Raw genomic sequence first — 130,070 nt, 5'->3', positions numbered from 1 at the left:
GTTGTCATTTAGCTGCAATTTAGTGTTCATAACACTGATTTGTTGTCTCTTAAAGAAAATATTTTCTGCTTCTCTCTATTGTGTTGTTCAGGATCATTTCTTGAGCTAGTCCTATAGCCTTAACTTAAGCGATAACGAGTGTACTCGTGGTGGCTATCAAGGCCCAAAGCATTCGTAGGCTTGATTCGTTGCAGCATTAGATCGAGGCACGCCTGTAAGATCAGCATCTTTTCAAGCCGTGTTTGTTCGTTGTCCGGTCTGAGCTTCTGCAGCGAGCCAAGGATTAAATCACGTCACTTAACATCATTATATTTTTTTGATGAAATGGAAAGGGGATGGTACAGCAAAAGAAAAGAAACAGAAACAGAAGCTAAAGAAATAACAAACTAAAAGGAAAAGAAAACAAAGAAGAGGTTTCTTTGAGGACCGGGCCTTGTGCTTGGATCTCTTCTTAACATCATTAAATTAAGTGAGATTAATTTATCTTTAAGTGGATCAAGACTTAAAGATGTTTGCAAAGTCCAACAGAGTATATTTTTTTTCCGAAAAAAATAGTATATTTAGGCCCAAGTAACATGTGAACCACTTTTGTAGAAGCGTCACGTCTTTTTGCATCTAAATTTGAAAGCTTTGTGGGTAAGGGCAGTGCAACAGCATTTCGTCAGCCGAGCTGAGCTGCGTCCCCTAGTTGGACTTTTAGTGTATATATACGCGGACGATTCAGAGTTGTATTGTTTTTCGTATAATCGTATTAACTACATGAGGCAGAACAGGAATGGTTTCTTCGACATGCAAAATGGATAAGCTTCAATTTCTTGTAGTCGTAATCAATCAAACTGAAAATTTAAAACAAGCATCTTCGGCGTCTTCTCCTTTTTGTTACTTGGTTGCTTTGGCAGCATAACCATATTTATTGTTTTTTTACTAAATTTAATATAGGTAGTGGCCTCTAAATTCATTGTTTTTTACTAAATTAAATATAAGTAGTGGCCTCAGACCACTACTTGAAAATGCAAATTTCCTTACAACTCCAAATCCTAGGAAAGGTCAAATACTTGTAGAAAAACGTGTTCTTACATGTTTTTGTATATTTTTTCCTAGGGCCAATTTAGGGACTGACTTTAGTCGACTAAAAATTAACCCCTGATGATCCAAACAATAGGGCTAAAGGTGGGCTAAAAATTAGCCAATCCCTTAACTAAACTTTAGTTCATTAGCCCTCCAAACCCCGCTAATAGGGGCTAATTTTAGATACGAATGACAAAAGGCTAAAAATACTCTCCTACACGCTCTAAGGATAGAATGAACTTTTACCAATAAATAGGCTAAAAATTAGCTTTAGTCCCAACAAGACAGGATTAATTTTAACAAATTAAAGTTTAGACATCTATACTTTAGTCAAGATAAACTTTAGTTTAGTTTTAGTTCATCCAAACAGGCTTGAAGTGTGATGGATTTTTGTCGGGACTTGAGGGAGGCGGTGCAAATTTTGGTCGACTTGTTCAATTTTTGGTCGGCCAATGTCACCGATTATTTTTATTCCACACCAAGCAAAACGTTCCATAAGATTTGCTTGTGTTTCCTAGGGTTAATGCAACCTTACTGCCTACATAGCATGTGTTGCAACACCATCTTCTTGATTCCTCCCATGGAAAGGAGGAAATTACCCTATGGCCTTCAAATCTCGTTATTGGAAAATAAATTGACCTATGCCACTCCAAACTTTACTAGGGGTAAAAGGATAGGAAACTAAGGGTTCCAATAATAAACCTACTACAATTGCTCTCTTTTGTTGGCAGTGGTGTAATGGAGAAATGCGGACAAGTAAGCAAATAAATTATAGGTGTGCATAGTGCAGGTTATTGAAGAGCCACATCATTTATCACTGGTTGTGGTGCCTTGCATTTATCGAAAGCAGTAAGCCAACAAATTAACATATTTGTTTAGAGAACATGTATAGCACATATTTCATTAACAGGAAAATAAATATAATAATATAATAAATATAATAAATATAATACAATATGAGCTCTACGTCGCTAATATTAACATATTTGTATATCAAGGTTGAAAAATAAATATATAATAATATAATATTAGCTCCACGTTGCTAATTTTATATAGATTTTAGATGTTTATGGTTGAAGTCGATAAAGTTGGACTTATAGAACAAATATATTGAACCTATATTAGGATCGAGCACGCGTTGATTATGATTTTGGCATGGCATGAACGGGAAACGTTACCAAAACCCGGCGGTCACGACTCACGAGAACCCCCTCTCGACTCTCCCCCTCGTGAAGAGAGGAGAGGGAAAAACCATCGAACTGAAACACCGTTTCAGATCAGATCGCGCAACACACGTATGCTTTCGAGCTCGGAGCGCCGATACACGACACGGAAGCCGAGCACGAGCACACTTCCCCCCTCCCGACCTCCTCCCAGCTCGCCCCCCCGCATCTATCCCTCCCTCCCTCTCTGGCCCTCTCGCCCTGCCATCCCCGGAGCTGCTCCCACCTCGCCTCCCCCACGCGCGAGCCCTCGCCGTCACCCCCGTTCCCCGTCCCCTCGCTCGCTCGGCGCTCGCGCAGGTAAAGTCCGTGCTCCCCCGCCGCTGATCCGCGCCTAGGGTTTCGGCGCCCCGCCGGATCGAGGAGAATTCCGAGCTCCCCCTACCTCGCTGACTTCCTCCCCCCCCGCTGTTCCGTCCAGATTCCGCCGTCCGGGTAGCGGCGTCGAGGCATGAGCTCGGGGGCCGTCGCGGCCTCGGATCCGGGGGGTGGCGAGCCGAAGCTGGTGGCAGGCGCTGACGTGGCGATGACGGAAGCAGATGGCGTGGTGGCTGCACCCGCCGCCGAGGTGAAGGCGGAGGGGAAAGCTGCAGCGGCGACGGACGTTGGTCTGGAAGGGGGAGATGCGGCGTTGAGCGACCCGCTTTACGCGACGGAGTCGGCTGGCATGGTCGGTGTAGAAGGGCCCGGAGATGAGCCAGTGACGGGTGTGGAGGGGGTGAACGGTGGCGAGGAGGGGAGGCTTGAAGCGGGAGCTGGAGGTCAGCAGAATGAGACGGAGAGGAAGCCGGTTCCAGCGGGAGATGTAGCTGCTGCTGCTGCTGGTCAAGAAGTGGAAGCAGCTAGTTCTGCTGCTTCCAAACACGTGGAACCCGGTAAGGAGATTGCTCTGAGCACTGTGCCTTCTGATCTGTTGCCTATTGGTGGCAGGGTTTCAACTCAATTAGCATCTTGAATAATATTCACTGACTCCATTTCAGAATCCAATAAACTTGAAGAAAATCATATAAATGCCGAGCATGGGACAGAGAATAATGAAATTGATTATGGCATAGCGCGTTCTGATAAGGAAATACAGAACCATGTGCCTGCTGAGGTCGAGGGAAGCTCCAAGATATATGCGGATGATGGAGCACCTGCAGTTGACCAGCCTGGTGATGGATATGTAATGATGCCGCAAACAGGGGAGCAGTTTCCTGACAGTGGAAATGGCCTGAGCAGTAATGAAGAGTCTGCTAGTCTAGGAAATGTTGTTCATGGTGCTAGATACTGCCTTCCACCTCTTGATAAAGGCGGTTTTCAAGTTGCTGATCTTGTCTGGGGTAAAGTAAAAAGTCATCCTTGGTGGCCTGGTGAAATTTTTGATCCATCAGATGCATCTGAATTGGGGCTAAAGCACCAGAAAAAGGACAGCCACTTGGTAGCTTATTTTGGTGACAATACTTTTGCGTGGTGCGATGAATCCCAGTTGAAGCCTTTCGTAACAAATTATTCACAAATGGAGAAACAGAGCAGTTCAGATGCCTTTGTTGGGTCAGTTAATAATGCTCTTGAAGAACTCTCAAGGCGGATACTGTCAGGTATGAGCTGCTCTTGTTTGCCAGAAGAGCTTGCTGATAATGGCATGTCCTATACGGTTGATAATGCTGGGCTTAAGGATGGAGTTACTTGCTCTGCAGTTAATCGGCCTGAGATCTTAAACTGCTTTAGTCCAGAAAAGCTTCTTCATTATATTAAGGAGTTAGCTCTATTTCCTGGCCAAGGAGGTGATCTGTTGGAGTTAGTGATAGCATGTTCTCAACTTACTTCTTTCTATCGATCTAAGGGATGCCCTGAACTTGCATCATTTCAAACTGGTGATGCGTGGGTTGAGGATGGGCTGGATGGCACGGACACTTCAGCCACTCAGAATGTAGTGGCAGAGGAAGTTGTTATTAATGAAGTACCTCCTACTCAAGATAAGCCCAAAAGAGGCAGGGGGAGACCTCGTAAACAAAAACCTGGAGATGGCCAGGTGGTGATGGAGAAAAGGGACCTGTCTAATCGGGCCAATGATGCTAGCCATGACGATTTTGATGATTTTGACAACTTACAAAACAAGAAGAAAAGAAACTTTGACTCATTTGAAGATTTAGAGAAGGCATCAGCTCCAACTGGTGGTAAATCTTTTAAGATTGGCGAGTGTATTCGGCGAGCTGCAAGCCAGCTGACAGGATCTTCATCCATTGTGAAGGCTCAGAATGAACCAACAGGCTATAAGAATGCTGCTGAAGCTGAGAATGGGGAATTTGACATCTCAAGCGATGATGCTGTTGATGAACTTACTGTGGAGAAGCGAGCAAAAAGGAGACGCTTGCACAGGAACCACACTGCAGACCCCAAGGAATTACTGTCACAGCTATGCTTGGTTGCAACAGAGCCAATGAATGGATATAGTTTCTCAGCAATGCTAATCAGTTACTTCAATGATTACAGAAACTATATTGTTTCTACTACCACTGAAGCAAGCATTGTTGAAAAAGGTGCATCAAGGAGGGGGAGAAAGAGAAAAGAAGTTTTACCTTCTCCTGAGGTAGAGACAACAGACCATATGCAAGACTCATACTGGTCCGGATTGAGCTTGCATAATCATCCAATCCATGACCTCAGAAAGGAAAGTCCCACTACAAGGCCAAGACGTAGGCGGAGATCCTCGAGATATGCATATGTACCTTCATCAGAACTTGGAGATTCGGTTCCTAAAAAACAGATACAAGTGATAGAAAGGTCAATCATCCATGTCGATGAGAAGATGGTTGATGAGTTGAAGCCCAGTGCACTTGTTTTGAGCTTTGGCAGGTCAGCTTCTATTCCTTCAGAGCTGGATCTCGTTAAGATGTTCAGTCGCTATGGGCCACTGAAAGAAATGGAGACAGAAGTAGACAAGGACACAAATACTGTTAAAGTTGTCTTCAAGAAACGTGCAGATGCTGAAAGGGCTTTTAGTGCTGCTGGCAAGTACGGCACTTTTGGACCTTCTCTTCGAAGCTTCCGTCTTGTGAATATGCCATTTTCTCTAAAGGCATTATCAGCGAATAATCCTGTGAAACACCCTGAACATCATGGTGCGGAGATTCCTGGTAAACATTCGTTCGATTTGCATGTCTGCATAGCATTCAATAAAGTAACTACAGTTTTCCACAATTAAATGCTTATTTCTGCCTTGTGACCATGACTTTTCTCTAGGTTCGAGTAAGTCCGAAACTCCTAATGATGCCATGGAAGTTGATCTGGTGCACAAAACAGAGAAAGTAGAAGTGGGAGAACAGTCGGTTGAACAAGTGGAGGCTGTGAAGCAAACATCTCAAGTGGAAGCTGCAAATGCTGCATTTGCCAATCAAGTTGACATGGTTGAGAAAACTGGAAAGATTGATGCCGAGCTAATTGGTCATGTTAATCAAATTGGAACAACTGCACAAGCTGCATCTGTAGCTGAAGGTTCATCTGAGCAAGTTGGCAATGTTGAGCAAGCTTACACGCAGAAGGAAGCGTCAATTGGTGGTCTACCTGACATTACTCAGTCTGGAGCTGTGACTGGTGCATCAATTGGAGGCATGGTTGATGAAATACAGTTGCATGAGACTCCAAATCAAGCATCAATGGCTGATACAGCAAATACATTCCAAGTGGAATCTGCTCCAGAGGCACAAACTTTACATTCTGATGCTACAATAAAAGAGTCACCTCTAGATGTTTCAGATAATATGCAAATGGATGTTGCAGCTGAAACCCCAAAGCAGAGTCACATCTCTGGAGATAATACTGTATCTGAAGCAATCACTGAAGCACCAGGTACTGCACAAGTTTGTACTGAGGTGGATACTGCCAATGAAGTTTCAGAAGAGCTCATGGTATCTCCTGCGTTACAAAGTCAAACCGCAGGTGAAAAACTTGTGGAACAAGATGCAACTGAGCAACATGTGGGATCTGAAGGTTCAAAGCTCGAAGCTGAAACATTTGCTGGAGAACCTTCTGTACAAGGTGTAGTCAAGCAAGTAGAAGTTGAAGTGGAATCCAAAACTACCGTCGAAGTATCAGGTGAACAAGTCTACAGTATTGAGCAAACTGTTCAATTGGAAGCTGTAACTGAAGCATCAGGTGGACAACTTGAGGTGGGAAGACAAACTCCAGGAGATGAATCTATGGCTGATGCAACTACCGAGCACTCTACAATCATGGTTGAGGAAACTGTGGAGGCAAAAGCAGTACCATTCAAGGAAGATATAGAAGATAATGCTGCTGCCGTGGGAGTAGCTGAGGAAACTGCTGAAGGTGAAACCAAGGAGGAAGCACCAGACAATGGGAAAATGGGAAATAAAGCTGCTGCTGACAGACTAGCTGGGGAGACAAGAGAAGGTGAAATTACAGTGGAGGCACCAGATGAGAAAGCAGAAACTAAAGCTATTGCTGAACCAATAACTAGGGAGACAGCTGAAGCTATAGGTGAAGAACCAGCTGAAGAAGCTAGAACATCTGAGGAAATTGTAGAGGATGTTAAGACACTGGATGATAAAACTACATCAGCTGAGAAACTTGTAGAGGATGCCACGGTTGTGACAGAGCAAGATGAGAGAACTACTACAGTCGAGAAGACTGTTGAGGATGCCAAGGTTGAGCAACCAAATGAGAAGACTACTACAGCTGAGACGACTGTGGAGAATGCCGTGGCTGAGCCACCAAATACAAATACCTCAGAAGCTGAGAAAACTGTGGAGGGTGCCACACTTAAATCACCAGATGAGAAAGGTACAGCAGCAGAGAAGAAAATAGAGGATACCACGATCGAGGCACAAGATGTACAAGCAGGTGCGAGTGAGTAAGCCAGCTAGCATATGTTGCATTCCTTTCAGTTTCTGTTGATATCAACGTAGGCTGCTCAACTGATTCTCTCATCTAGGCAATGTGGTCTGTATAGAAAAATGGGAACCCACTTTAGCATCAAAATGCTATTAGGTATTAGTAACTAGGGCATCTACATCTTTGCCCCTTTTCGTATGAACTTCATCTAGTTGTATTGGACGACACACATGTGTCAGTTTGTCATAAACGGGGTTTCTTCCTATACGTCTGTTCAGCGCAAGGAGAATCAGCAGACTGAGTGAAGACCTTTTGAATCAGACAGGGGAAACCATGTTCGTTCCTATGTTTCACGGTCAGGCTTGGGAGTCCTTGGGCATTCTACTGGAATCCGATGATTCTTGTACCTTTTGTCATTTGTAACCTAACTGTGTTCTGGAACCCTTTTTCGTATCACTTAGAATTTCTTAGGGGAATATTGTCTGCTCACTGATTGATCATCGAATTTCAGTAACCTTTTTTGCGGTATTTTGGGGGGTGTTCGTGTTTCTCTACAACTTTAAAAATGGGATGATGCAAGTATTTACTGTATATCGGTGACTCGGGATGTCCTATCGCTAAGCTTGAGCCAATTCAGCGTTGGTGTTTCAGTTTGTTGGACAAACATTCAGAGAGGAAGGTTCGGGTGGCTGCTCCTCCTGTGCTGCCTGTCTAACAATATATGAGCCTGTAATTGTTATGGTCAATGGAAAACGCAGTCTGTATGCTGTCTAAACTAACGATTGTGAATTATTCATCTGCGCGCAACTGGTGCGCGAATGAACGAATGAGCCTCAAGCACGTTTTTTCAAGCACATGTTGGGCCTCTCCATGGCCGTGGAATGAACGATGGAACGCTAAATGATGGGCCTTTGTACAACGGGAAATCAAATGCGAGAGGGCTCTCGTTTTAGACTACCGCGAGAGCCCTCTCATTTTGGAAAGTCCATGCACATGTCAGATCCTTTCGGTGCTGAAAGGGAAAGAAAAAAAAGGAATTATGAAGGAAATAAGAAAACTGATGGAGAAAGCAACAATGGTGACCACCTTCAATTCCTCCGGTTGACAAGCGGCGCTTCGGCAACAAGGATTCGATCGAGATTCAGGTTTGGGGGTTTGAGTTACATATGTTGTCGGACCTAGAGGGAGCTTCGTGAAAGCTGCCAGTTCGGCGGTGGAGGCGAGCGGCATGCGGTGAGGCAGCGATGGCGCCGGATCGTTACCAAAATGGCAAACTACCGAAATAATATTTTCACTTATTGAGTCAAACCTTCATAAATATGACAAGTTCATGAAAGAAACATACTGTAACCCACAATATCAAATAGATACATTATCCAAGGCATTACAACATTTAGTGAAAGTATTATGATGTTCTACACGTCTGTAAACTTAGTCAAAGTTAAAAAAGTTTGAAGGCTGAATTAAGGTCTTGTTTGGATTAGTCAAAGTTAAAAAAGTTTGAAGGCTGAATTAAGGTCTTGTTTGGATCCACCAGTTAAACTTTAGTTGGCTAAATTTAGCTGCTATGGATCCAAATATGACCCAGCTAGCTAGCTAAAGATTCTTTAGCTAGTTGAACCTAACTAAACTTAGCTAAATTGATAAAGACCAAATCACCCCTTCACCTTTCTCGGAAAAATATTCTAAAGTGAAAAAAAAAGGTAGGATAGACAAATAACTCTTCAACTAACAACTATCATTCAGCTGGTGGATTCAAAGACCCCTAACTAAAATTTATCATTTAGCTAACGGATCCAAAGATCCCTAGCTAAACTAACTTTAGCTAACGGATCCAAAGACCCGCTAAACTTTAGAAAGTTTCTAAACTTTAGCTAGTTTATTAAACTTTAGTTGAGTAGATCCAAACATGGCTAAACGTTCTCATTTTGGAAAGAAGAGAGCACAAGACTTTAGCCGATAAATATGGTGTCGACGCCATAATCTTCTCCTTTGCCTAACGCAAGGATATCCAAAGATGGTTACAGCTAGAGCAGCTCTTCTGATAGTTCAATACGCTAGTTTAACACATTACACAATATTTATGCCTCCCAATACAAATACATGTAACGAAATGACAGCCGAAAGACCAATCATTAAATTATTCTTAATATACATACAACAACGGCGCTAGCCCACAACCGAAACTATCCCCAGGGAAGCGATTTACACCTAGCAAGCTGCCTCATCAGTTCTGCCTGATAAAAATGGACCTGTTGGGGGTGGCTGGTTACTATTCTTAACTGCTCACCGCAGGGTGTCTTAGTAACTAACTGCAATGAAAAACCCACTAGTGTTAGAAATGTAGCAACACATGATAAATTACATACGGAAATCAAAGTAACATACTCCTACAGCACAATTCGATGAAAGCACAGCTTGTACCTCGGGTAAGAGCAGCAGTTGCAGAAAAGGTCCATATCTTCAATTAGTTTGAGATGTCCCCGTTATGGTACTGAGCAAGCGAAAGAGGACGGGGCTATCAGCAAACATATGGATGCTAACCACATTGTGATTAAATACCATTGATGGGTGAACAGAAAACTCAATTTAACAACGAGATAATGAAATTGTCATGGGGTGGGGGATGGTCACTACTGATAGGCTGATAGAACACATGAACTAGCTTGCAGGTCATTCATCAAGTTTCCTATTGCAGAAGTATCTATGGTCAACTCATTCAAAAAGTTTAAGGGGCTTCGTATACAACCAAGTAAAAATGCAATTACTACAGGAACCCATATATTGTGCTTATAGAAACAAGTATGCAACAAACTAGCAATTTTTCAAGAAAATTTAAGGTGAATCACCTGAGGTTGCATATAGCCCATTCCTTGGTTGTATGCTCCTTGTTGGCCCATCTAAAAAGAACAAAAACAGTTTAGCTTTGCAATATATTATCAAAAGGGCAACAATGAAACATGCCTAAAAAAACTAACCCCTTGTGTGGCTGAGCTACTTGCTCCCCCATGACCAAGAACATCCTTTTTAATAGAGCCATCACCAGCTTTTGCAGTTAACTTGCTATCACCCTGTTTGTTATAAAAAAAACAAGAGCAAAGTAATGTTCATCGCATCTCAGATTCTATAAGTTTGCTAGTTTAACCATGGATCATAACAAGAACATACTCCTATAACCTAGAAAGAAGAATCATCTTCTCATAATTCTACTTGAAGCAAAGATATAGTAGCTTGTATGATGTAGAGCAAACATAAGGAAACATGCATGTGACTGTCATTGTTCTATTAAACTTTCCTTGCCCTGCCAAAGGAACAGGAAACCAGATGAACTACATAAATTTAGAAAACATTAGAACCTCCTTCTCCTAACCCCTCCCCCCACCTCCCTCTTAAAAGATACCTTCATTTCTTCACAATTTTAAGCTAATGCTTATACCCTTCAGATGTGAACAAAACCAATTCAATCATGTGCAGATCTGTTTCAAGTCAAGGCGAAGATAGGATCAACTTGCTCAAATCAACATTTCCCAAGTCAACTCTAAAACCTACCAAAACACATTTCGAACCACTAAAACCCCATGTCTAGAAACATGAAAAGAGATCTAAGTGTAATTCAGCATCAGGAGAAGATATCTACAACATAACGAAAAGAGTTCAATATCACATACCTCCATCTGCAATCAGCACAGAAATCCACCAGACAGGAGACAAAAAAAACAAATAAACTATGTCAGATACACGATTCAACCGATAAAATAAGACACACACAACAATGTAACTACCCATAAAGTCAAAGAATGATAGTTTACAGCCTACAAAAGAAAGTTACAGTTTCAGGTACCTATTGTGTAAAGGTACAGTTTATCAAGTAACCGGCAACCAACCACACCACATTTACAAGAGCTTTTGCTGATCTATGAACTACATTAGCATTACATCTAATCTTTAACTCAAAAACATAGCCACATAGGGTTCTGGGTACATAAATATCTTCCCCAATATGAGTGTTATCCTAGCCTCGCGCAACATCAGTAAACACAGGCTTCCATTACTATTAAATGAATCAAAGTACTTTCAAAATTTCACACCTTGGAATCATAAAAGATTAAAGTAAATCTTTGAGGGAAAAGAATTTCTCTGAAAACATATTTAGCAGCAGTATTTACTACAGGGACAGGGAGGCTTCTTCAAATCCTCAACTAAAGCCACAAATGGGTACCAGAAGCATCAGGAGGGAAGTGGGTCACTCACTATCACCTATCAGTACCCATGCCCAACAAGATTATTTAAGTTCAATCAGAGCCACAATCCAAAACGTGATAAATTGGTGATTGCACAACCTCACCCCCAAAGTATCAATCACCCTTAATTATCTCAACACAAATCCAAACCTGATTAACCCAAAGTCCCCATCCCCAACATTCATCAGTACGCACCTCTCTGTACTTCTGCAGGTACACCTTGAGGGGTTCTATGTAGTCCTCGAAGCCCAGCGTGGCCATGGCCCACAGTAAGTCGTCCCCGTTGATGGTCTTTCGCTTCTCCCTTTGGCACTTGTCGCTCGCCCTGAAAAGCGCAGCCCAAAGACGCCGACAAGTCAACACGAAAAACCGCCCACCTCAGCAAAAGCCCGAAATGCCAGTCGAAATTCCCAACCGAGCCAGCTAGCACTCACTCGCTGGTGATGAAGGAGATGAACTCCGAGACGCACTCCTGCACGGTCTCCTTAGCGTCCTTGGCGATCTTCCCGTTAGCCGGAATGGCCTTCTTCATGATGCGGCTGATGTTGGCGATGGGCAGGAACCTGTCTTGCTCCCTGACGCCTCCGCCTCCGCCACCGCCGCCGCCCCTGGGGCTCCCGCTCTCGTGGCTCCCGCCGCCGCCCCCGGGGCTCGCCGGCGCGTCCGCCATGCGCTCCTCCTGCGCTGCAGGTGCAGGGCCACAACCACCGCGGCCCACCCAACAGTAACCCTAGATCCATCAGCTCAATCCACCGAACCCTAGCCCACCGCGGAGGCGGGAGGAGGCGGGAGCGGAGAGAGGGGGAGGAGGGCGTACCTTATATAAGCGAGGGCGCGCGCGACGTGGAGGGAGGGGAGGGCGAGGTGGCGAGCGCGCGCGCGGGGAAGGCGGAGGTGGGGAAGCGACCGAGCGGAGAGAGCTGCGGTGAGGGCGGCGAGTGGGAGATCGGACGCTGGAGAAGAGAAGGCGGCCCGGGCGGGTGCGATGCGGGGGTGGAGGTATCCGGGCCGTTCGTGGGGTATATATAGCCCGACGCGGGCGCCGCCGCGTGGGGGTGCTGGTGGGAGAGCCCGGTGCACCGTGGACCCGGCGCAGGGTAGTTGGTGACTTGGTGTTCACCGAATCGCTCGCTGTTCTCTCTTTCTGCCACTTTCTTTTGTTGCCTTTCTTGGCATGTGTAACAGGTTGTTTTTCCTATTCTGCAATAGGACTGGAGATGGTTTTGCAATAATTTCCACCACTTTCTGGTTGCCAATCCGCTTGTATGCTATTATAAAAAATACAAAAAATGTCTTATGTATGATATCGTCAAAATACACGCAAATGGTAAAAAATCTTATGATTTTTAAGAACAAATGGTGTTTGTCCTCAATCAAAATAGATAAATTTTGCGGGTCGATAAGATTTAAAAACCACATTCCAAAGATATGTGCTTCCTTACTTGTGTGAAGTAAATCGTCTTTATGCATATCCATTCTTGATCAGGATGAGACGGATAGACCTTTCATAAGGGCGGCACATCACGACAATAGTGACATTGATCATGAGGTCTGCATTTCAGAGATAAAGGCAAACTTGTGAGCAAATGTGTGCAGGATGTAAGCAACCGTGTCTATAAGCAGCATATCATGTTGTCTGTTGTCACATTAGAGAATAGACATCTATCAATCGATACATTAGCAACAATGACACTTGGCAATGCCTCGTGATCAAATTGGACCACCGAATTGTTCGTTGTCACACTAGAGAACGTTCATCTGTCAATTGATAAATTTAGCAACATAGACATCTGGCTTATGCCTCGTGAACCTCCACGCTCTTTCTTTCTGTGTGGGATGATGCTGGGGAATGTGTCTAGGCGGCGGTCCGGTGCTAATAGAAGTCGCTTACTCTCCGTCTAGCGAAGGTGCCAGGGCAGGGCTTTTTTTTTAGTAATAGTGGGCGGGTCTCATGAGATTTCATCTATGCCGGCCGTCGGAATCAAACGAGGGTCGAAGGACCATTCGATTCATTAAGGGGAACGACCCATTTGTAAGGCGGGGGGTCTGAATGAAGAGCGGACCAGACTCTTCTTTGTTTCAACTGCTCCCACGCACGCAGACCGGAAGATCTCAGTTGTCCTGGATTAGACAAGTACGTAGAGATCTTCGTGGAACCGGGGAGGGAGTCTCAATCGATCTTTTCTAGGATTCCAACTCACGCCACGCACGAAGATTTATTTATTGATAGAGTTAAGGGCTCGGCTCCCCCGACTCTAAAAGGTTAGGTTACTACCAGCTTGCCTCTACGGAAGAGGTGTACTTTGTATTGTCTGGAGGTCATATAGATCGGAACCTGGAGCAAGTTGAACAAAAGCCTTACCCACTGCTACAACTACTGGCGCTTCAAAGGGCTTAGATTCTAAGGTAGGGGTGTCAGCCGTGAAAGCCTTAGGTACTTTAGTAAGGCGAGCAGCCCTTAAAACAACTTTGACCGTTGAATTGCTTGTTGTCACGCTGGAGAAAACTAATGCCATTCAGCAACAAAAAAACTCGGCTTATGTCTCATGAACAAATTTCATCACTTGTATATGGTAAATCATGTTTACGTATGGACATTCATGATCTTGATGAGAATGATAGATCTTACCTAAAACTGGTGAGCCAAGACAATGGTGACAATTGACAGATAAGACAAACTTGTGAGCAAATGAGTTCGTAACGGATGTGAGCAACTATGTCCATAAGCAGTGTGATACATTGTTTGTTGTCACGCTAGAAAACAGACATCTGCCATGGATACATTTAGCGATGTCGACACTTGGCTTATGCCACATGAACAAATGGCACATTGAATCGTTTGTTGTCACACTAGAGAACGTATATCTATCATCGACACATTTAGCAATGTTGACGCTTGCCTTATGCGGTTATGCCTCATGAACAAGTTGCACACCGAGAACATACATCTATCAATCAATACACTTAGCAACATAGGCACTTGGCATGTGCCAGTTATCACACTAGAGAACGGTCATTTAGCAACACTAGCACTTGGCTTCTACCACGTGAATGAATTTCACGGGGATGTAATCACAATTTGTAAGAGTGTAGATATTTCTACATTATCAATATGGCTCCAACGTTGGTCTTAGATTTACTTTATGGTCAGTGATGGCAGCATCGGTGGTGTTATTCCCCTCCTTGGAGGCATCACTACAAATCGAATCCCTATTCCCCTTGTTCCCGTAAGTTGGTTCTTCTCATTAACGCATGATTTTTACTGGCTGCTTTTCAAAAAAAATAGTGACTTAAATGAAACAAAATTTTATAGCACGATATGGTATTGCATTTCTATGTCTTACAAGCTCACCGCATTTTTTGGTAGAGTTACCATTCACGACTCATATTTTAACATCAAACAAAAAACCACAGAAATGATGTACAAACGTTCACTTTTTTTTAATTGCTACTACTTCCTTTGTCCCAAATTGTAGATTGTTTTGACTTTTGTATATTTATAGATATTATTATGCACATAGATATACACTTTGTGTAGATGCATAGCAAAAGTTATGAATTTAGAAAAGTCAAGACGAACTAGAATTTAGGACGGAGGGAGAAACTCATTGCTAGCACTTTCGGTAATCAGAGATCAGATGGTACGACGACAACCACCTATAAAACCTCAAAGCTTTCCTTTCCCTATACATTTTTTTACTCATTCCTTGCAAAGCTTTTAGACGACCAACGAACGGGCTCACTTATCCCGAAGGATCAAATCGTAAAGCGAAAACGTGCTATACAATCACACTAAGCAATGATTTCTGATAAGATATCAACCAGAGTCCAGCCAGAGACCTTTACACGGCGAAGGAGTTGCGACATCCGCAAACAAGCGTATTATCCTCGGACAGGATACAATTAAACTATAGCTCCTTTTGTTGCTAAGGCCATAGACTGTATACTTAACTCCTTAAGTGACGGACTCCTTAAGTGACGTTGTGGTCACTACCTGCAGAGACATTTATTTGTAAGCAAAGGTTCCTGGGCAAAACGACAGTGGGTATTAAACTATATCATCTTCAGCCTCAGGGACGAGTCTCCTCTGCAGTAGTTGTAGCTGCTCTTGAGTCATTGACGTGTGGACCCGATCCCACATATCAGTGACCCAACCACAAACAGCAATACCGAGACACTCGTCCGGCATATATTCCACAGAACAGTATGATTGCCCACGTCTACAGTACCGGCACGGATGGGGGACCGGACTTCCGCATCTCGAACCGACCAGACTCACCCCGTTCTCTGGTGGCTTCGGGTGCCACCTCTCGCATCCACGAGAAACTTTTGAGAACAAAAGATCGCAACTCATCACACCAAAGATGGCAAACAGAGCCAGCAGCAAAGAATAAACCTGACGTATATGAGCGACAAGGGACAGGCCAATACAAGGAAATGAACAAAAAAAGTTCGGCCCTGTTTATAAGGCATAGATCCATTACGCTCGGATCAGATTGTTCATATGAAATCCACGATTAATTCACATATATGTTTTGCTAAAGGTCACGCAACCACACTTTAGAAGGCACAATCAGGCTTCAGGAGACGCTTTAGGAGGCGCAATGAGGCTTCAGAAGGCGAGCATCAATGAACAGTGTTGTTTTCATAGATAAAACAGGCACTTTGTATCAGGCACGCATATGTACACCAAACGTAAATCTGTAGCGAACTAAGCTGATGGTCGCCATGTGCGACCAACACACACACACACTACTTGTCTGCTTAACACACCTAAAACCTAGTATGTACAGAGCAGGGTAGTTTTTTTTTTCCTCCTAAAATCAGCTCCACCAGATCATCGTGTCAGCTAAAAGAGCAGTGAACCACCCTGATTTACACCGTGCTTTCCATTCCTACGAGATACTTACAATGCGTGTGGCATATTGTTGTGGCTTATCCGTTAGGATAGGTGGAAGGAACCCTGGCCTTCCGTGATCGCGTAGATGAGTTTCTCCCTCATCTTTTCCTGCAGGCAAGTGCAAGAAGGTTAGTGTTAAAGCTTAAAACAAGAAAGCTTACGTGTTTCCAGAACAAACAAAACATAGCTCAAACCATTCGCAAAGATTGTCGTGTAAGAATTTCTATGTTTTTTTAACTATAAATTAAGAAAAAGAAAGAAAGAACCTTGACTTGTTCAATTTTTTTAGTTATATTAAGAAATGTTGGAAGTCATGTTGGGTGCTTAACGTTTTTAGTTTAGGATGGCTGGGGACCTCAGAACATGGATGTTTAATTTCAATCTATTTACTTGCTTTGTTATACTTTAGTCTGAAGTTCAATATCCTACTCCATAACTATCAACTGGAAAAGAATATAGAAAACTAATTAACCTAGCAAGCTGCCCTGAATTAAGCTAAACATAAAGTTGAAACCTTTGAAGAGTATGGAGGTAACTTAAGATAGTTGGCACAGGTCATCACGCTCGGCAGGTCATTGTCAGCATCATTGCTGTTATGCTGTTTATCATTACATGACAAACTGTTAGTAAAAGATTGGAGAAATGAACTGATCCAGAAAGAGCTATTTAACAAAAAAGAGACCTTTCGGACAACCGTGAACTTTGGATTTAGTGCGGCCAAGCCACCTGGGGGAAGCCGAGGTGAACCTGTTATAAATTGCAAGAAAGCTCTGCGTTGATGGGATCCAAACTCTTGGACGATTTCCAGCAACTGCAGTTCATTTTGGATTTAAACAACTTTCACTGACAGTTCACAATATATGTTGCGCATTCAGAATTTTGGCTAGAGAAAACTTACATTAATGACAGGAGGGCTGCTGGAAGTGTAACCATGATCAAATTTGATGTGATCCACAAGTTTCCCAAACTGTTCGAAACCAAAACATCAGCAACAGGAATAGAATAATAATAAAATACGAACAGATTCCAACAGAAGAGATGCATACATCCCAAGTATCTTGTTCACCACAGAGTAATCGCTCTAGCTCATCCTCTGAGAAAACCTCGAGTTTGTTTAGTGGAAATACCTGCAGTAGCCAGTGTCAGCATGTCAGAGAAAGTGAATTTAACCAATAGATAAATGGCAAAAAGCAACAACACAATATTCTAAGTTCAAAAAGGACCACGGTGTCATGTAGCTCCATGTAAGGTTTCCTAATTACAACCATAAGCACATGAGTGCTAACCCCACAAAGAAACCTGGACCTGGCAAACGAGTATTAAGATCAATGCATCACTTAACATTTTGGGATGTAAACTATAGTGCTATCTAGTCTAGTCTGACTCACAGTAAATTATCCATGTGTTAACATGCTTGTATGCAGTAAAAAGGTGGGAGGGTGAGTGTGAATTGACAAAGCATAAAATCAGTACAAGAAATAATGGAAGCTCACTCATGCTAGGTTGATATATATATATATATATATATATATATATATATATATATATATATATATATATATATATATATATATATACACATGGTAACAAAACGAATGGTTTTAAAATTATATGGTTAGAGCCTTGCTCTCCATAGTAATATCCAAACTTTCTGTGCTAGCAAGTAACAACGTTGATGCCCAGCATTTCCTATGTGTCCAGAACTAGCACATTTCCAGAAATAGAGCCAAACTAGATAATCATCATAGTGTAAACCTAGGTTTTAAAATCATCTGTGTGTTTGCAAGGCAATTCTGGTACTACATCCTGCAGAGTGCTGGTCTAGCATTGCTTGCCCCACAGCCTGATGAATCCTCATTGGATGCCTGGTGGGACAGAGCGGCAATGGCTGTGAGTGGCGATGCGCAGATGGGTCTAAATTCCCTCATCATTCTTGGCGTCTGGATCATCTAGAAACATCGAAATGAATGTGTCTTTAATCAGTCTGCCCCTAGTATGCCTAGGGCACTGACCCTTGCGAGGGATGAAGCTCTTCTATGGAGTGTGGCAGGAGCCAAGGGAATATCCCTGCTCACTGCTAGAGATGTTGTTTAGAAGGTTCTAGTGGTCAGGCCTTTCCATCTGTTTTACAGGTGATTAAGTTCCAATAGTCCTGGTGGTTGTTTGAGTGTGCTTGGGTCTCTATGACTCCTACTATTAATACAATGATACAAAGTTCTCCTGTGTGTTCGAGAGAAAAAAATCTGAATCCAACAAGTGTGTTAGTAGGTAACAGCATTGCTACATGGCATTTCCTATGCACACTCTAGAACTAGGCATTTCCAGAAACAGAGCCAACTAGACACTCATAGTGTAAGTGAAAAATGCCACTAGCTACAAGGATCAATAGAGAGCCGCAGAATTATAGAGCATGTACCTCATTAAATCCTGACTTAAAAGCTTCCATCTGCCTTGCAATGCCACTTTTAACCGTTGCCTCGACAACATGATGAACATATTCTTCCAAATTCTCAACGTTCAACTGAAAATAACATTAGGGGGATTTAGTCTGTTCAGAAGCAGGCAAAAGAAAGAACATACTAGTACGCAACTTACACTATCAGAGCTGCTTCCTGATGAGAGCATATAGTCTGGATATCCTGGGAGAGCAAAATCAATAGCAAGATCCTCTATTCTACAACCTCGATAAGTCAAATCAGACATAATCTGGCAGTCCCTTGTCAAATTTGACTCTGCATATTTTCTCCGACAAGCAATCGCTTGAAACTCCATAAGGGATATTGCCAGTTCAGAATCAAATAACTGGATATCATATATATTAAGCTCCTAAGAAAGAAAAGGATTATTATTTTGATAGACACAAAGTAAGAAAGAAAAAAGAAGTGCCATTCATATTGAAGGATAAAGAGTCAACTATACCTGTCCAAGGATAAGCTTGTAGAATGCTTTAGAAAATGGAATGTCGAGAATTCTGCCATCTTTAATTGCTTTTGCAACAACCTGACCAAGTAGGTGGAATTGTTTGCTTACTTCTTGAAAGGAAGCACAGTCTGCGGAAGTAGACCAAGGTCTAGGAAACAGTCCTTTAGGCGCAACCACGAATCTAGAAACATGAGCATCATCAGTACCAGCTTCACAAGGAAGCTCCCCTCTCCACATGCCTAGACCGGACTTCTGAAATTCATGACTTATCAATGTATAGAATTCCATTGTAGGACCTAAACCAGTACCCACTTCCTCTTTATATTCTACTTCAAGTAGAGCATTGCTCTTAGCATACGACTTCATCATTTTAGCAGCTGAGACCAGTATATCATCGCGATCAACTCTGAACTTTTTACGCGAGTGGGAAGGTCCCCTTTCTGTCACAGTATTAACAATTGCATCCATAATATGTCCATGATGGTTTTTCAAAGAGCCAAATGCTGTTAGTTGGAAATACTTCCATCTTGCCTCAAACGAAAACAAGAAAGGGCATGCAGACATCAGTTCAGTGCACCATAAAGGCAGGCAGCTAGACCTAGAAACCAATGGATCATGCATTTGTTGCTCCAGTTTATCTGTCAGTTTGGCACTGACAAACTCCTGATGAGGAATCGAGAAAACTACTGCCTTCAGATCATCAAGGTTAGTTATCTTTCCATGGGCAAAAGAATGGGTTCTCTCATCAGAGACGAGGTGGAAGGAATACCGGTTTAATCCCTCTAAAATGTGTAACATAAACAATATGTCATATAATGGATTTGATCTGTCAAGTTTGCAAGGAAGTTTACCAAGCAACATACTAGAAAAGAATGGGAGCATCTGCCATTTAAACCCAGTTGTGCTGTCATTTTCTGAAGATATTGCAGTAGTCCCTTTAAGAGAATCTGCCTCTGGGTTAATGGCTGTTCTATTAGCCTCTGGGTTAGCAGCTGTTCTGAAAATTATGTCATGTACATTGCGCCAAAACTGCATGTCCAGAATTATGTCAGACCCTGCATTGATCTGATCCTGCAAGACTGATTGATACAGAGTAACAGATCGGTCAAGCTCTTTCCCTTTTAAGCTAAATACCAATTTTGGTTGTAAGGCGTGATCGCTCACAATTGTTGTGCTTTTATCTGCTTGACCTGCAGTTGCACATTCATTAGAGTTTTCAAGTTGCCAGAAGAAAAAGATGGTCTGCAAACCAGACACTTTAGGCTACACATGCTCACCAGAAGATGAAGTTCCTTCCTTTGGGCATGGTTCTACAGCTGGATTTTGATTTCCGCAAGTCATCAGGCCCTGAAAAAGGATCAATTTAGCCTTAAAGACAACGAGGATGGGTGTCAAAATATTTCAAAGGACATGCTTTGTCTCAAAAATAGCATCACGAACAACTTCTCTTGATATGCATTTCTAAGCAATTAAATTCCCAATTAGCTGTGAACTCATTTTTCCATGGAACTACCAACATAACACAAAAACATTTTCCGCACAAAGAACCTTCTGTTCTCTGTCTAATTTCAACTAAAACTTATAGGAGAGCTAACTGCAGACAATGAATTTATCCATTTCCATGGAGCAAATGGCATACAGAATCATCTCTAGAACAAAGGTCCTTCTATCCTCTCTGTTCAATTTCAAACTTAGAGAAAAGCAGGTAAGTGCGCAGTAGTTTAAGAATTTATAGCATCCCTAGAGTTCAGAATAAAAACCTAAGAAAAGCATGTTGGATCCATGAAAACGACCATATCATAGTCACACTTCCTAAAGTATCAACAGAATGGGCAGAATAGCACCTCTGATGGAGGAGATGATTGTGGTGTGGAATCTCGTTCCTGAGAGTCATCACTAGCATATTTGCTTTCCAAAGCAGTGCCACTAGGTGGTGATTCAACCTTCTGACTGTTCATATCTGTACTAACTTTGGGCCATAAAAATTCCTCAATAGTATGCAAGGATGATAATATTTCCACATTCACAATACTATCATAGCTTGACAAGTTAGTTTCATCTTCATCTTTCTTGAATCGTACTCGGATACATGGAATAATTGTTGAGTGCCTCGTAGGGATATCAGAAATATTGCTCCTTGGCTTGAAATTGTGGCTCATTATCACTGGAAAGTTGTCAAGAGAAGTAAGAGCATTCTGTAGCTTCCTTACTAACAGTGTCAATAGCATATCACTCCAATTTTGGCCCATTCTTGAGAATGACATCCGAGCAAATGATTGAAATCTTTTCACCACAGCCAAAAAATGGTCAGAGCTGCAACTCATATTTTCCTCCGCCTGGAGGTACTTGCCATTCGAGAGGTAATTTGATAAAGATTTGACTAATCCGCTCTCAAGGAATTCAAAGGTTGTCATTGTTTCTCCCCCATGAAGCTCCATCATCACCTCACTTAAAATGGTAGATAAGTATTCTTCATTTTGAAGATTATCTTGTTCTGATGACTTGTCTGCGGTCTCGTTTAAAACTGCGCAGCAAGTTTTGAGTTTCTGCAAAATCTCAGTTACCCCTATCTCAGAACTCACTACTTCCTTAGTAAAGTAGGTTGACTTCACATGCCTTGCAAAAGTAAAAAGACTGTCATTCCCAATTCTACAAGCCCTTGTTTCAGCAGCTTCAGATCTGTGGGCATCAAATGCATAGCAGAAACATTTAGATTTATTTCTTATGACAGGTTGAGTCCCTGAGTGTTGCATGTCATCAAGCAGACGAGTGGATTTTGAGCAATCCTCTTGTGTAAGAAGAGCCTCAACTGCATAAACTACACCTTCCTTGATAAAGGATCCCAGGTAAGCATCAGGAAGCTTTTGCATAAGAATCTCGATTATCTTTAGTGATGAAGTCAGGACATGATGATCCTTTCTAGACAATAAACCAGCCAAGAAGCTGCCAAAGATAATACAAACAAAGGTGTCCATTCAAAATCGGCAGTTTAGGTACAATTTAAGTGCAATATTTGTCTTTCCTATGACTGCGTTGAAGAAATATGACATTGCAACCTTTTCACATGCTATTTTGTACCTTGATATGTTCGTTTCTTTGAGCAACTCTTGAAGCGTTTCTGGTTTACTGAAGTAACAAATGTTGTTCACTATTGAAGCACAGCCATAGCAAATGTACGAATTGGCACCAGAGTTCACCGCCTGCACAAATGTATAGCTCACTTCCATATTTCATAACACAAACACTGTTATGAGCTGTTACTTTGTTACTATTAAGATACCTTGATCAAGACAGGAAGAATATCCCTAGAGAACTGACACAGGAACCTTGGTTCATCCGTAATAATTTTTTCTTTCGCAAGTATGATCTGGGTGTCTTCAACGTCTCTTGCAGCAGAAGGAATCAACTGGTTTGCTAGTTTCAGAGCTTCATATACCTGACATAATCATCATTAAATTATCAAATCATGGAATAACGCATCAGAGTCCATGCTTTAAGAGTGTTTATCACACAGAAAGGATAATCCAAGGATGGAAAAACTGTTCACCTACTACCTATTTACACTGACATTGTGCCATAAGGATTCCAAGAAGGGGAAGACAGAATTTCTGAATTTCAGGTCCATAACTGCCAGCAGGATGTTCAAAGAAAATAGCAGGTTTCCAGGATCTCTATATCCATTTTGCTTCCTCTATTTTCTTTTCTTTTGTTTGAAATGTATGATTATGGAAAATTTGATGCTGTGCAATTGAAACGATCTTGCATAACTGCTATGTAAATAGTGTCAAAGAGGAAAACCAGAGCACCAGACATCACTTTAGAAGAGAGAAGAGGCTAGTTGTGATTAAATTAATATTCTGTATTTGGCTTTTCCTTCAGGTTCTCATATATGCATCTCCTAGCCATCTCTAAATAAATGAACCTATGATGATTTCATGAACTTTGATGAAAAGAAATCTTATAATAAACTTTGCCACAAAGAACTGGAACATAATATAGTAGGATAGAAGATTATGGTAACACGAATCGTTAAGTTCATTTTGGCGGAAAATGTGCTGATGGCAATCTGCACACATGATATGTAAAAGCAATTTGCAGATGGCGAAGGCAATATATATTGGCTGCAGTTACTGATAAGGCCATGTGAAAACAAATGAAACTTGCAGGTGTGAGATTATAACAATATGATTTGCAGGTGGGTTTATGATAACTGATACAGAAGTTACATACTGGGGAAAATTAGAGCTTGTGGACGTAAGTCAAATTGCACATAACAGAAAGTTAGTTCTCATAAAATCAAACTTCTCAAAGCTTCAGTTCATGGCACCTGGAACAAATTGTCTGACTACATATAAGTTACACTTTTTCCTTCAAAGAATTGATAAATGCCTCACCAGAAAAAAATAAATTAATAAAGGTAATGCATTTGGTGAACTTGTATTCTTGTAAGGAGTTTAAAATGCCATCTATACTAAGCAAAATGGCATGCCAATTACACTATTGGCAGTTGGCACCCACTCTGGTGTAGCTACTAGGGTTTTCTCACACTATCTTCAATTAACAGAACTTCAACAGTTTATGTAAGCATACTAATAAATCTATGTCACATGCAAAACTATTGAATGCACATGAGATGATTCAGAGAAGAGCACATAATCTTTTCCCCAAACATAATGATAGCTACAAAAAATTCATTTTAGAAGCAAGCAACTGAATATATCTGCTTCACACATCTAGTACTACTTGGCTGGAAGTAAACAAGATGTGAGACAGCCAACCTGATTGTTTTGTTTTTCCAAAGGTAAGTATGGCATGCCATGAGATAGGTCTGAAGTGACCAAAATCCCCTTTATTGTGCTCCCAACATTCAGCTCAAAGAGAGACTTCACTGCCACAAGTGACGAACAGGCTAGCTTGGCAAGAAGCCCAATCAGGTTCTGCAATGGCAAGAAAACATTCAGCTCCCTCAACACATGATTGAGCATAGCAAGAAGTTGCAGAGGAAACATACGCTGCAAGTCGATGGGCTAAGGGCCGTGAGTCCACCAGTGTGGATCAAAGGTAGGACCTTCTCTATGATGCCCTGGTGACAGAGCTGGTCAAGAAGATCAACTGAACTGCTAAAAGAGTCCACGATGCTTATCAAGCAAGCTGCAACCTTCTCCACTACCTGGAAATTTACATCACTTAGAAACAAAAACAGAGCACTGTGTACATACCAAAAAAAAGCTCAGTTAGATGGGGGAATAGAAGTACCATCTTGTCCTCGGATTGCAGAAGATTACACAGTGTTGGGACTGAATCCACAACAAAATGGGAGCAATCTGCAGGGACCTTTTTGCAGGCATTTGCGACAGCTGACACTGCAACCCTCTGAAACATGGAAGCGGGAATCAAATTAGCAAATGTACTAAATTCTCACCACCCAAGATGACTTCTTTAAGGTTCTGACCTGAATACTTGCAGTGAAGAAGTCAATGTATGTCAGCACAGCGGTGATCATGCCTGCCTGCAAGCACTGGGTAGGCTGCCTCCGTGATATCTTCTCAAATGCTTGCAAGCACTGCATACGCAACAGAACGATCAGATAAAGCACCTCTGGCAAATGTGATCGCCTGATCAGGTCGTAAGAGCACATTTGGCTTACCTGCTCAGCGACATCAAGGTACTCGATGGCAAGGAGCCGAGAGCAGAGCAAGGGGAGGAGGCCGTGGCGGACGACAGAGTCTGCGGCGCGCGGCATGGCATCGCAGAGGTACGTGATGGCGCGCACGGAGAGCAGAACCACGTCGGGGGCAGCCTCCGCACCATCGCCGTCGGCGCCACCGCCGGCCCGCCGCACCAGCGCCCGCGCGGCCGCCTCCGTGGGGAAGTAGCCCCCCGCGTCCTCGGCGCAGAACGAGAGCTCCTTGCAGAGCTCCGTCAGCGCCGCCACGAGCGCGTCCTGCCCCGCGCCCTCCGCCGCCACCGCCTCCACCATCTGATGGAACCTCCCGGCCCGCGCGCCGCGCGGCCTCGGGCTCCCGTCCCCATCCGACTCGCACGACGACCCGCCGTCCCCGTCCCCATCCCCATCGCCATCGCCGTCCCCGTCATCCGCGTCTGCATCAGCGTCGCCGGCGTGGCCGGACGACGAGGTGTCCATATCCGAGCCGCCCTGCTCCGCCCGCGGGGGAGGAGCCGCGGCCGCGGCCGCGGAGGTCGAGGGTTCCGCCGTGCAGGGCCGCTTATCGGCGGGGGGCTCGGGCTCCCCGGAGCCCTCGGGGTCGGAGTCGGGCCGCTTCCGGCAGCGATCCATCGGCGCGCTCCCGGTCGCCGCCGCCGCTGCCCCAGAGCCCTCGCCGAGGATGGAGGACGCCAGCGCGCTCGCTCGCTCGCCTGACCGCTTTTTGGCACGGCACGGGGGGCACGATCGACCGATCACAGGAGGGGGGCGGATTGGGGTCGCCGCGTGGATATATACGGGAGGCGTGCGGGGGTGGGTTTAGTCCCGGGTTTGTTTGGGTTCCTCCGCTATCGGAGCGAAATCGCGAGATTTTCATGCGATTTGGGGCGGTTTTTGGGGGGAACTCCGTGGGTTCCCACGGCGCCGGGGGTTGCTTTGGGCGTTCGGCTCCACCGCCATACTGTGTTTGTGTCACTTGTCAGTGTGTTAGCGGCCTGCCGCCTGCGGCCGGGGGGGTGGAGTGGACTCGAGACGTGGAACCGCGGAAGCAGCTCTACCGCTTCCGCAGGGCCTTTGGGTTGTTTCGGCTTTTTTGGGACGTGCAGTCGTGCACGGGGAACGGGATCGTTTTTCTCGTGTACTCCTGTGCTGGTTGGTTCAGCTTCAGCCCACCCCGGTCACGAATTGTGCTTTACATGGATCATGCCCGTGTCGTTGCTACAGTCAATACAAATCATAAATAAATAGCATTCCCATCTTACTAGCAAGCAATTATATCAGTAGACAAATATAAATTGCACACTTGATCATGTTACTGTCGTATGGCAGTCCGCAACATATGAGATGCACCAATACTTCGCAATGCAATTCCGAGAAAACACATAAACTGGTGAACGGTGTCACCAACAGAACATACTGCTATTTCTATAATAATTGTTTCATTCTAAATTGCGTCGGACAAATGAATTTTCTTATATATCTGGAAAGCCCGAAATGGATAGGTTATTGGACATAGTCGAAGCATGGGTTCAGAGTAAGACTCTGCATTTGCAGCTGACTTGACAACGTCAGAGGGCGCACGACATTGTCCATCCTGCTAAAAACTGTCAGAGTTGAGCCAATGCCACGTCCGGTTCGTGTCATGGACCAAGCGTCGCCTAGGGCTGTACGGCGTGGTCTTCGTTGAGGACTGCCGATGTTGATTGCTACGGCCGCGCGTGGTGATCCCTCGGTTGGCACCCGAGCCTTCTGCAGCTGATGGCGGAATGGATCCCAACATGGGAGGCTGGTGGACGAAAAAAAAATAGTCAGATTTAGGAGCTGAAAACGAAATTTGATGTTAGTTGTAGTGTTGTTTCCCAAAATTTGCTGCAAAACTTTTTGAAGGGGAATTTGCTGCAAAACTGTAAACATAAATCAGAGAAGATGAACTTAAATACTTTGACAACAAGTTATTGACGTGCATTAGGTAGTTAACCAGGCATGCAACTAAAGGAAATAAATAGACCTCTTCCACAGAGAAGGAACTGATGACCTTGTCAAATGTAGGAAATTCCTCCACTGTTGTGTGGATTATAATTTATAAACATGCCCAAGGTTCAGTTCGGCAGTACTGGCTAACAAAACTCATGCTGGAGGCACAAGCCATGCTACTTGCTCCACTGCAAATACTGTAAACTACATATGGAGAAAATATTTTTAGGATGCTAAGAGGTTTTGCTAGCTTGTGAACAGTTTAACTGTTCTACATTAGGGATCCCGGTCTTCAAAAACTGAAACGCGAGAGACATATGTCATGATCCGGTACTGAAACCCATATATAAGCAACTAAGCAAGTAAACTAAGTAGGCTGAGCATGAGTTATATGAGATCCATGTCTATAGCAACTAAGCAAGTAAACTAAGTAGGCTGAGCATGAATTATATGACAAGATATCCAGCTTTGAACTTTGAAGTAAAATAAACAAACCAGCATATGTCATTACCGTCATGTCCAACTGAGTTGATTGCTTATGTAAAGAGGATTGTGTTGACTTAGAAGATAGTCCAAAAATTTTTTACAAGCAAAATTTCTTAAGAGGATGTGTTGATACTGAACAACACCTAGCACGATTGTGTTTCATCATACCTTATTCATTGCTGGCCATAGCTTTGCTTGAACCTTTCATTCCAGCAGAGATTGAAGTACCTGCATACACTGCCTGAATAAAGAATGAATGTGCTAACCACAAGTTAGTCTTTCCCTCATCAGAACAACAATTCAAAAGGAAAATCATACAGAAGCTAGCAATGCCTGTGTATGAGTAGCTACTTCACAAATCTGTGCCGTGTGCCTTGCAATGCCCGTTTTGGACTTGATTTTTTCCAGATTTCCCTGCACAAGCACAACCACGAGATTATGTCAACATGGAAATAGGGGATTCAGGTCTGAAAGGATTGTATTGAAAATAAAAATGAACCAAATACTGATGATACATCAATAATAATACACTGAACTGAATAGCAAGTACTATTTACTCCAAGTCAATGACACTGCATAAATTCCATGCTCAAATTAGAACCATCCATTTAGTATGTTGAAACTTTCAGCCTTTGAAAAAGCCTATGCATATATAATTTTTGCCCAGATGTGTCAAAATCAGGTACATAGGAACAGAAAATTCCTTCATCCTTGAAATCCATCAAAATAGCAATCCATTAGGGAAATAAAAGAAACTGAATAGAAGAATTGAATGAACAAAAGCGCATGGGAACCAACAGCAACCAACATGCAAAGCAGATCAAACTCAACCACTTTTGGACAACAATTTACATACCTTTCGACAATGTTATCTTGACCATTAGTGGTTAGCACCTTATCATGCATGAGGCTTATCCGAAATAACCCACTCTGATACTCTGAAAATAAAGAGCTAGCATGTGTTGAGGACCAATCTCCCTGCCACGAAGAATGGAATTATTAACTATTTTCCAAAGGTGAAGTATGTCTGCGAGCCCAATATGTTGCAGTACAGGATGAATAGGCCTATCTCCATCGATAGCTAATATACACTTTCCAGCATCACGATGAATTAATGCTCTTAGAAACTCTGAAGCACTGACATGTTTCATTCTCCCACAATTATGAAACAGAGCAGTTCATGATAATTGTAGGCATTATAGGCCTAGCAGGCAGCACAAGATAGAAATAACTATAAGAAATGGGCTAGAAAATGGCATACCCTTCTGATCTGGCACTAAAGAATTTTGTTGTCCAGGCAACCAGAACCAGCCACAAGAACAGGTAGAGAAGAAAAATCACAGGACCAAAATTTTACAGGAACCACCATAAAAAGAAACAAACAAGAGCTCAAATTAGTATCATTGTTGGTATATGATTCTCCATTCATATTCACTAACATTTTCTGTCAAGGACAGGAAACAAAGTAACTTAGTGTTGCCTTACAAAAACCAGCTTACACCAAGAGGTAATGAATACTCAGTTCAGTATTGAAAAAGATAGAAATGGCAAAGTATTGCTGTGTTGCCATTTGCCAAACAAAAACCGTCACATTCTGTAATACCATTTTCACCTGTGCATATAGCATGCTGGAGTTCAAAAAAAGCTACTTTCCCCCAATTAAGTTGCTGTAAAAAAACCTGCTGGTGACTGGTGAATAAGCGATCAAATCCAAACATGGTACTCATAAATGGCTATTTTAGAGTTGAATTTATCTTTGCAGTCAGACAAAATATTTATGTGGTGTAAGGCCAAATGAAGAAAATGATAAAATTCATGATAGATCATATTTGTTTCTACTTGCTTACACATCAGATCACAAACCCTAGCTAGATAATCCACTCCTAAACTAAGAAGCATTGGATAAGCACTTGGCCTATTTGACGCGGTAAGCCATGCTCTACTGGATAAGCACTGCATAAAAAAAATCCTCACTACAGTAGCCATCAACCATTTTAAAAATTCCCATGCCAACTCTCAAATCCCCTAGTCGTTCTTGTTTTGCATGTAAATTCAAGTGATAGCTTGTGCCACAGCAATAACGAACTTACAGAGGGGTAAGGCTTTCCTAGTTGCTCCCAAAGGCTTTGCTTGCCTAAAGGGATAAAGGGGCCTCCTCGCCGGCGCTATTTCGCGCATTCGCGAACCTGCAGGGACAACAAAAATAAGTGAAGATGGGAAGGATTTGGATGGCCGCCGAAGGACCAGCCATGGAGGATGGGTTGTGCCGCCAGAAAAGAAGATGATGTTGACGGTCCGCCCTCCAAGCAAGGCACGTCGCGTGGACAAAAATGGCGAGAATCCGCCGGACGCTGAGTCCATTTTCTTCTCGTCGCCGCCGTCACCAACCCCACCTTCCACCATCTCCCTGCGGATGCCGACGCGTAGGTGTCCGCATCCATCTTGATCTCCGCCAGCAGCGCCCAATGGTAGACGAGCACCGCGGCGGCCATCCCCAGCAGCGGGTGGTGACGCCCGCGCAGATCAGCAGGGGAGCCCCATGCTCCGCCGTCCCCCGCCTGCGCTAAGCCGCTACCGCAGCGTCGTGCTCCCCATCGATCATCACTGCTCTGGATCTGGGGAAGAAAGGGAGAGTGAAAAACGGGTCACGCTCACGCAATCTGAGGTGGCGGCGTGACACATTCTCCATAGCTCTGCTGCTGATGAGTCTATGGTATCGGTCCGTGGACAGAGAGGACTTCAGTCTACGGTCTTGGTCCATGGTACACCGGGTCTACCTGAAGGGGTATCCTAATCATTTAATCTGAACCGTTGAATTGGAGATCTAAGGCTGCAAGATCACCTTCCTGCTATCGACGCCAACGACGGAGAGTAGGCACTGTGGTTCCATGCACGCACAATGGCCTATCGCTTGGACCTCGCCGGAGATAGGTCTAGGATGAGCTACTGTTCACGGAATTCGACGGGAATAGGCAAAATGGAACGGTAACGAGATGGGATCTCACCTAGGGAGTCGTATGTGATAGATGGAATGCGGCATCAGGTTGGAGGAGATGAACGGCGGCGGGTTTGAGGCGACGGCTGGGGCGACGGTGGCACCGAGTTGGGGTTAGAGGTGATGGCTGGTTAATGGCGAACACGGGTTGGAGGCTATGGCGGCGGCAGGTTGGAGGATAGTACGACATCAGGTTGGAGGAGACGGCGTCGTCGGGTTGGAGGACACGGCGGCGGCGACGGCTTGGATTGTAGCGCACGAGCTAGCGTAGGAAGTGGGAAGAGGAAATGTGTAATCGACGTATGAGTTAAATGAGTTGCGTGTCGAGTTTTGTTTAGCTGTTGATCGGTTGGTGGGCCCAAAAGGTCAGCGTCGATGTTTGGATATAGACCAATACCTTGCATCTGAATGATCGATGAACTTGCCTCTGAAGTAAACACGAACTGGGCATCAGGTTCCTCGCCCAGTCTCCGTCCACTCCTCTGAGTGCTTGCTATGATATTCTCACGTCCCGGCGATCGTCGACGGCTTAAGAGTTGTAACAGTTGGTATCAGATTCGGTTATCCTCAGTGCGCCCGCTGTTTGACTCACGAGATTCCGTCAGCGAGCTGATAAACTGTGTTGGTCTGGGGATTGGATTTGTGTGCCGCGCAGAACTGGCTGTCGGGGATAGATCCCCAGTATCCACAAAGGAAGGAAGAAAACGGACTCTTACTAGGATTCCTCTGTAATCCTACTAGTACTCATACCTGTAATCCTATTAGGACTCCTCCTTGTAACCGATCAGTAATCCCGCCCCCTAGAGTATATAAAGGAGGGCAGGGGTCCCTAGATCGGTAGGTCAAGATCTCATAGAACCACAGTAGAGGACCAAATTCTCAATACCAAACAACATCCAAACGCAGAATGCAATATGCAACACCCCAAACAGGACGTAGTGTATTACACTACTCTAACGGCCTAAACCTGTATCAATCCGTGTCTTGTGTCCTCGCTTTTACCTTCGAGTTTCAGATCTGACGATTCCCCATCAACCAATCTACTATCTCAGGATACCCCTCGGTAGGTTGCCGGGTATAAAATATCGTCATCTGGCGTGCCAGATAGGGGTGATTTTCGAGATCAACGGGCGAGCTTCAAAGACCTCATCATTAAGATCAATCTACTCGACAAGAAGCAAGTCGTTGAGTCGGAGTTCCAAGCAGACAAATCTACGCTGAGACAATTGATTCGCTCCATGTTCCAGTTAAAGACCGAGTCGGTTTCCGCCGCAGGCTGCTGCATGCGGCTCGTCGATCGAGGCAGATGAAAATCCGATTCGAGCTGGGAGATCAGGCAGACCGAGGGACCCATGCCATAATTCCCAAGATGACAAAGATCCGTTACAGCCATGCGCGGATTGAGGCAAATAATCAGCTCCCACTACTCTCCGTGAAAAGCAATATTGAAGAATTTGTGCTACACACACATGGAATGCTACCACAAGATCTCAAAATCATAGCCTAACATGCATAGAAGATTTATGCGAGCACTGCTACCCAACGTCCGGCCGCATCAAGTCGCCGATGACGATTTCAACTACTTGTCTCGACTAGAAAACTAGTCGAGGACGGGCCTCACACCGTCGACAGCTAGCCATAATCGACTCCGACTAGTTGGCTTCATCAATAATTGACACGGCTTCGTCGATAATCGTCCACGAATCAAGCTAAGTCACTTTTTTTAATTATTTTATATAATTTTTCCGACTTGTTTTTCGCATGCAGGGCAACGCGTCGAGTACTTATTTGTGTACGCATCTCGACAGGAATTACCCTCTAGAGCTACACTTCGTCGATTACTCTTGGAGTATGTTGACCAACAGCCGCGCGCTTGACCAACAGCCACGGACTTGCCTTGAAAATCTTAAATTTGGTTCCGACTCCAATAATTTATTATCCTATATTTTACACTTGTATATATTTTATTTAATCCTTTCTACTCACTTGAAAAGCATAAATACATATTATAAGAATCACACCTCCCAACCTTAGTCTTTACTGTGTGATTATGTCGAACTAACAAATAAGGTAATATGTGTATTGATGCATCTTTAATTTCATTTAGAAGTTCTTCACTGATTTTATGTGTCATGCCTTGTACCAGTTACTCTCTCTCTCTCTCTCAAGTCTACCATAGCTCTTTATGAATTGTGATGTTTTATAGAAGCAAATAAAATGTACCAACTTAGTCTCTTACCGAAGAAAATGAATCGAACAACCTTTGCTCTTGAGTCTTGAGCGTATCTGGTTAACTCTGTGGAAACAAACTTCTACTGATGCATGCGAGGACTATGCGTGGCCCATGCGTAGTGTCGAGCATGTCTTGCGTGAACCTTACACCGGAAAGACGGACTACTCTAGCTGGCGTGCAACATTGCCACAACTCAACATTGCTGGCAAGCCCACCGGTGACGCATGGAGAAAGAAAGGACACGTTGCATTGAGTCGCTGACGCGTCCACTTAGGCTTATCCACTCCGTCACCATGGACAGAGCCACTTAATCCACTCAACCATTTCTCTCTCATCTATACTTCTTCCCAGCTCTACTACGGCGATCCACAACAACCCTAGCTTAGGTCTCAAGTCAAGAAGCCTCTTCAGTGTCTTCGCAGTGTCTCCCGAGTTCGTCGCCGGGCACCAACTGGTGCCCCCTCCTCCCCTCGGCCCCCACCCCGGTCCATCGTCTTCTTGAGCTTTGTCCGCCGCCACCTCCTCGAGCTTCCTTCTATCCATTGCCGAGCCACCAACTCCAGGCTCCAGCAGGGGATGCACACCAGCACGCCGCCGCCGCAGACACAATTCATGGTGCTCATCTATGTCACCATTGGCATGGCCGGAGCTCATCCTTCATGGCACGGTTGGCCTCGTCGCCCTCATCCCCCAACAGTGGCTTGGCCGATGAGGATGCGCGTGGGCAGTCATGCCTTCTACGGCGAGCTCAGCACCACCCTCCATTGCCTGACCGTCACTCCACTCAAGCCAACTTGCAGCATGTAGCACTCCAATCCGCAAGCAAGCAAGCTGCTGCTACTCCAATTTCACTCATGCGGGTGCTACGACAGATTGACATGCACACACGGCAAGCACGCGCCGATGCGGCCGTCCTGTGAGAGAGCCTAATATCAACCTCCGGCATGGCAACAACGTATCCTGCCTCCTACGAACATGGGACAATGACGGGTAATCCTCGACTCCTCGTTAATCTGGAGCTGTAGCGTGTGCGGAGGTAGCATGGAGAGGCGGAGCACGAGGGGTGAAAGGATCAAGGATGTCGACTAGGGGGTGAATAGTCAAACCTGAAAATGTTCACAACTTCGAACAAGTTTAACAGCGACTTCTGGAGTTTACAGAGATTATTCCGGAAATTCCACAACTTACGGAATTTCTAGAGAAACCTACGGATTCTCCGGAGAAACAAGAATTTTAACTACGACCTCATGAAAGACTTGCTCAAATATAAATCGCTGAAAATAGGTTAATCAACAGGATATTCTAGGCCTTTGGCACAAGATAGAACAGTTGCAAACTTGCTAGAAGAGTAGATCGAGCACACAAACCCTAGAAATATGTTCTATGCTTGAATATGAACAAATTTAAGAACAACAAGCACAAGAGACATAAGGATTTGTTTACTGGAGTTCAGCTTCATACCTTGAAGCCTACGTCTCTGTTGAGCACCCACGAAGGGTGAGTTTTTCACACCTATGCCACTTTCCTCACTCTAGCAACCACAAAGATAAAACTAGAGACACCTACTCAATAATCGGGGTAATACAAACTTCCAATAGGCAGCCACAATCCTTGGATGCTCCACGGGCAACATCTAGCCAGCTAGGAGCTTGAAGCTCCAAGGGTAACAAATGCGAAATCACTGGCTTGACGAACAACAAGGTGCTAAAGAGATCAGAAATCAGCTCAGTAGCACTCTCTCTTGCTCTTCCTTGAATCCCTCCTTACATCCACCACTAAATCTTCACCTAAAGGCCAAAAACGGAGTAAAGAGGGGCTTTGAATGTTTCTAAATATCTCATGTCAGTGTTAGGTCAAGAGACAGATTGTGGGAGGGGGTGAGGGGGTATTTATACCCCGTCACCCCGAAACTAGACGTTGGGGGTTAAGTTCCGGAGTTTTTCGAAAAAAGTTCCGAAAAACTCCGGAACCCCTGGACTCTTCCAGAACAATTTTCGAAAATCTCTGGACTTCCGAAATTTTTCGGAATACTTTCTAGAAACTCTACAAACTCTGGAATATTCTGAAAGAATCTCTAGAAAAATCCAGAGCTCTCAAGTTAGCAGCATTCTAAGTATCCCCATGTGATGTGCAGGTGCAAAGGTGTCTCTCATAGGTTGGTTAGGTTATTTGGAGCACCTTTTTCAACGTAAAGACCAGAGATTACGCATCCCTCTTAATAGTACGGTATTCCTATACTCAAATTCAAACCAAAAATAAATTTAGCCCTCAAGGTATGCCCTTTATCTATTCATTTCCTTTTTGAGGGGTAAATCACAAGTGTTCCATGTCCATCATTCCTTTTAAACCTACTTATGACTTGAAACTTCATTAGACACTTAAGCTTGCATCATTAATTCACCAAAACCCACTTAGGGGACCAAGATACCCTTCAATCTCCCCCTTTTTGGTGATTGATGACAACATGCTTAAGTCTTACTAATGAGAGTATAATGTATCAACAAAATAAAAGGTAAAGCAAGAGCATGTGCATCTCACCCTTAATGTGTGCCATAAGAATTTGAATTCCAAAAGGATCTTTAAATATCACTTGGAACATCATAAGTGAAAACATGAGAGATGCATATGTTCCTGGCAATAGTGGGGTGTAAAGAGTGTGTGAAACAAGTTTTTGTGATGTATATGATAGAATATACACTTCAACAAATAATCAAGGAGAAAAATGACAGAATGTCGGTAGATTCCGTAGAAATCTCCGAAATTCTCCACATGTTACGGAATTTTCCGATGAAATGTCCAGAATCTCCGTACATTCTGCGATACTCAAATAACATCCATCACAGAAAATTTTCACACTAGCACACAATCATCCTTAGATAAATAAAAGCAGTTCTAAGCATTCAAAGTACACCCATTACAAGTTCTCATGCTCACATAGTCTTACACATCATAAAATATAAAGTTTGATACATAAATCCATCCCATTCAAATGTTCACTCCCCCTTTGGCATCAAGCGCCAAAAAAGAAATGAACTCCATCACAACAGTAGCAGCCTACTCCTAGTCGTCGGAATCGTCGTCGTCCTCCTCCTCATCGTCATCATCCTCTTCCTCGTTGTCCTCTTCTTCTTCCTCAATAGGTGTATAGCGTGAGGAGTGGCGAGGGCTAGAAGAGCCAACAAGTGCAGGCAGGGTAGGAGAAGGAGCAGCAGCACTGGCTTCAGCGGCATCCACGGTGTCCCACTCAGTGAAAGGATCATCAAAGTCCAACAGCTCATGATAAGGATCAATAGGAAGGCCTGGGGAGGCCTTGAGCTCAATGATGTCACACCTATTCTCATTTACCTCTTGAGCCATATGCTTGCACATGGTGAAAATGCTCCTAAGCACCCTCTTGATCATAGAAGCCTCTTGATCATAGAAGCTTTTGGCCTGCGGGACTGCCTGGGAGGAGAGGAAGCATGAGGCTCATCATCATGGCATGGAGCTTGGCTAGAAGATCAGGCAAAACGATGAGAGGTGACTGTAGGATAGGGACCATCACCATCACGAGGATGAATATGAAGCAGCTCATGGGCACAATCCTTGGGAAAGGTAATCTTTGTGACCCTCTCAATTATATACATCTCAATTATATACATAATGTATGGAGAATATGGAAGATCCTTCCTACAATCTGTCATGGCACGGCGAAGCTCATTCCATATGTAGTCAAAGATATAAAAGGGTATTTCTTTGGGAGCCACGCAGTTCAAAAGATTGCCCACATAGAAATGAAGCGCGGTAGCATCTCCTCCCTGAGGATCCACTGTGTTCCTGAAGAATTGGTTGAACACAAAGTATTATGGCACCAAATTATTTGTCTTCCCCTCAAGTGCCACCATAGGATTGTAGAACATGAATGGAACATCCTTGGACGTGACTTTGAACTCAACATGTTGGGCAAACAGATTGTGTCCTTTGATCTTGGTTGGGAGTGAGATGCTCTGGAGTTTGAGGACAAATTTGATAAGCTAACCCCCTGTTTCTCTTGACTGGTGTAGGTTGAGCTACAAAAGATGGCATGACACTAGGTGCTTGGCCACAGGAGGATCTACGGGATGTTTCAACCACTTTTTCCTCCCCCTTCCTCCTTTGAGCAACCACAAACCTTTCTTACTCAGATTTCTCTTGCTCATACACCTCCTCCTTCTCTTCTTCTTCACTCATAACTCTAGGAGGATTAGATCATGTCTTGCCTTAGTTCTTCTTTGAGTTGCACTAGCACGAGTGTTCCTTTGCCTTCCCATCTGGATAAAGCAAAGAGCATGACCAAGATAAGAAAAGAGTCATGAAAATTTCAAAGAGTAATCAATATAAGAGGTTTCAGCTGCGAATTGCGGAGTATTCCAAAAAAAATATCTGGAGTTTTCCGCAACTTGTGGAGATTCTGGAAAAATGTCCGGAGTTTCCGCAAGTTGTGGAGTTTCCGGAACCCCTTTTCGAAATATTCCAGAACTCGCGGTCCAAAACCCTAACATCTCATACACAATGAATCCGTCATGGGATTGATATGAAATTGAAGATTCTAGGCCTACTCATGGTATTGAAGAGTTCTATCCAAAAAAAATCCTAAGGAACAACCTACATTGATAGATCGGGCAAGTTGAACATTGGATACCTTTGGAGAGAAAAGAGAAAAGCCTACAAACTTCGATTCCAACACCACCACGTGATTCCCCTTTGTGAGTTGAGTCTTCCTTGATGATTTCACGGGTTTTTGGTGGTTGAATCTCCAAATCGCCCCCTCGGTGGGCGAGGGGGACAAAGGAGAAAGGAGAGGGAGGAGAGAGAAGCCAACGGTGATAATGAGATAGGATGAACCGGTAACTTCTCAGGGTGAAAAGTAAATACCCGTTAAGTTACAGAATTTTCTGGAAAAAGTTTCAGAGATTTCGCAACTTCCAAAATTTTCCGGAAATAGTTTCGGAGATTCCGCACTTTTGGAATTTCCGAAAAGATTTCTGGAGATTTCGCTCCCCCTTGCAAATAGCCATTAGATTTGAGTGAAATTTGATTTGGGATAGATTTGGAGGAATATGGAAATAATATATATATGAGGATGAGTCGTTTTATCACTTGAGATCAGCGAACACACAACCAATGAGAACAATGGTCCAAGTGATCGAGCTAAATTAACTCCAAATATTTTCAAAGTAAAACCACACTTCAATTTTGAAAAAGATTCTTGTTTGAAAGCAATCTATCCTAAGTCACTCAAACATGCACATGATTTCAAGCTATGCTACGAGAATCTAAGATATTTAGTTCTCTCCTCAAAGCACAAAACCTTTGCTCATTAAGGGGCTTTACGAAGATATCGGCTAGTTGCTTTTCGGTGCTCACATGGCTAAGAGCGATATCTCCTTTGGCTTCATGGTCTCTTAGTAAATGGTATCTTATATCTATATGCTTTGTCCTAGAGTGGCTCACGGGGTTGTTTGCTAGCTTAATAGCACTCTCATTGTCACACAAGAGAGGTATCTTGCTAAACTCATAACCAAAGTCTCTCAATGTGAGCCTCATCCATAGTAGTTCAGCACAACAAGAATCAAATGCAACATACTCAGCCTCGGCGGTGAATAGGGCAATGGAATTTTGTTTCTTGGAATTCCAAGACACCAAGGATCTACCAAGAAATTGACAAGTCCCTGATGTACTCTTTCTATCTACTTTGCAACCGGCATAATCTGAATCGGAATAGCCAAGTAGATTGAAAGTGGAGCCTTTAGGATACCACAAGCCAAGGTTAGGAGTGTGTACTAGATATCTCAAGATTCTCTTAACAGCCATTAAATAAGATTCCTTAGGATTAGCTTGAAACCTTGCACAAATGCACACCCTAAGCATAATATTGGGTCTATATGCATAAAAGTGAGACAAAAAGCCAATTATAGACCGATATACCTTTTGATCTACATTCTTACCATACTCATTTAGATCAAGATGTCCATTTGTTGGCATTGGAGTCTTGATGGGCTTGGCATTTTTCACGTCAAACTTCTTGAGCATATCTTGAGTGTACTTAGTTTGACTAATGAACGTGTCATCCTTGAGTTGCTTGATTTGGAAACCAAGAAAGAATTTTAACTCTCCCATCATGGACATCTCAAATCCCTTAGTCATGATCCTACTAAACTCATCACACCATACTTGGTTAGTAGAACCAAATATTCTGTCATTGACATATATTTGGCATAAAAATAGGTCATTATCTCTTTTGTGAGTGAAGAGTATAGGATCAGCTTTGCCTATTTCAAAGCCTTTCCTTAGGAGAAAATCCTTAAAGCATTCATACCATGCTCTTGAAGCTTGCTTAAGCCCATAAAGTGCCTTATGGAGCTTGTAGACGTGGTTGGGTAAATTTGGATCTTCAAAGCCCGGTGGTTGCTCAACATAAAACACTTCATAGATTGGTTCGTTCACGAATACACTTTTGACATCCATTTGATATAGCTTGAAGTCATGATGGGCGGCAAATGCTACTAATATTCGGATAGCTTCAAGTCTTGCCACCGGTGCATATGTTTCTCCAAAATCCAATCCCTCGATTTGAGTGAACCCTTGAGCAACCAATCTTGCCATGTTTCTTATCATCACGCCATTCTCATCTTGCTTGTTGCGAAACAACCATTTTGTTCCAATTCCAATGACATTTTGCTTGGGGCGTTTCACTAAGAACTAGATTTCACTCCAAGTGAAATTGTTCAACTCTTCTTGCATGGCCACCACCCAATCCAGATTGTCCGGCACCTCATCTACCTTAAGAGGTTCCAAAGAGGAAACAAACGAGTAATGTTCACAAAAATTTGCTAATCTTGAACGAGTGGTTACCCCTCTTTGGGTGCTTCCTAAAATTTTGTCAACGGGATGATCACATTGAACACTTTGATGAACTCGTGGATGTGGGTTAGGACCTTAATGTTGTACCAAATCCTCATTCTCAACTTGATGTTGTGCACTTTCATCAATATTTCCATAATTTCCGAAAGTTTGTCCGGAGTTTCCGAAACTTGCGGAGTTTCTGGAAGTTTCTACAGAATTTCTGCAAGATTTTTTAGAATTTTTGAAGCTCGCAGCTGTTTCTTGATTTGTAGGCCCATGAATTGTGACACAATCATCTTACTTCTCTTGAGGCTTGATTTCTCCTGTGGCCATCTTCTCAATAGCTTGTGATGGAGGTTCTTCATCATCTACATCATGTGAGGCAACTTGCTCTACTTGAGAGCCGTTAGATTCATCAAATGTCACGTCACACACAACTTCAACACAACTGGTGGTTTTGTTGAAGACATGATAACAATGAGCATTTGAAGCATAACTAAGAAGAAAACTTTCATCAACTTTATGTGCAAATTTAGAGCTTTTGGGCTTCTTGTTGAGAATGAAACACTTACTTCCAAAAACTCTAAAGTAAGACACGTTAAAAGTTTGTAGGTGGTTTTGTGCAACATCTTGTGAAGATATAGACGGATGATAGCATGACACACCGTGTTGACCGCTTCCGCCCAAAATTGATCCGAGGTCTTGTATTCATCGAGCATTGTCCTTGTGGCTTCAATAAGAGTTCTATTCTTCCTCTTCACAATCCCATTTTGTTGTGGCGTGTGTGGGACGGAGAATTCATGACCAATGCCTTCCTTGTCAAGTTACTCTTCAATGTTGGTATTCTTGAACTTGGTGCCATTGTCGCTTCTTACTCTCTTAATCTTCACTTCAAACTTATTTTGTGCTCTAGTTGCAAATTTCTTGAACATTCCTTGAACTTCACTCTTATCAAGCAAAAAGAACACCCATGTATATCGAGAGTAATCATCAATAATGACAAAACCATACTTGTTTCCCCCAATGCTAACATATGCCACGGGACCAAAAATATCCATATGCAATAATTTCAATGGTCTTGTGGTAGTGAGAATACTCTTAGAGGGATGAGGAGCACCAACTTGCTTGCTTGCTTGACATGCACTGCAAATTCTGGTTTTTCTCAAAATACACATTCGTTAGTCCTAGAATGTGTGCCCCCTTTAGAATCTTGTTAAGATTATTCATCCCAACATGAGCTAGCCGGTGATGCCAAAGCTAACTCAAGCTAGACTTTGCCTTAAGCATGTATCAAGTTAAGCTTTATTTGACGTAAATTCACTAGATAAATCTTTCCCTTGAGTTCACCCTTAAAAGCAATGGAGTCATCGCTTCTTCTAAAGATGGTCACACCCTCATTAGAGAACAAACAATTGTAACTGTCATCGTCAAGAATTGCGAGTCAAGACTACGGCAAGTGAATTTGTTTTCTATGCGCGTAAGGCTCGGATGGTTGCGCGAGAGGACATGGGGTTTATACTGGTTTGGGCAGGAATAGCCCTACGTCCAGTGTGGGAAGCTGCTCGTGTTACTCACGCAAAGTTTGCAGCAGGGGTTACAAACATGCGACAGAGGGAAGCTGGTCCCAAGTCTCTGTGGGTGTGTACTGATGCTCGTGAGGAGAGAGTGTGAGTTGGGGGGTGTTCGGTTGGCTTTTCAACTCTCTCTGTCTTGGGCCTCCTGGTCCTCCCTTTATAGCGCAAGGAGGGCACAGGGGTTACAGTTTTTTGCCAGGAGCTGAACGGGAGCAAGGACGTAACAGCGCAGGGAGAAGGACCGAGCCCCTGGGGTCGCCGCCTTCCCTCCCGGTCTTTGCCTCCTGTCAGCATGACCGTTGGAGGGGGATGGTTGTCGTTGGGCCCCGTCAAAGACCCTCCGGTCGGCCGTTGTGGCCAAGCGTGCGAGATATGCGCGACGTCCAACCGCTGTAGCCGTGCATGATGATGATGATGACCGGCCACCGCAGTTGTGCACGTCATGGAGGACGGTCGGCCTCGTTAGCCTCGCGTGCTGACCGGGAGGCGCGGCTACACGCCCCTACCGCTAGGCCGAGCGGGAGACCAGGCGCCGCATCCTCCTTTATTGGGCGGCGTAGGCAATGAGTGCCCTATGACGAATGTCACAGGGGAGGTAGGACGGTGCAGCAGTAGCCCCGTGCGGTCGTGGCTACAGTGTACCGCCCAAAAACTGTGGCGGTCACGTCAAGGAGCGCGGGCGCCTTTTTGCGTGTCAGAGCCGCATTCCGGATAGGCACCCCATAGGTCGCATTTATGGCGAGATCGGTGGGGGCCCACGAGATCCGCGCCCTTGTCCGCTGGTCCTCGCCCGCCCTCGAGCGAGGCGAAGCCCTGTCTTGTGAGCTCGGATGCGTCTGACCCCTAGCGCCTGGGGTGGGGCGAGGCGGAGCCTTGCGGCGAGGGGTCGGGCGCGTCCGACCCCTTGCGCCCGGGGTCAGGCGAGGCGAAGCCTTGCGGTGAGGGGTCGGGCGTGTCCGACCCTAGGACCATGGTTTGGGCGAGGCGAAGTGGAATATTTCCTGTGCGTGCTAAGTTGGTGGAGGTCACTATCGCCGTAGGCGGGCTCGGGCCCTTATGACCGTTGTTTAAGGAGTATAAGGAGGTCATTAATATTTCCCCCAACAGTAACCCATTTCACAAAGTTGTGACATGGATAACAAATTATAATCCAAAGATTCAACCAAATAAATATTGGAAATTGAATGATCGGTTGAGATGGCAACATTACCTAGTCCAACAACAGTTCCCTCACTATTGTCACCAAATACTATCTTCCCCTTTGATTTTTTCTTCATTTCACATGAGGAGAAGATGTTTCTCTCGCCGGTCATATGATTTGTGCATTCACTATCAATCACCCATTTTGTTCCACCGGCGGAGTAAGCCTACAACATAAATTAGGCTTGTGTTTTAGGTACCCAAAGAAATTTAGGTCTTAGAGCGTTAGTCACAAGAATCTTACCCACACACTCTTTTTGATCAAAGTGCTCTTGGTACGGTTACCCACATACTTAGCGATCACTTTACCCTTATGATCCCAAATTAACACATAATTGGCATAAAATCCATTTTGTGAAGCATGTGGCTTGGGTTTCTTGACTTGCTATGGTTGAGTGATCTTGGGCTTGTTTTGAGTGACATGGGGCTTGGCTTGTCTTTCTTGATAGTTCTAGAACTTGATGGATTTGTTGTACTCAAGTTGCTTACCATCAACTCTTGCACCTAGTGGCTTCATACCATGTACCACCTTCTTTGACCCCATGTCTGTGGTGTGGTTGTTCTTCACGAATGGAATGGGATCAAGTGAGCCTTGCTCATACTTACCTAGTCACTTTCCATCCTTGAAACCAAACTTCTTCATGTAACTTGACCAAAAACCCTTTGTGTGATTCTCAAACTCACCCCTTTTGGAGGTGTTCTTTTCTTCATTGAGAAGTGAGTTTGATAACCTAGCAACCTCTTTCTTCATAGCATGCATTTCGGCAATGTTAGTAGCACAAGCATTTATATCAACATTATAACATCTTGCACAACCATTGCTTATAGAGGCACTAGAAGATATGGATGCATCATTAGAGTTAGATGATGTATTTTTTTAAGAGTGTTGAGTTAAGCTTCAAGTGTCGTGTGATTGGCTTCGAAACTTGTGAGGTTCTCTTGAAGCACACTAAAGACTAGCACTAGTGTCCTTAGCTAAGGATAGTTCCTTAGTTAATTCTTCCACTTTCATCTTCTCTTTAGCTAGAGATTTTTCAAGGCTAAGAATTATGTCAATTTTAGTCTTAAGCAAGTCATCTTGCATCTTGAAACCCTTCTTTTCATTTTCAAGGGAATTCTAAAGAGCAATAGTTTTCTCTCACTCAAGTCTAAATAACTCTTCTTGCACCTCAAGAGTCTTATCCCTATCTTCTATTTCCATCATTAGTTTCATTATTCTTTTAGAAGCATGTTTGCCAAAACCTTTTAACACCTTTTCATCATCACTATCAACATCATCATCATCATCATCATCATCATCAAGAGAAGGTGTTGTAGGATCTACCTTAGCCATGAAGCAAGTATGAGTGAATTCATCTTCATCATCAGTGAGATCTTCAAAGAACAATGTCTTGGAGGTTGGCACTTCAATAGCCATTATTGCCAAACCCACTTCTTCATCAGAGTCCGATCTTTCTTCATTTGAATCTCATTCTTAACCCAAGTGAGCTTCACCAACGTTCGCCTTGTATTTACTCTTGTCAAACTTGGATGAGTCATTTTTCTTGATCTTGACTTTCGGGCAATTTGCAATGAAATGACCCTCCTTGCCACATCCAAAGCATGGCCTCTTTGACTTTTTCTTGATTCTGTTCTTGTCAAAAAAATCACTCTTTTTCATTACCTTCTTTATTCTTCTCATTAACAAGGCCATATCTTCCTCATCCATACTCTCACTATCACTATCATCACTATCCTCCTTGATAGTTGCCTTTGATGATGTGCTTGCTTGCTTCTCTTTGTTCTTGTGGCTTGCTTTGAAAGCTACCCCATTGTTCTTTTTCTATTTACTCAAGAATCTTGGACATTTCTTGGGATAGCTTGGATACCTTGACGGTGATAAAATATTCTTCAATTCTTCCAATCACATTCACCGGACTGAATTTCTTGAATCCTCTCTTCTCCCTAATCAAGATAGAGAGTTGAACATCTCTAGCCATGTAGGTTGAGAAAATATTGTCAACCACCTCTTTTCTTCCCCACTTGTCACTTCCAAGAGATCTTATCTTGTTAATGATCTTGTTCAACCTATTGTACATCTCTTGTAGCGTTTCATTTTCCCTAATGATGAAGCGATTGGGTTCACTTTCCAAGGCTCTTATCCTTCCTTCTCTAACCCTTCTTGTTTCTTGATGGTTGATGAAGAGAGTGTCCCATACTTTCTTGGCGGATTGCAACCCAGCAATCTTATCAAATTCTTCAGCGCACAGTGAGCTTTGATAAGATGCAAAGCTTGATAGTTGCGTTGAATATCAATTCCTTGGTCTTGTGTAAGAGTAGCATCTTCGGGTGGAAAGATTATACCTACTTCAATAACATCCCAAAGTACGGGGTTGACCACTATCAAATAGTCCCTCATCGAGTTTTTTCACTTGAAATAGCTTACCCCATCAAAATGAGAAAGATTTACCAAGTTGATAGACTCGGATGATGTGTTAAAATTGAAACAACCATAATTAAAAAGGATTTGGTGAAACTCCCTTCGTGGACCACGACGTCCGGAGCAGGTTGATCTTGCATCATCACAGTTGGAGTTGTCATCGGAGAAATCTTTGCTTTCTTGATGCCTCCTTGCACTTGTGCTTGTTCCGCCAGCACCTCCTCCTTGAGCACTCGTTTGTGCTTCTTGTGGCAACACAGGTTATTGAGTGACATTTGGATTGGTGACATCACCTTCGTGAGGTACCTCTTGACTACCAGGCGTCTACATCTCGATACTCCAAGCATTTAAGCTTTAATCCGAAGATCAAAGCTCCGATACCAATGGAAAGGATCTAGGATGTCGACTAGAGGGGGTGAATAGTCGAACTTGAGAATTTTTACAACTTCGAACAAGTTTATCAGCAACTTCCGGAGTTTCCAGAGATCGTTCCGAAAATTTTGCAACTTACGGAATTTCCAGAGAAATCTACAGATTCTTCAGAGAAACAAGAATTTGAACTACGACCTTATGCAAGACTTGCTCAAATGTAAATCGCTAAAAATAGGTTAATCAACAGAATATTTTAGACCTTTGGCATAAGATAGAACAACTGGAAACTTGCTAGAAAAGTAGATCGAGCACAAATCCTAGAAATATGTTCGATGCTTGAATATGACGAAATTTAAAAACAACAAGCATAAGAGACATAAGGATTTATTTACTGGGGTTCAGCTTCATACCTTGAAGCCTACGTCTCCATTGAGGACCCATGAAGGATGGGCTTTTCACACCTAAGCCACTTTCCTCACTCTAGTGACCACAAAGATCAAGCTAGAGACACTTACTCAATCGTCGGGTAATACAAACTTCCCGTAGGTAGCCACAATCCTTGGATGCTCCACAGGCAACACCTAGCCGGCTAGGAGCTTGAAGCTCCAAGAGTAACAAACACGAAATCACCAGCTTGACGAAGAACAAGGTGCTCAAGAGATGGGAAATCAGCTCACTAGCACTCTCTCTTGCCCTCCCTCATTAAATCCCCCACCAAATCTTCACCTAACGGCCAAGAGGAGAGTAATAAAGAGGGGCTTTGAATGTTTCTAAACAGCTCAGGTCAGTGTTAGGTCGAGAGACAGAGTGTGGGAGGGGGTGAGGGGGTAATTATACCCCTTCACCCCGAAACTAGCAATTGGGGGTTAAGTTCTGGAGTTTTTCGGAACTTTTTTTTGTAAACTCCAGAACCCCGGATTCTTCCAGAACAATTTTCGGAAATCTCTAGACTTTTGGAATTTTTCAGAATACTTTCTGGAAACTCTACAAACTCCGGAATATTCCGAAAGGATCTCCGGAACTCTCAAGTTAGCACCATTCTAAGTATCCTCATGTGATGTGCAGGTGCAAAGGTGTCTCTCATAGGTTGGTTAGGTCATCTTGAGCACCTTTTTCAACGTAAAGACCAGAGATTACGCATCCCTCTTAATAGTGTGGCATTTCTATACTCAAATTCAAACCAAAAATAAATTTAGCCTTCAAGATATTCCCTTTATCTATTCATTTCCTTTTTGAGGGGTAAATCATAAGTGCTCCATGTCCATCATTCCTTTTAAACCTGCTTATGCACTTGACTTCATTAGAAACTTAAGCTCGTGTCAATAATTTACCAAAATTCACTTAGGGGACCAAGATACTCTTCAAGGGGCCGTAGGGCGCAGCTCCGGCTTCAGCCCCGTGCAAAATGAGCAACGGCCCACGCCAACGAGAATGCCTACGACCTGGACTTGGCTCGGACCTCGTGCAGATGGCCGGCACAGGCCCCGGTCTGGCAGTGCCCTAACTGCAGGATCGTGGTGGATTGGGGAGAGCCGCGGATGAAGAGATCGAGGGAGGAAGTGCGCAGCACGAGCGTGGAAAAAAAAGATGGACTGTTTAACTCAGGGTTGCGGGTTGATTAATAAAGAGTTGAGGAACCTTTTTTTTCAAAACTACCTGACAATTGGAAAAAACTACCGCACTTTAATATTAGGTACATATATAGATATAGATATAGATATAGATACATGCTAAAGATAAGATCACAATATTTAGATGAGATAGATCTAGCATTGCGCCATATCAACTAGACCTGAGCAAAAGAGGCCCGGCCTGGCCCAAGCCCGATGGGCTAAGCCCGACCCAACACTCGTTTGGGGCCTGGTGTGGTGCTGATTTTCACGGCCCGAAAAAATGGCGGGCTCAAGCCCAGCCCGAATAATAAAATGAATTAAATTACACTAGAAAATGATGGGTGGCCATCCTGAGCCCAAGTCCGGCCCAAATTAGGCCCATTTTTGTTGGGCCAATAGAGTTAATGAGCAGGCTTGGGTGGAGATTTTGGGCTTGAAAGAAAGCGAGCTTTTTGCCGGCCCGGCCCGACATTTGCTCAGGTCTAATATCAACATGCGGCATCCCTCTCCTGACACTACATCTGCCACCAATAATATGACGCAACTACACGAAGAGGCTTCTCACGTTAAGCTTACGCGGATAGCCCCCGACAGCTTGGCCCATGTGCATCCACGTCCTTCCGCCGACCCGCACCGCACCTTATCCTTTCACCTTTCGTCTTCCTCGTGACCCATACCTTTATTCCCTCGCACACGCAGCTCCATTCCGCCAGCCTCCTACCTCCTAGCCCATGCGAACGTCGCCGCCCCACCTCGTCCTTCCTCTTCTTCCTCCTCCACCTCCTTCCCCTCCGACCAAATCTCGCCGTTGTCTTCTTCCTATCCAGCGCGCACCCTGCCACGGTCGGCCTCCACCACCGCCCACGGCTGGCGGCAACCTCACTGTCGTGCCGTCCGCCCGCCTCCTACCGCGGGCCCCTTCCCCACCCTTCCTAACCACTACACTGCCCCGCCCCCGCCGCCGACACCAGCCACCGGACATCCTCCACCACTCGGCCAGCGGCGCCATCGCCGCCCGGCCTCGCCGCCCACACCCCACGCTCCTCCGCCAGGTGTGCCGCCGCCCGAGCATTCATCTAGGCCCGCCAACCATGGGGCGTCCCCCACAACCCCGTAACCCAAAAACCATAACCCTGCCAGCCTCCATCGTCACCCACGGCTGGCGGTGACCCGCCACCGGCCGCCCCGCCCACCTCCTGCCCGCGGGGCATCTTCTTCTCCGATTCCAACGAGCCGACCATGGAGGTACTTTTTACCGTTCTATTTGCTCTGGTCAAGAAGTAACAGAGGGGGCTCTCGATTTAGAGATAAATCGAGAGGCCTCTCAGTTTAGTTTTTGCGTAATATTTATTCATGTATCATATACTCCGATATGCTCGTATACAAGTGGCATTATTGGACAGATACAACGCGACAAGATACCGCACAAATATTTCAATGTCCATGAAACTATAAGCTCGAGAATTTGATCTCCTTGACATCACATAGTAACTCCATAAGTTGTCGCCGTTGGGTAATCAAATGAAGCACGGCGGTATATAAGTTCTCACCTAGTCACCTGCAGTGCGCACTGATCACATTCTTGTTATTACATATTTTTTTCTCTGCAAAAGTACACCACCTGTTTCTTTTTTTTTTGCGAAATAGCACATCACCTATATTGACTCTGATGGGCCACGCAAAAACAGTTGTGATTTGTCTCTCTGCTGGACGGCGTCTACACCTTTTCCACAGATAGAAGAAGATGAGGGTTCGAAAAGGAATATAAAACTCAGCAAACGCGGATCAGATTAAGAGCAACTCCAAGAGGCTGCTAATCTTACCCCCAAAACTTTTTTTAGGGAAAAAAAGAGAAAAAATGAACTCCAACAGTCCACCCAAAACCTTCCCAAAAAATTAGCGACGTCAAAAAACATGCCCTCCAAAACCTTCCCAAAAAATTAGCGACGTCAAAAAACATGCCCTCCTCCCGTATATTTTCGCGACCCGAAACCTTCCCCCAATCCATTCCCGCACCCCCTGTTGCGCTTTTTTATTTTTTTGCCGCGCTCTTCTCCCGTTATCTTCTCGAGCCTTCCAGGCGGTGGCGGCCAGGCTCCTCTCCCGGTGCGCCCCTCCTCTCCCGACGGCGCGCCCCTCCACTCCCGGCGGCAGCGAGGGGCGAGGGGCGGCAGCGCGCCCCTCCACTCCCGGTGGCGGCGAGGGGCGAGGGGCGGCGGCGCCCTGTCGAACCAGCTGAGGAGGCGGCGGAGGCGGCCCTCCCCACTCCGGCGCACCCCTCCTCTCCCGGCGGCGCGTCCATCCTTTCCCGGCGGCGGCCATCCCCACTCCGGCGGTGGCCCTCCTCTCTCGGTGGCGGCGCCCTGTCGGTTTGGCTGAGCAGGCGGCGGCGGCGACCCTCCCCACTTCGGCGCGCCCCTTCTCTCCCGGCGGCACACCCCTCGTCTCCCAGAGGCGACCCTCCCCACTCCGGCGGGAGCCCTCCTCTCCCGGCGGCGGCGAGGGGTGAGGGGCGGCGGCACCCTGTCGAGTCGGGCTGAGCAGGAAGCCCGCGGCGGCCAGAAGATCTTCAACATCTCGCCAAGAACCCGAGGACTGGATTGGTATGACCTCTACTCATTGTTAATTTGCTCTCTTGCTAAAATCCTTGGCTGTATCCATTACCTTAGCATTGTGAAAAGGGCCGCAGTTTGTAGTTACTGCATTTGCACATAATCTGGCCATTGTTTGCTTATATGGTGCTGCTATGTGTCTTTGCAATGTGATTCAGAAACTAATCAGCTTGTTGACTACTCTCTTTGCGGAGCTGATATTGTAATGGTGGTTGTGAAATGCTTCCTCCCCTGATTCGGTAGCTAAAGTTGTTCAGATCATAGTAGTAGTGCACCACCAGTTTGGGAGCAATCAAGCAAGTGCCTAGGTATATAAATGCAAATATCTCGTTCTCTGTAATCAGCTCCTGGAGTAGTTGGATATTGCTAATTTATTGGATGTTTGCATACTGTCGTGACGATGGCCTGAGGTATGGCGTACATCCAATAAATTAGCAGTATGGTTTTGGAGAAGGGAAACACCAAATTACTGCTCAATAAATATATGGCAATGCAGATTTAAATTCCTTTTGTTGCCTGTGCAGATGCAGGCACCACGGCAGGGCCAAGTAAGGCGCGGTGGAGGGATGCTTCAACGGCGTGTGGTGCTCGTTGGCGGTGACCACATCCCTCAATGGAACAGCAACAGTACAAATTTGGAGAGGTCCAGCAGCAACGACCTCGACCTGCCTGGTAGTGGTGATATGTGTGGTGATCTGCAAGGTCCTTCGATTGTAGCTCTTACCAGTGATGGTTTGGACTCCCTATCGACGGTGACGTACCCATCCAGCGGCGGCCCCTCTGGTGCTTTCAAACAAGCGGCCAACGGCAACCCATTTGTGAATGGTATGAATCATAAGCTCTTTAACTCAATTCCCCGTGAGATAAGATGGATTTCTTGTGCTGTGTAGTTAATTCTAAGTGGCTTTGTTTTGCCTATAGAAGAATTTTGCATTGATTGAAGATAATGTGGCAACTAACCTAGCAATAGCAGTCAAAGCATCAATAAGATTTAGTACCTATAGAGATGCATCAAGTTGATAGTTCGGCATTTAATTAATTCTACTTGCTTATGCTATTTGGTCACTGTAATGCATTATGCAATGCATTAATCTCATATCTGGTCAATGTGTTAATCTCATATCTGGTCAGTGACATTTAACTATTTGCTTATGCTATTATCTAGTTTAAAATTGTAGTTCTTATTGGCACACGATATAATCTATATTAAAGAAAGGATTAGCATGGCTGCACTAGTGTTGCCCCACGACATATGTTTGTTCTGCCTCCATATTTATCTTAGTTAAAATATTCCACTAGAGCAACTTTAATTTATTACTTAGGCCATTTTGTTCTGTACAAGCTTTGTATTGTCGACTTCATAATTGAGCTGCAGGCATGTGAATGAACTGTATTACTTTGAAAAGAAACTTGGTTGTATGCTGTGAAGCAAAACTAAAGGGTATGTGGTTAAGTGGAAGTAGGAACAAGGAACAGTTTCATTGCTTGTCCTAAGATGACTTATAAATACTAAAATCAGCTGTGATCCTGACTAGTTAGCTCATATTCCCTTCACTTCAGGGACTTAGCTAGCTGACTAGTTGGCTCCTAGCATGTAGTCACCATCTTGTTGGCATGATAAAATATGCCACTTGAGCAAGTTTTCATATGTGCAGCCTCCATATACCACTTGATGTTTATTTTCTACCTACTGGGCAGGAAACAGATATTTTTCAAACATGATGATGGATGAAACCAATTTAGGGGATTCTCATTATTATAGCAACACATGTGCTGACCAACAATCCCAAGCAATTGAAGTTGGTCCAGCAGCCCCCTCCACGAGGCCGAACCATAAGAGATCAAAGAACTTCAGTGACCACGAAGATGAGGTTTTGGTTTCAGCATGGTTGAATGTAAGCTTGGATCCGGTCGTAGGCAAAGATCAAAAAGGTGCCAAGTATTGGTCTCGTATCTGTGATTACTTCCATGAACACAAGACGTGCACCTCAAAGCGTACCATAAATTCTCTCATGCACCGGTGGGAGACCATACAAAAATGTGTGAACAAGTTTTGTGGATGTCTAGCACGAATTGAGTTAAGGCGTCAGAGTGGTAGTACAATGAAAGACAAGGTACTTACTCACTATGCAATACCACGATTTGTTTCGACTATTTTATTTTTATATATCATATATGAATATTTCTTTTATGGTGGTGCATGTAGGTTGCAGAGGCATGTACTTTGTACAAGTTTGAAGACGAACATCAGAAAGCATTCCAGTTCATGCATTGCTGGAATAAGCTGAGAACACAACCAAAATAGCTTTCTAAAATTGATGAATTGGCTGTTGGTAAAACATCTAACAAGAAGCAGAAGACAAGCTCAACTGTTGACCCGAATGCAAGTTCACCAAGTGAAATAGGACAAGGTGGGGTTCAAGGTCTAGAGGATAATGCATTGACAAGGCCGACTGGTAAGAAGAAGGCAAAAGCAGCACTGCTGCAAGAGAAGAAAAAAAGTGTGACAACAACCTTAGAAAATATGTGGGCATAGAAGAAAGAAACTGAGGAGAAAGAGCTAAAAAAAGAGGAGAGGTTCAACAAAGCTTTTGCTCTTGAACAAGATCGAGTTGCAAATGAAAAACTACTTCTTGAGGTTAGGAGGCAGGAGGTCCAGTTGCAGAAAAGGAGGTACGAAGAGAGGATTATGACCATGGATCTTACTGCTGTGCTTGCGGGCTGAGATCATGAGCCGAGTACTTAATTAGAATTTGATTCTTCTAAAGAGTAGTATTTCCATATGGTACTGTGTGATGTTCGAAACTTAATTAGTATTTGAATCTTCTAAAGAGTAGTATTTCCATATGGTATTAACGTGGATTTGATCAAATCGTCTTGTGTCGATTTTAATGTTTGCTCAATCAATATTATTAGTGATGTTTTGTTCTATGTTGAGCCAGCGGCTGCAGGTTGCAGCATCTGCTCGAAATCAAGTACAAGAAGCATATATTACAGCCTGATCATCTTCAGTAATAATAGAGAACCTGAAATCCCCTGCAAACGTGCTATTCAGCTCCTAAAATGGAAAAGAAACGTGCTATTCAGTAATAACCAAAAAGAAGTCCGGCGGCGTGCCGTGACGAGGGCCTGGAAAAAAGAAGTCCGGCGGCGTCAGGGAAAAAAGAAGTCTGGCGACGAGCGAGGGGTCCCAGCCTGCTGGAAAAAAAAACGATCCTAAAATGGGCCCAATATGATGACGTGGCTTCATTTGAAATATTAGCGGTTTAGTTTTTAGCGTTTTGCTGTGGAATGATATGTTTTTTGAGGGAAAAATTTTTAGCATAGCCCCCAATATCTCGTGTTGGTGAAGAATTTTTTAGGGAACTCTTGGAGTTGCTCTTAGCCCACTTTATCCGGGAAAGAAGTAAACGCTGCGAACTGGGCTTGGCAACCCCCCGCCCGACCGCCCGAATGGGAGCGAGCGAACTGGATGTGGCCCATGTAGGGTTTCGCTCCGTCGTGCGTGTGCTCAAGCCGGACTCAGGCTTGGGGCCCACCTGTCCGTGAGAGATATCGATGCGCCCCGGCAGAAACCCTCGTATGTGGTGTCTCTGGTGGGTCTCCGGCGCTGTTCCCCGCTGCCCCCGCGGCCACCGCGCAAAAACCCGCGAAAGAAAAAATTGCTCGGCGGCTCGGCCCGCCTCTCAAGCCTCGCCTCGCCTCGCCTCGCCTCGCCGCCGCGACGACTTGCCGGGGACGCGAGGCTCCGAGGCCTCCGGCGACATGTACGCCGACACAATGAAGGGCCACCAACCCAAAGGGTCCACTATTGACGTCACCCCCGTCGAGAAGCGGCTCGCGGATGTCTGGAAGAGGTACTTCCCCGAGGAGGCAGGGTTCTCGGAGTCCGACCGCAAGGTCCGCATCGCCGCCGCGCTGTTTGAATCCTCCTTCTCCACGGTGGTGAAGGGCCTTCAGTCACGGGTAAGTACGCGAGGCCGATTCGATCTCATGTTAAGTTTAGCGCTCCATCTCCTGTTTCGCGTGTGTGTCGTTGGTGGCAATCTCGCTAGGATTTTAAAATTTTGGTTCATATGATGCTACTGGCGAAATGCCGAGGATTTGGCGGATTCTCTCGCTGGCGAAATTTTATCAATGTGGCAACTACATTCACTTGTCTGTTCAGAAGCTTGCAGGATAAATGCTTAGTTTCCGTTTAATTTAACTTTTTAGTGACTTAAAAAGGGGGAAATGAACAAAAATGGAGCAGAAGTTATCTGAAGTTCACTCTGTTTCCTCGTCTTGGTTTATTAATACCATAGTGATATGCAACCCCTAATGTCAATGCACAAGGCACAAGGCATGATATGGTTTACGATTATGCATTGAAGTGGAATCTATGACTGTGTAGCTGGACAGTAAAAAACTAATGATCTGTAACACTGTAAAAATATACTGGTCATTATGTTTATAACGTTCAAGTATGTGAGGGTGTGCTCTGACATCTAAATTTTTTACATAGATACCATTTCTGGCCCATCTTTATAGAAAACTTAAATGTTCAAGGATTCGCCGGGGTTGCCAGTTTACAGTTATCGAGCTCAGAGAACCAAAACAGAAACAACTACATCAAGAACAGAACTAAGCATATCCAAAGTAAAACTAGCTCCAACTTGATCTCCCCCAAGGTCTCAACTCTTCTCAATGATTACTCCAACCACACCCAGATTTTTGGCAGCCTGAGCCACCTTATAGCTAGTTGTATGACTGATCCAGGACAACAGAAACTACCCCCAAAAACTGCTGTAGAAACTGTCAGATTTGCTTGAGCCCCTGAGCAATTGTCCTGACAACCTCCTCCTCTTTCTTGGTCCTTTTCTCCTGCAGCATCAGCGCATCACCTTCCAGTGTTTGATTTGGGCCACCATCTTTAAATTATGGCCACTGGTTCACCAACTTTTTGTTGAAAACCATATCATTCCTCATCTTCCACAGCACCCAAAAAGTCCCTGCACAACAAAACAGGATCAGTTTCCTTGATTTTTCACTTAGAAATTATCACATCCTAGATACATAAAGATATCCTTTAAGAAAACCGAGACATAAAAAAAAGCTACGGGGCAAAGAAAAAGAATGCGATCAATTGTTTCCCCCTGTCCACAGGGTTTGCATTGCTCTCCTCCTTTCCACTTCCTTCTCTTCAATTGTAGTGACAGCTGAATGCTGTCGTCGCAAGCCATCCAAAGGAATTTCACCTTGAGTGGGATCTTGCTCTTCCAAACATTGCCACTTGCTGGTTAACTACTCCTCAAAACATCAAAGCTCTATGAATATCTTGTGGTATATTTCCCTGATTTCTCTACAAACTAGGTCACCTCACTCTTCTGATAATGAAAAACTTTCAAGCTTCATCAGTAGCTCCTCCAACTACCCAACTTTCCCTGTCACGTCGTAATTTGTAGAGTACATAACAAGAGAGACACTGTTTTCTTGGTTTTTTCCATTGAGGGCTATGTCCTAATTTCATTATTAATCAAAGCAACGAAATAGCGTCGTCTGAGTTTACAAACCAGGCATGCTAAGTTGCAAATTATTAACAAGAGAGACAATGTTTTCTTGGTAATCAATGCTTCCACGCCATTTAAATTTTGTGATGTTGCTGTAGAAAATATATTAGTTTCAAACTCGACTCTGAAAATGTTTTTGTTAAAGTATAACGGAGCAAGTATTCCTCTGCAATTTTCTATTTCTTAAAGTCTGAAAGCATCAGAGGCTCTGCTGCAGCTTATTGCATGGTTAAATGTAGACCATGCTTGAAGTCAAAAGGGAATACTATTTCTTTGGCATATGATTCGTGGCACAGTTAATATCTGTCTGCTTTAGCTCACCATGTGCTTTTTTTATAATTGTACTTGAGGCGATCAAGGTATTGCCATATGTGAACCATGTGTTTCAGAACTCTTCACCATCATTTTATTAGGTGCTGTATAGTTTCTTGGATAATCATAGTGAAAATGTGCCAACTGCAAATGCAGGAAGTTACCCACTTGTCTCATGCGGTTGTTTCTATATGCACAGGTCGAAGATGATGGCAGTGACATTTTATCTCTTCCGATTGATTTCAAGCAGCTTCAGGAGTCATGCGTGTTTATTAAAGATGAACTCGAGGAATCTCCAAAAGAAGTCTTGCTTTGCATGGGAGCTGCAGCTCATCTGGTTCATGCCTATTCATGCTAAAATTTATTAATATGGTTGTGGACCGGCAGACCATATGGCACTTCTGTTCAATTTATGATTGTTCTTGATATTTTCAGGCTTTATGTTCAGGAAAGATCAACAAGGTCAATATTAGGCTTTACAATACGGGGGCGACTATTGCTTTGAAGAAACTAAAAGCAGCCTTTATCAGTAAATTTCTTCCTGCCTTTATTCTTGTGAAAATATGCTAGTGCGCATATAATTGAAGTGCTGATTTGTAGATTTTTTCCCCATTGGTAGAGAAACTTGTCACCGTGCGCGGCACTGTTGTAAAAGTCAGCACTGTAAAACCTCTTGTCCTGGAGCTGGAATTCCGTTGCATGAAGTGTGGTAAAGAAAACCCACGAGTGTTCTGTGATGGGAAGTTTTCACCTCCAATGTCCTGTACCATTCAGGGATGCAGGAGCAGAACCTTCACTCCAGATAGATCTAGTGCAAAGTTGATGGATTTCCAGAAAATAAGGCAGGTGATGAGTAAACTCATTTGCACTATCCTCCGCATATAGTGCTAAAAGCTTTGCTTTTCTTATGTTCCCGTCCAGGATACAGGAGCTTGTTAGTGCTGACAACCATGAAGAAGGCCGAGTGCCACGAACAATTGAGTGTGAGCTTACAGAAGACCTCGTTGATTGTTGCATCCCTGGAGAGATAGTAACGGTAACTGGAATCGTCAAAGTACTGAACAATATGGATGTTGGAGGAGGTACACTTAAAATGGCTATAACAGTGCTATTTTCTTAGTTTGCATTGATACGCTATTTCATTTGCTGCAAACCATCAGTCTATTTGTCAAAAATTGTTTAGCTGTTTGGATTATCTATGCCATAGTATGTGTTGGCGACTTTTTGCTTTTTCTCCTGGTGATTAATTTGGATTGAGTGTCTAGCTCTAGTGCGTTACGGACTGTGGGGGAAAAGTAATTCATTAGAAGTATTAACATGATAGATATTACTCCTCTCTCTTTCTGTGTGTAGTACTTATATAGATGCAAAAAGACAGTACAGGATGGGCTATATACAGGAGATCCCCAGATGGAAGTCAAGGGAGAGATTCTAGCCAAAACATAACTATTACTCTATCATTTATTTTTACACCATGTAGTTGCAAAGTAAATTCATTAATGAAGTTTCTTTTCCATTCTCCAATACTTGGCCTCTGATTCTGAACGATTAGTCCATTTCTCTGCTTCCAAACATGCCATACTTTGATGATGAAGATCTCCATGAAAAAACCTGGCGAAAAGTTTCTTTCGCTGCATCCATCATCTGTTCTTATCAGTTTTGGCTATCTGTTTAATATCTGATGTGTGGGCCATGTGGCAGGACATCTCTACTTTTGTATATTGCTCAAACATTTTCTATTTGGGTTCCATGCTTTCTGTGAGTTTCATGAATTTAAGACTCTTTATGTGTAGTTTGTGTATCCTTATATTCTGCAATCTTGCATGATCCTTCACTAAGGACTATAGAAACTTGTTTGGTATAAACAAATTGTTGAAACACCGCAATGCTTGTGTTTTCGATGGATCTGTTCCTAGTGTCCAGGGAGCTCTACAGGCCTTCAAGGATGAGTCTCACCTTGGTAGGATTGGGTCTAGAGGTTGGGTTGGTTAGCTCGGTCAGGCCTTTTATTTCGTGTTTTTGTAAGGTTTATATTTCTGCTCAATTCCCACATCCCTCACTCTGCTCCAAGGTGAGATGGTGTTTTTGTAATTGGACTATTCATTCTCTCTTAATACAAAGATACACAGCTCTCCTGTGTGTTTGATAAAAAAATTGTTGAAACTTTCACTTTTGTAATAATTTAGAGCACACACACTTTAATTGAATATTTTATGAATCTATAATTAATATCTTCAGGGAAGTCCAGAAGCAAGAACCAGGGTTTATACTACCTGTACCTAGAAGCAGTTTCAGTGAGAAACCTGAAGACCTGTGCTGTTTCAGACGAAGAAATTCGGGCTAGAGGAATTTGTGATTTTCAGAGCAATACTGAAAGGGATCGTGATTTTGCTGTCAATTATAAAAAAGAACATGGTGCTGATGTATTTCGCCAAATACTTCAATCCTTTTGTCCCTCCATCTATGGGCATGAACTTGTAAAAGGTATTTTCTACCCTATTATTCTGTTTTTCATCTTTATTCTGTATTATATCAGAATTACAAGATATTTCTCAGTTATTTAATGTTGTTAAGATCTATTTAATTTGCTCTTGCTGTCCTAATATTTGAAAGATGTTGTTTTGTGAAATCTATTATTCCCTTCAATTTTTGTCTATAAGAAAACTAGTTTTCAGCTATTTGCTCAATTTGTTATGGAGCAGTATGCCATTTCTGGATGACAAAGCCATTACCAGCTGCAATTGCTTTTGGATGTCTTTGGACGATGGTCAAGGCACTTCTTTTAGTATTTTCACTCCCAAATGGCAGATCTGCTTATTTCATCTCTTTTAATTGCATATGATTACTCGACATAATTTAATTGATGTACCCTGATTTTCAGCTGGTATCACACTTGCTCTTTTCGGCGGTGTGCAGAAGAACTCAATGGATCAAGACAAGGTCCCTGTTAGAGGAGACATTCATGTTGTTGTAGTTGGTAATTTCTTATTGTTTACCATAACTCCCATCAGATTTCTTTAGTGTTTCCATTGATGAGATTATGCTCTTGCTTAATGAATTACAGGTGATCCAGGCCTAGGCAAGAGCCAACTCCTTCAAGCTGCAGCAGCTGTTTCCCCACGAGGAATATATGTATGTGGGAATACTACGACAAAGGCTGGCCTAACTGTTGCTGTGGTTAAAGATTCTATGACAAATGATTATGCATTTGAGGCTGGTAACAATAAAACATTTATTCCTTCATGACAATTTTAAAGCTTCCTGTTCAAAATCATGTACTAGCGTTAGCGATGCCATTTTATGTTTTTCCTTGTCATATCAATTGCTGTTCTAACTGCTCTTTGTTCTGGTGTGCCTTTTCTTTGTGGTGTTAGAATTTGTGAATTGTGATGAGATTAAAATAAAGTTGAGTCCTTGACTTATAGGTGCAATGGTCCTTGCTGATCGTGGAATATGCTGTATTGATGAGTTTGATAAAATGTCTGCAGAACATCAGGTAGTTCTGTTATTTTTCACCTTATGAAGCTTTTCCATGAAATGTTCATCAACGAGGAAGTTCCCAAGCCTATATAATCATGTTTCTAATTTTGTTTTAGTTCTCAGGCTTTACTTGAAGCCATGGAGCAGCAATGTGTTTCTGTTGCAAAGGCTGGCCTTGTAGCCAGTTTATCAGCTCGTACCTCTGTGTTGGCAGCTGCAAATCCTGTTGGTGGTCATTATGAGTGCGTTAATATTTTCTATCCTACTTACTGAAAAACTTGTTATTCCTGATCAGTCATCCCCATTCATCCTTTTTTTTTGGAAAAGAAATGCTGATAGCATCTAGTGTTAAGGCTGAAAATGACAATTATTCTTGGCCACTCATCTCCATTCACCTCCTTTTCTTCGAAAGAAAAAAGAAACACAATACTGATAGCATCAACTGTTAAAGATGGAGGTATGTGGAATTACTCTAGTAGTTTAGGTGCTCTAGAGTGGTATGTGGTGATGATTTTATATTTTTATTGAACGAAATGTTACTTGATTGAACTTTTAACTTTAGTCCTATACTGCAAGTCTGCAACTGAAGAGGACTAAACTGGAAGTAACACCATTCATCTGTGCATATTTTCTGGTGTATTTCGTCCCATTTCACTTCACTTTGGTTGGTAGTTGACGTTTGTTTTGATGAAATGGTGGTAGTTTGTGACTGACATTTATGTCCAGTATTTATCCCTTTCGTGTTTTTTTTGGGTTTGCTGAGGATTTAAGCCTAAATATTCATGGCTATTGTATGCAATTTTTGCCATCTAAATATACCGTTTGCTGCAGCCGAGCAAAAACAGTGAACGAGAATCTAAAGATGAGTGCTGCCCTCCTGTCTCGTTTTGACTTGGTTTTTATTCTACTCGACAAGCCAGACGAGTTACTAGATAAAAGAGTGTCAGATCATATAATAGCTGTAAGTGGCTGTCAGACATGTTTTCTCATTCACATCTCCCAAGTATATAGTATGGATAACTTGCATGCTCATATCATGCAATGAATCTATTGTTTGTAAGGACGATTTTGTCTTACCGAACATACTTCTAATTGAATTACTAAGATGTCCAAAATTTCATGCAAGCAGCTTCATACCAACGAAGGTGATAATTTCAAATCCAACAAGAGGATCAGAACAGGTTATTATTTACACACTGTTTTGTGGTTCTTCCTCTTCGTTTGTATAACTTAGGTGTAAGCCATCGTTCACGTTTTGCAACTTTGCATAGTGTCACATAATGGTGATCCAGGGTTTGGAGTTGTTGGGAATTCAGTGGCTTCAAGACTGAGACTACACCCAGAGAAAGATAAGGATTTCGCTCCATTAGCTGGGCAATTTCTTCGCAAGTATATAGCTTATTCAAGAGAACATGTATTCCCTAGGTATCTTGTACAATTTGACTTTTAGTGCAAGTGCAATGCAAGGCGTAATCCATTTTTTGATACCTTGCCCACTCACTTTTCTCTCTTCTTAAGAATGTCAAAGGCAGCAGCTGAAATTTTGAAAAAATTTTATTTGGGATTGAGAAACCGCAGCACTTCTGCTGACGGTACACCCATCACAGCCAGGCAGTTGGAAAGCCTAGTCAGATTAGCTGAAGCTCGTGCTCGCGTGGATCTAAGAGAAGAAGTGACCAGAGAAGATGCTCAGGTAAAATAAGCAATCCTCAGTTTTTCTACTGCTGTTTTTGTTATTAACCTTTCTTGCAGTGTCAGTAGAATGCATCTTAAAAGAGAAAATCTCATGGACTGCATGGTTTATGGTCATAATTGCAGAAATTGATATGTTTCTCAACTAGTTGCAATGGCCCAAGATCTCAGGGTCATAAGATTTCACAAAACCCTAGGCCCTTTGATCCGTTCAGCTCATTGAATTGCTTTGTCTATTACACTTAAACTGGGTTATGCTCCACTAGCTATGAGATATGGGGTTTTATGATTCTTGATGCCTATGCCTGAAGTGTAGCTCATTTCCAGCCAAACGCATGTCTGAGTTGGAAGTGGTTTATCTTGGTCAGGTCTTAGCTGTGTTTCATCTATGTAAGAGTTTTGTCTAAAAAAACCCTCATCCCTCACTCTGGTCCAAGGTGTGGTGATGATTTTTGTAATTGGAGCATCTATTCTCTCTTAATACAAAGATACGCAGCTCTCCTGCGGGTTCGAGAAAAAAACCGCATGTCTGACAGGAAAACACAATTATAAACAGCATCCTGTGGCATATTATTTTAATGCTTAATTTATCATGTGGCAGGATGTTGTAGATATCATGAAGGAATCTCTCTATGACAAATATGTTGATGAACATGGTTTTGTCGATTTTGCTCGGAGCGGTGGGATGAGCCAACAAAAGGAGGCAAGGACGTTTCTGAATGCGTTAAACAAGGAATCTGAGTTGCAACGAAAAGATTGCTTTTCAAGAACTGTAAGTGATGTGGCAATCAAGCCACTTAGATCTCTTTTTAAGTTTAATTACTGTTCAAAATCTGCTCTGTTTGGGAGAAAAATCGCCTTCACGGCATTTTGAGCATTTTTTGGTTCATGCAGTAAATAGGACAATAGTCTACTTCAGAATAATTGCACAAAAACATTGTTCTGATTCCTGAGGCTGCCCTCATGTTGTATCATTCTTCCTATTCCCAGGAGATTTACAACTTAGCTGATAAGATCAGCTTGCGAGTTCCAGACTTAGATGCTCTTGTTGATAATTTGAACAGTCTCGGTTACCTTCTGCTAAAAGGAGGGATGTATCAGGTAAGAGTCTTATAGAACTGGCTAAGACCAAAAAGTCCTAATGTTGCTCTTGGTGTCTGAATCACATGTTAAATTCTTGATGGTGAGTTTCTTGATAATCTTTGTCACTGGGAATCCGACATAGCTTCTTTTTTGTCAAACAGCTGGTGACTGCGTCATATTCACAGTGCCAGCCAACAAGGTCAAAATGGTGAGTTTCTTTGAATGAAAATAGGAATTGTGCTGACGTTGTCTGTAGTTACTATCCAATCTCAGGCATGCCCACACCAACTTTAGGATAATTCCAGTCACTCTGGAATGCCTTCATCATTCCTACAGGATTGCCAAGTACCTTTCGGCTCAATTTTTGTTTTATCCCTTGACAGATGTATGGCATGGAGATGGAGGCTATCTGTATCCTCATGGCCGTGCCTTTGCTGCCTGCGTGCTGTGATGTACATGTGAATAAGGTAGACGAGTCGCAGGATGGCCGCTAACTTTGATAGCTTGGTGTATATGCCATGGTTTCGCTACAATGTTTATCCCAGAGCAGTAGCTGTGGCCATTACAGTTGTGCATAGATTTTTGTAGTTTGCTAATTTAACATCCAGAGTTACAGATGATATATTTTTGCCCGCTTTACACTATCCAATTCTCTAGTGATCCAGCATGCTGGAACATCGTTATTGCTGACGATTTTTGTGCTCTGAGTTGCTACTTCTGGAACATCTCGTGTCACAGGATGAATGGCTTTGTAAGCTGACTTTTCACATTGGATGAATAATTTCGTCACTCTTACGAGACATCGACGAAACGGTCGTGTACAAGTCGATTACGCACGTCTTGCCCACAACTTTGAGCTTTTAACTGCCATCAAGTTGGCTAAGAGTTTGCAGTCACCACTAATCAAGCTAAGAGTCGTATCAGCTGAAAATCTACCCGCTGACAATATGAAACCATTTTAGAAAAAATAACATCTGGTCGTTCGAAGCACAAACTGTGACCAGGGCGTCATTTGTGACCATATAAGGGTGTAATTGGATGGCTCCAGCCTGCCCCGTGAGCCAGGCCAGTTGCATACAATGCATCCTGATTGGTTGCACGAACGTATGGATGCAGGTATGGATACAAGTTGCTCCGAGTGAGAATTTATGGATACAAGTTGCTCCGAGCGATTCTCACGTTTCCGGCTCTCGGTGGCCGGAGCCGGCAACCAAACTAGCACTACCTGCATCTAGCGAGCCTGGTTCACCTGCGTGCAGGGAACCAATCAGGCTAAGTCTATCTCCACAGCATCAAATTACGAACAGAGTACTATGAATCAATCCTCAAAAAAGCATTACCTCGACTTAGAAACAAGAGACTTGTCAAAGGCAAAAGACGGATAAAACAAACAGGCAATGTGCAATACCAAAAGAGGCAGCTCGGAGAGACAGATTTCTCAGCTTCAGAGCACAGGCGATGCAATATTAATATCTTCAAAATGGAAACAAAATAGTAATGCTGCCCAAAGATACAGCTCAGAATGAACAGCTCTATTGCTAGCACAACTTCATTCTTGCCTATCACAAGCAATCTAAGACCTTGGCTTCTCCTTCTTCTCCTTGAAGAGCGCGAGCAGCGACACACCAGATACCTTCACAACCTTGAACCTGACACCGGGAATATCTCCGACGGCATGTCCCTTACGACCAAATCCAGCAATCAGCACCTCATCCTACAGCAAGAAAGTAGTTGGTTAGCTTCATTACACAGTTGGCAATCATCACAAGGAACACTGGCATCACAAGGAGCGTTGATTGGGGAACAAGTACATTCTCCTCAATATAGTTCAGGCAACCATCATTCGGCACAAAGGCAGCAATCTTCTTCCCGTTCTTCACCAGCTGAACACGGGCACACTTACGGATGGCAGAGTTCGGCTGCTTGGCCTCAATACCACTACACAATAGAAGTATAAGACCTTAGCGCAAGCACAAACGGTAGAGATAAGACAGGCACATATGATTGAACTATCAAACATACATCTTCTCCAGAACAATGCCCTTGGCGTGAGATGATCCAGCAAAGGGTTTCTTCCACTCATTCCCCAAATGACTCTTCTTGTATGCCTTGTCTGCCCACCTCTGGTTCCTGCGGTGGGTCTTGAGCTTGCGCCCAGCTCCCATACCACGTGTCTTTCTGTGATGTGAATCATAATTGTTACATCAACTTTATATAAATCACAAGTTCTTCATCTCACAGAACACAATTGTAAATTGCATAAGCATATGTGAAGTTGTGAAATATGTCATGAGCTAATGGCGTGAGCATATAGATACAAATGAACATCAACCAGTACAAAGAGGAACCAAAGTACATATATGTAAGCAATTCAAATTACTAAAAGTAAACTTTGATCCTGAATTGTATCAATTTTGAATACTGGTACGATTTCACCTAGAATTGTAAGCAGATTCTACACAAAAATCAAACAAGTATAAAGATCTATCTAACACAACATTGACCTCACTAAAAACATCATAAATAACCAGCCGCATAGACATATACCCAAAAAAGAATCAGAACCAACTGATTGAGGAGGTTCTTAGAACAGCACATTAGAGGGAAAAACAAACTTTGTATGCCACCACGCATAACCTCCCGGACCCAAGCATTTGAATCCAGGAGCACATGGTTACACGGCGGCAACGGATTGATGTCGCTTATGAGTATGTTTAGCACTGACGGTGTATAATCTGATCAGCACTGGACCGTCAATAAGCTCAGTTTTGCTTCTCACATCTAACGCGATTTCATTCCCTAATCCAACACAAAGCAGCCTAAATAACATCCACAACATAACATCTACGCATCGAACAGAGGGCTTCCTGCGGGCTGCGGCAAAGGAGCGCCTCCATGAACGAATGCCCAGCGCAACACGAGCACAGGTGCAGGAAATCAGGACGAAGGGTAAAAGAGACATCGAACGTACCCCATGGTGGCGGAGGTAGGAGACCGGCGGCGACGCGGCGGGGATGAGGCGCAAGCGACGGGCTTCGAATTCGTGGGCGGCGGCGGCTGCGGGAGTGGGGAGGAGAGGAAGGTTTATATAGTAGGGTTGGCCGTTAGGGTTTGCGTGATCGACGTCGTGATTCGTGTTGCGGGTGCATCGGTCATATCGTACGGTCGATGTGTGAGCAAGCACACGAAGGTGCGCGACTGATTTCGCTTCTTAGCCTGACCGATGAACCCACATGTCAGAGACGTGCTGCTTGATTATACGTTCTGATGTTCATGATACAGGCAGAATTCGGATGTTAAGTTGTCAAAGACGAAGGGGAAGAATTTCTGTTTTAAAAAAACGAATGGAGACCAGTGCGATAAGAAATTTCTGAATACATCCAAAAATGCCTTTACAGTCATCTTGGAGTGGCCTTAGGAGTCATAGGTTAAAATCCCGCAGAAATGGGATAAAAGTAAAAAATACAAATCATGTGAAAATCAGATAGAAAGTTTCAAAAACTACTACAGAAAGTTACTTTTACTTACGCAGGACTGTGCTCTCAATCTCCACGAAATTTGGGGGGTGTTTGGATAGCAGGTGCTAAATTTTAGCACATGTCACATCGGATGTTTGGACACTAATTAGGAGTATTAAACATAGCCTAATTACAAAACTAATTGCACAACCCCTAGGCTAAATCGCGAGACGAATCTATTAAGCCTAATTAATCCATCATTAGCGAATGGTTACTGTAGCACCACATTGTCAAATCATGGACTAATTAGGCTTAATAGATTCGTCTCGCGATTTAGCCTAGGGGTTGTGCAATTAGTTTTGTAATTAGAATATATTTAATACTCCTAATTAGTGTCCAAACATCCGATGTGACAGGTGCTAAAATTTAGCACATGCCTCCCAAACACCCCCAGTGTTTGCAGCCTATTGAAAATCACATAGCATGCCTCCGGGCTCCGGGCTCCGACCTCCCATGTCCCATCTATGCAGCCATGAGCTGGGGGAAGCACTCATCTCCTGATACAAGCTCTAAACTCCAGTTTCCAGCGGACAAATCAAATACAAATAAAAACACCATCTGTGGAAAAGATGACCTTCTCTTTTCCGTGTAAGGAATGTTAAATAAGGTTTACAAATGAATACGTGTCTGCACTGAAGGCACCTGGAATAATCCGGTAGTACTAATCCAAATTTCAATTTGATATCACAAGGTGCCACACTAAATGGTGTCCAGGAGATAAGGCTCACAATAAGATTACAAGAGGGTACAACAACAATACATGAAGCCACATGCATCTTTATTATGTTTCATATTAAAAACACATTTGAAGGAAGTATTGCCCGCCTGATTGCAGAAGAATTGATCTACAGACTTGCAGGTTCCAGCCCACGGCCAACCATTCCTGTGAACGGCATAAACATATCTTCTGGTACACTACTAAAAACTTCACCTTTATGCTATGTTCTCTAGCACATACAATGGGATGAATGGATGTATCATGTCCAGGATAGACACCAAGTCATAAGTTTAACATTTATATGAATCCTAAACCTCACTTAAGTGTCAGTGTACCGACAAAATTGACTTCTGATTAGAGAAGAAATCAAGCAGTCTGAACTCTGGAGCTATTATTTACAGAGTTTGTTATGGCATATAGGATCTCATTCTAGTCATGTCATTCTGTGATGCAAATGCTACACCTTTGGAACATGAATATCAGCTAATGAAGAACTGAGATCTTCTCTTGATTGTGACCGCCGGCTTTGAAGTGTAGTCTGACCTCGGCTAGGGTTCCTCACTCCACTGGAGAACTGCATCTGACCTAAGCTCCCAACAGAATAGCTGTGATAGACGCCCAAGGATTGCCTAGAGGACTCCATAAGCTGAACACTACTGCCTCCTAATCCATGGCTCATACCGAACGGATGGGGATCTGACCCAGCTACAGTAGGGCTCAGGGGTGTCTTTGTTCTTCCATCGCCTGTGAAGTGTCAGACAAAGTAGAGCACATTTAAAAGTTTGATCATCTAAGTAGTCTACAGTAAAGAAGAGTGAGATTCAAACAAAAATTGAAACATGCTCTTGAATATATGTGATGAAAAAATGTGTCCATTCTTTCGTACCATTATATATAGAAAATGGGGTTACAGGATTAAGGATTTAAGGTGATATAAAACATACATGAGCTAACATTACAAAATCTGTCTGGATGCCATTTTATTACAAGTCAATCGAAGTAAAAACATGAGTGAGTTGCATCAAGCAAGAGTTCTAGGCAATGCTATTTCTTGAAGATTAATGTACTGCAATAAAACTAACAAGATGGCAACTAGAGGCAGAGTTTCATTGTTGCCAATGGAGGCTTGACTCCCCAAAACATTTGTATAGAACTAGTAAATCTAGTAGTTTATTAGGAAAGTTTACTGATCAGGCTTCAAACAGGGCACCTCAACTTTCTTACTTCACATAGGATTCAGTGTTGGCCCCTTCTAATATTGGTTCTAATATTGGGTCCAAGCTCCACCAGTGATGGAAACACTGTTGGTTTCTCTTTCTAACAAAACAGGTAAACACTTTTGTCTAGAAAAAAAAACGGTATGATGCAGCCAACAGATACTAGTGCAAAACAATTCAAGTACCACTCTGATCTTTAAATGGTAGAGTGGCTTTCTACAGAGTGGGAAAACCATGATGGCATGTAAATAAAGAAAAAAAGCACTTGCATACATATATATATACCTGAATTGATGGGACTCCATAATTGAAATCTGAAAGGCGACCCCATACCAAGAACAGAACTCCCAGCAGAATTGTGCCTATAAAGTGGCAGATAAGACTTGCGGAATGATCTTGGGATTGAATTGCTGACGCATAATATGGCACATATGACCAACACAATTGAAACCAGAAACAACACTATGAGAATATTCGGGTTTATCTCCCGGTGCAGTATTCGGTATCCTTGAATATCGATTCGTGTAGACAATGCTTGACCTGCCTCCCACAAAGCAACCCCAAGAGTCCAAGTAATACTGCCAGAGCCGATTATCACCTGATTATCTTTAATCTGCAATCCCTCTCTCAGTAGTGATGCAATATAAGGAGCCCTGAAGCAGTACTGGTCTATAAATGGCTGTGGAGGAACACTACTCTTTGCAACTTTCCATGGTTTTTCACAAAATTCCTGACCTCTTTTTAGAACATCAACCAGAGTGGCATCGGCAGTCAAATTAAAAAATTTAAAAACAACAAAGAAGCCAGACATAGCAAAAAACTTCCCATGTGGTTGGGGAAAGTTAGAAGCAAGAGCACAAGGATGAAGGTTACAATCAAGTCCTGGACTTGCACTGGACCACTCTGAAAGATTAACTGTTACTTTTGCAAGAGCACTGCATTCATTCCACTGAGGTGCTCCAACCAGTTCGACAGGTACTCCCTGCTTCTCTTTGCCAGTTGTCTTCTCACCAACACTAGGACTTCCATCTTGTTTTAGTGGGTGGCAGTAAGAACAGACATAATCTTCTTTGTATCCAGTCTGTAGACAAGGGTGTTTGACTTGAACTTTGCCATTGTTAGCCACTCCTCCCAACTTTTTCACTAGATGTGCCACGGACTTGTCAAATGCATCATTTAATCCATAACCAGTAAGAGAATAAGCACTAAGATGGTGATCAACAGAACCAATCCTCAGACTAATGCTTGTCTCATCCTGCACTGTTTTATCAGTCTCAAATGTAACTTGTAATGATGATCCACCTAAATCAAGCGAACCATATGTCATTTTAGATGCTGAGGTGCCAAGCATGTTCATGTGATGATTAAGAGCTATCCACCCATAATAAGCTTCATCCATGCCTGTGATGATCTTAACTCTGTCCCTACTACATAAAAATGATGAATTTTTCAGAACATCCCAGGCCTTATCCAGGAGCCACTCTGAGTCTGCACTAGGTAGCTTGCGGACACCAGCTGTAGCATATAGAAAAAGTGGAGTGTGCTTGTGTGCTCTTCTAGGGATCTGCTTCTCAGCCATTTGAAGGAGGGGCTCTAGTGCCTTCTTCAATCCAGCTTCATTGTGAACAAGCTTGCTCAATCCAGGTTCAGTCTCCATTCGCTGGTATAGTCGAGTTAATTTACCAGATTTCTTCTTAGGAGCATTCCCTAAAGGTTTCAAAACAATAGGAAATCCATTTGCATCATTATGATTGATGTGCCATTCATAGACATACACCCTTGTACCTGTGCTGCCACAATCAAGAACCACATAGTATTCAGAGTTTCCTTCAGAGAGGAATACATGGAAATATCTCCAAGAAGCATATGCACAGAACGCCAGCACTATCAGTGCAATAGCGCAACCAGCTGCTCTCATGCATTTCTTTCGATTTGTCGGTGATGATGGGGGTGTTCTTTCTTTTGAAAAGCTTGCCACAGGACCATCCCTTTGAAGTGTGCGTACAGTTTTTGCACGCCCTGAGCTCAGATCACTGCCAATGCTAGAGCCCCTTTCTAAAGCATCAATTCTAGTGAAGGTCGGCAGATCTTGAAGAGAAGATGAAAGTCGCATAGTTTCTTATTTTGCAGTCAGGGGAGCAGTTACTACAGAATCTCACCGACAAGGGGCAAGATGCAGCAAGAATCTCGGGAAACTGAAGTCATAAGTAGATAGCATAACCAGCAGCACGGTAAGCAAGATAGCAGCGCCGCTACACAGCCTCTGCCTGCGGAAAATTCCAAACATTAGCATGCAAACTAACATTGAAACATCAAATCATTAAAAAAAACTGAAATGCCCTGCCATGCTGGGAATCAAGGCAACGCTCCCATTTTCAGAAAAAAGTACAAAAATAGGTTTCCAGCTACTCATCTAAGAAAATCACACCCTAAAAGATGACAATATCATCTAAACTGTAAACTTTGAGCAACTTCACTAACAATCCGTGAACAGCACCAATGTTCCCCAATACAACACGCAAGACAAGGAGCCCCAAATCCTTATCCTACCTTTCTACCACTCATGCAACCCACACTGCATCACAAGGGACGAACTGGCAGTTACATCTCCAAGACCCTAGCAACGCGCCAAAGCAGCCACCTTTCCCTCGGCAGCAGCGCCCCGAGATCGCAACCCACCAAACCGCCGATCCCAACCACTGATCCAAGCGAACCGCAACCACCCCCTCAGCAGTAAGATCTAGCGCGGCGGCCCCTAACCCGGGATCGATGCCGGCAGCCACCCGCGGGCCGGATCGGATCTGGCGGGGCCCCAAGTGATCCAGAGAGGAGTTCCGTGACTCACCGGTTGCGGCGGCCGCCCGCGATCGCCGGCGGCGGAGGAGGGGGCGGGCGGGTAGGGCGCAGGTGTCAGGCAAGCGGGGGCAGAGGGTAGGTGGGGCCGTGGGGGGGGGAGAGACCTGCGGCGCGGAGGCCGGGACGGCGGAGCCGCGGCGGCGGCGGCGAGTGGTGGTGAGGTGGAGGCGAGGGGACGCAAAGGCGAGGCCGGGACCGGGAGGGCGAGCGGCCTGCGCCTGCGTGGCTGCGTGCGCAACGGCGCTGCGTCGGAATGAGATGGGCGTGACGAGTGAATCACTTGGTTGGGCGGACAGCGGACTTGTCGTAGCAGCAGCAGGCCAGCAGCGCAGAGCCGCAGCTCGCTCGCCTTCAGGGCAGGGCAGCGCAGCGACGACGACCCGACCGGCCAACAAATAACTCGACGGGCGCGAATGCTAACAACCCACCACTGTCGGCCCAGCCCACCATCGCCGGAAGGCGACCTCCGGGGCCCATTATGTACGGTCCATGTAACTGTCAGCAATTTCGGCCGAATATTCCGTCTGATGTTACAAGTGAATGATCATCGGCAGCAGTTGTGGACCTTGATCTTGTGCAGTCGTGCCTTGCGGTTTTGACTTTCGACAGTGACAAGGTTGTGTTTCCTTCCATTAGGTTTTTACACAAAAAAAAGGGTCGTGTGTTCCATTGCTTTCGCAGCTGTCTTTCTTGAGTGCTTTGCTAATTTCTGATGCTCTTCGCTGCAGATCGCATCCAATTGCCAAAGCCGTTTGATGCTGGTGCCCCGCGCGCAAGTTCATGGCTACAACCACTAGCGCCACGACTCCGGAGACGCTACAAGGCGCAGAGCAAGCACGGCCTGAGCTTCGCGGGGGAAGGAAAACTACAGGTGAATTGGTGGACTTTGGTGGCATTGGCACTCAATTTGCATGTTTGACGATGATGCATTGTTTGCCTTGTTGACGATCCGGGTCTCTGAACCTGTGGAAAACCCTGTCGAGAGTGGCGCGCACATCCAACTTGGACCGGCGATCCGTTGGTGGAGGTGGCGTTCGTTTTCGCCACCTCGGCCGCGACTAAAATGGGCGCCATCGGCCACCGGGCACGGGGAAGCGCGTGGTGACTTCGAGCCGCAACTTGCAGGAGGCGAAGTCCGATCGGTGAAACAGAGACGGGATCGGGGGCACGTACAGAGGCGATGCCAGTAGCGTGTGCTTCTCAAGCTTTTGTTTTGGCTTCGCGTGGCGTGGAGCGGTCAGGCGAAGTGCGCCGTTGCGTTTCGCTCTGGAATGGTCGAGGCCCGCTGGTGTGGTACGCTTTCTTTCTGTCAGAGTGCCGTGCGTTTTCGCCACAAAGGGGATCGCTTGGTTGGGTGATGCGCGGCATGTGCTCCATTTGGGGCAAGCGAGCATGCTACGCGGCCTTCGTCACCAAGCAGCTGCCCTTTCTCCGGTTCCAGCGGTGCAGACCAGACCGGGTAGCAGGTCAGCGGGACGACTCGCTGGTCCGTTGGTGGGACGGAATCATCTGTGACCGTTTCCAACGCTTCCCTTCGCAACGGGCGGCTAGCGTTGAACGTGGAGGATGCCGCGCGGCCGCCTCCTTGTTCACGGCGACGGCGCTGGCGCTGGCGGCGGCTGGGACGCCGGCGCAGAGGAGCTAGAATCCGACCACCGCGGCGACGCGGGAAATTAAACAAGGGCACCCGCAGTCAGCCACGGTTTGGTGACAATCATTCCATTTCCTGAAAACTGAAGTAACGTGCTTACCTACACAATGTTCGGAGGAAAAACGTTAGCCAGAAACTCCGAATCACAGACGGTACTTGTTTCACACATGAAGCTCGTTTTAAATTTGTTTGGCATGAGGAGAACAAAGCTACATCACACAAGTACACAACAACTGCAACAGAGGCCGTACAGTAGCAAACAAGGGGGAAAGGATCAGACCATAATACTTGCCGATCCATCCCACGAACTTCTAAACAGCAGCAGGAAAGCAGCCACCTACGTGTTGCAGATGCGGGGTACTACAATCATGCGAATGGAGATGTGAACCTGCAGAATTTTGGGGGGACACTTGAGCCAAGAATTCCAAATCACAGACAGTATTTCACACAAGAAGCTCGATTTATTCGACAAGATAGCAAACAAAGTTACATCACGACAGGGGTGGCAAGTAGCACGAGAAGAAAGGAGCAGACCATAATACTCGCTGATCCCTCCTACACCTACCTTACACAATCAAACACCAGCAAACAACACGAACTTACTGACCGGTGATCACACAACAGAAACTTAAGACTGAACAGCAGCAGCAACAGGAGGTTCTTTCTTAAAAAACCTTGGTAACCTCCTGAAAGCAGCCACTGAAACCCAACCCAAACCAAAAACCATGGGAAGGACAAGAACCACAAACCAACGAAACCAGACCACGGATGAATCAGTGCGACCTCTAATATGGCAACTGATCTATCCCTGATCGACAGGCACACAAGTGCAGAAAAGATAAATCACGAGAGCTTCGTAGTAATTTTTGGCACCCGGGGCCTCTACTGCGCGCACTAAAATGAGCGCATGATAGCAGCAGAGTAGCGAGCGCGTCGGACGGAGGAAGAGAGAACACGCAAGCAGTCCTTCTTCAGCTTCTGGATCGCCAGTTTCACTTCTCGTCGGCGTCGTCGGAGGTGGGGAGGCCTCCGACAACGGCTCCGCCGGCGCCGCCGCGGGTGTTCTTGACGAGGCCCGCGGCGATGGCGGTGAGCGCGGCCACGACGTCCTTGAGGATCTTCACCATAATCTGGCCCCTCCTCGGCGGCGGCAGTCCCGCCCTGCCGTTGCCGCCGGCACCGCCTGCGGCGGCGGCGGTGCGCCCCGCCACGGCGGGCATGGCCGGAGCCGGCGCCTGGATGATCTCGGTTGCCATCGGCGATGCGGCTCCCGTGGCGGGCACCGGTTGGCTTGGCGGGGCGAGAGGATAGGATCAGGGGGATGATGATGCTTGGGACAGTTGGGAGTTTGCGGATTCGGATGTCCGGCGAGGTGGCCGCCGGTCTTAAATAGGCTCGGTGTCGGCTCAGCTGGGCTAGTGGGCTTCGCGAGCAGAGCAGAGCAAAGAAAAAGTGCAGAGAGGTGGGGCCGGTGGTGCACCCACCTATGGGGCCCAAAGGGCACGTAAGGGCCCCACCACCTAGCTAGGGAGAGAGAAGAGAGGCTGCGGTTTTTCTGAGCGAAACACGTGTGAATGGCAAGTAGGGACATACGTACAAGCGTACAACATCTTGTGGCCCCAGGGTGGCCCAGCTGCATACCCCGATAGTCAACGTGGTCGGTCGGTGGGCCCGGTGGTACTTTCGACGTGGTCTACCGTGATCTGCTAGTGGCTCAGTGCCAGCTCGGCAGTGACCGCCTGTCTTGAATAGCAAGCCAGTGGTAGCAGGGGCGGAGCCAGGATTTGAAGTAAGGGGGGGCAATGGACAAAGCAATGTAGAACCGATAGCCACGTGAGCTGATTTTAGTCACATATAATGATATAATAATAGCATGTTTTATAAGTCTTAACCAAAATAAAATTACATATCTATCAATTTAAATTTAGCTCTTCGACTAGCAGCAAGATCATATGCTGTAATAATATCATCAGTACTGATTGATGCAGCCAATTCCTTCTCAATATAAATTACCAAACAATCTCGCAGAAATCCATCTCCCATTGTACATCTGAGACGTGTCTTCGCAAGTTTCATAGCTGAAAAGCATCTTTCGGTGGTTGCAGTTGATACTGGAAGAGTTAATACTAATCTTAATAACCTGTCCACCATAGGATAAGATGAATATTTTCCTGTTTTAAATAGTCCACTTGTTAGATCAGCAAGTGTTGATAATTCCTTTAGTTCTGGACTGTTGCATACATCAATTTGAAAATGTGGCAGCTGACACTCTAATTGAGCTCTTTCTTGACTTGAGAAATCAGCAGGATAATATTTTTCTACCAGAGTGCATATATTGTCTATGTTGAATGTGTCCAGCCTAGGATCCAAAGAAGCACAAAGGGACAAAAGCTCTGTCGCTTGAGAACTGAATCGATCTTCTAACTCTGCTAGCTGTTGATCAATTGCAACATTAAACACATCTACTTTGTAATGGTGAAAGGCTGTGGTGTTGTCGTTCTTGTTTCGAGATTTAGTCACATCAACATACCTACAAATGGGAAGATATGGATTGATTGATGAACAAGTGCAATTTAACAAAAGAATAAATAATTTGGGGGGAAAAACATACTTCTTACTCAGATCCGGAATATCAATTTCGTGCTTTCCACAAAATAATTTGACCTCCTCAAGAAGAGGTTCCCAACCATTATCTCGCAACTCACCAAGCAACACTTTTGTGGTAGAAACAGAATCCACCGCATTTAAGATATCAATGCTCTTCTTTTGGAGTGTCTGGCACAATACATCAGTGATCTTCATAATCTTTTCCATTAGGAGTAGAATAAACACAAAATCAAATGTGACAATGATTCGTAAGGCACCACTGGCATCTCCCCGAGAATACTTTGAAACTGAACGATCATTAGCAATGTTGCGTAGGACTGAAACTGTGGCACCAAACATCTTCTTTAAGCTTAGAATAGACCTATAGTGGGAACTCCATCTAGTGTCCCCTGGCCTTTGTAGGGAGGAAATCTGATTTGCCCCTCGTCCTGTGTCAAGCTCTCCCAATTCAATTTCATGGGCAATTTCCTCTGCTTGTTTTGCTAGCAACTCATCGTTGCGCTTAGGAGAAGTACTAACAACATTTATGATGAAATTTGCATGCTGAAAAAAATTGTGTACCTCATGTACCTCCCTTGATGCTGCTACGAGGGCCAACTGAAGCTGATGAGCCATGCAATGAATATAATATGCATATGGGCACTCATTGAGAATTAGAGCTTTCAATCCGTTCCACTCCCCTCTCATGTTACTGGCCCCATCGTAACCTTGACCTCTTATATCTTGTATGCTTAGGCCATTAGCTGAGAGGACAGCACAAATTGACTCTTTAAGTGTCAAAGCTGTAGTATCACTAACATGGATCAGATCAAGGAAACGCTCCTTTATAAGGCCTTCCTTGTTGACAAATCGGAGGACTATCGCCATTTGCTCTTTTTTGGACTCATCTCGAGCTTCATCAACCATTATGCAAAATTTGCTATTGCCAATTTCTTCTCTAATTGATTTCTGCACTTTTCGAGCAAGTATGCTTAGAATTTCCTTTTGGACATCAGGTGAAGTGTATTTTGCATTTTTGGGAGCATTTTCCAAAACAACCTCATTAACCTCCGTGTTATAGGAAGCCAAAAGCTTGACCATTTCAATAAAGTTACCTCTATTTATTGACTCTGGAGATTCATCATGGCCTCTAAAGGGACAACCTTGGAATGTCAACCACCTATAAGTACATAAAGAAAGCAAGTTAACTTTAAATACTGCACAAAGACATGAGAATTTGATCTTATTACCTAATGCAATCAATCGTAGTCGCAAGCCTTCGTCTTCCTTTTGCAACCATTATCTCTTTTTGTTTAACAATCACATTGTCAATTTGAGCCATTGTGTTCTTAAGATTATTAAAACACCGAACAGAATAATTGTGGGCTGAGCTGGCATCTCCCATATGTTTTAGAAAAGAACATTCATTTCCGCAATTAACTTTCTTCCAATTCTGAAACCCCTTTACTATGAATGTATCTGATCCAACTTTCCCAATTGGCTTCTTGGAAAATAAAAAACATGGCAGACAGTAAGCACGGTTTGTATGAGGTGAATATTCTAGCCAAGTAAATTGCTTGAACCAGTTACTCTGAAATCGACGACGATGAGCTAATTCACTAAGTGGGTACTCTGCCAACACAGGTTGATATGGACCCTCTGAAATATAAAATCTTCGAGCTTCATCTTGTTGATCCGCTGACAATTCCAATATCTGAACACGTTTACCAGGGTCTCTCTCAAATCTAGTAGCAATAACTGGTGGATGCTCGGCAACCTCGGCTTCGATTGGTTCAGCGGTAGCAGCAACATTACTCTGATTATTAGAATTTTGTACATGATCATTATGAGTTTCCCCTTCTAGATCAGGAGCACTTGAGCCAATCGGCTTAAAAAAACTATTGATAGTCTTTCTCTTCTTCATATTAATCATCTGTACGACTGTACGTGCATCATGAAACACATAAATAAAAAATCCCTAAGATTTATAACCTAGAAAAATAAAGATAAGAGAAAACAAGCTGCGCAAACGAACCACAAATCCAGGAGACGCTGCTGCCTGCTACGCATCAGCGCATGGCTGGCCTCATCCTTGAATCCTTGGATTGATTCCTCGTCTTTTTTTTGACTGGCGGCGGCGGCAGGAGAACGAACAGAACAAACGGAGGAGCGACTGGACGACTCGGTATTGGCGTCTGCGTCTAGCGGCAGGAATAAAGGCAGGTGTATTTTTTAATTGGGCCAGTGCCCAGGCGGCCAGGAGCCAGGCCCATGCCGCTTCCAACTCCAACTCCAACTCCTCATGCCACCGTGATAGACTGAAGTTGATATTTGACCAACCGGCCAGGCCACAGGGGGTGCCAGGTCCACTCCTGATGGGTGGTGCCCGACAGGGTCAGGGGGTGCCAGGCCCCCCCTGCCCCCCCTCCCTCCGCCACTGAGTGGTAGTGCAGCATTGCTCGTACTAGTAGAGACGACGGCATTGATGGCTGATGCTGCTGCTAGTCCTGCTCCTGCAAACATGTTCAACAGTTTAAACAACCTGTCTGCACAGGGAGAGAGAACAGAAGGAGCGTAATCCATTTTGCTTGGTCCGGGAGGTAAGGAAGTGGAGGTGGGTGACCATGGCTGCCATGAACGGAAGTTTTGAGGGATCGAAGAAGTTTGGGAAGATAGAAGAGAGAACTGGAAGTCTGGGACGGAGCATCACGCGTGCGCCGTACTCGATCAGGAACTAGTTGTCGACGACGTGTACAATGGGAGAACAGTCGGCGGTATGATTTCGGAGCACGGGCTGGGGCCATCGTCTCACGAGACGACAGCAAGGCTCTCTTTCCTCATTTATATATATATACACACACATACACACATGTACATGTAGGATGTTTATGTTGATCATGGCTTGAGGACTCTCTTTGTACGTGCTCTTGACAAATTGTCAAGTTAGGACTTAGGAGTAGCAAGAGGGCGTAAAAGCAATGGGAACGTGGAAAGTGCATTTGCACACCATCTTCCATTCTTGTAATGTACTCGCGCAGGTATCGATCGATCGAATCGAGTTGGGGATAAGCATGAGACATGCCTGTTCCGCTCAGCGATAGCTCTCGCTCTCTATCTAATACTCCCTTCATCCCAAATTACTATTTATTTTAACTTTTTCTTAGATACACAGTATGACATAATATATATTTAGAAAAGTTAAAATAAATAGAAATTTAGGACAAAGGAGTACAAGCTGCCGGCAGCCCGAGAACGGTGGCGTACACACACCTGCATTCCTTCTTGGCTAAGGATTATCTAAGTAAGATACGTGCAGGTCTGGGTGCGTTGGATAGGATTAGCTTCTGGATCGACCAGGAACCGTCTCGAGCATCTGGCGCAGCGTACGTGCGTGCTTGCGTCGTTCGCGTGACCTCACCAGGATGATGTCAGCGCTAGCCGTGCGAGCCACTGCCGCACGTCATCTCCAAATTAAAGTGGCGCACTGGTGCGCGCGAAGGGATGCGTGTGGGCACGCAAGCGGCGGCAGCCGCGCGCGCCAAGTATTCGGTTCATGTTGCGAGCGGACAGGACGGAGGCACCCGTGCGGCGCACGGACGGCGACTGCGGCGCTAGCTCCAGGGAGACCCGATCGACTGACACGGTCGATCCGTGGTGTTATTACTTTCCACGTAGGAGTACCGGCCAGTAGCGGTTTAACTAACCTCTTGGATCGCAAGCTAGTGCTAATGCAGCAAATGAATTGTTCTACAACGATTTTGGTTCAAATATTATTCTATAGAACACTCCCAGGCAACAAGTGACGCTGCTTTACCTATACAACCAGAACCGAAGGGCAGGCAAGAACGCAAGGTGATAGGCAAACAGTGCGGCAAGATGCTTTTGCTTCGTGCGGACGTGCCGATGCTGGAATTATCACCGACGAACCTGACTCTATGCTTTATTAATGTGAGAGAGGGTGTAAGCTTTGAGTAATGTGCTATAAAATGAATTATTGTAGACCAGATCCAGGCGCTGTCAACCCTCGAGTACGCAAATTCTATGGCGTACAGAAGTTACTAACCCGTGGTGTCTAGACATACAGGGTCCACATTATTTCAATGCACCCGTGGTGTCTAGGCATATATGATCTACATTATTTCAATGCTCAAACAGTTGCAGTCAGATAAAAATTTCCCTCTCGGACTCTCTATCCCCTTCCACTTGCCCCAAGTTCCCATCCCCTTGAGGCCTTGACCCCAACCCCATCCCCCTTGCATTGTCGTTGCAGTTTCGCGACGCGTTTCTCCTCCAGCCTCCTCCTCCTCCTCCTAACCTTCCAACCTCCCCAATTCCATCCCTAACCCCCACGCGGCCGTGCTCAACCCGACCATCATCAAGGGGATGAAAGGCCCTAATGCAAAGTTCATCGAGAAGTCGGTCGGGAGGGTGAGGGGCTCCACTGGCGGCAGGGATCCAGGCACTGCTGGCAATGCTACTGGAGGGGCCAAGCTTTCTAGTGGCATGGTGAGTTTACCAGGTTTCTATGTTCAATGTTCTCTCTAATTTTTTTCGTGTGGTGATGAATTGGGTTTGCAACTTGGGGTTTCCGTGTTCGAGATTCTGTTGCAATCTGTTGGCGCAATTTGTCTGATGATTCGTTTAGGGACGAATTGCATTGGCGATTTGCTGCGATTAGGGTTTGCCGTAGCATTCGGTTGCAATTTGGGTTTGCTATTGTGTTTGGTTAATCCCTTCTCCATGGAAATTGGAAGGGGTTGGGAGGGGTTAATTCCACACCCCATGGGTCTGGGATTTAATCTGCTATACGATCCCTTTCAATCACCATGGATATTGGATTAACCGAACAAGCTAGGGTTTAGGGGTACGTTAGTTGCTGGGATCACGTCAAGCACATTGTGCGAACGGAAACGTGCCTCACGCGCAATTCATATCGATTCTGGGGCATCGGATAGAGCAGGTGCTATTTAAGGTGTATTTTCTAGCTATTTGTTTGTTTCATTCTATAGCAGCGGCCACTCTTTGACTATTGGATCTATTCTACCTGCATATCATTTTTTTCTCCTTGGTGATGATTCATATCCTGTGTTATCTAATTACTTACAAAATGCGACAAATAATACTTGACCATCCTTAAATGTTTATCCTAAAATAAACTTGCAGATTGGTATGGATCGGAGTTTTGCTTTACAAAATTTGTACTATTTTGTGTATCATTAATTTCTGTGATTGACCCTTTGTTAGATTAAACCATAGGATCAGGATATCGGGTGATGATACCTACTGTAACAGCCCAAAATTCAAACAGAAATAAAATCAAGATAAATAAATAAATAAAACTTGCCTTGGCTTTTATTTGGTTCTTCTCATGTTTTATGCATTAATAACCCTGAGGCTTGAGCATATTTAAAAGGTCATGAAAGAAAATGGTATTACAAAAAAATATATCAAAAATTGACCTAAAATGATTGAATAAAAATTTTGGTTTGAGTTCTTGGTTTTATCTTGCAAAAGATGCATTTAAAAAAAATGAAATGACTTAAATAAAGCAAGAAAATATTGTGCTAAAATACTAGTCAATAAATCTTCAAACTTCTATACAAGAGTTCCGAGACACTAAATCATTTTTGGTGAATTTCTCAGAAATTGTGGGACAAGTTTGCTTTGGATTCAAAATCTAGTTTGAATTCCACGAAATAAACAAAAGAGAAATCTTTTTCAAATTCCTAAACTCTACCTAGGCCGAATCAACTCTACCTAGGCCGAATCAGAGCCGGCCCATTTCTTCCTTCTCCTTCCCGCTCAGGCCGATGACCTTTCTTTTTCCCCTTGGGCCGGCCCGCGACGGTTCAACGGCCTTCTCCTCCGCCCACCTCATCTGGTCGCCCGGGCCTGTGCGTCAGCAGCACCGACGCCGTCTTCCCCATCTCTTCCGCACCGCCCGCTGCTTCCTTCCCACGCCACCGGCGTACGATCGCGCCAACGTCTTCGGCCGCCGCTGCTCCGCCCACCTTGTCACCCCCGCGCAACAGCTCCACCCATCCTCGCTGCCCCTGTGCGCCAAGCCCTGTGAGCCCCAACTCACGCACGCACAGCACGCGCACGCGAAGCACGCCACCTACGTCATCTCTTAGCTCTTCTTAGCATTAAACCTAGGATCTCTAGATGTAGAACTAGTCGGGATTACGGGTAAACATTGAGTTCATGGGGTTCCAGTGTTAACCGAGAGAGAGAGAGATGGGGTACCTTCACCCCTAGGGGTGGAAGCGGCAGAGCCGCTAGCCATCGCTAGTTCTGTCGGTGAAGATCTACACTAGGCAGCGACGCGCAGTGCCGTGGTTCGGTCGGTGGAGCTCTGCGCTAGGTAGCGACGCGCAGTCCCGTGTCGTGTTGTTGGCATAGCGGTGGTGGTGCTTCCTATCACTGCTGCGCCCCCGTGATCGGTCGGTCTAGGGTTTTGTCGGTGTGGTGGATGGCGGCGCAGTGAACCTTGTACCGTGCGCCCCGGCCCCCACCTCTATTTTTATAGTGCAGGTGGCAGGGGCCCACCACCCAATGCTAGGGTGGGCGCCCCCGATCAGGGCGCGAGTCAAGGGCTCAATGGGCTGTTGGGCCCATTAGAGAGGAGATCAATCTAACATGCTCCCCCTTGATCTCATCATATACTTTTAACCTTATACTTTTCGTTTTATTCGTTCCATCATAGATTAATGTGTAGAGCATGCCTCATCATCACAGCTCAATCGCCGATGAAATCAACAGCTACGACACACCTCTCTATTTTGAAATAATTCTATTTCTTTTGGGCCCTTTATAATCCCGGAATCATAGGCTTTCCCTTAAACCCATGCTAGCTAAGTGTTCTCTGAACACATTGGGTGGTAAGCCTTTCGTAGGCGGATCCGCAAGCATGCTCTTTGTTCTTATATGCTCGAGACTTATAGTGCGATCCTGGATTTTATCTTTCACAACATAAAACTTTATTTCAATGGTTTTGAAAGCATTGCTTGATTTATTGTTGTGAGCATAGAATACTGCTGGCTCATTATCGCAGTACATCTTTAGTGGTCTGTGAATACAATCAACCACTCTCAATCCGGGTATAAATTTCTTTAACCACATCGCCTGCCTTGTAGCCTCATGACATGCTATAAACTCTGCATGCATCGTAGATGACACAGTTACTTTCTGTTTGGAGCTTCTCCACGAAATAGCTTCTCCTGTGAGAGTTAACACGTAACCAGATGTGGATTTTCTATCATCTCTGTCTCCTGCAAAGTCTGCATCTGAATATACTTTTATCTCTAGGGAATCAGATCTTCTATACGTAAGCATGAGGTCTTTTGTGCCTTGTGCGTAACACAATGCTTTCTTCACCATCTTCCAGTGCTCTATACTTGGATTACTTTGATATCTTCCAAGTACCCCGGTGACAAAAGCTAAGTCAGGGCGAGTGCATACTTGAGCATACTGTAGGCTTCCGACAGCTGAAGCATATGGAACCACTTTCATTTGTTCGAGCTCGTATTGGTTCCTGGGACATTGGAAATTCCCAAAACTGTCGCCCTTGACTATAGGAGCAGGTGTGGCTTTACTCGCATGCATATTATACTTCTTTAGAATCTTTTCTAAATATGCCTTTTGCGATAATCCTAAAACCCCATTCCTTCTATCTCGGTGAATTTCTATGCCCAAAACATATGATGCTTCACCGAGATCTTTCATATCGAAGTTTGAGGACAAAAACTTCTTTGTCTCTGGTAGTAGACTGATATCACTGCTCGCAAGCAAGATATCATCCACATACAGAATTAGGAAAATGTATTTCCCATTTTTGAACTTCGCATAGACGCAATTGTCCTCTATGTTCTCTTGAAACCCAAATTTCTTAATCGTATCATTAAACTTTAGATACCACTGTCTAGAGGCTTGCTTTAATCCATAAATGAATTTCTTTAGACGACATCCCATATTCTCTTATCCTTCCATAATAAAACCCTTGGGTTGTTTCATGTAGACATTTTCTTCTAAATCCCCATTTAGAAATGCCATCTTTACATCCATCTGATGTAATTCTAAATCAAAATGTGCTGCTAATACCATTATGATTCTGAAGGAATCTTTACATGAGACAGGTGAGAAAGTTTTGTGTAAAGCCTTTTGCCACAAGTCGCACCTTAAACCTTTCTATATTCCCTTTGGAGTCACATTTAGTCTTGTAGACCTATTTACAGCCTACTGTTTTGGCTCCTTTAGGAATTTCTTCAAGTTCCCAAACTTCGTTGGAACTCATCAATTTCATCTCATCTTCCATGACCTCTAGCCACTTTGATGAGTGAGCGCTTCTCACGACTTCTTCATATGAAATGGGATCACCTTCCATATGAACTTCTTCTATATTATAAACTTTATAATCGCTAGGAATAGGTGATCTTCTAACTCTTTGAGACCTTCTAGGCCCCTCATTTGTGGGCACATTCTGTACCTCAGCTTGTGGCACATCACCTTGAGGTGGCTGCTGCAACTCTTCCTCATGTGCAACAATGGGTTCAATTGGCTCCTGAAGGACAGGTTCCAAAATTTCACTCATCGTTTCCATGGGTGGAATCACAGCAGGTGCTTGCACCGCAATCTCAGGAACTGTCGGTGCAGGAACAACAGGTAGTGAGAAAAATGGCTCCTGAATCATCGGAGTGGGTGCACACACCTGCTTCTCCTCAAGATCAATCTCTCGAGCTACCATGCTCCCCCTCATCAATTCATCCTCTAAGAAAATAGCGTGTCTCATTTCTATAAATTTTGTATATCTGTCTGGGCAGTAGAAATGAAAACCTTTTGATTTTTCAGGATAGCCAGTGAAGTGGCAGCTTACTGTTTTGGGATCTAGCTTCCCAATGTTTGGGTTAAATACTTTGGCCTCAGCTGGGCTCCCCCACACACGCAGGTGGTTTAGTGAGGGTACTCTTCCTGTCCAGAGTTCATACGGTGTTTTGGGCACCGACTTGGTACTCTATTGAGAATGTAAATGGCAGTTTTTAATGCCTCCATCCACAATCCCAATGGCAAAGTGGAATAACTCATCATGTTGCGCACCATATCCATCAGTGTACGGTTACACCTTTCAGCTACTCCATTTTGCTGAGGCTCGCCCGGCATCGAATACTGGGTTACTACACCCTTTTCGTGCAAGAACCTTGCAAAAGGTCCAGGAACTTGGCCAAATGGGGTATGCCGACCATATTACTCCCCCCACGGTCGGATTTACTATTTTAATTATTTTGTCATGCTGATTTTCAACTTCAGCTTTAAATATCTTAAATTTATCCAACGCTTCCGATCTTTCTTTAATTGGATAAATGTAACCATAACGAGAGTAATCGTCTGTGAATGTTATGAATGAGTCATAGCCATCCACGCTTTTCACAGGAAATGGTCCACAAATATCAGTGTGGATTATCTCTAAAACTCTTGTGCTACGTTTTGTGCCTTTTTAATTTGCTTTACATACTTTCCTTTAATGCAATCTACGCATTGTTCTAAGTCTGAGAACTCTAGTTGAGGAAGAATTTCATTCTTAACTAGTCTTTCTATTCTTCCCCTTGAAATATGGCCTAAGCGATAGTGCCATAATTTCGATGATATATCATGAGTTCTCTTTCTTTTGTTTGTCTCTTTCTTTGGCAAGGATACATTCTGATTCACATCACGCACAAAATTTACTTTTTCACGCAGCGATAATAAATAAAGCTCATTGTGAAGGGTAGCGACGCCAACACATGCATTATCAAACCAAATGGCACACTTGCAATGTTCAAAATTACATTCATAACCATCTTTACCCAAACATGAAATACTAATCAAGTTTCTGTGTAATGAAGGAACATAAAGAACATCTTTAAGCAGAAGTGTGAAACCATCAACTAGCTCTAGAGAGACATCGCCAACAGCTTCAACATCTGCTTGGACTCCATTTGCAACTTCAATGCGTCTTTCGCTTTTTTGCGTAGTCCTCGTCGAACGGAAATCCCTGTAAAGGATTTGCAACATGAACAGTTGCACCTGAGTCAATCCACCAAGTAGATTTCGAATACTGCGTATACAAGGATTCATTTATAAATGAGATAATATTCTCACCTTTCTTTGCCATTATGGACTTCAACCAATTGAGGCAATCTTTCTTGTAATGCCCCCGTTTCTTGCAGTGGAGGCACTGATCTTTGTCAATTGTGAAGGGCTTTTGATGTTGTTGCTGCATGGGAGCCTTTCCACGTGACTTGGAAGAGGAGCTAGCATGTGTATTCTTTTTCTTGTTATCCTTCACATAGTGCAAAGAACCACCATGTGAAGATCTGATTCTGTCCTCTTCCTGCACGCACATGGCTATCATCTTTTCCATATCCCACTATTCTGGTTGCATGTTGTAGTTAACAACAAAAGTATCAAATTCTTTTGGTAGGGAAGCAAAAACCAGATGAATAATGTGCCCAGGTTTGAGCTCAAGATCCATTGGCTTCAACTGCTGCCAGATTGTACATCCTGAGGATGTGCTTTCTTATGCCAGTTCCTCCTCCAGAGTACCTTTCTGTGGCCAGCTGATTAAACAACTGGGTAGCAAATGTCTTTGAAGAACTAGTAAACTGATTCTTTATTTTGTCAAGGTACTCTACAACGAAGACACACTCTGTGATCGAGCCCAAAATGGCAGGCTCAATCGTGTTCTTTACCAAGGCCATACACGTTTTGTTGGCAGTGGTCCACTGTTTGTTTTCGAGAGTATATGCCAACTCTAGAGGAGCATAATCCCTCACCTTTTCCTGCCATGCAGCATCAGTATCACTTTCAACCCTCACTGGTGGTTCTGGAGGTTTTGGCTGTGGTATGCTAACCACCCAGTCAACCTCTCCACAAACAAAGGCAAGATCAATCCTTTTCCTCCATTGTGTGTGGTTGTCTCCTCTCAGAGTAGGTATCTCTTTGAGACAAGCCATTAAGTTGAATCCTCCTGAAAGTTACAATTCAAGGTGAGATCATTACAACAATTGCATGATTTATTTCTAGTTTTGGTCAAAAAATAAAATATGCAAGTGTTTATGCAATTTAAAGCTACATCACCGTTGGGCAGAAATAGAAATAAAAGCATGTAATCTTTTTAATCATGATACAGTTATTAACAACGTTGGTTAGAAAATAACAGGATCATAATCAATCTCTAAGAAAAAATTAACTTTAGCATGCTCTAAAATTTAATTGTTTCGTTGGTTCAAATTAAATTTAAAGAGCAACACTTTAGACATTTTGCAACGGAAACTTTCAAATAATTCTATTTTCAGAGGCAAAAATACTTAAAAAAAATTTATTCATCTCTATGACAAATTATCCCGTTGGTTCAAATTTGGATAGAGGTAAAAAACTATACAAAATTCATCAAAAAATTCCTCTGAACATAGAAAAATCAAATTCATGAAACATTACTGTGCATTTTTCATCTTTTCAGCCCAACAGCAAAAAACCAGCCCAAACGGCCTGTCCTGCGCACTGCCCGTGCTCTGGTTGACTCGCCCAGCCCGCTATTGAGCTCGGCCTGTTGGCCTTTGGCCTAGCAGCCGCTATGCGCTCCGGCCCATGTCGGCATAGAGGCTTGGCTCGTTCGCTCGCAGGCCACAACTTGGGCTTGGGCCACCGAAGCGGCCTGGCACCTCCTCCCGCCTGGGCCTTATCTAGCTCGGACAATCTCGTCCGTCCGTCTGATTGGACGGCTGCACGGTGTTATCGGCGGATCAAAACCGCCGTTTGCTCCGGCGCCTCCCGAACCCTAGCCATTTTCGTGTCCCTCCCCCGTGAACTCACACCGTGGCGGCGACGGCGGGGTCATCTCTTTTGTGCCCGGTGGGGTCCGCCGCCAGTGGTTGAGGGATGGCCCCGCTGGCGCATGGCCGCGGTACCTCCCCCCTCTCTTCTTTCTTGCTTTCCCCTCCCCCTCTCCCTCCGAGCCTCAACGAGATCCAGTGAGATAGCCATGGCGGCCGTGGAGGAGGGTCAGCTCTGCCGCGGGTCCCCTCGCCGGCGCGCGCATTCACCCGAGGGTGAGCCCGCCGCCGTCGAGCGATCCTGCGGTGGTGCTATTGCGCCCACGCGCGGCGGTCGCGCTGCTCGGCGAGTGCGCGGCTCGGCTGGTCTTTTCCAGTGAGCCCGTGGCTCGGCCGGCCTTTTCTGCTCGCCGTCGGTGGACGTGCGGTGGTGAGGACGGCGGCAGGTAACCCTCTCCGCGTCCGTCTTTTCTTTAGATCTAGGGTTAGGGTTAGGGTTTTACTTTTCCCTTTTCTTTTCGATTTTTCATCTTCTTCCCGATCTAAGATCTACTTCCAGATAGGCGACTGATACTATTGTTAGGATTAAACCTAGGATCTCTAGATGTAGAACTAGTCAGGATTATGGGTAAACATTGAGTTCATGGGGTTTCAGTGTTAACCGAGAGAGAGAGAGAGAGAGAGAGAGAGAGAGAGATAGATGGGGTACCTTCACCCCTAGGGGTGGAAGCGGCAGAGCCGCTGGCTATCGCTGGTTCTGTCGGTGAAGATCTGCACTAGGTAGCGACGCGCAGTGCCGTGGTTCGGTCGGTGGAGCTCTGCGCTAGGCAGCGACGTGCAGTCCCGTGTCGTGTCGCCGGCGTAGCGGTGGTGGTGCTTCCCGTCATCGCTGCGCCCCCGTGATCGGTCGGTCTAGGGTTTTGTCGATGGGGTGGATGGTGGTGCGGTGAACCTCGTACTGTGTGCCCTGGCCCCCACTCCTCTTTTTATAGCGCAGGTGATATGGGCCTACCACCCAATGCTAGGGTGGGCGCCCCCGATTAGGGCACGAGTCAAGGGCTCAATGGGCTGTTGGGCCCATTGAGAGGAGATCAATCTAACACTTCTCTCTTTGTCGGCAGCGCAAGTAGCACAGCTAGCAGTAGCCCATTCTCTCCCCACTGCTCTTCTACTTCACCAAAGCAGCACAGCAGCAAGCAGCATGCCTCCTTGCTCTATCTCCCTCTCTTTCTATCCATCTTCTTCCTCTGCCTGAGCCAAGGAACCAAGTGAGCTCTCCAACCCGCCACCAAAATCCTCACACCTCCGGCCGCCACTTCCAAATCGCCGCCACCGGAACTCCCTCACCTCCCCAGCTCCCTCCATGACCCAACCCCCTTCACGCCGTGGCAGCCAGGGTGCCCAGGATTTCAAATCCCGTGGCCGCCATGGCCCGAGCTCCATCTCACCGTCGAACCCTACCCTCCGGCCCTCCTCTTCGCCAACCAACCGCTCAAACCGAGCCAAGGTGAGCCCCTGGCCCTCATGCTCGCTCCCTTTTGCTATTTTAGCCCTGTTGCCACGCTTGTTCCCGAGTACGCCATCGTCGGAGTGACGCCGTTAGCCATGGGGTAGGATGCAGCTAGGGTTTCGGGGAGAAGAGTAGGGAAGAAGGTGAGATAGATCCTAGAGACTGTCCTGGGGTAGTTTTTGGGGTGGAAGTTGAGGCCACCGCGCTCTGGCGTTCGCTGTGGGGCGCGGGCGGTTTGGAGGAAGAAGGAGAGGGGAGGGGCGGTTTCGCGAGAAAGAAAGAAGCTGTCGGGGGTTATGGGTAAAAGATCAGGGTTTATGTGATTAGTTAAAGTTTATCCAGGGTCTTAAGTGCAAGAAATGAGGATTGATTTGTGAAGGAAAGGATATATCTGTTAAGAAAGAAAGTTTCTAAGGGCCTCGATGCGAAGTTAGTTTGTGTTGACGCAAAATCCCGACGGTGGTGGACCCTGCATCAGCACATGAGGACCTGGGAGATCTGCTTAACTCCAGTGCAGAATCCAAATTGGCGCGCATGGTGTACACGGGCGTGCCAGTCAGTTTGACCATTCAACTGGCAAGGAGATGATAGTCGTTGTGAAGTCCGAGGCAACCGGCCGATCAGGCCGATATAATCTTGGCACAGTAGCAATAATGGTGCAACAAAATAAATCATGACAAATATATTAGCTGTGAAGCCGATTCCAGTGCCTTGATGAATGTGAGTGATTCATCGGCCATCCAGCCGATTTAATATAATTTACAATAACCATCGGCCAGGCGGTCGATAGAAAACAGGATGCTATTGAGCTGCCGCTCCACCATAGCTAGAGCCACAAACCGATGAGATCTAAACTAAACTCTCCACCAATATCTCTAGATGAAACCACAGCGATGCGTCCGGTAGTTGCAGTCTAGAAGTATTTAGCAGGATGTTAATCTGAACCCCACCAGCCGATGAATCCAATCATAACGAAACTTAATCCCAACAGCACTCGAAGGGGTAACCAAGATTAAGATGCAACAGACTATTAAGCGATCTGTCATCTATAATGAACCGATCTAAAGCTAATTAAAGCAAACTGAACGGCAAGACGATAGAACAGATAAATATCAGCCGATGCAAACTTAATCAAGGCTGGATAACTGGTGAATACTGTAGATCAAGACAGAAGCGATGCGCCGTAAGTCGAAGATCCAAGATATTCGATAACTGGTAGATGAAACTAGACGAAACCACAGCGATGCGCCCGGTGGTTAAAGCCTAGAACACCTGGTGACGGAACTTTGCAGCTCGCCGGAGATCGAGGTCGATGCAGCCCAGCTTCCTAGAAGGAACTCGTCGAGAAGCTACATTACTCCTACTACTAATGCAATGGCGTGAAGCCGAAAAGGTAAATAAAAGATAAATGTGTTGTATATTGATCGTCTGATGATGATTTACAATGGCCACGTCCCTTTATATTTATAGGGCGGACGTTACATAATTGGCATCTAACCACGCACAAGGCAAGTCACGTGCACAATCTTTTCTAATAAAAAACTCTATCTCTAACTAACTCAACTCTATCTCTAAAATATTTTATTCTATGAAACAACCTCCCGTACATGCATAGATCGGCCGCATGTATAATTATTCTGGAAGCCTCCCACGCATGGCATGCAAAGTGCACCAGAATCCATGTTGTAAATTCTAATCATTTTTATCCATACGTGCTGGCCTTTCTTTTATATCATCCTTGCCTCTTCTTGCCGATCAATCCAATGAAGCCGATTTGGACTCTGTGCCCATGTGCACGCATGCTAGCTTCTTATTGCTGTACGTGACTCCAATTATCTTGTACTCCGAATTTATAGGATTGGTCAAAATCCGGTGTCAACACAGGGTTTTGGTGTCAACAGTTTGTTCTTGATCTTTTGTTTCGGCTGTGATCTTTAGAAATGTATATAAAATCATAGAAAAATGATAAAAATACAAACTAAATTTTGTTACTGTTCTGGTGAGGTGAAGTTTCATATAAAAATGACTTTGAGCATGTCATTGTTGTTGTTTTGGTTCTATAATTTATCGTGTACTAGACTTGTTTAATGCCTAATAAATTGTAAGTTGCTCCAAAAATTATGAAACCAATTTTGTTAGCTTCCATATTCTGTGTATGCTTCAGATCTATAACTTGAATAGGTGAAATAAGTAGTTTTTATACTGTTTTCAAACTATCTTTTGTTTGCCGGCTAAATCTGACTAATTGCATAGTAATTAGTAGAAAAATAATAGAATGATTAAACCGCTTCTTTAAGACTAGTTTTTATGTATAGAAACTCTTAAAAATTTTATCCATGTTTTTCTGAATGAATTACATGCCATTTGTGAATTAATGTGTTTATAGTAGTTTTCATCTATTAATCTGGATTTAAAACTTCAAACACGCATAACTTCCTCATTTTAACTCCAAATCGAGTGACTCTTTTTCCTAAAATTTTCTAAAATCATGCTCTATCATCTTATGGTGTTTATTTGGTTGTTCATTGTTGTTTATTTGGCTCTTTTGCATGTGCTTTCGTTCATTTGATTCGAGTACACGACAAGACACTCGTAGCTGCGCCAGACACCGAGCGAGACTTTGAGCTAATACTCGAGAACATGAATGATTAGCAACAAGGCTAGAACCCCCTTGATCATCTTTGCTCCTATTTAAATGCCTAAGCCTGTGATTTATATGCATGCGATGATGATTATATGAGTCTAAATGTCATTTTTTGTCGGGTAGACACGTCCTACTTTAATCCATATACCTGCCTTGTTATTTTAAACCTTTTATACCTTGTTGCCATAAGGTTATGGGTTATTCGTTCAGTTCGGTGTCATATGCTTTGGCTTAGCATATATATGTGGTTGCTTAAATAGCATCACTTGGGAGGGATGATTTACTAAAAGTAAAAACTCTATGGTAGACGCGGGTGATAATGTGGTCTAGAGGTCATGATGATACGAGGATAAAGAAAGATGGATGATAAAATCAATGGTGGATATGACTTGGTCCTATATGCGTTTCCAGCGCATTTTAGGGATTCTCACAGTGTCAAATTAAGGATCGAAAATTAGCATCTTCTAGTCGAAGTGTTATAGTACAACCACATGTGCTTAATGTGTACCTCCTTAGCTTACTAAGTCAGTTGGCCCCGAGGTGATGTTACCACCCGAGTGCATGAGATGATTTGTCAATGTTGAGGTAGCTAACCCGGGTAGATGTACGGAGGCGCTCCTATAGTTTGTCGTGTAGCATTATGTTGGATCCGACTGATGTAACAGCTTTGTCATGCTCGCTTGCCGGCACATCTCAGAAATGTGTCAATTCGCGAAGGCATCAAAGTGGAGCATGTCGTGTGGGTAAAGTGTACAAACTCTGCAAAGTGTTAAAAACTATTCGAATAGCCGTGCTCATGGTCATGAGCAACTTGGACTGGTCGCCGGTTATAGAGCTTTGTTTTGAAAACCAGGAATGGGCTTGAATGGTATCATTCAAATGTTTTGGACCGATATAGTTGGTCTATGGACCCAACGTGGTATGGGAAATGGTGGGTCATGATTGGTAATGTTAGTCTATTTTAAACATATCAAACTAATTTATAAAATATGCGTAAAATGACTTGTCAGCCCTCCTTGATTACCTTGCATATTTAATAGGATTTTTTCTATACACTCGAAGTCTTGCGAGTACAAAATTGTGTTGGGATACGAGGTAGGCTACACTAGCGCAAATCAAAATTTCTACCGCGTAAAACCAGGAAGAACTGCCGTATAAGGATCACGGGATTACCACTCGACGCACTACTGGTGCGGAAGATGTAGATATGCGTCGATGCAGTGAAGACAATCACGTAGTCGTACGTAGTCGATCACATCAACGTCCAGCAGCTCGTCCACGTGCAGCAAGATCGCCTCCCGTGCCGCGGCTCGTCGTCGGCTCGTCGTGGCTCGTCGGCGGCTCGTCCAAGTGCTGCAGGCGCAACACCTCCAATGTATCCACACGTGCAGGGAGGAAGCGTCGCAAGCCGGACTGTTAGATCCGCGAGTTGCAACAGGCGAGGGCGTGGGAGGCGCGGCAGGTGTGTTTCGCCAAAAAGGTGTAAACCCTAGGGCGCCCCCACCCCTCTATTTATAGAGGTTCCTGACGGGCCTCTGGGTCCGAGGCCCATTAGTACTTCTAAACCTAATCCAACTCGGATCAGATCCGAATTGGGCTTCCAGCCCCTTAAGTGTGTGACCCTATGGGTTCGGTTACGTATAGACATGGCCCGAGTAATCCTACTCGGCCCAATAGTCGGTAGCGGCCTCTAGCAAGACGTGCCAACTCCTATACGCACACGAAGATCATATCAGACGAACCATCACAACATAATATACATGCTATTCCTTTTGCCTCACGATATTTGGTCTAGCTTCAAGCCGACCGCTCTTTCTCGATCCTGTGATTCGGAATCCCTTTGTAGGTCAACTCTTAACCGTACGTAGCATGACCATGCATTTTCGGATCCGATCACTCGAGGGGCCCAGAGATATCACTCTCAATCAGAGAGGGGCAAATCCCATCTTGATTGACCATGTCTCATAGCATGCTTCTTGACAAACCCGAAAGCTACCTTTATAACTACCCTGTTACGGCGTAGCGTTTGATAGCCCCTAAGTAGGTCGATCCACATCTAGAATACATGCGACAATCTCAGGTCTAAGGACAAAGCGTATATGTTGTTTAAAGAGAGAACTACTTCTCGTGTTGGGTCAGTCCTAGCACATGTCTCCACATGTGTCCACACTATTAGTTCAACATCTCCATGTCCATGACTTGTGAAACATAGTCATCAACTAATACATGTGCTAGTCTAATATTCATGTGTGTCCTCACATGAACTCCGACTAGGGACAACTTTAGAATAACCATACAAGTAAAGAGTTTCACATACAATTCACATAATTGCAAATCAATTCAAGTAGCCTTTAATGGATATTCAATGAACACAATATACAAATCATGGATACATATCATCATCTCTATGATTGCCTCTAGGGCATACCTCCAACAAATTGTACTCACCCTTGTTGCTTAAATTAAAAATCCAAAGTTTGAAGAAGAGCCGTCTCTGTTCATTTCGCTGCCAAAGGATATGGGTTTTTCGACGTTGGTTCTTCCTAGGACTAACTCCCAGTCAGTTGCCTGTGGGTTGGTGAGGCACACTACTGTAGGATGGAAGTCCTATATTTCTATTTGCTTCTGGTGTAGATTATATTTTAGCTCTGATCAAATCTTAATTTTGCTAACAAATTTTGTGTGCAGTTGTGATACTGGTGCTGTTGTGCATACTTGCGGACTGATCATGGGACAAGTACAGTGTATTTCTATTTGCTTCTGGTGTATATTATATTTTAGCTCTGATCAAATCTTAATTTTGCTAACAAATTTTGTGTGCAGTTGTGATACTGGTGCTGTTGTGCGTACTTGTGGACTGATCATGGGACGAGTACAGTGAGCACAACTGGAACTTGGGTATTTGCATACCCAGGGTCCCGACACCTACTAACTTAGCTACATAGTCAACATGACCCAATTATAGCGATAGTGTCATACTACTGTTTAGTGTTGTATTAAATCGTTCCCTGTCAAAAATATATAGGGTTGCATCAAGGGTTTAGGTAGCTTGAGTCATTAGTACCTAGTTTGATATCACTTTCTTTCCTGAACTCTGTACCCACACTACTCCAAGGAGATCTTCAATTGACACCAACACAAGAGACCAACATTATATGGAACTCGACACTTTATGTTTTCCCAATTGACAAGGTTCAAACCTAGAAACTAAGCACACTAGCCAAGATACAAGCAAAACAAAGTAAAGCAAAGCACAACTTGATCAAGAGCAAATAAGACAAGTAAATTACAGGAATTAAATGCTCAAAATAAGAGCGGAAATGTAAAGAGTGAGGACACGAAGATACCAAACTCTTGTAGATATCCACCCAAGCTACGAATATATATCAATGTAAGTGGAATTAATTAATTTGCTGTTTCTAGTTCAGGGTGAGGCATCGGAGTGTGTTATATCACAAATAAATTAGTGGATGCTATATATGACTAATAAATTAAGAGCCCAATGGTTTGGAAGGCATGCAGATTGTGTTGGAGAGCAACAAGGAATGTAGATTGATTTTTAGGTTACTAATTATTTCATTCTTTTATAATTATTTGCAGGCTCAATCTATAGCGAGGAAGAGGTCGCCGACGACCCTGACCATCAGGCTGCTGGCACGAAGGGCCAAGGTGGGATGTGTTGACTCGGCGACTCCGGTAACAAGAAGCGAACATCCAAGCATGCGGTACAGGCACAAAATTAAAGTGATGATGCAAAAGATTAGTGTCACGAGCTATGCTGGGCCACCGGATGCCGAAGCATTCCACAAGTTCAACAAGGGGTCGTTGTCGCAATAGCTCCTTGCCCACTTGATAATTCAAATTGAGGGGCCACTTTCCATTTAACTCATGACATAATATCCAATAGTGATTTGCTTCAAAACAAACGGGTTAGTCATAAGTAAATGGTTGTCATTTATCACCAAAACTACACCCTTAACAAAGGTGCGAAAGGCCTAGATGACACCTATAGATGACACCTATAGATGACACCTATATGCTTCACTTTATTCACTATAACCTATTATAACACAAAACTCTTTAACTTTTTATATAGCTACTCTAGCATACTCTACTCATGTCATTCAATGACATGTCACTCGAACTCTCTATAGTGCATATCCTATGCCATCTCCAAACTCATACTTGGCATGACTTCTACTTGGATGGCGACGAGGCAGGGTGCTCCCCTGTATATTGGAAATCTTTAGAAATCACATTTTTAGTTAGGAACTGCTATGTATTTTATTTTTCTTAGTTGGATCGAAAATAGAAGAATAAAAGAATATTAGAATAGATACTGGAATTAAGTTAAGTCGATCCAAAAAGGAAAGGAGGTTCATGCTAAGGGCAAAGATGTTAGAATCCAAGTTATTTTGGAATGTATTAATTGTGTTCAAAAAGGGTACCAATAAGGAATTGATAGGGATTTCTAAATATAGTACTCAAAAGAATATAATAATTATTTTTCGAAGGGTACCAGCAAGGAACTGATGGGGATTTCTAAATATATTATTACTCAAAAGAATTGCCACTGGCTCATATGGTGTTGTCATGTGTCCACCTTCTACACTCTTCTACAATTATAGAGTTGTCCTCATCCTTATCTATTTTCTAGAAAGTCCTACCGTGCAAAATATCTAATTCTAAAATTTTCCCAACTTATCATGAAGCATGGCAACTCTAGTGTCTTGCCATTTCAAAATTCTTAACTTTCTAAGTATACATTGCTCTTATTCAATAGTCAATTAACCCAAGTAAATTTGGTGAATCTTTTTGAAAAAAATAAAATCTGTTCGCCCATTTTATTGACCCATCGTATAATGGTGATGACCTCAATGGCCCTCATGGCTAGCTTTCAGTTTCACCCTTGGGTCACATCCATGAATCCGTTAATTAGTATAGTTGCTATCGTGCTATACATCAAACTAAGTTCATTTTCTTAAGGACTGTTCTAAAACGACAATAAAGTCCTTTTGTGTGGCCAGCAAACTTGTGCAAATTCTTCCTGCATGCGGAGCCTCGGTGTTAGAAAACTAAAGAATATCTTGCAAATACATTGGTTTATGATTCCTTTAATTTTGTGTCATCCTGATTATCGTAGGCGCTTTTATCGTAGAAAGTATGATTCAATCAGTATGTATTCTATGCATCGGTGCTATCACTTTGCTATATGATCGTGTCGAATGAGATTTCACAGATTTATGGTGCCCTTGTCGAGTAGTTTCCCAGTACTAGAGATATGTGGAACAATTAATGATAGCACTTGAGCACATCCCAAGTTACTAGAGCTTTGCGAGTCTGAACTGGTCGCGATCTCAAAGAAGTGACTAGATAGTTCTACGTTTTGCCAATCTCTTCCTGCTGTGTATTTGTTCATGAACTCTAATTATTATGGTCCTAAACTTCAAGTGTTAACTATGCCATGGATGTTTTCATGGAACTGATTCGGATGTTTTTTTCTTTTCATTAGTCCTGAAATTAAACCAAATTGTCTGCCCTAATCTCCAACCCTCCAAACGAACAACAATTGTAATTCAAAATTCACGAAACTCTGCAAACATGTTATTCAAAGTGTTTTTTCTCAACATGCACTACCGGAAACAGTAACTTTGCCGAGTGCCCCAGGCACTCGGCGAAGGTCCAAATACACTCGGCAAAGGGTTTGCCGAGTGTAACACTCGGCAAACTCTACTCGGCAAAGTTTCCCTCGGCAAACAGTCTTGGATTACAACACTCTTGATTTGCCGAGTGTCTTGGCACTCGGCGACCTTCTTGATTTGCCGAGTGTGGGCGGGTGGCACTCGGCGAACGGCCTCTTTGCCGAGTGTCGGCGTCCAACACTCGGCAAAGGACTAACGGCCGGCCCAGTCCGGTGACGGACGGTCCACGTGCGATGCACGTGCCGTTGATTTACCGAGTGTCGGACTTTTGCCGAGTGTCACTGAGCAGTTTGCCGAGTGTCGTATTTATGGCACTCGGCAAACGACCTTATTGCCGAGTGTAATATGTTTGCCGAGTGCCCCGTTGAATACACTCGGCAAAAAGGATGTTTGTCGAGTGCCCGAAAGAAAGCACTCGGCAAAAGTTTTACACTCGGGGAATTTACTGTTTCCGGTAGTGATGCTTAAGTGTTGGAAAATCCAGATCATCTGCCCTCTGTTAACATTTCTAAAAGAAATAATAAACACGCTCCGAAGTTCACAAACTTAACAATCATGTTGTCTACAATGTATATTCCATTTTACATGCATAGTCATCAGTTGGTGCCATATAACTAATGCTATTCAATTTTTTAAAAAAGAAGTGTTTTCTCAAGACACTACCGCCTTTGTATGTTGAGAGAATGTTCAACCAATTTTTTTTTAAATTGGATAACATTAATTATATAGCAACAACCAATGACCATGTATGCAAAAATGAAAACGTACTTCCACATTTTAGCCAACATGTTTGCACACGTTTGGCTTATTTTGAAAGATTAAATTATGGCAAATAATATTTGTCAAGGCATGGGACCTATCAGTCCTCCAAAATAGTCAGTAGCCCCTTTCGGCCTCTAATTACTGACACCCGACAGGCTCTGCCTCGCGTATGCACGTACCTAGCATCTCAAAATGACTGCATTTGTGGTCATGTATCTGGACAAACACTTGTCTAGATATATAACTAGAAAATACATTTTTTCGTGACGGAAGGAGCAAGAGAAGTGTAGTAATGTTTGCTTAGCCGATGAAATGCTCTCCACGTCAACAGAATGTGAGGTGGAGGAGAGAGAATTGGAGAGGGAGGATGGAGCGGGCGCCCAGCTGCAACACAGGAACCGAGAAGAAAACGTACGCCTTTAGCCCTCCAATGAATAGACATTTAAGGTCTGGTTTGCTTACTCTGGCTTATTTTTAGCACCTATCGTATGGAATGTTTAGATACTAATTAGGAGTATTAAATGTAAACTATTTACAAAATCATTACATAAGTGGAGGCTAAATGGCGAGACGAATCTATTAAGCCTAATTAATCCATGATTTGACAATGTATTGCTACAGTAAACATTTGCTAATGATGGATTAATTAGGCTTAATAGATTTGTCTCGTCGTTTAGCTTCCGTCTGTGTAATGAGTTTTGTAAATAGTCTACATTTAATACTCCTAATTAATATCTAAATATTCGATGTGATACGTGTTAAAAATAAGCAAAGGAACCAAACATCCCCTAATTATCTAAATCTTCGATCCAATCATTTTAATAGCCATAGCAGCTTACCCATTATATGAAAGGGCTATATTAATATATTATCAGCTCACTGCTGCTCCATACAGACCTTTTGTGCAGAACCTGCTACCACCATGGTAACAGCATCCGGCTAAATTATTAGCCATGCTCTAATAACGGCATCGTACATCCACGTAGGAGGTCCCTTGTCGGTGTGCGTGCTGCCGTCTCGCAAGCCTGCTGCGCACACGTGGCGGTGAGTAGGGCGTTAGTTTGTTATCCGGCCGGAGCTGGTCGACGGTGAGGTCCGTGGGGACGTTCAATAGACGGAACTAGTTAGGTTGCATATACCGCAGTGGTCTCATGGGACTCACCTATCAGGATAGGCTATGTTTAAATTTCTTTAAAAATGCTGATTGTTTGGTTGTGAATTACTGACCAGAATTTAGTCTTTTTTCTATGCTCAGCAGGTAGTACATTGTATACACGGAAGGACACTAAATGATGATAATATATGTTAGAAAATATTTATTTGGGTGAACAAAGAATAGTGCTGTGTTTCGCACGTCCTACCAGATTCCCTCTATGCTTCTAGTAAAGCTTTACTAGTCGTTACAACCGGAACTAAAGAATCCCCTTTAATTCCGATTGATATTACTAACTGAGGCTAAAGGGCCTGTTGGAGGTGATCATCGATGGTGGAAATTTGATCCGAGACTAAAGTTCTTTTTAATTTTGAGTCAAAAAATGAACGAGATATATGTCAGGATAGAAGGGCGTTTCTCAGCCGCGCCGATTCGAGGACCTTTAGAATATAGGTATTGACGAGGACGTGGCCGATTCGGTGGTGGACGTCGGCGTGCACGTACACGCGCCGGGTTGAGCCAAATTGCTGCCGCGCTTGCGTGTGCTCATGCGGCATCCAGCCGAAGGCTCGAAGCCACCGCCATGCAGCTCTCGCGCAGCCAGCCGTAGCCGCAGTAGCTCGTCACCCAGGCGAATGGCCCTGCTGGCATACGGCAGTCGAGGAGGTCCGCGGCGGCCTGGCCGCCCGAGCTCGGCCCCTGCCTGCTATACCGCGCACTAACCTAACCCCGCGTATGTATAGTCATATCATATGGCCGCGAAGGCCGGTGCGCGCGCCGGAACGAGCCGCGCTGACGAATCTACTACATGCTGGCCCCGGTGCCGCCCGCCATGGCTGCGGGCGAGGCCCATACTTGATTGGAGAAGACCAGCTGCCACTACCTTCCTCGTGCACGCACGGGCTTCCGCAAGCGCATGCTTCTAGTTGATGCGTACGTGCGTGAGCTCGTGACACGAACAATCGGATGTGACAGAACCATGCACACATACATATATATGCATCCATGTACTCTAACAGTTATGATTTATACACAGCAAGTACATATATAGAATCTGCTTTCCAAAAAACAAACACATACACAGTAGAATCAAACAACAACACTGCCTGCAATCGACAACAACACTACATGAGCACACACGAGCCACCTGCGGACCTTGTACATAAACAAAGCAAATTTAATTTGGGATAGATGATAGCACGGGCCATGCCTGCCTAGTAGCCTCAACCGCGACCACGGTCGTCGGACGAACAAAAGCTAGCCACCGAGGCGACGATGTCCTTGACGATCTTCTTCTTGATCTGCCCCCTCCGTCTCCAAGGAGGCGGCTGGAGGGCTCCCATAGGCACCTTGTTGCAGCTGGCCCCGGCGGCGGCAGGCCCCTTGCGCTCCGCCGGAGCCTTCTTCGCCTGCTGGCAAGCCACGGTGGCCATGGCATAGGAGTAACCGGGGAGGGGGAGCTGTCTTGCTTCTGCCTTGTCCATCGAATAGTGAGCTTGGTTGCTAACGGATTTGGATTATTTCTGAGAACGCGATGATGAGCGACGAGCGACGGATCGAGTTGACGAGTTGCCGGTGAGTTCGGTCTTGGCTTCTTAAATAGGCGCGCGAGAGCAGGCTGCGGATCGGCTTGCTTCGGATGTCGGTTGGCCTGTAAACAGAGACCTCCGTGCCATTGTCGTTCCCAGGTGGACGTCAAAACGGCGACGTGCATCGAGTCCGCGGTCCGCCCAATTCTCGTCGTCTAACGGATACGGCATCGCTCCTTCTTTCGGTCCTTCACAGGAAAGAAAAGAGAATAAATAAGATCCCGTTTGATAGAGTTCCACCTCTTGTCAAAGTGACTCCAACTTCTTTAGTGGAGTGATTTTTCTAGTGAAGTTGAAGTTGTTTTGAAAAATATTTAGTAAAACGGTTTCTTAATGGTAATATGAGTAATTTTATGGTCAATTAATACTTGGAGAGGGAGGAAAAACCGATGAAGCCACTTTTTTTTCTCCTTCTCTTATTGTAAGCTGTTTTATGATTTCTCCCCGATTTCGTTGGTAGAACCGTTTTAAAGTTGCCCGTTTAAAAAAAATTCGGTGGAGAAGTCCTTTTTACTACTAAAGCGCCTAAATAAAACTCTACTGACTACCGGTACCTTCCTCCTCCAATGACCGCGGCGGGAAGCTGAGGTGGCGGCACGCGAGTCGCCGCTGCAACGTAACAACGACCCCAGCGTGAATCGCGTGATGTGCTCTACGTACGTGAACGCGGCCCCCACCTTCGTGTCCCACGGTCCCACATGGTGCGGACGGAGCAAGAGCGTCAACGCCGTGAATGTCGCCGTCTAGCTAGGTCACCGTGCACGCTTCTCACAGCTGGGTTTTCCTTCTGAACGACCAGGATGCAGTGCAGCAAGCGGATGGTTCAGATGCGATTGGAGCTTGAGTTCGCGCGGGGAGGACGACAGGTGGCGTACCGCGTACGTCGGCTCGTGATGCCTGTGGCGCGCGCGTTCGTACTCTTGCATGCTACGTACTCTTTGCATGTTCATGCTCGATATGATGCAGTTGCTACATATTATGGAAGCGGCCTCGACTGTACGTTGGCGCTGTATATCTATTTCCATTTTGCAATATTAATTTTGGAATGGATTTCATGTTGGGATCGAGCTGTATTCTATGTTGGGTTACACCTTACACGGTTTCACCATGTACTTTTTCCTTGTTCCAACGGCAATTTTGGAATGTTTCAACATCCGTTATTCTTTCTTTTTTGGTCACGGTGATTTGTGTGTAGTAGATTTAAAACGTCGCATGCTGTGTGTTTGGAATGTCGTGATAGCGTAATCTCGGATTCGATTTTTTTAACAAGGCAAATCTACAATTCTACATGCTGACACCAATTTTATTTGACCTGTCCCAAAATGTAAAATTAGTTGATGGCTAAATCCCATTCGAAGAAATCAATTCATAAGGGAAAATAATTGCTCCATAATGAAGAAAACCGATATAATTTGGTATTAGCTGTGAAATTTAATAATATACATCAAAGTATATATGTACGGATAGAGGTGTATGTACCAAGACAGCAGGATCGTTCATGGCGCCCGGCGCCCGGCAGATAATTACTAAACATTAGCTTAATCGCCAAGATGTGACCCACATGCCAGGCAGCGGAAACTCCCTGCGCAGAGCACCGTCCGAATTAATAAAACAAAATTAAAGGTGTGTCATGCGTAGCAGTAGGTAGTTACGGGCTTACGGCACCAGCTAGCATCGCTTGAAACATTGAGGAACTAGTGATTGGATTTTGAACAAAATAAAGAAAAGAGGTCGAGGACTAGTCCACACGGCGTCGCCCATGGACTCCACCGCGTTTCTGACGCGGCGCCAGCGCCGAACGAATACAAAATTCAAATGAGAGAGCGCGAGATCACCGTAGATGAACGTAACTGCCCTGCCCTGCCGCTCGGTCTATAAATAGCAGGCCAAAGCGGTGGAGAGAGGGCAGCGGCGAAAACGATACCGAAAGGCTCCCATTCACCGGAGCACTTGCATCCGTCGGATGTAAGATCAAGATCATGGAGGAGCTTTGCATCTATTGCTCTTTTGCATCTTCGCTCTTGCACTTTTCGGAAATTGAGCGAAATTGAGGGCAGTCCAGGTCATGTTACACATGTACCATGATCTTTGCATCCAACGGATCCAAGTGCTCCGGTGATGGGAGCACCCCAAGCACCAGGCTGCCGGAGCTTCGAGCTCCTGCGGTTCTGCCGAAGGAAGAGCACCACGCCATGCTGCTGCTGGGACTTCAGATGGATTGTTAACAAACCTCTTCTCTATTGTTACGCGATGTCCTTGGAAGCCAATTTACCCACAAACCAGCACGAGAACATGGAAAACTACCCCCAACCAAAGATACGCTTGATTAACATTACTAGTGTACACGATTTTCTACTATAGAAATAAATGAAGATTTTGATTTTAGCCCTTCCTGGCACAAACACGTGATGTTTTCAGCTGTGTGCTATCACGATGCTGGCCTTCCAATTTTACCAAGTATGCATGATCGGTAGTGCACGCACGACACAGTTTCTTTTCCGAAAGAAAGTTGTCAAATTTTTATTAGGAGGAGAAAAACAAAAACACAACAAAGCAGCAGCAACAACTGACAACTCAGAGGTGCGCTCGCGGCAACAACGCACGACACAGTTGTGAGTTGTGGTGGGCGTGATGTTCTTTGGTCAGACAGCCACGGTAGCAATCAGTGGATGTGTAGCAGTACACTCCTTTAATTTCTAAATATCCATCAAAAGAACACCTATCAGACGCGTATACAATTGAAAAATGCATACGGATTTGCATCGTCCTTGCGTGCTGTCACTTAACTCACTACAGCCCGACCAAAAAGCTCAAAAGCCCATCCAACGCTGATAAACCATGCATGCCAGATCACCACTGAAAGTTGCAAGTACCTGCAAAACCGAAACATGATAAATACAAGGACGTTTTGCTAAGAGTCACAAGATCGAGAATAAGAAAGAACATACCCGGCATACCTTTCTACTTATGCGCGCTTCTACATTTTCAGCAGTGAAAGCGCAGCAGTGGTACATCAGGTTTCTCTGTAAACAAGAAAGTCACTAAAACTACTAGGAGGGCGATAAGCTGAGCAGAGAGCTCAAAAGAATTAGTTACAAATGAAGATACTTATCTGGAATATAAGGAGGCGAGATTCACATGGACGAACAACAGACCAACCCAGTGATGAGTAACATAGATCGAGTTCTGATGACAACTGATTGGGAACAAAACTTTCCGCTTTCATCTCTAACAAGTCTAACCTGAGTGTGTTCAGATCACTGCCCGCTCTTGCTTAATAAGGGGGAGAAGCAAGACCTAGGGCGTAAATGCAAACAATTCTTCTATGACAAACAATGGGTGAAACAGAACGATTTCAAATCACTAGTGGAAGAAAAGTGGCTGGCAGGAAGGGAAAGATGCCCAGATGAAGCCTACTCACTTGATATCTGGCATGGACAGATCTCTCCCCTTCGGCAATTTCTCAAAGGATGGGGGGCTAATACGAGGGGTGCATACAGAAGGAGGAAGGAGGAAGGAGGAACTTCTAGGAAGAATCAAACAGATTGACAATAATGACTCTAGGGTGGCAACCGTTGGACAACTGGAGGAAAGGGTCCGATTGGAGGTGGAGCTGGAAGATATTATGACAGAAGAGAGGGGGAGAGAAATGGATCCTAGAAGGAGATAACAACACAACCTTCTTCCATCTTACTGCAAATGGGAGGAGGAGAAAAAAAAACTATCCTGTCTCTAGAACATAATGGGGAGAACGTCATGGACCAACAACAAATTTAGAAAAATCATCTATGACTACTACAAGGGGCTCTTTGGGAGAAGAGAAGAAGGAAGGGTAACCTTGAGTGAAGAAGCCTGGGTGACGGAATGAAGGCTGGATCAACAGGATAATGAGGCCCTAACCAAGCTTTTTTCTTAAGAAGAAGTGAACAAGGTGGTATTTGAAATGAAGGAAGACTCAGCTCCTAGACCATATGTTTTGGGGTGTCATTCTACAAAAATTTCTAGAATCTAACCAAAGGGGAACTAATGGAAATGATAAATGACTTCTAAGGGGGGAATTAGACATGACAAGACTGAATTACGGGGTTATCACGTTGGTGCTGAAAGGAGGGAATGCTAACAATGTCAAGCAGTACAAGCCCATTTGTCTCCTCAATGTCAGCTTCAAAATCTTCACACGACTGATAATGTCAAGATTATCCAAACTAGCAGACAAGGTGGTAGGAAAGTGCCAGTCAGCATTCATCAATGGGAGATACATCTTAGACAGTACGGTCCTCTTACTTGAGACCATGCATGAGCTGAGACAGAAGAAACAAAAGGGGGTGATAATGATGATCGACTTCGAGAAGGCTTATGATAGCGTAAGTTGGGTTTTTGTAGAACAGGTTCTAAAGAGGAAAGGCTTTGATCCTCTCGTCATCCAATGGATCATAAGCACAATCCAGGCAGGAAAGTATGTGTTAACACCAATGACGAAAATGTGCCATACTTTAAGACACACAGGAGGTTGCGGCAGGGGGACCCGCTGTCACCTTTGCTTTTTAACCTAGCTGTAGATGCCTTAGACCACATCCTGAACAAAGCTAAATAGAAAGGTCACATTAGAGTGGTGGTTCCCAACCTAGTTCCCAGGAGGCTCACTCATATTCAGTACGCAGATGATACGGCCATTATGATGGATTGCGATGACAAGACTATAATCAACATGAAATTCCTGTTGTACTTTAAAATCAACTACCACAAGAGCGAGGTTCTGACCTTCGGTGTCTCGGAAGAGGAACAATCCAGAATTGCAGATACACTAAATTGCATAGTGTGTGTGGGGGGGGGGGGATCCAATGTCTTACCTAAGCATTCCTATGAGTGATAAGAATGTAGGTCTGCAGGCCTTTGGGGGAATGGTGGGCAAAATGAGAAATAAGCTACAACCTTGGAAGGGGAAGAACCTGACATCTGGTGGGAGACTCAATCTCACAAACTCCTCCCTTAGTAGCATGCCTATCTATCTTATGGGAATGTTCATGCTCCATGAGGGGACGCACCAACAGATGGACACAATCAGATCAAGATTTTTTCTGGAGGGGGGCTGAGGATAAATTCAAATACCACATGGTTAAATGAGAAAAATTGTGCATCCCTAAGGACTATGGTGGGCTGGGCATAATGAACACTAGAATCCTAAATGAAGCGTTGCTCCTCAAATAGGTATGAAGAATATACAATTCAGAGGAGGGGGACATGTGTTGCTCCTTCCTAAAAGCGAAATACCTTAGAAACACTACTTTTATCCATAGCAAGGGGGCAGGGGGTCTCAGTTCTGGAAAGGGCTACATAAAGTCAACGATAAGTTCTTCTTTGGAGCTACCTTCCAAGTTAACAATGGGAAATCTGTGAGGTTTTAGATAGATACTTAGGTAGATAATGTTCCCCTTAAACTAGAATTCCTCGGGCTATATGGACCAAGAGGTCCTGGTCAGCAAGTGTTTTTTTTAGCTGGCGAGGACTTCAGGTGACCATTTGGTCCCAACGAAGTTCGAGAATGGGATTCACTAGCTTGACCCTATTTAGGTCTTGTTTACTTCTCAAGTTGGGAGTTGCAAAATTGGCATTTTGCCATAAATGCGACACTGTAGCGTTTCGTTTGTATATGTGAATTATTATCCAAATATTGACTAATTAGGCTCAAAAGATTCGTCTCGCAAAGTACAACAAAACTGTGCAATTAGTTTTTGATTTCGTCTACATTTAGTACTCCATGCATGTACCGCAAGTTTGATGTGATGGGGAATCTTCTTTTTGCATAGTGTCAAAGTTGGGAGTTTGGAGGGAAGTAAACAAGGGCTTACCTGAATGGCCAAAGGGACAAGGTGGTCTGGAGTCTTGAGAACAAGGGACAGTACACAACCAAGTCTATGTACAGATTTCTAACTTTTAGGGGTGTGCAGGACAGATGTGCGATCAGACTGTGGAAAAGCAAACTGCCGATGAAACTAAGGGTGTTCCTATGGTCTCTGTTCCATAGCAGATTACCGTCTAGTGTGGCGTTGAAGAGAAAAGGATGGAAAGGAGATGCCAGATGCCCATTATGTGGGATGCTAGAAACTTCTGATCATATTTTCTTTCAATGCATCTTAGCTAAATTTGTTTGAGTGTGTTTCAAGGAAGCCCTCAGCTGGGAGAACACTCCATGCGGCCTGCAGGAGTTTCTAAGGTGGTGGCTAGTTTTGGGAGGAGCTAATTATGATATGTTTTTTTTCGTTTGCAATAATCTTGTGGGTGTTATAGAATCAACGAAACAAGCTGAGAATTGAACGCAAATTCTCAAATTCACCCTGTGATGTCATTTTTGCTATCTCATCTTACTTGCAGAGGTGGAAAATATTGCTGCAGGAGTCTGACAAAGGCTGCCTGGAATGGCTAAACAACCAAGTGGTGACCTGGGTGAAAGGATTCCTAGCAGAGGAACGCAATCAAGACCCGATGGAGGACTTCATTTGAGCTGCTGTTACCTTCTACGATAGACTCCGATGGTGTAATCTTTTAGCATATGTCTGCAGATTATTCAGCTTAGTATGTTGCTAGGCTTTTCTGAAGTTCTCTCTTGTAAGCTGGTATTCCCAGCAAACGCTCTGTAACAAACCTTTATGGCTTTCTATAAAAGCAGGATGAGTTCTTCTTAAAAAAAAAGCGCAGCAGTGGTATACATCCTCCTCGACTGATGAATTCGCAGCTGTGGAGCCCTTCCCATCAATCGAAGGCTGCAGTTCAGAAACAGAGATCTCCCATCCTTTGACATGTTTCCTGAACTACCAGCAGCGGTATGAAACCGTCGAGTGCCTGGCTTGTGCTGTGACTTCAATGCATGAGCCAGAATCATCCTAACGGGCAAACGAGATTGCAACATTGATCTCCAGTAGGGAATGAACATCCTGTAATCTTGTCTTTGGGGTGCTTGCTTTCCCACAGCCTGGTTAGTTGTTGGATCAACCAAACATCTCAGTGTCAGAAATCCAAGAACGACAGCTGGTACTAGATCGAGATATATATATTAATTACATTATTACAGTACTAAGCGTTGATTTTCAATCCCTCATTGATATATTTCCCAGCTAACAGAGAAAATTCCACAAAGTCAATTGCAATAGTATATGTATATGAATCACGATAAGATTCAAGAAACTACTTGAATTTGTGCATATGTGTTCTATAAAGTACTCCTGCACATGAAATTTTCTATAACTAAATGATAAACATGCCATATCAAGCCACCAAAGAACTTTGAAAAGGCTGCAGTAAACAATTCTAGAATTATATTTCGCAGTAGATAACTGGTAACGACTAAAGTTCTTAACATATGCAAAATAAACGAGAAAATAAGGATGGTACTTGGGGCCATAGTTAATTTCACTTCCCAACAAAAACATGGCATATGCAGGGCATGGTATTTGGTCTAAAGTTAGCCAGATGAACTAAACAAACCTTTCTACCCCCACAAGTAAATGGAATAAAAAATATTGAAATTAAACAGGTTATAATATTCCCCAAAAAATAGAAAAGACACAGGCCTTGGATTGGAGATACTATACCTTCAGATTAGATGATTCCATAGCTGTTTGGGTTGTATCCAGGTTCCCTGTTCTCCGTCATAGAACATGTGTTATTATTTGTTAGATTTGGCAAAAAAAAAAATGGAGAAAGCACAAATAGAAACCACATCCTTTGTATTGTATCCTCTGACTCACCGCAATCATAAGGGTGGCTTCAAGAACAATTGGGGGAAAAGTATAAGATCATTGTGTAAATGTGTATATGGAATGGCAATGAATGAAAGAGAATGCAGATAGATAGACAAACCAGTAAAGATATCCAACATCAATGCCTTTTCCAGTAGGGGAGAAACCATAATCCTTGAGAACTGATGAAACATATTCTAGTACCTCGTGATGGGGCACCTACAACAACTGAGCCTCGTGATTCATGAATTACTTCCATTTTTAGTGTATACTATAATATTTGGCACAAGGAAGAGATCAGGGAAAGCAATGCACCTCTGAATGTGTTTGCACGTATGCATCAAGAGCTTCACTAGCTCGCAGAATTATAAAAACAAGTACAGACACATTGGAAAAGGTACTTCTTCTCCTTCAACAGCTTATGTGCCTTGCGATTCTTACCCCTCTCCAATCCGGATCCTTGTAGTTCTAGGGAAACTGTGGAATCAAAAATGCGCAACTTGATAATATCAAACCCATTCAGGTTACACAACTGTTTTTGGGCTGCAAGGAGCATTACCTCAAGATACTTATGCATGCAAGCATCCTCAACGGCAACATGAAGTGGAAGAAGACCCTCAATGACTTTATTCCCCTCAATGTGTACATTGGCTGATGCCCCGTAGTCTATAAGCAAGTTGATCATGTCAAGAGAAAACATCATAGCTGCTTGGTGAAGGGGGAAAGACTCAAAGCTGTTCATGTAATTAGGGTTGGCCCGGTTCCCACGCCGAGCTTTGGCGCCTTGCCTTCCACGGCAACCTTGGCACAGTGCAAGGCATCGTGTCTCACAATGAAGTTGAAGGTGTGCGGGGTGATGACCCGGCCCCATACCAAGCGTCGCCAATTTCCGGCGAAGAGATTGAGGAAGCTCCGGACACTATCCTTCTTCAAGATGGTTGACAAGCAGGGTGATATCACACAGAAGTCAAGACGCACAGACTAGATTTATACATTCATGTTTCGGAAACGGTAACAGTCAGTCAGTTATCGAGCTGATAGGTCAGAGCAAATAAAATCATGCTGAATACATATTAAGCTAATGAATTGTACTGTCACAAGATATTTACAGAAAAAATGCAGCATAACTGAAAGTATACTAAACGAAATGAGCTAGGAACCTTAGGAGTGCGCTTTGGGGTAATTATGCTTCTAGATCTGGACTCAGAGAGTATCTTGTCATTTTGAGCTTCATACTGATGAATAAAGTGTCAGTTAGAAACCGATGCAAATAAAAGGGATTCTAGGAAATGAAGGAGTCAAATAGCGCATGCGTGGCTTGTAATCGTACCTCAAAAATCATTTTCAGTTGGACATTCAAGTCATCTGCTTCATATATGGCAGCAGCAGGAGGAGGAAGTTCAGGATTCCATGGATCACACTTAACTGAAGTTGATCCATCTTCGTCTTTACTATCAGCAGATTCAGCACCGTGGAGAACAGGTTCTGCTGCCACTGGATTATGGATTGTTTGCATCGGTGCTGGCTGAAAAAAACAAAAAGAAAATTTTAAGGTACTTCGTTTTACTTCTAAGAGGTCGATCTGGTGGATCCTAGATGTCGTTGAATCATAAAAAGTTATTTTCTTCAATGTTTTTCCTTCTATTAAACATAGAAGGTAAAGGGAAAGTACACATTAATGCATATAATCAATCTTTCTATAAGCTATTTAATCATTTATAAAATCTAGGAAATTAGGGGAAGTTCCTGCCAAATAAAGCCAACGTCCAGAACCACCATTGTTCCTGGTGTCCTTAGAATCATAATCTTCTACTGCTAACTTCATTGCTATTCAAACTGTCCAAAAGTTTTCAATTTTTCCTACATAAACTTCAACATCAAGTAAAAACTAGGCATATGTACTGTTTTTATGGTCTATAGGTTTGAAATACAATAACAATTCAAATGAGATTTATTTTTATATTCATGATTTAAAATGAAATTTCTTTCATTATTTTTTTAAAAGAACCCAAAGTTGACAAAAGTATTTGACAGCTACAATTAAATTATAGATAAAATTATGAATAAAATATTTTCTCCATGTACCTTAATACAAAACAAATTAAAGCTGTGCATGACATGAAGACAACAATTAAGGAACTCTTACACGTACTGGTTGACTCAAACTTCAGAGCATTGCTACATATAAGAGTAGCGCGTAATATGATTTAAATTTACACATGTTGAAAGGCATATAAATAAATTTAAAATCGAACGCCTGATAGCTAGGTTTGAAGATCAGTACCAGGAAGTGAGACTTACGATTTCTTGAGCTTTATTTTCACCAACTTTTCGTCAAGAATTTACACTTGCTAATGTAAAAACAATGTAACAGATATGTACATTCAATAACTGCGTGTGGGAACATCAAAGGCTCTCACAGCCGTAAGCATAGAAAAAGGGAAAGTACTGCTTCAAATTCAGAGAAGACTATTAAATAAAGACATGTGTTGCTTTGTTTAGAGACACTTGTAACCAGTGCATGTGGTGCTCAGGCAGCCTTGACACTTGATATTCAGCACGCCTTGCAGTCTATACACGTGGTCAAGCACGCGACGTGGATCATACTCACTAGTAGAGAATTGACCTTCGATCCAGGTACTTTTATCTCGATTGACTTTGGACCCGGGACTAAAGTGCCTTTAGTCCCAGATAAAAAATAAGACACCGAAGGGCGCCAACAGGAGGAACTTTAGTCCCGGTTGTGAACACCAACCGGGACTAAATCCCCCACCTTTAGTCCCGATTGTAACGGCTAGTGGGACGAGAGGACATTTTGTCCCGGTTGGAAACACCAACCGGGACTAAAGGCCCCCCTTTAGTCCTAGTTGGAATTACCAACCGGGATTAAAGATTTAGTTTAGTCCCAGTTGGTAATTCCAACCGGGATTAAAGGGGGCCTTTAGTCTCGGTTGGAAACACCAACCAGGACAGAAGGCTCCCATCCCACACGGCTCCCTCTCTCTCCACCTTATCTTCTCCTCACCCTTGCTCCCTCCCTTATTCTCTTGTAGCGCCTCCTCTCTCCCTCCACCGCGTGAGCTCTCTCCCTCCACCACACCTCCCTCCCCTCCTTTCTCCCTCCACCGCGCCTCCCTCTCCTTCCTCCCTTATCCTCGCGCTGCCCCTCCCCTTCTCCCTCTGCTCGCCCCTCACTAGCAGTGAGGAGCGGCAGCGGGGCGAGGGTAGGGCAAGCGGGCGGCCGAGCAGCAGCAGGCGCAGCGGGGTGCGGGCGGGCAGGTGGAGGCGGAGCAGCGGTGGGCGGAGGCGGAGCTGAGGTGTGCGGAGGCGGGCGGAGGCCGCCGGCCCACTTTTTTTTTTAACTTTTTAACCTTTTTGGTACCAACCGGGACTAAAGGGGATTTTTAGTCCCGGGTGAATGACTCGAGACTAAAGGATCCCCCTTTATCTCAAAAATTTAGTCCCGGTTGGATTTTCGGGATCTATGACCCTATCCAACAGGGACTAAAGTCGTGTTTTCCACGTGTAACTATTTGTTACCCAATTCGACGTGAACTATGAACCAGCTTAAGCGCACTCTTTCAAGGACTTTCCCCTAAAAATAAGTAACTACAAATCTTTGAGCTGCAACAAGAAATCACTCAGCCAAAAAAAAAAGGAACAAAACTTGTGTGGAACTCCAAATCTGTTGCTGCCGGGCGCACCACTTTAACGCATTACGTGTACTGTAGCAAGTAGTACAGAGTTAGATTCCAAGCTGCTAAAATATACCATTGTATCAATAAAATTGAAAAAAAAGGAATCATCCAATTGAATCTTAACTCGCTTCCCCTGAAAGAATCAGTACCGATAACTGGGAGAGAGCGGAATTTGGGAGGAAGAAAAGGGAAGGTACATACCGAGATGGCTAATGTCAAGCGCTGTTGGCTCGTTATTGCCTGGCTTGCTTGCGATCGTGGGAGCGCAAGGGAGGGCGCCGGCCGTTCCGGCGATCGGCGACCTGGACGGCGTCGATGAGGCGTGGCTGCTGGGTGCCGCTTCGCTGCTCGAGCATACCGCCTACTCGCCTAGGGTGAACGATGGTCGAAGGCCGCCGAAAGATTTCAAAGGGGTGGATGATCCCCAGCCCGCAGGCCTGGGTGCGCAAGTTTGGGCCGGGCTGCAAGAGACACACAAAGCGTGTTGTTCCCGATGATATTTTTCGTACTTTATTTGTGTCGTCCTATCTAGGATGAAAATAGTCGGGATAGGTGCTGCTGAACCGACAGCTTTTGTTTTCTACATTATAATTTCGTTTTTAATTATTTTTTACTTTTAGCAAAATATAAAAGTTATCATATCAACTAATTTTAATATCATTTTTACTATTTTTGTTGATCGTCCTGCTTTCGTTTTCTACATCATGATTTTATTTCGGAGCTGCTAGCGCCCGGACGTTCGATCCGGATGCTAGTGTCGGACGCTACAAAAAAAAAGAAAAAACTACCGCTGCAACATTTGCTATTGTTGCACGCAACATTACCGCTAAGGTTGCATCCGTCTCAACCTATCCAAGCAGCGGATCCATAGGAGAACAGCGCGTCGGTGGAGGATAGCGTGCCAGCAAGCTAAAACGGATTGAAGAGGCTACCCTGATTAGGTGCAAGATCATCTCTTCACCAAAAAAGGGCCAAATCAAAGATGAAAAATGTTGCAACATCTCAAATTACTAGGTGTCACATTGACAATCAATTATTGAAACATCGAAAACAACATGTTCAAATATGTTGCAATATCGGAAAAGCGCATGCAAAATGAGAAAATTATGGTTGAAACAATTCCAAGAAACACATGCAACATGCATACCTACCAATGCTCAAACTCGTGCGCCTCTGCACTCGTCATCGATGATTTTGTCGATGATTTTGCTCGCACGGAGGTCGCCCCAATCGGTCATTGGGGAGAGAGAGAGAGGGCGGAGGAGGTGGCCGTCGGGAGGCGCTCGACTGCTGCAACCGCGCCGGCAGGCTGCTCGCCGAGGCGCTTGGGACATCGTGACGCGGGTGCTCGTGGTGGATAACCCGTGGGGTAGGCGCCCCTGGGCCCATCGCGCGGAGGGCATGGTTGCGGAGGCATCCCGTGAGCTCGCTGCCGCTGCGTGCCATGTGCGGACGTCCGGGTTTAAGCGTGAGCTCATGTGGTTGCACGCTTGCGTGCGAGAGAGAGAGAGAGAGAGAGAGAGAGAGAGAGAGAGAGAGAGAGAGAGAGAGAGAGAGAGAGAGAGAGAGAGAGAGAGAGCTTGTGTGGTGGAAGAAGAAAGGAGTACCAGAGGATAAGGATGTAGGAGAGTCTGACTTGGTTCCGTGAACTGCGGCTTCCGATTTTTATTTTCCGCATTGGACTTTCTTCATGAAGCATTACTGATTTTATTTTTGACCGTTGTCATCCCTACTTCTATCCTACGATATCTTGGCTACACTGCTAACTGTATCAAATGCTACAAACATTTTCGATCGAGCAAAGTGGCAAACTGGAAAAGGAGTCACCCGTCACATTTGTCCCAAAACACACATAAAGCATATGACACCAAACCCGGAAAAGACGCGCAAAGATTTGCATCAGCCCTTGCTGTCCCTGTGAAAACCCTAGCTAGCTAGTACTAGCTAGCAAGCTCAAAGGGAGACCAAAAATCGTTATGCATGCAGCTTTCTATCGCACTGTTGGCGAAAGCACGCACTAGTACTTGTTTCGTTTATACTGTGGTCATGCTTGCTTGTTCTCGAAATATCAACATCGTTGTCATGCACGGTGCTACAATATTCACTTTGCTGCTTTAATTTTCACCGTTGCAGTCATGAGTCCCATGCGTGCAGTGTAATTGGAAAAAAGGTAGAAGTAGGTAGAAAGAAGCAGAAAAAAAGAAGTCACTTTGCTGCATAATTTTCACCGTTGCAGTCACGAGGCACGACGTGTCTCGACAATACTTCTTCACCGCAGCTTGTAGACTTGTAGTGCAGTGAGGTGTGGAAAAGGAAGCCTATCATCTAATCCCATTCCCATGCATCACACTCATGCACCAAAAGAAATCGCTCACTCGCGTACGTGTACATAGCTGCAACTCCCTCGCTGTGGAATGTTTCTGCCTTTGCAATAATGTTAAACGGATATGCATGCGGATAGTGGATGTGGAAAAAGTTCCGGGTGCATAAAGCTGCGCCTTTTCTCCCCACCAAAAAGATGCACTTGCAGAAGGATCGAAACTCTTTGAGACCATCTCAAATAAGCAGGAGCCCCGGTTCACCGGCAAGGCCGCGCCAGCCACGGGCTTGATTATTGAGTTTTCAATGGTCAAAGATACCCAACGAAAGAAGAGTCTCTCTTCTTCCTCGAGAATGGTCTATGGGTCTCCTTGAATGCTTTAGTACTCATCAAAGTGCTCCCGAGAGGGCAACAACGTACACAAGGTGCAATAGAATTGCCATCACTTTCAATAGATGAACATATAGCAAAGAGAATTGAAAACTGAGTTGATTTTATACATGACCAGTTTGCGTTACAAAAAAAAAACAACTATACATGCTGCACACAGTTCATGTTATTGTAATCTTGTCGTCATAGAAACTTCTTTTCCGAGCAAACAGGCACTCAGCTCTGATGAGCGGCAGTCTACTCTGTCCAGCTAAAACCCCTCAATTAAACCCCTCAAAGAGAAAAGTTCAGATACAAGGGGCACGCCATATGCATATATATGTACATCTACAGACGACAGAGACAGGGGTATTCAGTTGTAGCTTCGTTCCCTTCTGAAGCTGTTGTTACCGCTGCTCGGCGCCACGATGTTGCTGATGGTCCTCACGATCTGCATCTTGACGTGCCCCCTCTTCGGCGCCGGCCTCTTCTCCTTCGCCAAGTTGCTGCTGCTGACGCTGTTGTACTGGTAGCAGTACTCCATTACTACTGACTTCTTGGTTGTGTTTGTGTTTGTGTTTGTGTTTGCGCTTGTGTTGAGAGGCTGAGTGCCCTTGCCAAAGGGACGAGGAAGCACAGGAAGTATTTATAGGCGAAGCCCTTCGGTATTTGGGAATGCTGGTCTTTCAGTAAGGTGCCATGGGCTCATATGTGTGTGTGCGTGCGTGCATATCCCTTTCTTTTTCAGGAAAAAAAAAGTGTTGGAACAAATTGACTAGCACTAGGTCGCGGGATAGGTAGATGGCTATTCCCTGGTGTGAACGCGATCAAGGGACTAAGTGATCAGGGAATCTATTCCCAAAGCACACGTGGGCACTGCAACGACATGAGGCGCGCATCGGCCACAGTGAGCTGAGCACCTTGGAAGCATCCATAGAACCAGCGTGTTAGGAAACGGTGGAATGCTACGCACCTTTATCCTATACATGCAAGCGTGAGCGCACCGGCCGGCCAGCGTGTCGCAGGTGACGGCAAGCACTCGCCCCACCCGCAAGATGAAAAGGTGCGCCGGCCAGGAATCACGTGGCTGGGGTAATTAGGGTTCATTATTCCCTTGGCCGGTGATTAGTATTTATAGACCAGCTAATGGGCCATCCGTACGGGCCATTTGGGCTGATCCACTCTTGGCTATTGGGCATACTTCAACACAGCGACCAGTCAGGCGAGCACGAATCGAAGCTCACTCATGGTGGTTGCAACTTGCAGGCCATGAGAAGCTCCCACAGCTGATTCGTTTTCTGGGGTGGGGTGATCCATCACCCATGCCTTGCGTGCCGTGCTGTCAGTGGCTCATCCTCGACCTGCTTGTTCAGTGGCACACTGTAAGCTGCCACAACCACAACGAATAGAAGCTCTGCTTGTATTTTGTCTTCAATTATTGGCGCGGACGTGCGGTGCTTTAATTTGCTGAAGCCTTTACCTGTCGGAGTAGTGCGCGGAGCTGCATAGGTTGCGACATTTGCAGGATACAGATGCCAAACAAAGCGGCGAAAGATTCAGATACCAGCGCTTTCGCTTTTCTATCCGACAGGTAGGATAAGGTCGATGTTATCCGCTCGAGGAAAGGAGATTTTGAGCTCTGATCGAAAACACTGCAGCAAACAAGCCCGCAATATGGTATCAAAGGCGATATTTCATAGTAGTAATTTATTTCTAACATACGCATATTCAGCTAATAAAGATCCGGTAGGATTTCAGCTAAAGTAATCACTTCGCAACTAAAAAATGTTGTGCTTTGAAATTTTTTGAACCACACCACTTGCTGCTTAGTATCTCTGCTCGCCTCCTAGTTGCTGCATGATTCCCTCCTCTTGCCTCTGCCTCGATGCCCCAACATTGGCCGGCACCACTGGACTGAGGGATGGCAGTTTGGATCCATGGTGCGGGTACCCACGGGTTTGGCACCCAACAGGTGCGGACGTGGGTGTAAAATTTCACCCATAGGTTCAAATCCGACCTGACCCGTGTTGAGATGGGTTGAGACGAGTGCAAGATTTCACCCATGGGTGCCCAACAGGTACCCTTCTCTTAAGGTCTTGATCCCTAATCATTATCAAAATATTGAACTAGTACTAATATTTTGTACTTTTTTATGTTCAATTGTTGTCATATCATGGCCTATGAATGCATTGAATTTTTGATGTATCATGTAATGTTAGATAAAATTTTAGCTTTGCGCCATTGCTAGACTAACTTTTTGTTGAGATGATTGGTTCTCTACTTTGGTGTGTTTCTCAAATTATATTTGTCTCAAATTCGTATTAAATCGTTTAATATAGTATGTTCATGTGCGTATATTTTGCAAATTTCTATTTCTTTGAACAGACCCAGGGGTGCCCAACACACAACGGGTGCCCAGCGGGTACGGATGTGGATGCAAAAATTCACCCGTTAGACATTATGGGTGTAGATAGATATGACATGTTTCATTATGGGTGAGTTTTGCTCCACCGCACCCGACCCGATCCATTGACATCCCTAACTAGGCTGCTGGTGGGTTGACGACTGCTTCAGCTCATTGATTTGGTTGTGCTTACGGTACCTGACCAAGTCACTGATCTGGCCGGGATTCAGCCATCTAGGGGCTTTTATGTCGGACAGTGTATGGAGGCTGCTGCTATACTCGCATAGTCGCATCGTACTCGGCTATTCCTAGTTTGGTTTTTTTTGGCGACATACGGCCCCGACTTTTTTGTATTTTGGCCCTTTTTGCGAAAAAATTTCACAAATAGGCCCCTGGCGAAACCATTTCCGGAAATGGACCCTCGGCTTGGCGCCAGGCTGGCTGGCGCCAAGGTATAACGTCTTGGCGCCAGCCGTCCTGGCGCCAAGGTCGTACGCCCCGCCTCCGACGTGGCGCCGGCCCGATCCACGTGGCGCGGAGGCTCGGCGCCAAGATCCGTGGCGCCAAGCCTCGGCGCCAAGATCCGTGGCGCCAAGCCCCCTACCATATATACCGCCCCTTCTTCCTGCCCGAGAGTTCATCCTCATTATTCTCCACTCTCTCGGGTAAAAACTCTCCCTACTTCGCCCTAGACTACGAATCGATATTGTAGCTTAGGAAACTTTCATTTGATCCGTGGATCCTGAAGAGCAAGGTATCCTCTCTCTGTCGTACCTTTTTTTCACATCGATTCGTTATATATTTCTTGCATTTTTGAACTTAGGGTTTTCATGCAAATGTAGGATGCCGAGGCGTGGAAAAGCTAAGAAACTAAGGTAATCTCAACGCCCGTAGTTATGTTATATACTCATTGTTGTGGATCAAATGAAAAAACCTTAATTGTAGGTTTATTCTTAAGTGCGTTTGATTCATAGAACCAAATAAACAAAATTGTAGTTATGGCGCAAAGAAGACCGGAAATGCGTTCGATCCATTGCCTCTGCCTAGTGGTGTTCCAGTGCCGATGTGCTTTTGCGGCGATCCTTGCAAGGTAGCCAAGTCCGAAGAACATGCCACGTATAGGCAGAGGTATTGGATGTGTTCCAACTTTGCGTTTGAACCTACACTTCGTCAGCGCCGCATTAACATGTTGGTAAGGAAATGTTGTTGTCTTATAATTATTGTCCATAATTTTTTTGTTTTATAACAATTGCATTTGTTGTAGACCCCTCCACCGCTATGTGATTTTGAGCAGTGGATCGACACTGAGATCGATCCTGAAGACAAGGAGTTTTTGGAGTATATGATGCGCTGGGATGCAGAGAGGAAGGAGGTGTACGAGAAGAGGCTCGTAGAGGAGGCTGCGGAAAAGGAGCACAAGGAAGAGGAGGAAAGGAGGCGGGTTGCTGCAAACAAGGAGGAGAGAGAGAAGAAGCTTGAGCGGGCACGCCGAGCGAAAGCAGCGGTTGAGGAGAATCCCGATGCCTTAAGGAAGGGAAAGTGGCCTCGTTGCACTCAGTAGCCATATTTAGGTTCTAGTTCTATGGTTTATTTATGAACAATATTTTCTACTGTGAGACTTTTATTATGTTGTCATGTAATAATGCATTTTAAGTAAGGACACGCAATTTGTAGACGACATATGTTCATTTTGCGATGTAATGCATTTCGAAGTCGTAGTCTACTGAAATATCCGTAGAAAATAAAAATGGTAATTGTTAGCGAAATTTTGGCAGAATTTCCCCTACTTGTTGATGCAATCCATACAAAATTACGAGATGAATAGTGAATATAAATACAAGCATAGAAACATAGAAGCATATGACACAAGCATATGACACATTCAGAATAGAATCCACAATAGTTCAGAATGAAAGTCCTTATACAAAGTTCAAAATGACACAATAGAATCCACAAATAGTTCAGAATGACACAATAGTCCATATGATACAAAGTTCGCAATCAGAGTCGTCACTGCCTCCTAGTCTTACCCTTACCCTTGTGACCAAGGGCGTCGGTGCCTGGAGTGTAAGGAGAACGTGGACGACGTAGTCTAGTGCCCCCTACAACCTGTGTAGGCTGAGTCAAGGGAGCCTCCTGGAGCTGAGACGGGCCAATCTCCTCGGCCCTCTGCTCATCGTCGTCATCATCATCGTCGTCGTCGAGTTCCTCGGATGCAATTGATTTCGAACCTGAGGGGCCTTGGGTGGACGTACCGACGCCTGTCACGCGCAGGGCTGGAACGTGGACGTCTCGCGTCGTGGCAGTCCTGCAACCACAACGAGCAGCGGCACGGCGAAGCCGATTTGACAATCGCTGCAGTAGTAAAAACAAGTTACACAAATGAAGAATGTAACGTATGAATAAAGGATTAGAAAGAATAATTTGAGACTTACCTCTAGGACGCTCCGTATCTCGGGGTCCCTAACTCGTGGACGGATATGCTCTATATCTCTAACCGAGGTTTGTAGGGTACGGCCCTGCAACAAATGACTAAGTCACTAAAGCAACAAATGTCTAAGTCACTAAATGACTAAATGATTAAGTCAGATGATCACTAAGTCCTTCTCTAACTATCTAAATCTCTAAGTAACGTAACATAGAACATAGAAAAGTGAAGCAATTGTCTTACCATCCTATCCAGGATTGGTCCTGCCTCCACCTGTCTTCCAGCACGAGTACTCTGATCGTACACCGTGTCTTCATCGTCGGATGACTGGATTTCAGCGTAGTCATCTTGCGTCCACGCTTCCCTCAGCCTGTGCCGCGTCGCACCTTGGTACCAGCTCTGGTATTGTCTGTATGCACTGTTTGTGTGCGGCTCGTTGTTCTCGTCCACGTTCTCCTCGAACAGCTCCCATTCCTGAATGTATGCGTGGTGGAACGAGGCCCACTCGGAGACCTTCCTTTTCTTCTTTCGATCCACGCTGCACGTCACGTTACACGTTACTATTAGCCAAAATTTAGTTAATAGTATCGAAATATATGAAATAGGAAAAGACTTACTTGTGTAACTCTATACTAGTCGAGGTCGCCTGTGGTGGCCAAATCTGCCTCATCCCAAATTGACGTGCGACTCGATGTGGCAGGTGGTACTCGACAGCATAGAAGCAAATAAGAGGGCACACCATCCTATAAATATCATCGTCCGTCGCACACACGAAGCTAAGGGGAAAAGGAAGTGGATCGTCTCCGTCGTAAGGCTGCCAATTTACCTGCAAAATTTGAATAAAAAACGTTAGTTGTTATACTAAAAGATTACAAAGCATGTTTAAAAAAAATTCACTTACACTATGAGCAGTGAGCGCGTCTATCTCGTTGATGTAATCCAGGTACGCGCGGTCCAACCTGGTATGGCTAACCTTAACCTGATCCCAAATATATGCTCACCTGGGAACCACGGTCGACGCGGCATAATCTCGGGCCGACCAACAGGAAGACGGGACCACATCCATAATTGCAACAGGTAGACACACCCACCAACTGACGGGGAGCCCGAAGACCGATGGCACGCCTCGCACAGCTGCCGGTATAGAAAGCACAACACAGCTGATCCCCAGCTGTAAGAACCAGCCTGGTGCCAGTCAGTGAGGCAGTGGATCCACATCCAAGACGCAGTGTCACCTGTAGCGTCTGGGAAAATAACGCAGGCAAAGAGGTGTAGGATCCACGCCCTACAGTAGTGTCCAACTGTCTCAGCATCCGCGTCCTGGGGGCACTGGCCGAAGTGTTCCCGCAGCCATGAGATTAGCACTCCAGATGTGCGAGTCCCCTGCTCCTCAACCTCTCGCCCCAGTAAGGCTGCGACTCGTGCTCTCCAACCATCTGAGACGCACGGCCCAGTGACTGGCTGGCCCCGAATCGACAGACCCAGCATCTTCTGACAGTCCTGTAGGGTCACTGTCATCTCTCCGAACGGGAGGTGAAAGCTGTGAGTCTCGGGTCGCCACCTACATTTCGCCGGATTATTATTTGATAACATGTAAAGACATAACAGAATGAATATGACTAGTGGTAACAGTACCTGTCAACCAACGCAGTTATAGCCGCTGAATTGAACTTGGGCATCCCACGACGAACCTGATACGAGATGACATCGAGGCCAGCCATCTGTAGCAAAGGAGTGTAGCGGTCGTCGTACTGCAGCGCCAAAAACCCATCATGGGCTCTAGAACGAAGGAGCGGAAGGACCTGCATGCAAATAAACCAAGTCAGAGATTACATAGGACAAAAGACGTGGACGCTCGCAAACCTTTAATCATGAATTGTAAATTATTACCTGCCCTCCCGCTATGAGACGACCTCGGTGGGTCTGGTCGTACGCCTGGTCTAGAAGGTGGAAGTGCGCCATCCTACAAAAAGGCAAAAAGAAATAAGATTAGTAAACAATAAATCATGAAGTTAGAGATGTAGAAACACAACCTGTATGAATAAAACACATATCAAGTAACAAAAAAGGTACTAGTCGCACCTCACTAATTTGCCAACGGCAAGTGCGTGAATTATGACCCAATCTGCCGCACTTGCCGCACTCGTTCTGTTCTGGATCAGCAAGAAATGGTGTTGCTCTACCACGCCTTGTTCTTCCGGATACCTGATCCATAGTCATGTTATGCCTCGTCCGCTTCCTTGTTCCACGTTTGTTCCAACGGTATGCAGGATCCGCAACATATTTTGGCCCATCATACGGAGGCCACTCTCTAGGATCCCGGAAAGGCACGAAGCGGGGGCTCCATGTCCGCACAAGGGTGTCTACGCTGAACTCATGTGGTATCATGCTCTCGATATCAAAATTGCGATGCCTAGCTGCTGCCACCAAATGAGAACATACAAAGTGGTACTGCCTTGGTCTACCACAAGTGCACTTGAAATCTCGGAGAACTACCACATGTATCCTCGACTCTCGGATCTCACCGTCGGACGTTGTACCGCCCTTATGCTCCACCTGATAAGTCCCTGAGCCGAGATCAAAACATTGCACCTCATGTGTGGAAGCCCTTTCATTTGCAATGATGAGATGTCTCTTTGGTTTTTCAGCCCATCTCTCCCCAGCAACCTGCAACGCTTCTGCTTTTGCGTGTCTTTCATTGAACCACGCAACAAGCCTGTAGAAGGTGAATTCAACGATTGCGTTCACAGGCATACCACGTATCCCCAATAACAACTTATTGAATGACTCGGCCATGTTACTGCACTGAAACTCGTACCTCCAACCACCGGCGTCGTGAGCTCTAGTCCACTTATCTAAATCTCTCATCAAACCAGCAAGCCAATGTCGACCTTCTGCATTTGTTGTGGTCCTTACCTGCTCCAATTTGCGCTGAAAGTAATAGTCCTCAAGCTGCCGTGCTGCAACTTGAAACAGATCAAAATTATCCTTCACACCATCCTTCCGAAGAAGGTTCTCCGCAAGGTGCCAAGTGCACCAACGATGATGCAAAGGTGCATAACCCTCTATCTATTCTTGCACAGCATGAAGTATACCCTGATGCCTATCGGATATGACGCCAACCTCCCTACCAGGACCAACCACATGTATCCGGACTAGTTTTAAGAACCACCCCCAACTGTCATTGTTCTCCCTCTCAACCAATGCAAATGCCAAAGGAACCAACATATTGTTCACGTCACAAGATATGGCTATAAGAAGTGTGCCTCTATATTTGCCAATCAAAAACGTACCATCAATAGAGAAAACAGGACGACAGTGCCTAAAGGCTTCCACAGACTGAGGGAAGCACCAGAACGCACGCCCGAATATCTGCCTCCCGTCCTCCTTCCAAGCATTTGGCTTTGGGATGTACTCATAATGCATGCCTGGATTCACCGCTTTAATTGCATTAAAAAGAACTGGCAGCTGCTCGTACCCAGACTCCCAATCCCCATAAATCATCCTCCACGCTCGCTGCTTAGCCCTCCAAGCTTTACCATAAGTTATCACATATCCTCCATAAATCTCCTCAACAGTTCTTATAATTGTTCTCACTTTCATGTTGGGTTGTTTCTTCAATATTCCCATCAACCGCTTCGCAATGAGGGTAGATGTTAGCTGCGGATGTCTCACTGTAAGCTCATGGTCAGCACAATTGTGTGGACCGACAACTTTTGTGATCTTCCACTTCCCGGTGATATTTTGCTTTCTTGCACAAACTCTCCATGGACACCGTTCCTTGTCACACACAACTGTGTAACGGCGCTCCGCATATGAATGCAACACTTTGTACGGTCTCTTCCGTATCACCGCAAAAGCTTGCAACCATCTCTTCAATGCGGGAAGGTCCTTAAATACCCTACCCTCCTCAATAACCATACTAGGACCAGCTTCAGGAGCTTCTAGGAGCTCATCATCACGTCCTTCTGCAAATGCCTGATCGGAAAGACTCAGGTCGCTAAACTCGTTAACTATCGGATCACGACGTCCGGGGAATATACGCCTGAACATCTCAATATCACTCTCCGTCATCTCTCCAACAGGACGATCATCATCAGAATCAAGACCCACTCCCATCTCGTATGCATCTTCATCATTCAAAATTTCAACATTATTAGAGCCACGAAATCCATCTCCACATTGCACTTGCGCATCAACTAGAGGCACATCCACATTTTCTGGAATATCTCCTGCGCCATCAAGTACAAATATGAGTAAAGAATAAGTGGATGGAACGAATGGATTATCTCGTATCAATAGAAATCAGTGAGACACTTACTCGGATCATTCTGAGTGAAAAGGAACTCATTAGGAGAGTCCGCCACATCATCAACAATCCGACAACCATGTCCAACTACTTCATTAGGGGCAGATTCAGCATCAGGAATGGTAGGTGCAACATCCATGTCCATAACAGGTTCTGGGACGGGAGGATCAAAATGTGCCCGTTGACCCATTGGTCGGGAAAACCGACGAGAATTTCGATCAACTCCCACCGGCCGAACAACCACTTCAACACTTGGGGAATGACCATTCATAACCGTCCTCACATATTTCTCCCACTGACCTGCACACCAAATTGGGACCATCTTCCTTTGAATGTTGAGAGGGGAACCTAGGTGAAGTATACCCTCGACTGTGATTTCATCATTTTCATGACAATGTAACACCTCCCGAGCCCTTGCAACCAACTCACTAAACGATGGTTTCTCATCGAATATGACAACCTCGCACTGCATGCCAACAAACTTAACACATCCATATTCATCCCTTTCCACAGTGCCTCCGTAATATATGCTCACTACGTTCTCCATCTAGTATATCAATATAATGACGTACAATTCATTTAGTCCATAATAAATTAAACATTCTAAGTACAAGATCTCTAGTATGTAATAAGATAGTATCAATTGCCTACTAACTACCAAATATATCTAACTAACTGGGTCATACAACTAACTAACCTAATAGTTAGTTAGGTACGTACCTATACAACTGCTTAACACATAACTAGTTTACTATGTAACTACCTGTACATCTAACTACGTAAAGAAAATTGGACATGCATCTAGTTAAATAGTGTTATGAGTATCCTCTAATCTTTCTATCATTGCAATTCATAAAGATAAATTTTCATATCTAACAATTCTACCTACCTATTCTAATTTACGTATCTAACTATTTCATCTATCAATTCTACTTACCTATCTAAATTCTACCTAACAATATAATTCTAATTCATCTATCTAACTATTTTATCTAGTTAACTATAACTAACTATAACTATCCTTAGAGTTTACCTCAACGGTGAACACCGGCGGGCAAGGCGTGGGGGCGGGAGACCGGTCGTGGATGACGCGGACGACTGGCCGTGGACCACCGGCAGGTGCGGCCGCGGGCAATGGCGGGCGCGGGGCGGCCTTGGGAGCCCGGGCGGGGGGCGCCGGGCCGGGTGGCTCTAGGCGTCGGCGGCCACAGGCAAGGCCCACCGGACGGGGGCAGGAGGGGCGTGACCGCGGGGGCCCGACCGCGCGGGGGCGCCGGCCGGGGCGGCTCCGGGCGCCGGCGGCCGCGGGCAAGGCCCACCGGACGGGGGCAGGGGGTGCGCGACCGCGGGGGCCCGGCCGCACGGGGGCGCCGGCCGGGGCGGCTCTGGGCGAGGGCGGCCTCGGGCGGGCGGTCACCGGGCGACGGTGGCGGCGGCGGGCGGCCGCCGGGCGGCCTTCGGGCGGCCGGTCACCGGGCGAGGGCGGCGGCGGCGGGCGGGCGCCGGGCGGCCTTCGGCCGGCCGCGGGGACCTTCGGGCGAGCGACCGCCGGGCGACGGGGCGCGCGTCTTCGATCGGGCGGGCGGGCGCCGGGCGAGGGCGGCGGCGGCGGCGGCGGCGGCGGCGGTGGCGGCGCTATCCGAGAGCGGCGGCGGCGCGATTCAAAACAAGTATAATGCAAACGGTCGCGCAAAAGGAAAGGGTCACGGGTGCTGTGTTAAGAGGCTCGGCGCCAGGGAGGCTGGCGTCGAGCCTCGGCGCCAAGATCCGTGGCGCCAAGGCTGGGCGCCAGCCATCCTGGCGCCGAGCCTTGGTGCCACGGATCTTGGCGCCGAGGCTGGGCGCCATGGATCTTGGCGCCGAGCCTCCGCGCCACGTGGATCGGGCCGGCGCCACGTCGGAGGCGGGGCGTACGACCTTGGCGCCAGGACGGCTGGCGCCAAGACGTTATACCTTGGCGCCAGCCAGCCTGGCGCCAAGCCGAGGGTCCATTTTCGGAAATGGTTTCGCCAGGGACCTATTTGTGAAATTTTTTCGCAAAAAGGGCCAAAATACAAAAAAGTCGGACATACGGCCTCTGTCTAAAAAAATAATAAGTCATTTTAGGTTTGTGTTAAGTAAAACTTTCTTCACTTTGACCAATTTAATAGAGAAAAGTATCAAGTTTTATGGCATCAAATAGGTATATTATAAAAATATATCTCATAATAAATCTAATGACAGTTATTTCATACCATAATATTTATATTTTTTATAATCTTTATCAAATTTAAAAAGTTTTTTTGAAAATGAACTTAAAAAGTTTGATCTAGAATCATCTTAAAATAACTTTTTTTTAACTAACTTGTTAAACTGGTAGAGGGGTGCGCATCAGGGATTCTAGATAGAGGAGAATCTGCGTACTCCCTCCGTCCCGTCTTAATTGTTGCTCGGGAATCAGGAATGTGAGGGCAGCGTGGTTCCTGAGCGACGATTAAAACGGGACAGAGGGAGTATGTTGACGCAGACCGCAGGCGCACGAGGTTGTGGACTCGTGGCACCTAGAGGCCATCTCTAGTCCCGCCGGTGATCCAGACGCCATTTTCTTTTGCTGCTACGGTCACGGCAGAGCCATTCAGCCATGCGCATGCACCCGTTCGGGCTTCGTAAATGTTCAACGACGGCCAGCAGAAAGACTTGTCGGCGACAGACGTTTGACCGACCAGCAGAAGAGAATATTTTGGCTGAAAGCATGGGCCCGGAAGACCAAATTGCGGACGAGCGGGCCAGAATGGCTACCGCTCGTGGCCCAATCAGTCAGTAGTTGCGCGAACTTTCTGGCCCAGCACAACGAAACGTCGGCCCGCCCTTGCCTGTTTGTTTGCGGTTTGCCATCTCGTTGCACGGCGCGGCTGCGTCGGCTTCGCGAGCGCGGCGCACGCCACCCTGCTGTCCGTCGTCCGTTCCCAAGCGCGCGCGTGCTCCAGCAGACAGCGGTTTCGGGGCAGAGGAGTCGTGGAGCCCCTGGAGGCTGGGATGCTCGATCCGCTGCTGGCCGGCGTCAGGCATCAGCTGCTGGAGATGTAGCAGGTTCTGATTTCTGAACGCGAAGATACATCAATCGAAATTATCGTACAGAAACCTTTCAGTCGGAGGGATGCGTTTCCATGTGAAGCTGAACACACGAAAAGGGAAAAAAAACAAAAATCCTATACGGTATTACTACGTAGCTATACACATGCATGTTATACACAGCGCGCTCGTCCAAGCAGCGTGTGTTGCGGAGGCTCAGTTGTCGCTCGGTTCTCTTATGAACCTGCGGTCCACCGCCGCCGCTTGGCTCGGCCGGCCTCCGTCGTCGGCGCTGCTCGGCACCACGAGCTTGCTGATGGTCCTCACGATCCGCCGCTTGAGCTGGCCCCTCCTCAGCGGCGGCCGCTTCTTCGTGCTGTACCCGCCGCCGCTGCTGATGTAGTGCCGATAGTAGGAGCGTGTTTGGAACTGCTTTGCTCAAAAAATTTTTTTTTCACTCTACTCTACATTCCAGTTTTTTAAAGTTCCACTCCACCAACTCTAATAAAATAAGGATCTATAAATCTGTTTGGCTAATGGTGTAAACTTCAGATCCAGAAATTGTAGAAATTTGTAAAATAGACTCTATTGGTCTTAGTTGGGTTGGTGTTTTCTTTTTTCGCGAGCTACTGTACCCAAATTGAAACAGATAATATACGGGAATCAAATCAAAATGATGAGCACGCTGCGAAACGTCTCTCCTCGAATGAAATAAACCTGCTTGTCACTCAAATTCGTATGTCTTCAGTGAATTGGTGATTCAAATCAAAATGATGAGCACACTGCGAAACGTCTCTCCTCGAATGAAGTAAACCTGCTTGTCACTCAAATTCGTATGTCTTTGGTGAATTGGTGATGCGGATCCTAGTTTTCTAATTCCTAATACCGAGGATGGATTTGACAGATTAGTTCTTACATTACTCGTTCCAAAAACGGGGTGAGATGCAGGCTGCCGAGGATTCCATTACCAGGGTGACCAATAGCACGGCCCTAGCGCGCGTCGGAGGTGCGGCCCTGACGGGCAGAACTGACGAGCGGAGCGATGGCGGCTCGGCCAGCAACGGCGGCGCGGCCAGCAGCGGCGATGCACCGAGGGGAGACCGCAGCCAGGCGGCGACAGTGCCGCGGCCCAGGAGGGGCCATGGCCGGCGGCGAGAGACACGCAAGCGTTGAGAGAGAGAATAGCGAGGCGTTCTTTTTTTTACCTCACGAATCGGTACCTTTGAAACCTGTGTTGAGAGAAAGAATAGAGAGAAAGACACGCAGTGGTAATTTTCACTCAACTCTATAAGGATATTTGAAACCTGTATTTTCGAAGCACCTTCATAAAAACCTTAAAGTTGCCCTCTAGATCCATCTTTTTTTTTTAGAATTGGGATTGTTGGAGTTGGAGGTGCTTGGCAAGATGGTTTGGAAGCTGGAAAAATTGAAGTGGAACAGTCCAACACACCCTCAACTCCCTCTCTTCTTTTCTTGCTTCCTCTCCGCGTCTCTGTTGCGTGTGATCTTGAAGCTAAAAATGCTCACTTCAGTCACTCGGATGCGATGCCGGGAGCATTGGTTGGTTGGGCTGAATTTATAGGCAGCAACGGCCTTTTCGATAGCCACACTGCCTCCATGCATGCACCTATCCATACTGTTATCAGCTCAGCTGCTGGTGTACGTTTTTAATCACTTTTCTTGGCACGAATAAGTTGACTACTTCTTGGCTGTAACCCGAGACCGGGGCTTCCATCCAAACTCCCAATTTTGACACTATACAAAAAGAAGATTCCCCGTCATATCAAACTTGTGGTACATGCATGGAGTACTAAATATAGACGAAATAAAAAACTAATTGCACAGTTTTGTTGTACTTTGCGAGACGAATCTTTTAAGCCTAATTAGTCAATATTTGGATAATAATTCACAAATACAAACGAAACGCTACAGTGTGCTACAGTGCTACAACAGTAATTTTGGACACCCAAATTCAGGGCAACTAAACAAGACCCGGATCTCACGAGGCCCACGTGAGTATACCAGTCAAGTGTGGTCAGGGAATTTATGCGCTTATTAAACCACACGGATTTTCACGTTTAACCAGGTGTGGCAAATTAGACGTGCGGGTTACGGGACGCATGGGAGTGTGTTCCTGAAGCATCCACGCATGCATGGACAGCAGTCAGTTTAGCGGTAGTCACATCGATCCCACACCATTTTTATCAGCTGATGGCGATTAGAGAGGACTTGGAAAAGATCGAGATGCTGTGGTGCCCCGGGCCCGGGTGTCTCTCTTTCTTCAGACCAGTGCTTCTTTTCGTTTGGCAACTGGCCATGTCTTTTCAGTTTTCAGTACGTTGAGGATCGCCAAAACCTAAGCCCTTCACCCCCAACTTCCAATTTTAACACTATGCAAAAAGAAAATTCCCTATCACATCAAACTTGCGGTACATGTATGGAGTACTAAATGTAGACGAAATTAAAAACTAATTGCACAGTTTTGTTGTACTTTGCGAGACGAATCTTTTGAGCCTAATTAGTCAATGTTTGGATAATAATTCACAAATACAAACGAAATGCTACAGTGTGCTACAGTGTTGTAACAGTAATTTGGCACCTCCAAACTTTAGCAACTAAACAAGTCCTAAGTACCTTCGAGCGCGGATTGCAACATGCGAAACCTTTAACCTCGCAAGTTGCATGCCGATAATAAGAAGAACAAAATCTTTAACCTCGCAAATTCTACAGAAGTGCTTTTGGGGAATAAGTCTTGAACCCTCACATTGTCTAGCCCACTGGAAGGGACGATGCTAATAATAATGACTAACTTCCAATGGATTGACCCTCGAGTATTTAGAATTGATTTCGAACACAGGGCTTCCACCTCCTTATTCTTTACTAAGGGAAGAAGCTCAGAGAAGAACTGCTCGAGGTTACGACTTTTCATCAAGGCTCAACGAAGCAGGCGCCTCAAGGCTAGGCGTTCGACTTGGGACGTGGATGAAACCTCGAGGCTAAGCGATCGGCTCAGAACGAGGACGAATCCCGAGGTTAACGGGCGGAAGGCGTGAGAAGCATGACCACATGAAAAAGTTCAATTTGTACACGTGTTCTTTAATGACCTTTATGTACGGCATATCCTAGTGGCTGAGTGAGGACATTTTCAGAATGTAAAGTAGGTCATGGATCACTTTTTCAATTGAAAGGAAGGCTATGTATCATTTGTAACCCTAAATCTGTTTGGTGCTAAACTTGTTTGACACCAACAGTGGCGCCCACCGTGGTCATAGTCACAAAACAAACCACAATGCTACAAGCGAAGAAAAAGAAGACACCCTAGGGAGTCGCCTAGGGTGAAAGAGAGAACCCTGCGGCTCAAGAGAAAAAACTTGTCCCTGTTGATTAAGATGACACATATATCATAGAGAAGTTAAAGAGAGTTGAGGCTAACTTATGGATAAGAAGTGGGAAAAAAAGAGCCGAGGCAGAAGCAGCAAACCAAGCACAACCCGAGTTAAGCACAAGAAACGACCCAGGTGTAGCAGAAAAGGAGTTGGCCATAATGCTAAGGCAACTCGAAACTCTAAAACAAGAAAAAGAAAGATTTGCACAAGAACTAGAAGCCCAATGTCTAGTAGCACAAAAATTAGCAAAGCTAAATCAAGCAAAATAACAATCGGCAGAATTGCAAGAAGAGTTGGATTACTTACAAAACACGCCACCACAACTGAAAACACAACCACCAGCCTCGAGACAGCAATATGTCATGAACACCGCAAACATCCCGCAAACACATCCTAACCTTACTGGACACAACGTGCTAGTGGTGATAGGCACCAATGTAGCAATTGGCCAAAGCTCTCCATTATTTATAGGTCTGCAAACAACTCTCTAGCCTCCAACCTACAAGATAGTCTCACTGCTAAAGTTCAATGGGCAAAATGACCCTCGACAGTTCCTATGAGCTACGAAGTTGCAGTAGCTTCCATCGTGCAACAATAGACTTGGGTGACTTGTTCCACTGTATCCAGAGAGATAAAGAACGTCTAGCCAATTATGTCAAAATATTCGAAGAATTGAAGTCACAAACTCCAGATGTGGACGAAAGTGTAGCCATAGCAGCTTGCATCAAAGGGCTAACATCAGGCCCGACAGCTTCGCACCTATCAAGGGAAAAATCTAAAACCATGAAAGTTTTGTTCGCTGCGTTGGAAAAATACTGCTGGTCAGATGAAGACTACAGGAAAAGAGTAATGGAGAGAAATCGCCAAAGGCAAACATTGAAAGATCAGAATTGGCCAACCCCAAAATACAATTTTGCACAACATCAACAGCTATATCCAGCTCAACATGTGCCACCGATCGAAGGCGCTCAACCCTCACAGCAACAAAGTCAAAATCAGAATGGACAACCCCAGCAACAACAACAAACAAATTATGACAATGGCAAAGAGGAGGCCACTCAGGCAGGGGAAGGAACCGAGGCAGAGGACCTCCGAGGCCCCAATACCGCCCATACACCTACCCTCGCGAGTTCATTCACCAACCCATCCTTCAATAACCAACCCACCATGATCCACAGTTTCAATCTCAAAGTTAGCAAGTCTCGCAAACTGCAAGTTTCACACCGTCTCAGCCTCTACAAGAAATACCACTACCTACACCAAATCTTTCCAATCAAATACCCAAAGCCGAACCTAATAATGGTCAAAATAGCAATCCCAAAGCTCTACCCACCTACGGCATG

The 130,070-nt window shown here is 44.7% G+C and overlaps 7 protein-coding genes, 1 long non-coding RNA gene and 2 pseudogenes across 16 annotated transcripts; 2 read left to right on the top strand and 8 right to left on the bottom strand.

The window, feature by feature from the left end:
• Positions 1 to 2,410: 2,410 nt before the first annotated feature.
• LOC117849778 (uncharacterized) lies at positions 2,411 to 7,655 on the top strand. 2 transcript variants are annotated; one of them, XM_034731450.2, is made up of 4 exons: positions 2,411 to 2,591; positions 2,713 to 3,166; positions 3,272 to 5,395; positions 5,517 to 7,655. In XM_034731450.2, the coding sequence occupies exons 2-4, from the start codon at positions 2,743 to 2,745 to the stop codon at positions 7,148 to 7,150; spliced, it is 4,182 nt and encodes a 1,393-aa protein (XP_034587341.1). In that variant the 5' UTR covers positions 2,411 to 2,591; positions 2,713 to 2,742; the 3' UTR covers positions 7,151 to 7,655. The 2 variants fall into 2 exon arrangements, with proteins under 2 accessions (XP_034587341.1, XP_034587340.1); XM_034731449.2 differs by having other exon boundaries at positions 2,413 to 2,591; positions 3,272 to 5,410.
• A 1,896-nt stretch (positions 7,656 to 9,551) lies between these two features.
• Positions 9,552 to 12,372, bottom strand: LOC117849779 (nuclear transcription factor Y subunit B). Of its 3 annotated transcripts, none has more exons than XM_072292737.1 (6): positions 12,186 to 12,372; positions 11,803 to 12,098; positions 11,564 to 11,693; positions 10,106 to 10,801; positions 9,977 to 10,027; positions 9,552 to 9,621 (listed from the first exon to the last, which is right to left on the bottom strand). In XM_072292737.1, the coding sequence occupies exons 2-4, from the start codon at positions 12,036 to 12,038 to the stop codon at positions 10,730 to 10,732; spliced, it is 438 nt and encodes a 145-aa protein (XP_072148838.1). In that variant the 5' UTR covers positions 12,039 to 12,098; positions 12,186 to 12,372; the 3' UTR covers positions 9,552 to 9,621; positions 9,977 to 10,027; positions 10,106 to 10,729. The 3 variants fall into 3 exon arrangements, with proteins under 3 accessions (XP_072148838.1, XP_072148837.1, XP_072148839.1); XM_072292736.1 differs by having other exon boundaries at positions 11,803 to 12,052; XM_072292738.1 differs by having other exon boundaries at positions 11,803 to 12,047.
• A 3,622-nt stretch (positions 12,373 to 15,994) lies between these two features.
• On the bottom strand, positions 15,995 to 25,627 carry LOC117849875 (E3 ubiquitin-protein ligase UPL4). 2 transcript variants are annotated; one of them, XM_034731596.2, is made up of 17 exons: positions 24,838 to 25,624; positions 24,643 to 24,753; positions 24,447 to 24,563; positions 24,202 to 24,360; positions 23,969 to 24,127; positions 22,471 to 22,626; positions 22,269 to 22,390; positions 21,035 to 22,133; positions 20,468 to 20,537; positions 19,188 to 20,380; positions 18,864 to 19,094; positions 18,685 to 18,789; positions 17,315 to 17,395; positions 17,167 to 17,235; positions 16,951 to 17,079; positions 16,783 to 16,866; positions 15,995 to 16,376 (listed from the first exon to the last, which is right to left on the bottom strand). In XM_034731596.2, exons 1-17 carry the CDS (start codon positions 25,486 to 25,488, stop codon positions 16,311 to 16,313), a joined length of 4,602 nt encoding a protein of 1,533 aa, XP_034587487.1. In that variant the 5' UTR covers positions 25,489 to 25,624; the 3' UTR covers positions 15,995 to 16,310. The 2 variants fall into 2 exon arrangements, 1 of the variants encoding a protein (XP_034587487.1); XR_011897768.1 differs by lacking the exons at positions 15,995 to 16,376; positions 16,783 to 16,866; positions 16,951 to 17,079; positions 17,167 to 17,235 and adding an exon at positions 17,492 to 17,573 and having other exon boundaries at positions 17,368 to 17,395; positions 24,838 to 25,627.
• A 519-nt stretch (positions 25,628 to 26,146) lies between these two features.
• On the bottom strand, positions 26,147 to 30,020 carry LOC117849876 (uncharacterized). Of its 3 annotated transcripts, none has more exons than XR_011897771.1 (4): positions 28,172 to 30,020; positions 27,649 to 27,729; positions 27,484 to 27,556; positions 26,147 to 26,641 (listed from the first exon to the last, which is right to left on the bottom strand). It is a non-coding gene; the product is annotated as an uncharacterized lncRNA (long non-coding RNA). The 3 variants fall into 3 exon arrangements; XR_011897770.1 differs by having other exon boundaries at positions 27,484 to 27,729; positions 28,172 to 28,293; positions 28,577 to 30,020; XR_011897769.1 differs by having other exon boundaries at positions 27,484 to 27,729.
• Positions 30,021 to 52,800: 22,780 nt separating this feature from the next.
• Positions 52,801 to 62,003, top strand: LOC117848320 (probable DNA helicase MCM8). Of its 3 annotated transcripts, none has more exons than XM_034729667.2 (18): positions 52,801 to 53,163; positions 55,258 to 55,395; positions 55,494 to 55,587; positions 55,678 to 55,904; positions 55,987 to 56,140; positions 57,297 to 57,542; positions 57,940 to 58,035; positions 58,123 to 58,275; positions 58,484 to 58,554; positions 58,662 to 58,780; positions 59,370 to 59,499; positions 59,668 to 59,719; positions 59,810 to 59,963; positions 60,057 to 60,231; positions 60,832 to 61,002; positions 61,221 to 61,331; positions 61,475 to 61,521; positions 61,697 to 62,003. In XM_034729667.2, coding segments are annotated over exons 1-18 (2,340 nt in total). In that variant the 5' UTR covers positions 52,801 to 52,962; the 3' UTR covers positions 61,698 to 62,003. The 3 variants fall into 3 exon arrangements, with proteins under 3 accessions (XP_034585558.1, XP_034585559.1, XP_034585557.1); XM_034729668.2 differs by having other exon boundaries at positions 52,802 to 53,163; positions 55,678 to 55,900; positions 55,980 to 56,140; positions 59,831 to 59,963; XM_034729666.2 differs by having other exon boundaries at positions 52,803 to 53,163; positions 55,678 to 55,900; positions 55,980 to 56,140.
• A 692-nt stretch (positions 62,004 to 62,695) lies between these two features.
• Positions 62,696 to 64,440, bottom strand: LOC117848321 (small ribosomal subunit protein uS12). The gene is made up of 4 exons (XM_034729669.2): positions 64,285 to 64,440; positions 63,336 to 63,491; positions 63,125 to 63,251; positions 62,696 to 63,027 (listed from the first exon to the last, which is right to left on the bottom strand). The coding sequence occupies exons 1-4, from the start codon at positions 64,287 to 64,289 to the stop codon at positions 62,887 to 62,889; spliced, it is 429 nt and encodes a 142-aa protein (XP_034585560.1). The 5' UTR covers positions 64,290 to 64,440; the 3' UTR covers positions 62,696 to 62,886.
• A 1,148-nt stretch (positions 64,441 to 65,588) lies between these two features.
• LOC117848857 (probable apyrase 7) lies at positions 65,589 to 69,901 on the bottom strand. The gene is made up of 3 exons (XM_034730425.2): positions 69,612 to 69,901; positions 67,052 to 69,033; positions 65,589 to 66,293 (listed from the first exon to the last, which is right to left on the bottom strand). Exons 2-3 carry the CDS (start codon positions 68,877 to 68,879, stop codon positions 66,007 to 66,009), a joined length of 2,115 nt encoding a protein of 704 aa, XP_034586316.1. The 5' UTR covers positions 68,880 to 69,033; positions 69,612 to 69,901; the 3' UTR covers positions 65,589 to 66,006.
• A 3,274-nt stretch (positions 69,902 to 73,175) lies between these two features.
• LOC140222174 (uncharacterized) lies at positions 73,176 to 98,870 on the bottom strand (annotated as a pseudogene).
• A 7,022-nt stretch (positions 98,871 to 105,892) lies between these two features.
• LOC117848878 (uncharacterized) lies at positions 105,893 to 111,989 on the bottom strand (annotated as a pseudogene).
• Positions 111,990 to 117,988: 5,999 nt separating this feature from the next.
• Positions 117,989 to 122,837, bottom strand: LOC117850303 (uncharacterized). The gene is made up of 8 exons (XM_072292379.1): positions 122,303 to 122,837; positions 120,064 to 122,213; positions 119,872 to 119,944; positions 119,617 to 119,783; positions 118,883 to 119,542; positions 118,599 to 118,807; positions 118,225 to 118,519; positions 117,989 to 118,072 (listed from the first exon to the last, which is right to left on the bottom strand). Exons 1-2 carry the CDS (start codon positions 122,835 to 122,837, stop codon positions 121,051 to 121,053), a joined length of 1,698 nt encoding a protein of 565 aa, XP_072148480.1. The 3' UTR covers positions 117,989 to 118,072; positions 118,225 to 118,519; positions 118,599 to 118,807; positions 118,883 to 119,542; positions 119,617 to 119,783; positions 119,872 to 119,944; positions 120,064 to 121,050.
• Positions 122,838 to 130,070: the final 7,233 nt, after the last annotated feature.

This window comes from Setaria viridis, chromosome 3 (assembly GCF_005286985.2).
Source record: "Setaria viridis chromosome 3, Setaria_viridis_v4.0, whole genome shotgun sequence".
Classification (NCBI taxonomy): domain Eukaryota; kingdom Viridiplantae; phylum Streptophyta; class Magnoliopsida; order Poales; family Poaceae; genus Setaria; species Setaria viridis.
This window is presented reverse-complemented; position numbering and strand designations above follow the sequence as displayed.

Coding starts and splice junctions, on each gene's coding strand:
- LOC117850303 (XM_072292379.1), bottom strand. CDS start 122,837: ATGGAGAACGTAGTGAGCATATATTACGGAGGCACTGTGGAAAGGGAT. Junction 122,214..122,302: donor TTTCACTCAGAATGATCCGA/GTAAGTGTCTCA, acceptor TTGATGGCGCAG/GAGATATTCCAGAAAATGTG.
- LOC117848321 (XM_034729669.2), bottom strand. Junction 63,252..63,335: donor GGCATTGTTCTGGAGAAGAT/GTATGTTTGATA, acceptor TCTATTGTGTAG/TGGTATTGAGGCCAAGCAGC. Junction 63,028..63,124: donor TGAACTATATTGAGGAGAAT/GTACTTGTTCCC, acceptor TTCTTGCTGTAG/GATGAGGTGCTGATTGCTGG.
- LOC117848857 (XM_034730425.2), bottom strand. CDS start 68,879: ATGCGACTTTCATCTTCTCTTCAAGATCTGCCGACCTTCACTAGAATT. Junction 66,294..67,051: donor ATGGAGTCCCATCAATTCAG/GTATATATATAT, acceptor GACACTTCACAG/GCGATGGAAGAACAAAGACA.
- LOC117848320 (XM_034729666.2), top strand. CDS start 52,963: ATGTACGCCGACACAATGAAGGGCCACCAACCCAAAGGGTCCACTATT. Junction 55,396..55,493: donor TGGGAGCTGCAGCTCATCTG/GTTCATGCCTAT, acceptor TGATATTTTCAG/GCTTTATGTTCAGGAAAGAT. Junction 56,141..57,296: donor CAATATGGATGTTGGAGGAG/GTACACTTAAAA, acceptor TAATATCTTCAG/GGAAGTCCAGAAGCAAGAAC.
- LOC117849778 (XM_034731449.2), top strand. CDS start 2,743: ATGAGCTCGGGGGCCGTCGCGGCCTCGGATCCGGGGGGTGGCGAGCCG. Junction 3,167..3,271: donor TTCCAAACACGTGGAACCCG/GTAAGGAGATTG, acceptor ACTCCATTTCAG/AATCCAATAAACTTGAAGAA. Junction 5,411..5,516: donor TCATGGTGCGGAGATTCCTG/GTAAACATTCGT, acceptor ACTTTTCTCTAG/GTTCGAGTAAGTCCGAAACT.
- LOC117849779 (XM_072292737.1), bottom strand. CDS start 12,038: ATGGCGGACGCGCCGGCGAGCCCCGGGGGCGGCGGCGGGAGCCACGAG. Junction 11,694..11,802: donor ATCTCCTTCATCACCAGCGA/GTGAGTGCTAGC, acceptor TGCGCTTTTCAG/GGCGAGCGACAAGTGCCAAA. Junction 10,802..11,563: donor ACCTGCAGAAGTACAGAGAG/GTGCGTACTGAT, acceptor TGCTGATTGCAG/ATGGAGGTATGTGATATTGA.
- LOC117849875 (XM_034731596.2), bottom strand. CDS start 25,488: ATGGATCGCTGCCGGAAGCGGCCCGACTCCGACCCCGAGGGCTCCGGG. Junction 24,754..24,837: donor ACCTTGATGTCGCTGAGCAG/GTAAGCCAAATG, acceptor TTGCGTATGCAG/TGCTTGCAAGCATTTGAGAA. Junction 24,128..24,201: donor TTAGCCCATCGACTTGCAGC/GTATGTTTCCTC, acceptor TTGCCATTGCAG/AACCTGATTGGGCTTCTTGC.